Source organism: Chiloscyllium plagiosum, unplaced genomic scaffold (genome assembly GCF_037043375.1).
Source record: "Chiloscyllium plagiosum isolate Xiang-an unplaced genomic scaffold, Cpla_swu_hap1 HiC_scaffold_1, whole genome shotgun sequence".
Lineage (NCBI taxonomy): Eukaryota > Metazoa > Chordata > Chondrichthyes > Orectolobiformes > Hemiscylliidae > Chiloscyllium > Chiloscyllium plagiosum.
This window is the reverse complement of record NW_028270139.1, coordinates 21315336-21459514: the sequence shown is the minus strand read 5'-3', so window position 1 is coordinate 21459514 and position 144179 is coordinate 21315336. Positions and strand designations below refer to the sequence as shown.

The 144179-nt window shown below is 44.4% G+C and overlaps 3 protein-coding genes across 3 annotated transcripts; all 3 read right to left on the bottom strand.

Annotated features, from left to right (window-relative positions):
• Positions 1-73956: 73956 nt before the first annotated feature.
• On the bottom strand, positions 73957-80385 carry drd5a (dopamine receptor D5a). Its single transcript, XM_087979808.1, has one exon. The coding sequence runs from the start codon at positions 79885-79887 to the stop codon at positions 78598-78600; it is 1290 nt and encodes a 429-aa protein (XP_087835934.1). The 5' UTR covers positions 79888-80385; the 3' UTR covers positions 73957-78597.
• A 5-nt stretch (positions 80386-80390) lies between these two features.
• On the bottom strand, positions 80391-113596 carry otop1 (otopetrin 1). Its single transcript, XM_087975815.1, has 6 exons — positions 113230-113596; positions 112540-112676; positions 112385-112443; positions 99518-99648; positions 91941-92857; positions 80391-86856 (listed from the first exon to the last, which is right to left on the bottom strand). Exons 1-6 carry the CDS (start codon positions 113594-113596, stop codon positions 86686-86688), a joined length of 1782 nt encoding a protein of 593 aa, XP_087831941.1. The 3' UTR covers positions 80391-86685.
• Positions 113597-120165: 6569 nt separating this feature from the next.
• tmem128 (transmembrane protein 128) lies at positions 120166-140243 on the bottom strand. The gene is made up of 5 exons (XM_043698180.2): positions 140114-140243; positions 132631-132772; positions 129265-129426; positions 124651-124757; positions 120166-121242 (listed from the first exon to the last, which is right to left on the bottom strand). Exons 1-4 carry the CDS (start codon positions 140214-140216, stop codon positions 124658-124660), a joined length of 507 nt encoding a protein of 168 aa, XP_043554115.2. The 5' UTR covers positions 140217-140243; the 3' UTR covers positions 120166-121242; positions 124651-124657.
• Positions 140244-144179: the final 3936 nt, after the last annotated feature.

Below are 144179 nucleotides of genomic sequence, written 5' to 3'. Positions count from 1 at the left end.
AGTGAGGCACAAGCAGCATGGTCAGTGAGGTACCAACAGCGTGGTCAGTGAGGTACCCGCGGCATGGTCAATGAGATACCAGCAGCATGGTCAGTGAAGTACCAGCAGCATGGACAATGAGGCACCAGCATCATGGTGAGTGAGGCACCAAACTCATGGTCATTGTGGTACCAGCACCATGGTCACTGAGGCATCAGCACCATGGTCACGGAGGAACCAGCACCATGGTCACTGAGGCACCAGCACTATGGTCACTGAAGCACGAGCATCATGGTCACTGAGGCACCAGCCGCATGGTCACTGAGGTACCAGGACCATGGTTACGGAGGCACCAGCACCATGGTCACTGAGGCACCAGCACCATGGAACTGAGGCCGCAGCATCATGGTCAGTGAGGCACCAGCAGCATGGTCACTGAGGCACAAGCACCATGGTACTGAGGCATCAGCAGCATGGTCACTGAGGCACCAGCAGCATGGTCACTGAGGCATCAGCATCATGGTCACTGGGGCACCAGCACCATGGTCACTGAGACACCAGCACTATGGTCACTGAGATACCGGCACCATGGTCAATGAGGCAGCAGCACCATGGTCACTGAGGCACAAGCACTATGGTCACTGAGATACCGGCACCATGGTCACTGAGGCACCAGCACCATGGAACTGAGGCAGCAGCATCATGTTCACTAAGGAACCAGCAGCATGGTCTGTGAGGTACCAGCACCATGGACACTGAGACACCGGCACCATGGTCACTGAGGCACCAGCATCATGGTGAGTGAGGCACCAAACCCATGGTCACTGAGGCACAAGCACCATGGTCACTGAGGCACCAGCGCCATGGTCACGAAGGTTCCAGCACCATGGTCACTGAGGCACCAGCACCATGGAACTGAGGCAGCTGCATCATGGTCACTAAGGAACCAGCAGCATGGTCAGTGAGGCACCAGCACCATGGTCACTGAGACACCAGCACCATGGTCACTGAGGTACCAGCATCATGGACACTGAGACACCAGCACCATGGTCACTGAGGCACCAGCATCATGGTACTTAGGCATCAGCAGCATGGTCACTGCGGCACCAGCAGCATGGTCACTGAGGCACAAGCACCATGGTACTGAGGCATCAGCAGCATGGTCACTGAGGCACCAGCAGCACGGCCACTGAGGCATCAGCAGCATGGTCACTGAGGAACCAGCAGCATGGTCACGAAGGCACCAGCACCATGATCACTGAGGCACCAGCACCCTGGTCACTGATGCACCAGCATCTTGGTCACTGAGGCACGAGTACCGTGGTCACTGAGGTACGAGCACCATGGTCACTGAGGCACCAACACCATGGTCACTGAGACACCAGCAGCATGGTCACTGAGGCACCAGTACCATGGTGAATGATGTACCAGCAGCATGGTCAGTGAGGTACCAGCAGCATGGTCACTCAGCCACAAGCACTATGGTCACTGAGGTTCCAGCACCATGGTCACTGAGGCACGAGCACCGTGGTCACTGAGGCACCAACACCATGGTCACTGAGGCACCAGCAGCGTGGTTACTGAGGCACCAGCATCATGGTCACTGAGGCACCAGCATCATGGTCACTGAGGCAACTAGCAGCATGGTCAGTGAGGCACAAGCAGCATGGTCAGTGAGGTACCAACAGCGTGGTCAGTGAGGTACCCGCAGCATGGTCACTGAGATACCAGCAGCATGGTCAGTGAAGTACCAGCAGCATGGACAATGAGGCACCAGCATCATGGTGAGTGAGGCACCAAACTCATGGTCATTGTGGTACCAGCACCATGGTCACTGAGGCATCAGCACCATGGTCACTGAGGCACCAGCAGCGTGGTCACTGAGGCACCAGTACCATGGTCAATGATGTACCAGCAGCATGGTCAGTGAGTACCAGCAGCATGGTCACTGAGACACAAGCACTATGGTCACTGAGGTTCCAGCACCATGGTCACTGAGGCACCAGCACCATGGAACTGAGGCACCAGCACCATGGTCACTGAGGCACCAGCATCATGGTCACTGAGGCACCAGCACCATGGTCACTGAGGCACCAGCACCATGGTCACTGAAGCATCAGCAGCGTGGTCACTGAGGCACAAGCACCATGGTCACTGAGGTTCCAGCACCATGGTCACTGAGGTACCAGCACCATGGAACTCAGGCAGCAGCATCATGGTCACTGAGGAACCAGCAGCATTGTCAGTGAGTTACCAGCACCATGGTCACTAGGCACCAGCACCATGGTCACTGAGGCACCAGCACCATGGAACTGAGGCATCAGCAGCATGGTCACTGAGGCAGCAGCACCATGGTCACTGAGACACCAGCACTATGGTCACTGCCAAACCAGATCCATGGTCACTGAGGCACCAGCATCATAGTCACTGAGGTTCCAGCACCATGGTCACTGAGGCACCAGCACCATGGAACCCAGGCAGCAGCATCATGGTCACTGAGGAACCAGCAGCATTGTCAGTGAGTTACCAGCACCATGGACACTAGGCACCAGCACCATGGTCACTGAGACACCAGCACTATGGTCACTGCGATACCAGAACCATGGTCACTGAGGCACCAGCATCATAGTCACTGAGGTACCAGCACCATGGTCACTGAGGTTCCAGCACCATGGTCACTGAGGCACCAGAACCATGTAACTGAGGCACCAGCATCATGGTTAGTGAGGAACCAGCAGCATGGTCAGTGAGGTACCAGCACCATGGTCACTGAGGCACCAGCACCATGGTCATTGAGGCATCAGCAGCATGGTCACTGAGGCACCAGCACCATGGTCACGGAGGCATCCGTAGCATGGTCACTGTGGCCCCAGACGCATGGTCACTGAAGCATCAGCAGCCTGATCACTGAGGCACAAGTACCATGGTCACTGAGGTTCCAGCACCATGTTCACTGAGGCACCAGCACCATGGTCACTGAGGCACCAGCAGCATGGTCACTGGGGCACCAGCACCATGGTCATGGAGGTATCAGCAGCATGGTCACTGTGGCACAAGACGCATGTTCACTGAGACACCAGCACTATGGTGACTGAGATACCAGCACCATGGTCCCTGAGGCACCAGCATCATGGGTCACTGAGGCACCTGCACCATGGTGACTGAGGCACCAGCACCATGGAACTGAGGCACCAGCACCATGGTCACTGAGACACCAGCACCATGGTCACTGAGGCACCAGCATCATGGTCACTGAGGCACCAGCACCATGGAACAGAGGCAGCAATATCATGGTCAGTGATGTACCAGCATCATGGTCAGTGAGGTACCAGCAGCATGGTCACTTTGGCACAAGAGCCATTGTCACTGGGGTTCCAGCACCATGGTCACTGAGGCACCATCACTATGGTCACTGAAGCACGAGCATCATGGTCACTGAGGCACCAGCACCATGGTCACTGAGACACCAGCACCATGGTCACTGAGGCACCAGCATCATGGTCACTGAGGCACCAGCACCATGGAACAGAGGCAGCAGTATCATGGTCAGTGATGTACCAGCATCATGGTCAGTGAGGTACCAGCAGCATGGTCACTTTGGCACAAGTACCATGGTCACTGAGGTTCCAGCACCATGTTCACTGAGGCACCAGCACCATGGTCACTGAGGCACCAGCAGCATGGTCACTGAGGCACCAGCACCATGGTCATGGAGGTATCAGCAGCATGGTCACTGTGGCACAAGACGCATGTTCACTGAGACACCAGCACTATGGTGACTGAGATACCAGCACCATGGTCCCTGAGGCACCAGCATCATGGGTCACTGAGGCACCTGCACCATGGTGACTGAGGCACCAGCACCATGGAACTGAGGCACCAGCACCATGGTCACTGAGACACCAGCACCATGGTCACTGAGGCACCAGCATCATGGTCACTGAGGCACCAGCACCATGGAACAGAGGCAGCAGTATCATGGTCAGTGATGTACCAGCATCATGGTCAGTGAGGTACCCGCAGCATGGTCACTTTGGCACAAGAGCCATTGAAACTGGGGTTCCAGCACCATGGTCACTGAGGCACCAGCACCACGGAACTGAGGCAGCAGCATCATGGTCACTGAGGCACCAGCACCATGGTCACGGAGGCATCAGCAGCATGGTCACTGTGGCACAAGCACCATGGTCACTGAGGTTCCAGCACCATGGTCACTGAGGCACCAGCACCATGGAACTGAGGCAGCAGCATCATGGTCACTGAGGAACCAGCAGCATTGTCAGTGAGGTACCAGCACCATGGTCACTGAGGCACCAGCACCATGGAACTGAGGCATCAGCAGCATGGTCACTGAGGCACCAGCACCATGGTCATGGAGGCATGAGCAGCAACGTCACTGTGGCACCAGGCGCATGGTCATTGAAGCATCAGCACCATGGTCACTGAGGCACCAGCACCATGGTCACTGAAGCATCAGCAGCGTGGTCACTGAGGCACCAGCACCATGGTCACTGAGGCACCAGCACTATGGTCACTGAAGCACGAGCATCATGGTCACTGAGGCACCAGCAGCATGGTCACTGAGGTACCAGGACCATGGTTACTGAGGCACCAGCACCATGGTCACTGAGGCACCAGCACCATGGAACTGAGGCCGCAGCATCATGGTCAGTGAGGCACCAGCAGCATGGTCACTGAGGCACAAGCACCATGGTACTGAGGCATCAGCAGCATGGTCACTGAGGCACCAGCAGCATGGTCACTGAGGCATCAGCACCATGGAACTGAGGCAGCTGCATCATGGTCACTAAGGAACCAGCAGCATGGTCAGTGAGGCACCAGCACCATGGTCACTGAGACACCAGCACCATGGTCACTGAGGTACCAGCATCATGGACACTGAGACACCAGCACCATGGTCACTGAGGCACCAGCATCATGGTACTGAGGCATCAGCAGCATGGTCACTGCGGCACCAGCAGCATGGTCACTGAGGCACAAGCACCATGGTACTGAGGCATCAGCAGCATGGTCACTGAGGCACCAGCAGCACGGCCACTGAGGCATCAGCAGCATGGTCACTGAGGAACCAGCAGCATGGTCACGAAGGCACCAGCACCATGATCACTGAGGCACCAGCACCCTGGTCACTGATGCACCAGCATCTTGGTCACTGAGGCACGAGTACCGTGGTCACTGAGGTACGAGCACCATGGTCACTGGGGCACCAACACCATGGTCACTGAGACACCAGCAGCATGGTCACTGAGGCACCAGTACCATGGTGAATGATGTACCAGCAGCATGGTCAGTGAGGTACCAGCAGCATGGTCACTCAGCCACAAGCACTATGGTCACTGAGGTTCCAGCACCATGGTCACTGAGGCACGAGCACCGTGGTCACTGAGGCACCAACACCATGGTCACTGAGGCACCAGCAGCGTGGTTACTGAGGCACCAGCATCATGGTCACTGAGGCACCAGTACCATGGTGAATGATGTACCAGCAGCATGGTCAGTGAGGTACCAGCAGCATGGTCACTGAGACACAAGCACCATGGTCACTGAGGCACGAGCACCGTAGTCACTGAGGCACCAACACCATGGTCACTGAGGCACCAGCAGCGTGGTTACTGAGGCACCAGCATCATGGTCACTGAGGCACCAGCATCATGGTCACTGAGGCAACTAGCAGCATGGTCAGTGAGGCACAAGCAGCATGGTCAGTGAGGTACCAACAGCGTGGTCAGTGAGGTACCCGCGGCATGGTCACTGAGATACCAGCAGCATGGTCAGTGAAGTACCAGCAGCATGGACAATGAGGCACCAGCATCATGGTGAGTGAGGCACCAAACTCATGGTCATTGTGGTACCAGCACCATGGTCACTGAGGCATCAGCACCATGGTCACTGAGGCACCAGCAGCGTGGTCACTGAGGCACCAGTACCATGGTCAATGATGTACCAGCAGCATGGTCAGTGAGTACCAGCAGCATGGTCACTGAGACACAAGCACTATGGTCACTGAGGTTCCAGCACCATGGTCACTGAGGCACCAGCACCATGGAACTGAGGCACCAGCACCATGGTCACTGAGGCACCAGCATCATGGTCACTGAGGCACCAGCACCATGGTCACTGAGGCACCAGCACCATGGTCACTGAAGCATCAGCAGCGTGGTCACTGAGGCACAAGCACCATGGTCACTGAGGCATCAGCACCATGGTCACGGAGGAACCAGCACCATGGTCACTGAGGCGCCAGCACTATGGTCACTGAAGCACGAGCATCATGGTCACTGAGGCACCAGCAGCATGGTCACTGAGGTACCAGGACCATGGTTACTGAGGCACCAGCACCATGGTCACTGAGGCACCAGCACCATGGAACTGAGGCCGCAGCATCATGGTCAGTGAGGCACCAGCAGCATGGTCACTGAGGCACAAGCACCATGGTACTGAGGCATCAGCAGCATGGTCACTGAGGCACCAGCAGCATGGTCACTGAGGCATCAGCATCATGGTCACTGGGGCACCAGCACCATGGTCACTGAGACACCAGCACTATGGTCACTGAGATACCGGCACCATGGTCACTGAGGCAGCAGCACCATGGTCACTGAGGCACAAGCACCATGGTCACTGAGATACCGGCACCATGGTCACTGAGGCACCAGCGCCATGGTTACTGAGGTTCCAGCACCATGGTCACTGAGGCACCAGCACCATGGAACTGAGGCAGCAGCATCATGTTCACTAAGGAACCAGCAGCATGGTCTGTGTGGTACCAGCACCATGGACACTGAGACACCGGCACCATGGTCACTGAGGCACCAGCATCATGGTCACTGAGGCACCAGCGCCATGGTCACTGAGGCACCAGCACTATGGAACTGAGGCAGCAGCATCATGGTCACTGAGGGATCAGCAGCATTGTCAGTGAGTTACCAGCACCATGTTCACTAGGCACCAGCACCATGTTCACTGAAGCACCAGCACCATGGAACTGAGGCATCAGCAGCATGGTCACTGAGACACCAGCACTATGGTCACTGCGATACCAGCACCATTGTCACTGAGGCACCAGCATCATGGTGAGTGAGGCACCAAACCCATGGTCACTGAGGCACAAGCACCATGGTCACTGAGGCACCAGCGCCATGGTCACTAAGGTTCCAGCACCATGGTCACTGAGGCACCAGCACCATGGAACTGAGGCAGCTGCATCATGGTCACTAAGGAACCAGCAGCATGGTCAGTGAGGCACCAGCACCATGGTCACTGAGACACCAGCACCATGGTCACTGAGGTACCAGCATCATGGACACTGAGACACCAGCACCATGGTCACTGAGGCACCAGCATCATGGTACTGAGGCATCAGCAGCATGGTCACTGCGGCACCAGCAGCATGGTCACTGAGGCACAAGCACCATGGTACTGAGGCATCAGCAGCATGGTCACTGAGGCACCAGCAGCACGGCCACTGAGGCATCAGCAGCATGGTCACTGAGGAACCAGCAGCATGGTCACGAAGGCACCAGCACCATGATCACTGAGGCACCAGCACCCTGGTCACTGATGCACCAGCATCTTGGTCACTGAGGCACGAGTACCGTGGTCACTGAGGTACGAGCACCATGGTCACTGAGGCACCAGTACCATGGTGAATGATGTGCCAGCAGCATGGTCAGTGAGGTACCAGCAGCATGGTCACTCAGCCACAAGCACTATGGTCACTGAGGTTCCGGCACCATGGTCACTGAGGCACGAGCACCGTGGTCACTGAGGCACCAACACCATGGTCACTGAGGCACCAGCAGCGTGGTTACTGAGGCACCAGCATCATGGTCACTGAGGCACCAGCATCATGGTCACTGAGGCAACTAGCAGCATGGTCAGTGAGGCACAAGCAGCATGGTCAGTGAGGTACCAACAGCGTGGTCAGTGAGGTACCCGCAGCATGGTCACTGAGATACCAGCAGCATGGTCAGTGAAGTACCAGCAGCATGGTCACTGAGGCACCAGCACCATGGTCACTGAGGCACCAGCATCATGGTCACTGAGGCACCAGCACCATGGAACAGAGGCAGCAGTATCATGGTCAGTGATGTACCAGCATCATGGTCAGTGAGGTACCCGCAGCATGGTCACTTTGGCACAAGAGCCATTGAAACTGGGGTTCCAGCACCATGGTCACTGAGGCACCAGCACCACGGAACTGAGGCAGCAGCATCATGGTCACTGAGGCACCAGCACCATGGTCACGGAGGCATCAGCAGCATGGTCACTGTGGCACAAGCACCATGGTCACTGAGGTTCCAGCACCATGGTCACTGAGGCACCAGCACCATGGAACTGAGGCAGCAGCATCATGGTCACTGAGGAACCAGCAGCATTGTCAGTGAGGTACCAGCACCATGGTCACTGAGGCACCAGCACCATGGAACTGAGGCATCAGCAGCATGGTCACTGAGGCACCAGCACCATGGTCATGGAGGCATGAGCAGCAACGTCACTGTGGCACCAGGCGCATGGTCATTGAAGCATCAGCACCATGGTCACTGAGGCACCAGCACCATGGTCACTGAAGCATCAGCAGCGTGGTCACTGAGGCACCAGCACCATGGTCACTGAGGCACCAGCACTATGGTCACTGAAGCACGAGCATCATGGTCACTGAGGCACCAGCAGCATGGTCACTGAGGCACCAGCACCATGGTCACTGAGGCACCAGCACCATGGAACTGAGGCCGCAGCATCATGGTCAGTGAGGCATCAGCAGCATGGTCACTGAGGCACCAGCAGCATGGTCACTGAGGCATCAGCACCATGGAACTGAGGCAGCTGCATCATGGTCACTAAGGAACCAGCAGCATGGTCAGTGAGGCACCAGCACCATGGTCACTGAGACACCAGCACCATGGTCACTGAGGTACCAGCATCATGGACACTGAGACACCAGCACCATGGTCACTGAGGCACCAGCATCATGGTACTGAGGCATCAGCAGCATGGTCACTGCGGCACCAGCAGCATGGTCACTGAGGCACAAGCACCATGGTACTGAGGCATCAGCAGCATGGTCACTGAGGCACCAGCAGCACGGCCACTGAGGCATCAGCAGCATGGTCACTGAGGAACCAGCAGCATGGTCACGAAGGCACCAGCACCATGATCACTGAGGCACCAGCACCCTGGTCACTGATGCACCAGCATCTTGGTCACTGAGGCACGAGTACCGTGGTCACTGAGGTACGAGCACCATGGTCACTGGGGCACCAACACCATGGTCACTGAGACACCAGCAGCATGGTCACTGAGGCACCAGTACCATGGTGAATGATGTACCAGCAGCATGGTCAGTGAGGTACCAGCAGCATGGTCACTCAGCCACAAGCACTATGGTCACTGAGGTTCCAGCACCATGGTCACTGAGGCACGAGCACCGTGGTCACTGAGGCACCAACACCATGGTCACTGAGGCACCAGCAGCGTGGTTACTGAGGCACCAGCATCATGGTCACTGAGGCACCAGTACCATGGTGAATGATGTACCAGCAGCATGGTCAGTGAGGTACCAGCAGCATGGTCACTGAGACACAAGCACCATGGTCACTGAGGCACGAGCACCGTAGTCACTGAGGCACCAACACCATGGTCACTGAGGCACCAGCAGCGTGGTTACTGAGGCACCAGCATCATGGTCACTGAGGCACCAGCATCATGGTCACTGAGGCAACTAGCAGCATGGTCAGTGAGGCACAAGCAGCATGGTCAGTGAGGTACCAACAGCGTGGTCAGTGAGGTACCCGCGGCATGGTCACTGAGATACCAGCAGCATGGTCAGTGAAGTACCAGCAGCATGGACAATGAGGCACCAGCATCATGGTGAGTGAGGCACCAAACTCATGGTCATTGTGGTACCAGCACCATGGTCACTGAGGCATCAGCACCATGGTCACGGAGGAACCAGCACCATGGTCACTGAGGCGCCAGCACTATGGTCACTGAAGCACGAGCATCATGGTCACTGAGGCACCAGCAGCATGGTCACTGAGGTACCAGGACCATGGTTACTGAGGCACCAGCACCATGGTCACTGAGGCACCAGCACCATGGAACTGAGGCCGCAGCATCATGGTCAGTGAGGCACCAGCAGCATGGTCACTGAGGCACAAGCACCATGGTACTGAGGCATCAGCAGCATGGTCACTGAGGCACCAGCAGCATGGTCACTGAGGCATCAGCATCATGGTCACTGGGGCACCAGCACCATGGTCACTGAGACACCAGCACTATGGTCACTGAGATACCGGCACCATGGTCACTGAGGCAGCAGCACCATGGTCACTGAGGCACAAGCACCATGGTCACTGAGATACCGGCACCATGGTCACTGAGGCACCAGCGCCATGGTTACTGAGGTTCCAGCACCATGGTCACTGAGGCACCAGCACCATGGAACTGAGGCAGCAGCATCATGTTCACTAAGGAACCAGCAGCATGGTCTGTGTGGTACCAGCACCATGGACACTGAGACACCGGCACCATGGTCACTGAGGCACCAGCATCATGGTCACTGAGGCACCAGCGCCATGGTCACTGAGGCACCAGCGCCATGGTCACTAAGGTTCCAGCACCATGGTCACTGAGGCACCAGCACCATGGAACTGAGGCAGCTGCATCATGGTCACTAAGGAACCAGCAGCATGGTCAGTGAGGCACCAGCACCATGGTCACTGAGACACCAGCACCATGGTCACTGAGGTACCAGCATCATGGACACTGAGACACCAGCACCATGGTCACTGAGGCACCAGCATCATGGTACTGAGGCATCAGCAGCATGGTCACTGCGGCACCAGCAGCATGGTCACTGAGGCACAAGCACCATGGTACTGAGGCATCAGCAGCATGGTCACTGAGGCACCAGCAGCACGGCCACTGAGGCATCAGCAGCATGGTCACTGAGGAACCAGCAGCATGGTCACGAAGGCACCAGCACCATGATCACTGAGGCACCAGCACCCTGGTCACTGATGCACCAGCATCTTGGTCACTGAGGCACGAGTACCGTGGTCACTGAGGCACCAGCGCCATGGTCACTGAGGCACCAGCGCCATGGTCACTGAGGCACCAGCGCCATGGTCACTAAGGTTCCAGCACCATGGTCACTGAGGCACCAGCACCATGGAACTGAGGCAGCTGCATCATGGTCACTAAGGAACCAGCAGCATGGTCAGTGAGGCACCAGCACCATGGTCACTGAGACACCAGCACCATGGTCACTGAGGCACCAGCATCATGGTCACTGAGGCACCAGCGCCATGGTCACTGAGGCACCAGCGCCATGGTCACTAAGGTTCCAGCACCATGGTCACTGAGGCACCAGCACCATGGAACTGAGGCAGCTGCATCATGGTCACTAAGGAACCAGCAGCATGGTCAGTGAGGCACCAGCACCATGGTCACTGAGACACCAGCACCATGGTCACTGAGGTACCAGCATCATGGACACTGAGACACCAGCACCATGGTCACTGAGGCACCAGCATCATGGTACTGAGGCATCAGCAGCATGGTCACTGCGGCACCAGCAGCATGGTCACTGAGGCACAAGCACCATGGTACTGAGGCATCAGCAGCATGGTCACTGAGGCACCAGCAGCACGGCCACTGAGGCATCAGCAGCATGGTCACTGAGGAACCAGCAGCATGGTCACGAAGGCACCAGCACCATGATCACTGAGGCACCAGCACCCTGGTCACTGATGCACCAGCATCTTGGTCACTGAGGCACGAGTACCGTGGTCACTGAGGTACGAGCACCATGGTCACTGAGGCACCAGTACCATGGTGAATGATGTGCCAGCAGCATGGTCAGTGAGGTACCAGCAGCATGGTCACTCAGCCACAAGCACTATGGTCACTGAGGCATCAGCACCATGGTCACGGAGGCACCAGCAGCGTGGTCACTGAGGCACCAGTACCATGGTCAATGATGTACCAGCAGCATGGTCACTGAGACACAAGCACTATGGTCACTGAGGTTCCAGCACCATGGTCACTGAGGCACCAGCACCATGGAACTGAGGCACCAGCACCATGGTCACTGAGGCACCAGCATCATGGTCACTGAGGCACCAGCACCATGGTCACTGAGGCACCAGCACCATGGTCACTGAAGCATCAGCAGCGTGGTCACTGAGGCACAAGCACCATGGTCACTGAGGTTCCAGCACCATGGTCACTGAGGTACCAGCACCATGGAACTCAGGCAGCAGCATCATGGTCACTGAGGAACCAGCAGCATTGTCAGTGAGTTACCAGCACCATGGTCACTAGGCACCAGCACCATGGTCACTGAGGCACCAGCACCATGGAACTGAGGCATCAGCAGCATGGTCACTGAGGCAGCAGCACCATGGTCACTGAGACACCAGCACTATGGTCACTGCCAAACCAGATCCATGGTCACTGATGCACCAGCATCATAGTCACTGAGGTTCCAGCACCATGGTCACTGAGGCACCAGCACCATGGAACCCAGGCAGCAGCATCATGGTCACTGAGGCACCAGCACCATGGAACTGAGGCATCAGCAGCATGGTCACTGAGGCAGCAGCACCCTGGTCACTGAGACACCAGCACTATGGTCACTGCGATACCAGAACCATGGTCACTGAGGCACCAGCATCATAGTCACTGAGGTACCAGCACCATGGTCACTGAGGTTCCAGCACCATGGTCACTGAGGCACCAGAACCATGTAACTGAGGCACCAGCATCATGGTTAGTGAGGAACCAGCAGCATGGTCAGTGAGGTACCAGCACCATGGTCACTGAGGCACCAGCACCATGGTCATTGAGGCATCAGCAGCATGGTCACTGAGGCACCAGCACCATGGTCACGGAGGCATCCGTAGCATGGTCACTGTGGCCCCAGACGCATGGTCACTGAAGCATCAGCAGCCTGATCACTGAGGCACAAGTACCATGGTCACTGAGGTTCCAGCACCATGTTCACTGAGGCACCAGCACCATGGTCACTGAGGCACCAGCAGCATGGTCACTGAGGCACCAGCACCATGGTCATGGAGGTATCAGCAGCATGGTCACTGTGGCACAAGACGCATGTTCACTGAGACACCAGCACTATGGTGACTGAGATACCAGCACCATGGTCCCTGAGGCACCAGCATCATGGGTCACTGAGGCACCTGCACCATGGTGACTGAGGCACCAGCACCATGGAACTGAGGCACCAGCACCATGGTCACTGAGACACCAGCACCATGGTCACTGAGGCACCAGCATCATGGTCACTGAGGCACCAGCACCATGGATCAGAGGCAGCAGTATCATGGTCAGTGATGTACCAGCATCATGGTCAGTGAGGTACCAGCAGCATGGTCACTTTGGCACAAGAGCCATTGTCACTGGGGTTCCAGCACCATGGTCACTGAGGCACCAGCACCACGGAACTGAGGCAGCAGCATCATGGTCACTGAGGCACCAGCACCATGGTCACTGAGACACCAGCACCATGGTCACTGAGGCACCAGCATCATGGTCACTGAGGCACCAGCACCATGGAACAGAGGCAGCAGTATCATGGTCAGTGATGTACCAGCATCATGGTCAGTGAGGTACCAGCAGCATGGTCACTTTGGCACAAGTACCATGGTCACTGAGGTTCCAGCACCATGTTCACTGAGGCACCAGCACCATGGTCACTGAGGCACCAGCAGCATGGTCACTGAGGCACCAGCACCATGGTCATGGAGGTATCAGCAGCATGGTCACTGTGGCACAAGACGCATGTTCACTGAGACACCAGCACTATGGTGACTGAGATACCAGCACCATGGTCCCTGAGGCACCAGCATCATGGGTCACTGAGGCACCTGCACCATGGTGACTGAGACACCAGCACCATGGAACTGAGGCACCAGCACCATGGTCACTGAGACACCAGCACCATGGTCACTGAGGCACCAGCATCATGGTCACTGAGGCACCAGCACCATGGAACAGAGGCAGCAGTATCATGGTCAGTGATGTACCAGCATCATGGTCAGTGAGGTACCCGCAGCATGGTCACTTTGGCACAAGAGCCATTGTCACTGGGGTTCCAGCACCATGGTCACTGAGGCACCAGCACCACGGAACTGAGGCAGCAGCATCATGGTCACTGAGGCACCAGCACCATGGTCACGGAGGCATCAGCAGCATGGTCACTGTGGCACAAGCACCATGGTCACTGAGGTTCCAGCACCATGGTCACTGAGGCACCAGCACCATGGAACTGAGGCAGCAGCATCATGGTCACTGAGGAACCAGCAGCATTGTCAGTGAGGTACCAGCACCATGGTCACTGAGGCACCAGCACCATGGAACTGAGGCATCAGCAGCATGGTCACTGAGGCACCAGCACCATGGTCATGGAGGCATGAGCAGCAACGTCACTGTGGCACCAGGCGCATGGTCATTGAAGCATCAGCAGCATGGTCACTGAGGCACCAGCACCATGGTCACTGAAGCATCAGCAGCGTGGTCACTGAGGCACCAGCACCATGGTCACTGAGGCACCAGCACTATGGTCACTGAAGCACGAGCATCATGGTCACTGAGGCACCAGCAGCATGGTCACTGAGGTACCAGGACCATGGTTACTGAGGCACCAGCACCATGGTCACTGAGGCACCAGCACCATGGAACTGAGGCCGCAGCATCATGGTCAGTGAGGCACCAGCAGCATGGTCACTGAGGCACAAGCACCATGGTACTGAGGCATCAGCAGCATGGTCACTGAGGCACCAGCAGCATGGTCACTGAGGCATCAGCATCATGGTCACTGGGGCACCAGCACCATGGTCACTGAGACACCAGCACTATGGTCACTGAGATACCGGCACCATGGTCACTGAGGCAGCAGCACCATGGTCACTGAGGCACAAGCACCATGGTCACTGAGGCACCAGCGCCATGGTTACTGAGGTTCCAGCACCATGGTCACTGAGGCACCAGCACTATGGTCACTGAAGCACGAGCATCATGGTCACTGAGGCACCAGCAGCATGGTCACTGAGGTACCAGGACCATGGTTACTGAGGCACCAGCTCCATGGTCACTGAGGCACCAGCACCATGGAACTGAGGCCGCAGCATCATGGTCAGTGAGGCACCAGCAGCATGGTCACTGAGGCACAAGCACCATGGTACTGAGGCATCAGCAGCATGGTCACTGAGGCATCAGCAGCGTGGTCACTGAGGCACAAGCACCATGGTCACTGAGGTTCCAGCACCATGGTCACTGAGGTACCAGCACCATGGAACTCAGGCAGCAGCATCATGGTCACTGAGGAACCAGCAGCATTGTCAGTGAGTTACCAGCACCATGGTCACTAGGCACCAGCACCATGGTCACTGAGGCACCAGCACCATGGAACTGAGGCATCAGCAGCATGGTCACTGAGGCAGCAGCACCATGGTCACTGAGACACCAGCACTATGGTCACTGCCAAACCAGATCCATGGTCACTGAGGCACCAGCATCATAGTCACTGAGGTTCCAGCACCATGGTCACTGAGGCACCAGCACCATGGAACCCAGGCAGCAGCATCATGGTCACTGAGGAACCAGCAGCATTGTCAGTGAGTTACCAGCACCATGGACACTAGGCATCAGCACCATGGTCACTGAGGCACCAGCACCATGGAACTGAGGCATCAGCAGCATGGTCACTGAGGCAGCAGCACCCTGGTCACTGAGACACCAGCACTATGGTCACTGCGATACCAGAACCATGGTCACTGAGGCACCAGCATCATAGTCACTGAGGTACCAGCACCATGGTCACTGAAGCATCAGCACCATGGTCACTGAGGCACCAGAACCATGTAACTGAGGCACCAGCATCATGGTTAGTGAGGAACCAGCAGCATGGTCAGTGAGGTACCAGCACCATGGTCACTGAGGCACCAGCACCATGGTCATTGAGGCATCAGCAGCATGGTCACTGAGGCACCAGCACCATGGTCACGGAGGCATCCGTAGCATGGTCACTGTGGCCCCAGACGCATGGTCACTGAAGCATCAGCAGCCTGATCACTGAGGCACAAGTACCATGGTCACTGAGGTTCCAGCACCATGTTCACTGAGGCACCAGCACCATGGTCACTGAGGCACCAGCAGCATGGTCACTGGGGCACCAGCACCATGGTCATGGAGGTATCAGCAGCATGGTCACTGTGGCACAAGACGCATGTTCACTGAGACACCAGCACTATGGTGACTGAGATACCAGCACCATGGTCCCTGAGGCACCAGCATCATGGGTCACTGAGGCACCTGCACCATGGTGACTGAGGCACCAGCACCATGGAACTGAGGCACCAGCACCATGGTCACTGAGACACCAGCACCATGGTCACTGAGGCACCAGCATCATGGTCACTGAGGCACCAGCACCATGGAACAGAGGCAGCAGTATCATGGTCAGTGATGTACCAGCATCATGGTCAGTGAGGTACCAGCAGCATGGTCACTTTGGTACAAGAGCCATTGTCACTGGGGTTCCAGCACCATGGTCACTGAGGCACCAGCACCATGGAACTGAGGCAGCAGCATCATGGTCATTGAGGAACCAGCAGCATTGTCAGTGAGGTACCAGCACCATGGTCACTGACGCACCAGCACCATGGAACTGAGGCATCAGCAGCATGGTCACTGAGGCACCAGCACCATGGTCATGGAGGCATGAGCAGCAACGTCACTGTGGCACCAGGCGCATGGTCATTGAAGCATCAGCAGCATGGTAACTGAGGCACCAGCACCATAGAACTGAGCCATGAGCATCATGGTCACTGAGGCATCAGCACCATGGTCACTGAGGCACCAGTACCATGGTCACTGAGGCACCATCACTATGGTCACTGAAGCACGAGCATCATGGTCACTGAGGCACCAGCACCATGGTCACTGAGACACCAGCACCATGGTCACTGAGGCACCAGCATCATGGTCACTGAGGCACCAGCACCATGGAACAGAGGCAGCAGTATCATGGTCAGTGATGTACCAGCATCATGGTCAGTGAGGTACCAGCAGCATGGTCACTTTGGCACAAGAGCCATTGTCACTGGGGTTCCAGCACCATGGTCACTGAGGCACCAGCACCATGGAACTGAGGCAGCAGCATCATGGTCATTGAGGAACCAGCAGCATTGTCAGTGAGGTACCAGCACCATGGTCACTGACGCACCAGCACCATGGAACTGAGGCATCAGCAGCATGGTCACTGAGGCACCAGCACCATGGTCATGGAGGCATGAGCAGCAACGTCACTGTGGCACCAGGCGCATGGTCATTGAAGCATCAGCAGCATGGTAACTGAGGCACCAGCACCATAGAACTGAGCCATGAGCATCATGGTCACTGAGGCATCAGCACCATGGTCACTGAGGCACCAGTACCATGGTCACTGAGGCACCATCACTATGGTCACTGAAGCACGAGCATCATGGTCACTGAGGCACCAGCACCATGGTCACTGAGACACCAGCACCATGGTCACTGAGGCACCAGCATCATGGTCACTGAGGCACCAGCACCATGGAACAGAGGCAGCAGTATCATGGTCAGTGATGTACCAGCATCATGGTCAGTGAGGTACCAGCAGCATGGTCACTTTGGCACAAGAGCCATTGTCACTGGGGTTCCAGCACCATGGTCACTGAGGCACCAGCACCATGGAACTGAGGCAGCAGCATCATGGTCATTGAGGAACCAGCAGCATTGTCAGTGAGGTACCAGCACCATGGTCACTGACGCACCAGCACCATGGAACTGAGGCATCAGCAGCATGGTCACTGAGGCACCAGCACCATGGTCATGGAGGCATGAGCAGCAACGTCACTGTGGCACCAGGCGCATGGTCATTGAAGCATCAGCAGCATGGTAACTGAGGCACCAGCACCATAGAACTGAGCCATGAGCATCATGGTCACTGAGGCATCAGCACCATGGTCACTGAGGCACCAGTACCATGGTCACTGAGGCACCATCACTATGGTCACTGAAGCACGAGCATCATGGTCACTGAGGCACGAGCTTCATGGTCACTGAGGTACCAGGACCATGGTTACTGAGGCACCAGCACCATGGTCACTGAGGCACCAGCACCATGGAACTGAGGCCGCAGCATCATGGTCAGTGAGGCACCAGCAGCATGGTCACTGAGGCACAAGCACCATGGTACTGAGGCATCAGCAGCATGGTCACTGAGGCACCAGCAGCATGGTCACTGAGGCATCAGCATCATGGTCACTGGGGCACCAGCACCATGGTCACTCTGACACCAGCACTATGGTCACTGAGATACCGGCACCATGGTCACTGAGGCAGCAGCACCATGGTCACTGAGGCACAAGCACCATGGTCACTGAGGCACCAGTGCCATGGTTACTGAGGTTCCAGCACCATGGTCACTGAGGCACCAGCACCATGGAACTGAGGCAGCAGCATCATGTTCACTAAGGAACCAGCAGCATGGTCTGTGAGGTACCAGCACCATGGACACTGAGACACCGGCACCATGGTCACTGAGGCACCAGCATCATGGTGAGTGAGGCACCAAACCCATGGTCATTGTGGTACCAGCACCATGGTCTCGGAGGCATCAGCAGCGTGGTCACTGAGGCATCAGCAGCGTGGTCACTGAGGCACCAGCATCATGGTCACTGAGGCAACTAGCAGCATGGTCAGTGAGGCACAAGCAGCATGGTCAGTGAGGTACCAACAGCGTGGTCAGTGAGATGCCTGCGGCATGGTCACTGAGATACCAGTAGCATGGTACTGAGGCATCAGCAGCATGGCCACTGAGGCATCGGCAGCATGGTCAGTGAGGCACCAGCAGCATGGTCACGGAGGCACCAGCACCATGGTACTGAGGCATCAGGATCATGGTCACTGAGGCACCAGCACCATGGTCACTGAGGCACCAGCAGTGTTGTCACTGAGACACCAGCATCATGGTCACTGAGCAACCAGCATCATGGTCACTGATTTTTACACTCGTGATGGAGAGGGATAAGTGTGTACTACAGGGCAAGAATTATAGCTGGGGTAAGGGAAATTATGATGCGGTGAGGCATGAATTAGGATGTGTGGCTTGGAAAAGTAGACTCCAAGGCAAGAGTGTAACTGATATGTGGAACTTGTTCAAGGGGCAACTATTGAGTGTCCTTGATAATTATGTACCTGTCAGGCAGGAAGGAAAGGGTCGTGCGAGGGAGCCGTGGTTTAATAAGGAATTGGAATCCCTTGTTAAATGGAAGAGGGCGGCCTATCTCAAGATGAGACGTGAAGGTTCAATTGGGGCGATTGAGAGTTATAGGGTAGCCAGGAAGGACCTGAAGAGAGAGCTAAAAGCAGCAAGGAGGGGACATGAAAGGTCCTTAGTAGATAGGATTAGGGAAAACCCTAAGGCTTTCTATAGGTATGTTAGGAATAAAAGAATGACTAGGGTAGGAATAGGTCCAGTCAAGGATAGTAAGGGGAAGTTGCGTGTGGAGGCGGAAGAGATTGGGGAGACACTGAATGAATACTTTTCTTCAGTATTCACTCAGGAACAGGGCATTGTTGTCGATGAGAATACTGAGGCACAAATAAGTAGAATGGATGGCTTTGAGGTATGTAGAGAAGAGGTGTTGGAAATCCTGGAAAAGGTGAAAATAGATAAGTCCCCTGGGCCTGATGGCATTTATCCTAGGATTCTCTGGGAAGCAAGGGAGGAGATTGCAGAGCCATTGGCCTTGATTTTTATGTCCTCTTTGTCTACAGGAGTAGTCCCAGAAGACTGGAGGATAGCAAATGTGGTTCCCTTGTTCAAAAAGGGGAGTAGGGATAGCCCTAGTAACTATAGGCCGGTGAGTCTCACTTCTGTTGTGGGCAAAGTCTTAGAGAGAATTGTAAGGGATAGGATTTATGCACATCTCGATAGGAATAATGTGATCAAGGATAGTCAGCATGGTTTTGTGAAGGGCAAGTCGTGCCTCACAAACCTTATTGAATTCTTTGAAAAGGTGACGAAGGAGGTTGATGAGGGGAAAGCGGTAGATGTGGTATATATGGATTTTAGTAAGGCGTTTGATAAGGTTCCCCATGGTAGGCTACTGCAGAAAATACGGAGATATGGCATTGAGGGTGAGTTAGAGGTTTGGATTAGGAATTGGCTGGATGGAAGAAGACAGAGGGTAGTAGTTGATGGCAAAGTTTCTTCATGGAGTGCCGTCACTAGCGGTGTTCCGCAAGGATCTGTTTTGGGACCATTGCTGTTTGTCATTTTTATAAATGACCTGGAAGAGGGGTTAGAAGGTTGGGTGAGCAAGTTTGCGGATGATACGAAAGTCGGAGGAGTTGTTGACAGTGAGGAAGCATGTGGCAGGTTACAGCAGGATATAGAGAAGCTGCAGAGCTGGGCAGAAAGGTGGCAGATGGAATTCAATGTAGCTAAGTGCGAGGTGATTCACTTTGGGAAGAATAACAAAAAGATGGGGTACTGGGCTAATGGTCGGATACTTGGTAGTGTGGATGAGCAGAGGGATCTTGGTGTCCATGTACACAGATCTCTGAAAGTTGCCACCCAGGTAAATAGTGCGGTGAGGAAGGCATATGGCGTACTGGCTTTTATTGGTAGAGGAATTGAGTTCCGGAGTCCTGAGGTCATGATGCAGTTGTATAAGACGCTGGTACGGCCGCATCTGGAATATTGTGTGCAGTTTTGGTCGCCATACTATAGGAAGGATGTGGAGGCATTGGAACGGGTGCAGAGGAGGTTTACCAGGATGTTGCCTGGTATGGAAGGAAAACCGTATGAGGAAAGACTGAGGCACTTGGGGCTGTTTTCACTAGAGAAAAGAAGGTTTAGGGGTGACTTGATTGAGGTGTACAAGATGATTAGGGGGTTAGATAGGGTCGACAGTATGAACCTTTTCCCGCGTATGGAGTCGGGTATTACAAGGGGGCATAGCTTTAAATTAAGGGGGGGTAGATATAGGACTGATGTTAGGGGTAGGTTCTTCACTCAGCGAGTCGTTAGTTCATGGAATGCCCTGCCAGTAACAGTGGTGGACTCTCCCTCTTTATGGGCATTTAAGAGGGCATTGGATAGGTATATGGAGGATAGTGGGTTAGTGTAGTTTAGGTGGGCTTGGATCGGCGCAACATCGAGGGCCCAAGGGCCTGTACTGCGCTGTATTCTTCTATGTTCTATGTTCTATGTTCTATAACCAGCAGCATGGTCAGCGAGGCACAAGCAGCATGGTCAGTGAGGTCCCAACAGCGTGGTCAGTGAGGTACCCGCGGCATGGTCACTGAGATACCAGCAGCATGGTCAGTGAAGTACCAGCAGCATGGACAATGAGCCACCAGCATCATGGTGAGTGAGGCACCAAACCCATGGTCATTGTGGTACCAGCAGCATGGTCACTGAGGCATCAGCACCATGGTCACGGAGGCACCAGCAGCGTGGTCACTGAGGCACCAGCAGCATGGACAATGAGGTTCCAGCAGTATGATCACTGAGGTGAACATAGAACATAGAACATAGAAGAATACAGCGCAGTACAGGCCCTTTGGCCCTCGATGTTGCGCCGATCCAAGCCCACCTAACCTATACTAACCCACTATCCTCCATATACCTATCCAATGCCCGCTTAAATGCCCATAAAGAGGGAGAGTCCACCACTGCTACTGGCAGGGCATTCCATGAACTTACGACTCGCTGAGTGAAGAACCTACCCCTAACTTCAGTCCTATATCTACCCCCCCTTAATTTACAGCTGTGCCCCCTTGTAATACCCGACTCCATACGCGGAAAAAGGTTCACACTGTCAACCCTATCTAACCCCCTAATCATCTTGTACACCTCAATCAAGTCACCCCTAAACCTTCTTTTCTCTAATGAAAACAGCCCCAAGTGTCTCAGTCTTTCCTCATACGATCTTCCTTCCATACCAGGCAACATCCTGGTAAACCTCCTCTGCACCCGTTCCAGTGCCTCCACATCCTTCCTATAGTATGGCGAGCAAAACTGCACACAATATTCCAGATGCGGCCGCACCAGAGTCTTATACAACTGCATCATGACCTCAGGACTCCGGAACTCAATTCCTCTACCAATAAAAGCCAGTACGCCATATGCCTTCCTCACCGCACTATTTACCTGGGTGGCAACTTTCAGAGATCTGTGTACATGGACACCAAGATCCCTCTGCTCATCCACACTACCAAGTATCCAACCATTAGCCCAGTACCCCATCTTTTTGTTATTCTTCCCAAAGTGAATCACCTCACACTTAGCTACATTGAATTCCATTTGCCACCTTTCTGCCCAGCTCTGCAGCTTCTCTATATCCTGCTGTAACCTGCCACATCCTTCCTCACTGTCAACAACTCCTCCGACTTTCGTATCATCCGCAAACTTGCTCACCCAACCTTCTAACCCCTCTTCCAGGTCATTTATAAAAATGACAAACAGCAATGGTCCCAAAACAGATCCTTGCGGAACCCCGCTAGTGACGGCACTCCATGAAGAAACTTTGCCATCAACTACTACCCTCTGTCTTCTTCCATCCAGCCAATTCCTAATCCAAACCTCCAACTCACCCTCAATGCCATATCTCCGTATTTTCTGCAGTAGCCTACCATGGGGAACCTTATCAAATGCCTTACTAAAATCCATATATACCACATCTACCGCTTTCCCCTCATCAACCTCCTTCGTCACCTTTTCAAAGAATTCAATAAGGTTTGTGAGGCACGACCTGCCCTTCACAAAACCATGCTGACTATCCTTGATCACATTATTCCTATCCAGATGTGCATAAATCCTATCCCTTACAATTCTCTCTAAGACTTTGCCCACAACAGAAGTGAGACTCACCGGCCTATAGTTACTAGGGTTATCCCTACTCCCCTTTTTGAACAAGGGAACCACATTTGCTATCCTCCAGTCTTCTGGGACTACTCCTGTAGACAAAGAGGACATAAAAATCAAGGCCAATGGCTCTGCAATCTCCTCCCTTGCTTCCCAGAGAATCCTAGGATAAATGCCATCAGGCCCAGGGGACTTATCTATTTTCACCCTTTCCAGAATTTCCAACACCTCTTCTCTACATACCTCAAAGCCATCCATTCTACTTATTTGTGACTCAGTATTCACATCAACGACAATGCCCTGTTCCTGAGTAAATACTGAAGAAAAGTATTCATTCAGTGTCTCCCCAATCTCGTCCGCCTCCACACGCAACTTCCCACTACTGGTGGGAACAATAGTGAACAACAGCATGATCACTGAGGTATCAGCAGCATGGTCACTGAGGCACCAAGCAGCATGGTCAGTGAGGCACAAGCAGCATGGTCAGTGAGGTACCAGCAGCATGGACAATGAGGCACCAGCATCATGGTGAGTGAGGCACCAACCTCATGGTCATTGTGGTACCAGCAGCATGGTCACTGAGGCACCAGCACCATGGTCAGTGAGGTACCAGTAGCATGGTCAGTGAGGTACCAGCAGCATGGACAATGAGGCACCAGCATCATGGTGAGTGAGGCACCAACCTCATGGTCATTGTGGTACCAGCAGCATGGTCACTGAGGCACCAGCACCATGGTCAGTGAGGTACCAGTAGCATGGTCATTGTGGTACCCGCGGCATGGTCACTGAGATACCAGCAGCATGGTCAGTGAAGTACCAGCAGCATGGACAATGAGGCACCAGCATCATGGTGAGTGAGGCACCAAACCCATGGTCATTGTGGTACCCGCGGCATGGTCACTGAGGCATCAGCACCATGGTCACGGAGGCACCAGCAGCGTGGTCACTGAGGCATCAGCAGCGTGGTCACTGAGGCACCAGCAGCATGGACAATGAGGTTCCAGCAGTATGATCACTGAGGTGAACAACAGCATGATCACTGAGGTATCAGCAGCATGGTCAGTGAGGCACAAGCAGCATGGTCAGTGAGGTACCAGCAGCATGGACAATGAGGCACCAGCATCATGGTGAGTGAGGCACCAACCTCATGGTCATTGTGGTACCAGCAGCATGGTCACTGAGGCACCAGCACCATGGTCAGTGAGGTACCAGTAGCATGGTCAGTGAGGTACCAGCAGCATGGACAATGAGGCACCAGCATCATGGTGAGTGAGGCACCAACCTCATGGTCATTGTGGTACCAGCAGCATGGTCACTGAGGCACCAGCACCATGGTCAGTGAGGTACCAGTAGCATGGTCATTGTGGTACCCGCGGCATGGTCACTGAGATACCAGCAGCATGGTCAGTGAAGTACCAGCAGCATGGACAATGAGGCACCAGCATCATGGTGAGTGAGGCACCAAACCCATGGTCATTGTGGTACCCGCGGCATGGTCACTGAGGCATCAGCACCATGGTCACGGAGGCACCAGCAGCGTGGTCACTGAGGCATCAGCAGCGTGGTCACTGAGGCACCAGCAGCATGGACAATGAGGTTCCAGCAGTATGATCACTGAGGTGAACAACAGCATGATCACTGAGGTATCAGCAGCATGGTCAGTGAGGCACAAGCAGCATGGTCAGTGAGGTACCAGCAGCATGGACAATGAGGCACCAGCATCATGGTGAGTGAGGCACCAAACCCATGGTCATTGTGGTACCAGCAGCATGGTCACTGAGGCATCAGCAGCATGGTCACTGAGGCACCAGCATCATGGTCACTGAGGCACCAACATCACGGTCACTGAGGCAACAGCACCATGGTCACTGAGGTTCCAGCACCATGGTCACTGAGGCACCAGCACCATGGTCACTGAGGCACAAGCACCATGGAACTGAGGCAGCAGCATCATGGTCAGTGAGGAACCAGCAACATGGTCAGTGAGGTACCAGCACCATGGTCACTGAGGCACCAGCACCATGGAACCGAGGCATCAGCAGCATGGTCACTGAGGCACCAGCACCATGAGGTTTCAGCAGTATGATCACTGAGGTGAACAAGAGCATGATCACTGAGGTATCAGCAGCATGGTCACTGAGGCACCAGCATCATGGTCACTGAGGCACCAACATCACGGTCACTGAGGCAACTAGCAGCATGGTCACTGAGGCACCAGCATCATGGTCACTGAGGCACCAGTATCATGGTCACTGAGACACCAGCACCATGGTCACTGAGACACCAGCATCATGGAACTGAGGCAGCAGCATCATGGTCAGTGATGTACCAGCATCATGGTCAGTGAGATACCAGTAGCATGGTCAGTGAGGTACCAGCGGCATGGTCAATATGGCACAAGCACCATGGTCACTGTGGTTCCACCACCATGGTCATTGAGGCACCAGCACCATGGAACTGCGTTAGCAGCATCATGGTCAGTGAGGAACCAGCAGCATTGTCACTGAGGCACCAGCACCATGGTCACTGAGACACCAGCAATATGGTCACTGAGATACCAGCACTATGGTCACTGAGATACCAGCACTATGGTCACTGAGAATCAAGCACCATGCTCACTGAGGTTCCAGCAGCATGGTCACTGAGGCACGAACATCATGGTCACTGAGGTTCCAGCACCATGGTCACTGAGGCACCAGCACCATGGTCACTGAGGCACGAGCACCATGGAACGGAGGCAGCAGCACCATGGTCAGTGAGGTACCAGTAGCATGGTCAGTGAGGTACCAGCAGCATGGACAATGAGGCACCAGCATCATGGTGAGTGAGGCACCAACCTCATGGTCATTGTGGTACCAGCAGCATGGTCACTGAGGCACCAGCACCATGGTCAATGAGGTACCAGTAGCATGGTCATTGTGGTACCCACGGCATGGTCACTGAGATACCAGCAGCATGGTCAGTGAAGTACCAGCAGCATGGACAATGAGGCACCAGCATCATGGTGAGTGAGGCACCAAACCCAAGGTCATTGTGGTACCCGCGGCGATGGTCACTGAGGCATCAGCACCATGGTCATGGAGGCACCAGCAGCGTGGTCACTGAGGCATCAGCAGCGTGGTCACTGAGGCACCAGCAGCATGGACAATGAGGTTCCAGCAGTATGATCACTGAGGTGAACAACAGCATGATCACTGAGGTATCAGCAGCATGGACAATGAGGCACCAGCATCATGGTGAGTGAGGCACCAACCTCATGGTCATTGCGGTACCAGCAGCATGGTCACTGAGGCACCAGCACCATGGTCAGTGAGGTACCAGTAGCATGGTCATTGTGGTACCCGCGGCATGGTCACTGAGATACCAGCAGCATGGTCAGTGAAGTACCAGCAGCATGGACAATGAGGCACCAGCATCATGGTGAGTGAGGCACCAAACCCATGGTCATTGTGGTACCCACAGCATGGTCACTGAGGCATCAGCACCATGGTCATGGAGGCACCAGCAGCGTGGTCACTGAGGCATCAGCAGCGTGGTCACTGAGGCACCAGCAGCATGGACAATGAGGTTCCAGCAGTATGATCACTGAGGTGAACAACAGCATGATCACTGAGGTACCAGCAGCATGGACAATGAGGCACCAGCATCATGGTGAGTGAGGCACCAACCTCATGGTCATTGTGGTACCAGCAGCATGGTCACTGAGGCACCAGCACCATGGTCAGTGAGGTACCAGTAGCATGGTCAGTGAGGTACCAGCAGCATGGACAATGAGGCACCAGCATCATGGTGAGTGAGGCACCAACCTCATGGTCATTGTGGTACCAGCAGCATGGTCACTGAGGCACCAGCACCATGGTCAGTGAGGTACCAGTAGCATGGTCATTGTGGTACCCGCGGCATGGTCACTGAGATACCAGCAGCATGGTCAGTGAAGTACCAGCAGCATGGACAATGAGGCACCAGCATCATGGTGAGTGAGGCACCAAACCCATGGTCATTGTGGTACCAGCAGCATGGTCACTGAGGCATCAGCAGCATGGTCACTGAGGCACCAGCATCATGGTCACTGAGGCACCAACATCACGGTCACTGAGGCAATAGCAGCATGGTCACTGAGGTTCCAGCACCATGGTCACTGAGGCACCAGCACCATGGTCACTGAGGCACGAGCACCATGGAACTGAGGCAGCAGCATCATGGTCAGTGAGGAACCAGCAACATGGTCAGTGAGGTACCAGCACCATGGTCACTGAGGCACCAGCACCATGGAACTGAGGCATCAGCAGCATGGTCACTGAGGCATCAGCAGCATGGTCACTGAGGCACCAGCACCATGAGGTTTCAGCAGTATGATCACTGAGGTGAACAACAGCATGATCACTGAGGTATCAGCAGCATGGTCACTGAGGCACCAGCATCATGGTCACTGAGGCACCAACATCACGGTCACTGAGGCAACTAGCAGCATGGTCACTGAGGCACCAGCATCATGGTCACTGAGGCACCAGTACCATGGTCACTGAGACACCAGCACCATGGTCACTGAGGCAGCAGCATCATGGTCAGTGATGTACCAGCATCATGGTCAGTGAGATACCAGCAGCATGGTCAGTGAGGTACCAGCGGCATGGTCAATAAGGCACAAGCACCATGGTCACTGTGGTTCCACCACCATGGTCATTGAGGCACCAGCACCATGGAACTGCGTTAGCAGCATCATGGTCAGTGAGGAACCAGCAGCATTGTCACTGAGGCACCAGCACCATGGTCACTGAGACACCAGCACTATGGTCACTGAGATACCAGCACTATGGTCACTGAGATACCAGCACTATGGTCACTGAGAATCAAGCACCATGCTCACTGAGGTTCCAGCAGCATGGTCACTGAGGCACCAGCACCATGGTCACTGAGACACCAGCACTATTGTCACTGAGATACCAGCACTATGGTTACTGAGGCACCACCACCATGGTCACTGAGATACCAGCACTATGGTCACTGAGACACCAGCACTATGGTCACTGACATACCAGCACCATGGTCACTGAGGCACCAGCATCATGGTCACTGAGGCACCAGCACCATGGTGACTGAGGCACCAGCACATGGTCACTGAGGCACGAACATCATGGTCACTGAGGTGCCAGCACCATGGTGACTGAGGCACCAGCACATGGTCACTGAGGCACCAGCACCATGGTGACTGAGGCACCAGCACATGGTCACTGAGGCACGAACATCATGGTCACTGAGGCACCAGCACCATGGTCACTGAGGCACGAGCATCATGGTCACTGAGGCGCCAGCACCATGGTCACTGAGGTTCCAGCACCATGGTCACTGAGGCACCAGCACCATGGTCACTGAGGCACGGGCACCATGGAACTGAGGCAGCAGCATCATGGTCAGTGAGGAACCAGCAACATGGTCAGTGAGGTACCAGCACCATGGTCACTGAGGCACCAGCACCATGGAACTGAGGCATCAGCAGCATGGTCACTGAGGCACCAGCACCATGGTCACTGAGGCATCAGCAGCATGGTCACTGTGGCACCAGACGCATGGTCACTGAAGCATCAGCAGCGTGGTCACTGAGGCACCAGCAGCATGGTCACTGAGGCACCAGCACCATGGAACTGAGGCAGCAGCATCATGGTCAGTGAGGAACCAGCAGCATTGTCAGTGAGGTACCAGCACCATGGTCACTGAGGCACTAGCACCATGGTCACTGAGGCCACCAGCACCATGGTGACTGAGGCACCAGCACCATGGTGACTGAGGCACCAGCACCATGGTGACTGAGGCACCAGCACATGGTGACTGAGGCACCAGCACCATGGTGACTGAGGCATCAGCAGCATGGTCACTGAGGCGCCAGCACCATGGTCACTGAGGTTCCAGCACTTTGGTCACTGAGGCACCAGCACCATGGTCACTGAGGCACGAGCACCATGGAACTGAGGCAGCAGCATCATGGTCAGTGAGGAACCAGCAACATGATCAGTGAGGTACCAGCACCATGGTCACTGAGGCACCAGCACCATGGAACTGAGGCATCAGCAGCATGGTCACTGAGGCACCAGCACCATGGTCACTGAGGCATCAGCAGCATGGTCACTGTGGCACCAGACGCATGGTCACTGAAGCATCAGCAGCGTGGTCACTGAGGCACCAGCAGCATGGTCACTGAGGCACCAGCACCATGGAACTGAGGCAGCAGCATCATGGTCAGTGAGGAACCAGCAGCATTGTCAGTGAGGTACCAGCACCATGGTCACTGAGGCACTAGCACCATAGTCACTGAGGCACTAGCACCATTGTCACTGAGGCACTAGCACCATGGTCACTGAGGCACCAGCACCATGGATCTGAGGCATCAGCAGCATGGTCACTGAGGCATCAGCAGCATGGTCACTGTGGCACCAGACGCATGGTCACTGAAGCATCAGCAGCTTGGTCACTGAGGCATGAGCACCATGGTCACTGAGGCACCATCACAATGGAACTGAGGCAGCAGCACCATGGTCACTGAGGCACCAGCACCACGGTCACTGAGGCACAAGCACCATGGTCACTGAGGCACCAGTGCCATGGTCACTGAGGTTCCAGCACCATGGTCACTGAGGCACCAGCACCATGGAACTGAGGCAGCAGCATCATGGTCAGTGAGGTACCAGCATCATGGTCACTTAGGCACCAGCATCATGGTCATTGAGGCACTAGCAGCATGGTCAGTGAGGGACGAGCAGCATGGTCAGTGAGGTACCAACAGCATGGTCAGTGAGGTACCAGCGGCATGGTCACTGAGGAACCAACAGCATGGTCAGTGAGGTGCCAGCATCATGGTCAGGGAGGTACCAGCAGCATGGACAATGAGGAACCAGCATCATGGTGAGTGAGGCACCAACCTCATGGTCATTGTGGTACCAGCAGCATGGTCACTGTGGCACCACCAGCATGGTCACTTGAGGTACCAGCATCATGGTCAGTGAGGTACCAGTAGCATGGTCATTGTGGTACCAGCAGCATGGTCACTGAGGCACCAGCATCATGGTCAGTGAGGTACCAGCAGCATGGACAATGTGGCACCAGCAGCATGGTCACTAAGGCACCAGTGGAATGGACACTGAGGTACCAGCACCATGGAACTGAGGCATCAGCAGCATGGTCACTGAGGCACCAGCACCATGGTCACTGAGGCATCAGCAGCATGGTCACTGTGGCACCAGACGCATGGTCACTGAAGCATCAGCAGCGTGGTCACTGAGGCACCAGCAGCATGGTCACTGAGGCACCAGCACCATGGAACTGAGGCAGCAGCATCATGGTCAGTGAGGAACCAGCAGCACGGTCACTGAGGCACAAGCACCATGGTCACTGAGGCACCAGTGCCATGGTCACTGAGGTTCCAGCACCATGGTCACTGAGGCACCAGCACCATGGAACTGAGGCAGCAGCATCATGGTCAGTGAGGTACCAGCATCATGGTCACTTAGGCACCAGCATCATGGTCATTGAGGCACTAGCAGCATGGTCAGTGAGGGACGAGCAGCATGGTCAGTGAGGTACCAACAGCATGGTCAGTGAGGTACCAGCGGCATGGTCACTGAGGAACCAACAGCATGGTCAGTGAGGTGCCAGCATCATGGTCAGGGAGGTACCAGCAGCATGGACAATGAGGAACCAGCATCATGGTGAGTGAGGCACCAACCTCATGGTCATTGTGGTACCAGCAGCATGGTCACTGTGGCACCACCAGCATGGTCACTTGAGGTACCAGCATCATGGTCAGTGAGGTACCAGTAGCATGGTCATTGTGGTACCAGCAGCATGGTCACTGAGGCACCAGCATCATGGTCAGTGAGGTACCAGCAGCATGGACAATGAGGCACCAGCAGCATGGTCACTAAGGCACCAGTGGAATGAACACTGAGGTACCAGCACCATGGAACTGAGGCATCAGCAGCATGGTCACTGAAGCACCAGCACCATGGTCACTGAGGCATCAGCAGCATGGTCACTGAGGCACCAGCACCATGGTCACTGAGGCATCAGCAGCATGGTCACTGTGGCACCAGACGCATGGTCACTGAAGCATCAGCAGCGTGGTCACTGAGGCACCAGCAGCATGGTCACTGAGGCACCAGCACCATGGAACTGAGGCAGCAGCATCATGGTCAGTGAGGTACCAGCACCATGGTCACTGAGGCACTAGCACCATGGTCACTGAGGCACCAGCACCATGGAACTGAGGCAGCAGCATCATGGTCAGTGAGGTACCAGCATCATATCATGGTCACTTAGGCACCAGCATCATGGTCATTGAGGCACTAGCAGCATGGTCAGTGAGAGACGAGCAGCATGGTCACTGAGGCACCAGCATCATGGTCAGTGAGGTACCAGCAGCATGGACAATGTGGCACCAGCAGCATGGTCACTAAGGCACCAGTGGAATGGACACTGAGGTACCAGCACCATGGAACTGAGGCATCAGCAGCATGGTCACTGAGGCACCAGCACCATGGTCACTGAGGCATCAGCAGCATGGTCACTGTGGCACCAGACGCATGGTCACTGAAGCATCAGCAGCGTGGTCACTGAGGCACCAGCAGCATGGTCACTGAGGCACCAGCACCATGGAACTGAGGCAGCAGCATCATGGTCAGTGAGGAACCAGCAGCACGGTCACTGAGGCACAAGCACCATGGTCACTGAGGCACCAGCACCATGGTCACTGAGGTTCCAGCACCATGGTCACTGAGGCACCAGCACCATGGAACTGAGGCAGCAGCATCATGGTCAGTGAGGTACCAGCATCATGGTCACTTAGGCACCAGCATCATGGTCATTGAGGCACTAGCAGCATGGTCAGTGAGGGACGAGCAGCATGGTCAGTGAGGTACCAACAGCATGGTCAGTGAGGTACCAGCGGCATGGTCACTGAGGAACCAACAGCATGGTCAGTGAGGTGCCAGCATCATGGTCAGGGAGGTACCAGCAGCATGGACAATGAGGAACCAGCATCATGGTGAGTGAGGCACCAACCTCATGGTCATTGTGGTACCAGCAGCATGGTCACTGTGGCACCACCAGCATGGTCACTTGAGGTACCAGCATCATGGTCAGTGAGGTACCAGTAGCATGGTCATTGTGGTACCAGCAGCATGGTCACTGAGGCACCAGCATCATGGTCAGTGAGGTACCAGCAGCATGGACAATGAGGCACCAGCAGCATGGTCACTAAGGCACCAGTGGAATGGACACTGAGGTACCAGCACCATGGAACTGAGGCATCAGCAGCATGGTCACTGAAGCACCAGCACCATGGTCACTGAGGCATCAGCAGCATGGTCACTGTGGCACCAGACGCATGGTCACTGAAGCATCAGCAGCGTGGTCACTGAGGCACCAGCAGCATGGTCACTGAGGCACCAGCACCATGGAACTGAGGCAGCAGCATCATGGTCAGTGAGGTACCAGCACCATGGTCACTGAGGCACTAGCACCATGGTCACTGAGGCACCAGCACCATGGAACTGAGGCAGCAGCATCATGGTCAGTGAGGTACCAGCATCATATCATGGTCACTTAGGCACCAGCATCATGGTCATTGAGGCACTAGCAGCATGGTCAGTGAGAGACGAGCAGCATGGTCAGTGAGGTACCAACAGCGTGGTCAGTGAGGTACCCGCAGCATGGTCACTGAGGAACCAACAGCATGGTCAGTGAGGTGCCAGCATCATGGTCAGGGAGGTACCAGCAGCATGGACAATGAGGAACCAGCATCATGGTGAGTGAGGCACCAACCTCATGGTCATTGTGGTACCAGCAGCATGGTCACTGTGGCACCACCAGCATGGTCACTTGAGGTACCAGCATCATGGTCAGTGAGGTACCAGTAGCATGGTCATTGTGGTACCAGCAGCATGGTCACTGAGGCACCAGCATCATGGTCAGTGAGGTACCAGCAGCATGGTCAATGAGGCACCAGCAGCATGGTCAGTGAGGCACTAGTAGAATGGTCAGTGAGGTACCAGCAGCATGGACAATGAAGCACCAGCAGCATGGTCACTAAGGCACCAGTGGAATGGACACTGAGGTACCAGCAGCATGGATCTGAGGCAACAGCACCATGGTCACTGAGATACCAGCACCATGGTCACTGAGGCATCAGCAGCATGGTCACTGAGGCATCAGCACCATGGTCACTGAGGCATCAGCAACATGGTCACTGAGGCACTAGCACCTTTTTCACTGTGGCACCAGACGCATGGTCACTGAAGCATCTGCAGCGTGGTCACTGAGGCACCAGCAGCATGGAACTGAGGCATCAGCACCATGGTCACTGAGGCATCAGCAAAATGGCCACTGAGGCACCAGCACCTTGGTCACTGTGGCACCAAACACATGGTCACTGAGGCACGAGCAGCGTGGTCAATGAGCTTCCTGCACCATGGTCACTGAGGCACCAGCATCATGGTCACTGAGACACTAGCAGCATGGTCAGTGAGGTACGAGCAGCATGGTCAGTGAGGTACCATCTGCATGGTCAGTGAAGTACGAGCGGCATGGTCACTGAGGTACCAGCAGTATGGTCAGTGAGGTGCCAGCATCATGGTCAGTGAGGTACCAGCAGCATGGACAATGAGTCACCAACGTCATGGTGAGTGAGGCACCAACCTCGTGGTCAGTGAGGTACCAGTAGCATGGTCATTGTGGTACCAGCAGCACGGTCACTTGAGGAACCAGCATCATGGTCACTGAGGCACCATCATCATGGTTAGTGCAGTACCAACAGCATGTTCAGTGAGGCACCAGTAGAATGGTCAGAGGGGCACCAGCAGCATGGTCAATGAGGTACCAGTACCATGGTCATTGAGGCACCAGCAGCATGGTCACTGAGTCACCAGTAGAATGGTCACTGAGGTACGAGCATCATGGTCACTGATGTACCAGCAGCATGGTCACTGAGGCACCAATAGCACGGTCACTGAGACACCAGCACCAAGGTCACTGTTGCATCAGCAGCATGGTCAGTGAGGTACCAGCACCATGGTCACTGAGGTTCCAGCACCATTGTGACTGAGGCACCAGCAGCATGGTCACTGAGGCACCAGCAGCATGGTCACTGAGGAACCAGTAGCATGGTCACTGAGGCACCAGAACCAAGGTCACTGTGGCACCAGCAGCATGGTCACTGAGACACCAGCACCATTGTCACTGAGGCACCAGCACCATTGTCACTGAGGCTAGTTGGTGTCCAAGGCACCACACGACTAGCTATCCTTAGTAGCCACACACGCAGATGACAAGCAGCATGAGTTCAACTGGGACAACACTACTATTATAGGACAAACCAAACAGAGAACAGCCAGGGAATTCCTAGAGGCATGGCACTCATCCACAGATTCTATCAACAAACACATCGACCTGGACCCAATATAGCGACCACTGCAGCGGACAGTTGGAACTGCCAACTGGAAGCGGCAGAGACAAACCACTATAAATGCCAGAGGAAACATCACAGAAGCGCTTCACAGGAGGCTCCCAATCACTGAGGATGTCACCTAGACAGGGGACGAAACGTCTGCAACACAAATTCCCAGCTCGGCGAACAGAACCACAACAACGAGCACCCGAGCTACAAATCTTCTCACAACCCTTGAACTAATCCTAGTTCCTATAAGATTCTGTAAATCTATCCAGCAAATAGTTGAGCTATACAGAGCATGAAGTCTTATGCTGTGTTATCTTGGTTGCATTGATGATAGAGTTGTATGATTGATATCAGAATTCCTACGTTGGGGAATGGTTAGGGATCAGTGTGCAGCAACACTTAGAGGAATTATGTGGCACAGTGGTAGTCTGGGTTTGTCCCAACTGCTCCAGAAATATGTCTCAATAAGATTGATCAGAACAGCAACTCCTGTTGGAAATATGTACACCATCAATTCTGAAAAATGCTGCTCATCCATCAGCCCAGGAAAATTAGTAGCCAATCAGCATTCAAGGTTTAGCAGAGGGCACACAATGTCTATGGATCTGTACCCCATCAACGATCCAACAACTTTAGGAGAAAGGGCAGTGGAAATAATGGTGATAAAATAAGGCTGAGCAAAAGAATGAAGGCTGATCCAACTTTTCTCTTTGATTCAAGTATATCTACTTAGTCAATAACACTTTGAAATTAGATTGAGTTCTGAGAGTAACTTCACTATTTGATGACTTTATTGGAGGAGATTTCCAGTCAATTTTAGATTGAAATCAATTAAATAAAAATTGTGAAAGTTCTCTGATGATTGAGTGATCCATTACATCCAATTATAATCCAGCTGGTGAAAAGAAACATCTATCCCATGTTATGCCACCTCTACGGTTCACAGTAATTACAGGGATCATGCAGTTTCAGGTTCGATCAGTGTGTGTTTGGAAGCATGTACAAAGAGCTAAAGTAGAATACAGAGTATTATAGAACATATGGCAATCAACTGTCATAACAAATGCTAATATTTTTCACAGAAAATGATGAGATATGATGCTGACTTTTTATCAGTTATAAATTGCTAAGCTGTTCTGACTTAAAAAGTCTAGTATGATAGACCCTTGATAGAGTTGCACAGTGGTTAGCACTGGGGACCTGTGTTCAATTCTACCCTTAGGCAACAGTCTGTGTGGAGTTTGCACATTTTTCCCATGTCTGCAGGGTTTCCTCCATTGGCTCTTCAAAGGGTGTACACTCAATGGACCAACTGGCCTGCTTCCACCCTGTAGGGATTCTTAAATTATGTGCCAAGCTCCATATATTTTGTGCATTATCAGTCTTAAAGAATGGGAATATAGATTGGTCTTATGCATATTAACAGGCATAAAACCATAGGAAACAGGAACAGGAGCAGGCCATTCAAACCCTCAAGACTGTTCAGCTATTCAACAGGATCAAGGCTGATCTGATGTTCATCATGTCTACTTTCCTGCTCTTTCCCCATCACTCTTGATTTCCCTACTGATCAAAAATCTATCTCAGCCTTAAAAATCCTCAAGGACTCCGCACCCACAGCTCTTTGTGGCAAGGTGTTTCATTCTTAAATTGGTGACCCTTTATTCTGAGGCTATTAACCTTAGAGTGTTCCATGAGGAGAAACATTCTCCCCACATTCGCCTGGTCAAGCCCAATAATAATCCTGTATGTTTCAATGAGAACAGCTCTCATTCTTCCAAACTGCAGTGAGGAGAGCCCCAAGCTGTTTACCCTTAGCTCATAAGACAATCCCTCCATACCAGGGATCATCCGTGTAAACCTTGTCTGAGCTGTCTCCATTAGAAATGGCTTCTTTCGACAAATGTCTCATAACACGAAAGTTCACAAGATATATCCAATCTGAAATTGTTTCAGGTCCTTTATCAAGCCCTTACAGATATTAGATAAACTAATGTGCTGTCTAGCATTGGCTGAGGACCTTTATAAGAATTTGAGTTCCTTAAATAATGGAACAGCCTTAGGCCTCAAGTCTACACTCTATAGGTCTTCAAGACATGAATAGGACCTAATTTGTGGTCACCAACATAAAGAGAAGTAAGACAATTTTCAAAAACTATTTGGAAGCGGAGGAATACAAATAGTCCTCGGGTTTCACAAGACTTCCAATAATTAGCACCAACCAGCCAACAGCCAAAGAAGCTGTGTCCTTGAATCTCTTTGCCACTGGATCCATTCAAGGATCTACTGTAGACCTCTGCTTCATCACACAGAGATATGCAGACTGTATGCAGATAGGCACACTTGTTTCAGATGCCCTCTTCAGCAATGCTGGACTAATGGGACATTTCCTGTTCAGAGGGCACTGGATTTTGCCATCATTACCTAGTTCCTCCGAAGTGGAAGGTACCGTTAATAACACTCATTTTTCTATCAAGCACCCACTAACTGGATAGAGAAGTTCAATAAGAGGAAGGCCAACAAGTTCCTGAATATGCAGCTGTCTGTGATCACAAAAAAGGCATCCTTGTTGTCTGTGCATCATTTTTCCATTAGCTACAACAGTATTTTCATTCTCCATCTGTATTTGCTTCTGCAGCTATTCCAGTTAACACTTCAAGTCTATGAATGGATGCTAAGAAATGAGGGCCATCCTTTGAGGACTTAGTTTCACATCTACTCTGCAGGTAACACAAACAGAGGCAGAGGCATCCACTTGCCCGTGCATTAAATGGTGTTCTGCAACAGTCTCTCAAATGTTTGTAATCTGTTTGTAGTTCATTAAGGATTAGCGACCCTTGATACAGAGGAAAGACAAATCTCATCAGATGAAAGGTGAGAATATAGCTTGATGGCTATCACAGACATGTGGTTATAGGGTGACCAAGGCTGGAAACTCAATAATCAAAGTATTCAATGCTCAAGAAGAATAACCAAAAAGGACAAGGTTAGGTCACTTTATTAACAAAGGAAGGGACCAGTTTGATGATGAGCATTGATTTAAACAATTTGCCTCAGAATGTCTTCAACGGTTGTGAACACCCTGGTGACCAAATTCCTTCAAAATTGAGGAGTGGCTCCTTTGCTGCTTTGAGGTTTGTAGGGTTGCCAAACAAGTGTCTGCCCCTTTGATGGAGACCGCCTCACCTTATCAGATAATGATGTGGAATTGATTTGGAGGGAAATAAGGAATAGCAAGAGAAAGAAATCGTAGTCATCTATATGCCCCCAAGGATCTGCCTAGCTGTAGGACAAAGTATAAAACAGGAAGTACTGAAGGCATGTAAGAAGGGAACTACAATTGTTAAGGTATATTGACCGGACAAATCAAATAGGTGAGGGTAACATGGAAGACAGATTTGTAGAATACCGAGTTCATTCCTGAGAACAGTAAGTTATAAAACCTGTTTTAGAAGTAGCAATATGTAATGAGGTAAGATTAAGAAGAAATCTCACAGTCAATGGTCCTCCAGGTATATCAATCACTGAATCATAGAATTTCAAATTCAATTTTATGGGGAAACAAATCAAATTTCAGACCACTGTCCTCAATTAAAATAAGGGCAATTGCAGAGGCATGAAGAAAGAGATGTCTAAAGTGGGCTGGGAAGATAGACTAAAGGGAAAGTCCATAGATGAATATTGACAGACATTTAAGCAGTTGTGCTGTCATAGAGTTTACAAGGCACAGAAGGAGGTCCATTGACCCATCATCCGTGATGGTCATCAAACACCCATCGGTTCTAATCCCAGTTTCCAGTTTTTGGCCCATAGCTTTACTCACTAAGGCATTTCAAGTGTTTATTTGAAAGTTTTTAAATGCCTTGAGGGTTCTCACCTATGCCAGGCAGTGAGTTCCAGATATCCATAACCCTTTGGGTGAAAAATGTTTTTCTCAAACCCCTTTAAACCACTTCCTTATCTTCAAACTGTGCCCTCTGGGTTATTCATCCCTCCACTAAGGGAAAACATTTCTCTCAATCTACCCTATCATTCACTAAGAACGTTGTGCACTTCAATTAGATCCCACTCAGCTTTCCATGCTCTAAATCCAAGCTATTTAGTCTCTCTTCATAGCTGTTTTTTAAGGCACTCAGCAAACAATTTGCCTCAGAATGTCTTCGATGGTTGTGAACACCCTGGTCACCAAATTCCTTCAAAATTAAGGAGTGGCTCCTTAACTGCTTTGAGGTTTGTAGGGTTGTCGAACAAGTGTCTGCCCCTTTGATGGAAATTGCCTCACCTTATCAGATTATGAGAGGCAATTGAAACTTTTATGGCATTGGATCCACATGTGCCAGATCTTTCCTGTAACTCTCATTGTGTTGGTGACTTATAGCCATGTTCTTGATCGTGAGTGCCATCTTAGTATTCCCTCTTACATACAAAGCATGTTCCCACCCCCCACTTATTACATCCACCAAAGCTCAAGGTCTTGGGGTGAAGCTCAGTCCCAGCTTTACAGGTTTTCTTTTTACTAGGACACTCTGACAATGGAAGATGAGACCTATTTGGTCAAATATGCAGCTTATTCAGAAGATGGCATGAGCAAGGAATCATGACTTGGGTCTGACCAGCTACTTGCTTTGTGTTAACAGAAAAGTGACAACTGACCTCATATGTAGGCTTGGTTCTGTCACATTGAATGTTTGTAGGCCACGAGGGAATGGCTTCCTATGGTGCCACTAAGTAAGTGAGTCTTCATTTCCCCATGATATCATGAGATTTGGTGTACCACATGATTTTTATTTCTCCAGCAGAAAACAACTAAGGCCAGCATTCAAGACTTTAGACACGATATTTTAAGAAACTCTTATACATAGGATCTGACCAAACAAGGTGTTAGAGAAGAGACATGTCGAGGCCTTATCTGATCATTAACGTATAATGATAAGGGACTCTCTGATTTTATTTTTCCTTCAAAACCCTACACTGAGAAGTACTTCACTTTGTTTTCACAAAACTTGCCTCAGTGCAACTTGCTACCACTATATTAACATTTTTGCCCCACTTGTGGCCAATTGGACAGCAGCAACCAATTATGACAGTGAAATCAGGCCATGCACGGAATTGCAGCAGCTTACCAGTGGTTGGAGGCAACTACAACAGACACGGCTCCTCTAGGTGATTAGAGATGGCAGCAAGGACCTCCTCCAGACGTTAGAGGCCAGCAGCGTCGGCAGCATCAGTGGCAGCAAGAACGCAGCTCCTCTCAGTGATCAATGTGAGATTCGCAGGCTGAATGAGGCTTCAAGCCATGGCTAGGCCCATGTGCCTATGTCGATAGTCCCAAACACCTTTATGGAGATAGGACTTAGACTTTACTCCAAGATGGAGGACAAGAAAAGTTTCTGGCTGTAACAGGCTGCTCCTTTTTTGAGGTATTTTAGGCGTTGGAGGTGATTTCTTCGAATTCCAGGAGCTCTTTTATATGCTGTTGCATTGTTTTGGAACTTTGGAGAATGAAAAAGTCAAAACAGCAGCACTTTAAAAGGGAGACAAAGGCACATGGTCAGGCAGCGCAGGAGAACTAGAGAGAGATAGAGAAAGAAACCCACACTGCTAAATGACACAGCAGTGAATCTGTGCAGTTACTGCCTTTGCTGTTTGAATTCGTGTATCGCTGGACATCGGAGTGTGTCTGGGAAAATTAATAAACAGTGAAATTCACAACTGACCTTGGAGGAAGCTGTTTGGGAGACTTCACAGCACAGAAACAGATAAGTAAATTTTTTACGTGTGGCCTTATAGTAAGTCTGCAATAGTGAGTATATAGAATATAGAAACGTACAGCACAGAACAGGCCCTTTGGCCCATGATGTTGTGTCGAGGATTAATCCTAATGTAAAATAAAATAACTTAACATACGCACCCCTCAACTAACTGCTTTCCATGTGCATGTCCAGCAGTCACTTAAATGTCCCAATGACTCTGCTTCCATCACAACCGCTGGCAACGTATTCCATGCATCCGCAACTCTCTGCGTAAAGAACCTACCTCTGACGTCCCCTCTATATCTTTCTCCTAATATCTTCAAACTATGACCCCTCGTGCCAATCAATCCTGCCCTGGGGAAAAGTCTCTGGCTATTGATCTATGCATTCCTCTCATTATCTTGTATACCCTGATCAGGTCACCTCTCTTCCCCCTTCTCTCCAGAGACAAAAGTCCAAGCTTATTCAACCTCTCTTCATAAGCCCTCCAGTCCAGGCAGCATCCTGGTAAATCTTCTTTGCATCCTCTCCAAAGTCTCTGTATATTTCCTATAGTAGGGCGACCAGAATTGGACACAATATTCCAACTGTGGTCTTACCAGGGACTTGTAGAGCTGCAGCAAAACCTCGCAGCTCTTAAACTCAATCTCTTTGTTAACGAAAGCCAAAACACCATATGCTTTCTGAACAACCCTATCCACTTGGGTGGCAACTTTGAGGGATCTATGTACTTGCACACTAAGATCCCTCTGTTCCTCCACACTGCCAAGAATCCTGTCTTTAATCTTATATTCAGCATTCGTGGTCGCATTTATCCAGGTTGAACTCCATCTGCCATTTCTCAACCCAGCTCTGTATCCTGCCTATGTTGCGCTGCAGCCTGCAGTAGCACTCTATACTATCGATGGCACCTCCAACCTTTGTGTCATCTGCAAGTTTACTAACCCACCTCTCAACCTCCTCATCCAAGTCATTTATAAAAACTACAAAGAGCAGAGGCCCAAGAACAGAGCCCTGCAGGACTCCACTCAACACTGACCTCTAGGCAGAATACTTTCCATCTACAACCACGCTCTGCCTTCTGTCAGCCAACCAATTCTGAATCCAGATAGCCAAATTTCCCTGTATCCCATACTTCCTGAATTTATGAATGAGCCTACCATGGGGAACTTTATCAAGTGCCTTGCTGAAGTCCATATATATCAGATCCACTGCTCAACCATCGTCGACCTGCCTTGTCACCTCTTCAAAGAACTCATTGAGATTTATGAGGCATGACCTGCCCCTCACAAAGCCATGCTGACTGTCTTTAATCATGCTATGCTTTGTCAAATAGTCATAAATCCTATCCCTCAGAGTTCTTTCCAAAACTTTGCTGACCACAGATGTAAGACTAACTAGTCTGTAATTGCCAGGGATTTCCCTATTGCTCTTCTTGAAAAGAAGAACAACATTCGCCTCCTTCCAATTCTCTGGTATGACTCCTGTGGAGAGAGAAGAGGCAAAGATCTTCACCAGCAGGTTAGCAACCTTCTTTCTCGCTTCCAAGAGCGAGTGTGTGAATGGAAGTTCCATTCCAGTGTGTAGAATGCTCTGCCCCAGAGGGCAGTGGAGGCCCAGTCTCTGGATTAATTTAAGAAAGAGTTGGATAGAGCTCTCAAGGATTGTGGAATCAAGAGTTATGGAGATAAGGCAGGAACAGGATACTGATTAAGGAGGATCAGCCATGGTAATATTGAATGGTGGTGCAGGCTCGAAGGGCAGAATGGTCTACTCCTGCACCTATTGTCTATTGTCTATTGACTATTCCCAGAGCATACAGTCATAGAGTCATAGAAATGTACAGCATGGAAACAGACCCTTCGGTCCAATCCGTCCATGCTGACCAGATATCCCAACCCAATCTAATCCCACCTGCCAGCACCCGGCCCATATCCTTCCAAACCCTTCCTATTCATATACCCATCCAAATGCCCCTAAAATGTTGCAATTGTACCAGCCTCCACCACTACCTCTGGCAGCTCATTCCATACATGTACCACCTCTGCGTGAAAATGTTACCCCTTAGGTCTCTTTTATATTTTTCCCCTCTCACCCTAAACCTATGCCCTCTACTTCTGGACTCCCCGTCCCCAGGGAAAAGACTTTGCCTATTTACCCTATCCATTTATATAAGATAATCAGAGGGTTAGATACGGTGGACAGGGAGAGCCTTTTTCCAAGTATGGTGACGGCGAACACGAGGGGGCATAGCTTTAAATTGAGGGGTGATAGATATAGGACAGATGTCAGAGGTAGTTTCTTTACTCAGAGAGTAGTAAGGGTATGGAATGCTTTGCCTGCAATGGTAGTAGATTCGCCAACTTTAAGTACATTTAAGTCATCATTGGTCAAGCATATGGGCATACATGGAATAGTGTAGGTTAGATGGGCTTCAGATTGGTTTGACAGGTCGGCGCAACATCGAGGGCCGAAGGGCCTGTACTGCGTTGTAATGTTCTATGTTCTATGCCCCTCATAATTTTGTAAACCTCTATACAGTCACCCCTCAGCCTCCGATGCTCCAGGGAAAACAGCCCTAGCCTGTTCAGCCTCTCCCTATAGCTCAAATCCTCCAAACCTGGCAACATCCTTGTAGATCTTTTCTGAACCCTTTCAAGTTTCACAACATCTTTCCAATAGGAAGGAGACCAGAATTGCAAGCAATATTCCAACAGTGGCCTAACCAATGTCCTGTACAGCTGCAACATGACCTCCCAACTCCTGTACTCAATACTCTGACCAATAAAGGAAAGCATACCAAATGCCTTCTTCCCTATCCTATCTACCTGTGACTCCACTTTCAAGGAGCTATGAACCTGCACTCCAAGGTCTCTTTTTCAGCAACACTCCCTAGGACCTTACCATTACGTGTATAAGTCTGCTAAGATTTGCTTTCCCAAAATGCAGCACGTCTCATTTATCTGAATTAAACTCCATCTGCCACTTCTCAGCCCATTGGCCCATCTGGTCAAGATCCTGTTGTAACCTGAGATAACCCTCTTCGCTGTCCAATACACCTCCAATATTGGTGTCATCTGCAAACTCACTAACTGTACCTCTTATGCTCACATCCAAATCATGTCTCACAAACTTGACTGAGTTTTTTGATGAAGTACCAAAGAGGATTGATGAGGGCAGAGCGGTGGACGTGATCTATAAGGACTTCAGTAGTGCATTCGACAAGGTTCCCCATGGGAGACTAGTTAGCAAGGTTAAATCTCATGGAATACAGGGAGAATTAGCCATTTGGATACAGAACTGGCTCAAAGGTAGAAGACAGAGGGTGGTGGTGGAGGGTTGTTTGTCAGACTGGAGGCCTGTGACCAGTGGAGTGCCACAAGGATCGGTGCTGGGTCCACTACTTTTTGTCATTTAAATAAATGATTTGGAAGAGATACAGTTAGTAAGTTTGCAGATGACCCCAAAATTGGAGGTGTAGTGGACAGCGAAGAAGGTAATCTTTGTGGGCGGCACGGTGGCACAGTGGTTAGCACTGCTGCCTCACAGCGCCTGAGGCCCAGGTTCAATTCCAGCCTCAGGCGACTGACTATGTGGAGTTTGCACGTTCTCCCCGTGTCTGCGTGGGTAAGGGGGAAATGTAGAGGTATGGGTGGGTTGCGCTTCGGCGGGTCGGTGTGGACCCGCCGATTACAACGGGTTCTTGATCAGGTGGGCCAATGGGCTGAGAAGTGGCAGATGGAGCTTAATTTAGATAAATGCAAGGTGCTGCATTTTGGGAAAGCAAATTTTGCTCAAAAATTCTATGAATCCATGTAAAATTCTGTAAATCTGTTGTTTTAGATTAGAATCAGCCTGACCATTGGGCGGCACGGTGGCACAGTGGTTAGCACTGTTGCCTCACAGCGCCAGAGACCCGGGTTCAATTCCCGCCTCAGGCAACTGACTGTGTGGAGTTTGCACATTCTCCCCGTGTCTGCGTGGGTTTCCTCCGGGTGCTCCGGTTTCCTCCCACAGTCCAAAAATGTGCAGGTCAGGTGAATTGGCCATGCTAAATTGCCCGTAGTGTTAGGTGCAGGGGTAAATGTAGGGGAATGGGTCTGGGTGGGTTGCGCTTCGCGGGTCGGTGTGGACTTGTTGGGCCGAAGGGCCTGTTTCCACACTGTAAGTAATCTAATCTAATCTAATCTAATTGTGGCACAGACAGCCTCACACAGGGCATTTTCTTTTCCTTCTTTTAAGCACCCATGGTGTGTGTGTGTGGATGTGGGACACAGTGAAAGACACAAGGTGCAGGAATCTTTATTCAAATTTCCACCACCAGGAAGAAAGGAAACACCCGGGTGGCCAGTGACAAGCCGTGTCCCTCACATCAAAGGGCGATGCTGTGTGATCAAACAGTGAAGGGGAGGGCAGGGATTAAGTCAAAATAGAGTTGGAGTGGGAAATAATGCACTCCACTCGCCGCGGCACCCACCTGTCCCTGAACAACTCCAGGGTGTTGTTGGAGACCGCGTGATCCTTCTCCAAGGAGACCCGGGCCCTAACGTAATCGCGGAAGAGGGGCAGGCATTCGGCCCTAACGACCCCCTCCACGGCCCGCTGCCTGGACCTGTTTATGGCCAGTTTGGCCAGGCCCAGGAGCAGACCCACGAGGAGGCCTTCAGACCTGCCCTCCCTCCTCCGTACCGGGTGCCCGAAGATCAGGAGCGTGGGACTGAAGTGCAACCAAAAGCAGAGGAGGAGGTTTTTAATAAAATCAAAAAGGGAGTGCAAACGCCCACATCCAATATATACATGGTTCACGGACTCCACAGCGCCACAGAACAAGCAGTTGGGCTGGGAGTCCGTGAACCACCGCAATCTGTGGTTGCAGGGGACTGCTGCGCGCAGCACCCTCCACCCCAGATCCCCGAGAGAAAGGGGGAGGACTCCCGCGTAGCGATGGGCACGCCAAGGCGTGCCCGGACAGTGGATGAGGGAGAAGAGGTGGACAGTGTACAGCAGCAGTCGATACAGGGCCCCCCTTTTTACGTCCTTAAATGGAACAAAATTAAAATTCCGGAGGTGGCTCAGGTTGTGAGGCACAGGCTCCCGCGGGAAGTACGGGACCTTGGGGCCAATGTGAAATTCCGTCCGGGCTGGGGTGAGCGCGGATGAGATCCCACTGCACACCTGAGCATCCTCCAGCTGGTGCACTATGTCGGGTCCGAGCACCGCCGTTTTAAGGCGTCGGATGGCGGTTGCCACGTACCGGACGTCTACTGCTGCCCTGCTCGCTATGTCCTGCGGCATAGTCCAGCCCAGGCACTCAGCACCCAGCACGTCCCCGACCCTGGTCACCCTCGCCGCCATGGCCCTCCCCTCCGACAGCCACTCGAACCCGCGAGTACGGAGGTGCAGATTCCTGAGCAATGGCTCCCTGACGACAGCCGCTACTCCTGCCGGAAGGTAGGCGTGACGCGATTCGACCATGTTCCAGACAGTGATCAGGTCCTGGTAAAAGACAGGCAGCGTCTTGAAGGCGACCTCCAAACAGGAGCTTCGTGTCGTAGTTGAGGTTACGCACCTGGCAGAAAAAATACGTTGCCAGGGCGCACCACCTAGGAGGAGGCTTGACATAAAGGTATCGCTGCAAGGTCTGAAGGCGGAACATCGCGACCTGGGTGCGGACGCACACCAGCGACTGACCGCCTTCCTCAATAGGGAGACTCAGAACCTGCGCAGAGACCCAGTGCATCTTTCTGTCCCAGAAGAAGTCAACCAACATTCTCTGGATGTCAGCGACAAAGCCAGGAGCAGGGACCAAAGTGACCAGCTTGTACCACAGCATGGCGGCCACCAGCTGGTTTATGACCAGCACTCGACTCCTGTAAGATAGCACTTGGAGCAGTCCTGTCCAGCGGCCTAGGCAAGCCGAGACTTTGGCCTCCAGCTCCTGCCAGTTGGCCGGCCAGGATTCCTCAGCCAGGCTGAGGTAGACCCCCAGGTAGAGGAGATGGGTGGTACTCCAGCTGAACCCCCGTAACTCCTCCGGCAGAGAGTCCACCCGCCACGGACCGACCAGTAGTCTGGAACATTTGGCCCAGTTGATCCTGGCGTCACACAGAACATTATCTGGGCCAACATGACACCAATCGTTAAAGTTCATTTGAGAATGTAACTTTTAAAGAAGTTTTGCAATTTACATATGAAAGAACTTCTTACAATTTTACACTCTACAACCACCTGATGAAGGAGCAGTGCTCCGAAAGCGAGTGCTTCCAAATAAACTTGTTGGACTATAACCTGCTGTTGAGTGATTTTTAACTTAAAAATAATAGCAAAACTATTTTATTCAAACAAGCTTGCAATTAGGACATAATATCATTGTTGACTTCATCCTATTGGATAATTCAACTCAGGTTTGTATTCTTTTCAAATTAAATAAGCAAGCTCTCAAGCAGTAACTATTAAATAAACAAGTTTTCGATAAAACCAAACATTTTTATTGTTGTGTTATTCTTGTACATTGAGAATGGACAAATTCTACCCCTTGAGATATTAAATTCAGACATTAATTCATGCCTGTCATCTAAATTATGTTGCTTCAGTTCCTGTGTTAAATTGACAATTGTGGTCAATAGACTTCAATTTCTATTTTAGTTGGACCACATTTTACAACTCTGATAACCACAGTTTTGTATTTTAAGTAAAGATTGGATTTAAGGTCAAATAAAAACTAATTATGAATTGTTAATTAATAGGAAGAACAAATTTATATCATCACAATGTATCCTTTGTTGTACTGTGCTTTCCACTTAAAGGTACTTAAGAGCAGTCATATTAAAGATTAGTGCAATTCATTGTACTTGATGCATCTTATTTAAGTTAGAAATGTGTGGGTGTACATTTCTGTGGAACTGTGATTGATGTACTTGCTGACAGATGAAAGAGTTAGAATCTTCAACAGCTAAAATTCAATGCACTTAGTCATTCATTATATAATTGTAATATTTTAACAATTTAATTTCTGGGAAGGCTTCACTTTTTTTTCCTTTTTACCATTCATGTCAGTTCCTCAGCAGTTCAATGATTCAATAACAGCTTTCACTTGCATAGTGCTTTTAATGAAGAAAATGTGCCACACAGTTTTACAGAGGGAAGAAATTAGGGGAGAGGGAGAAAAGAATAGCTGGCAGTATTAGAGGTATTTAGAATATAAAGGTTAAACAGTTATTTCTCTGTAATAGTCGGCAAATTCCAGATATCAAACGATCCTTGCACACAATAAGAACCAGTTTAAGTGGTTTCCCAAGGCTAACATTATACAAGCGCTCGTATTTGATAGAACATTCCAGAAAGGACTTGGAGCAAGAAGGGTTTAAGAAACCTATAAGGAATTGGGCAAACAGTACCAGGCAAAACTTACATTACATAATGGGCTACAAAGCGAAGTTGAACAGAATCACGGACAACAATAAAACCCTACCAATGGGCTCAAAGCATTCTACATTGGCTTTGAGCAGAAGGTCAGTGAAACAATGTCACCTGTCCAACAGCCTCAGATGCACCTAGACCCAGTCATCCCCACAGACTTTAGATCAGCCTTCTTGAGAGTGAACCCATGGAAAGTGACTGGCGTGGATGGAGTCCCTGGCCAGGCACTTTGATCGTGCGCAGACCAGCTGGCAAGAATATTCACTGACATCTTTAACTTCTCCCTACTTCAGTTTGAAGTGCCACATACTTCAAAAAGACCACCATCATCCTAATGCCAAAGAAAAATCATGTAGTGTGCCTCACGCTTCAATGACTACTGCCTGATGGCTCTGGCCTCTACAATTATGAAGTGCTTTGGGAAGTTAGTCACGACTCACACCAACTGCAGCCAACCAAATTCACCTCGATCGGTTGCAATTCGCCTACTGGCGCTACAGGTCCATGGCAGATGCCATCTCCCTGGTCCTACACTGATCCTTGGAACATCTGTCTCCTTTCTATCAGAAGGACGTTGTGAAACTTGAAAGGGAACAGAAAAGGTTTACAAGGATGTCGCCAGAGTTGGAGGATTTGAGCTAATGGGAGAGGCTGGATAGGCAGTGGCTGTTTTCCCTGGAGCTTCAGAGGCTGAGGGGGCGACCTTATAGACCTGAGGGGCATAAATAGGATAAATCAACAAAGTCTCTTCCCTGGGTTGGGGATGTCCAGAACTAGAGGGCATAAGTTTAGGGTGAGAGGGGAAAAATATAAAAGGGACCTAAGGGGCAACTTTTTCACACAGAGGGTTGTGCATGTATGGAATGAGCTGCCAGAGAAATTAGTGGAGGCTGGTACAATTACAGCATTTAAAAGGCATCTAGAGGGGTATCTGAATAGGAAGGGTTTAGAGGGATATGGGCCAACTGGTGGCAACTGGGACTAGATTAGGTTAGGAAATCAATAAGAATATGTGACAACATCTCCTCCATGATAATTCTCAATGCCAGTATCCCGCAAGACTATGTACTCAGCCCCCCCTTCCGCACTCGCGACTGTGTGGCCAAATTCCACCCCAACCCCATTTACAAGTTTGCTAATGACACCACTATTGGAGGTCAGATCTCAAACAACAATGAGAAAGAATACAGGAAAGAGATAAAGTGTTTAGTGGCATGATGTAAAGACAAATGTCTCTCCATCAACATCAGCAAAATGAAGGAGTTTGTCATAGACTTCAGGAAGCAGAATGGAGGGCATGTCCCTGTCAGTATTATGGTGGCTGAGTTGGAAATGGTCGAGAATGTCAAGTTCCAGTGAGTGATGCTCACCAACAATTTGTCCTGGTCCACCCATGTCAACGTGACGATCAAGAAATCACACAAACTCCTGTACTTCCTCAGACAGCTAGGGAAATTTGGCATGTCCACAAAGTCTCCTACTAATTTTTATAGATTACCAAAACCATCCTATCTGGATGTATCACAGCCTGGTTTGGCAACTGGTCTCATCAAGACCACAAGAAATTACAAGAGAGCCATGAATACAGTTCAGTCCATCACATAAACCAAGCTTTCCATTGACTCTGTCTATACTTCCTGCTGGCTCGGGAAAGCAGCAAACAAAATCAAAGACCTCGCCCATTCCAGTTATACTCTCTTCCACCCTCTTCTGTCAGGCAAAAGATATCAATGATTTGAACACATGTACAAACATATTCAACAACAGCTTCTTCCCTGCTTTTATCAGACTTTTGAATAGACCTCTCAAATGTTGTTCTCTCTCTCTGCTTACCTTTTCTGTGGTTGTAACACTGCATTCTGCACTTGGCTCTGCTACCTGATGCACTTTGTACGGTACGAGCTGCCTGTGTAGCATGCAAAACAACATTGAGGGCCGAAGTTCCTGTACTGCGCTGTAATGTTCTAACACTTTTCATTGTATCTCAGTACATGGGGCAACAAAATCAAATCAAGATTAAGTGATCCCTGACTGAGTGAATAAGATATTAACATATGACTAGGGATGCACATCGTTTTCTAATTTTAAATGAATCTAGATTGGCATTTAGATCATGAGATACTTATGTGATGAAAATGGTATAAAAATATTGTAATCTTCAGTTATTCTAGATAGTTTTAGTTCCAAGCCAGTGTCAAGCTTTTCCAGTACAGCTACAACACTAGCATCTTATCCAATAACGTAGAAAATTGCCCAGGTGTGTTCTGTACACAAAAAGACAAAGGACAAATCCAATCTGGCCAATTATCACCTCATTAGTTTACTGCTGATCATCAGCAAACTGATGGAAGATGTCATCAATAGTGCTATCAAATGGCATTTGCTTTACAACAATCTACTCCAGTTTATACTCCATCAGGTTGTCTCCTGACCTCATGGCAACTTTGGTTCAAACATGGTAAAAAGAACTGAAATCAAGTGATGAGGCAAGAGGGACAGTCCTTGACATCAAGACCGCACTTGACTTAATGTGGGATTAAAGAATCCTAGCAAAAATGGAATCAATGGGGATCAGGGGGCAAGCTCTCTGTTGGTTGGAGTCTTATCCAGCACAAAGGAAGATGGTTGTGGTTGTTGGAGATCAATTGTCTCACCTCCAGCATACTTCTGCAGGAGTTCCTTAGGGTAATACCAGGGTATAGTACAGGTCTAACAACATTCAAGAGGCCAGGACAAAGCAACACATCCTAACCATCCAGCCCCTTCACCACCGATGTTCAGTGGCAGTATACTATCTGAAAAATGCACTCTAGAAAGTCGCAAAGATCCTCAGTCAGAACTTTCCAAACCCATGACGATTTTCACCTAGAAGGACAAAGGCAGAAGATACATGAATACACCACCACCTGCAGGTACTTCTCCGAACCATTCACCATCCTAACTTGGAACCATTCCTTCACTGTCACTGGGTCAAAATCCTGAAATTCCCTAAGGGCATTATTGGTCTGCCCACAGTATATGGACTGCAGCAGGTGAAGAAGGTAGCTCACCACCACCTTCTCAAGGGCAATTAGGGACAGGCAATAAATTGACAGGCCTGTCAATTACACCCACATCTCATGAATAAATAAAAAAACGGGTCGAGAGTATACTCTCCCTGCATTCACTTGAACAAACAATTAATGAGTTAAAAATCAGTACATTTTGTCACTCACTGTAGAATCAGTAATATTTTTTTGGAAAGCAATTTTGGGGAAGGACTTTTCTTTCCTTTTTTTAATCATTTTTGTGATTTACATCAATTTTTCACAGGTTCAATCCCATCCTTGATTTGTCCAGTGTATTTAATATAAAAATGTGCCACACAGTTTTACAGAGAATGAAAATAAGCAATAAGAGAACAGCTGGAAAGGCACAGTGTAAGCATAAGGACAAGTGACAAAAGATGGTTAAAGCAATAGGAGGTGAGATGAATTTTAAAGATGGAAAGAGAATTGCAGAGATGGAGGCATGAGAGAGGAATTCCAGAATGTAGGGCTGAACCTATTGAAGGCCCTGTTACCAAGGAGCAGCAAAAACTACGAGAGTTTGAGAACCGGAGAGTGTGAGGTGAGGAGTTCGACTGCAAAGCTTGCGGATTGAGCACCTGAAGGGTGGAAAGAGGTCATTGAGGGATCTGCAATTGGGATTTGAGGAATTTTAAGTTAATGGAAGTCATTTTCAACTTTGCTGCTTTTAGGCCAGAAATAAGCCTAACTGGGCTGAAACCTATTTTCTAGCCCTTCTCCCATAGATCCTCACAGGATATGCAGTTGCAATGTACTGCAAAAAGTCAGATTTCTTTTACAGGAAAGAACTTGAAAGCAAATTTAGGGCTTCTGTGGAGTTAAAACCAGGAAAGTACTACCAATATCATCCTGCCCTCTTCTGGCTTTCATCAATACCTGGCAAGCATTGGATACTCATTTAAATATTCAAATAGGGAATTAGGTTCTGTTTTAATCAAGGATCCTACTTTAAAAACTGCGAGAACTGCGCCCCTGTGCATCAACTTATCCATCCTAAGCATGCTCTGGCGTGACTCCTTAAAGAGCCTTAGCAAAGTCCAACACAGCGTCATCCAGGTTCCTGACCCTTCAGCACAGACAAGATCTGCAAATTCACCCCTTGGTCTCTCACCCCATATTTCCTCCATCCAAAGACTGCAACCTTCCAATGTTATAATATCACCAGCTTGAACCTCTCTCAGCCCACTGATTGCATTAATGATTCCATTATTCATGCCTTTGCTTCCTTCAGACTTAATAACTAAAATACTCCCCTTCATTGTTCCCATCCTCCAACATACACAAATTACAGCTTGTCCAAACTCCTGCTTCCTATTTTTATCCTACATTGAATTGTCTAACATTTTCTTCTCCATTGGATTAGACTATCCTCCAGGTCCTAGTGCTTCAAATTTAAAATTTGCCCTTGTGTTTAAATAGTCTTACTCTTTCCTAGTAAAAACTACCCTCAAACTTCTGCATTGTACATCCTCTCTCTCCCATTGTCTCACCACTTCTTGCACTCTCTTGAATTCCCTCTTCAACACTTTCCTCTCTTTTGTTAACTTTCCTCTGTTACTCCAAGCCCATTTATCAAATCTAAATCTGTCCTTCGACTTGGCATCTATTTTCCTTGTACCACTGTGGAGTGCCTGTGGCTATTTTTCTATATTAAAGCTTTCAACATAATGCGTTATTTTTGTTTGTTCCTGAAGCACAAAATATGTTTGTTTGGCACCATGGACTGATGTTTCCATGTTGATTTATAGTGTTCCCCTGAGCCCTGTCTGCCATGGCTCAGTGTTACTTTACTCAAATAATTCTTCAGCCCTCACCTCCGCAATTGTGCATCTGGGCTTTTCGACACACTTCATGGAAACATGTCAGGAGAAGTAGATATGTTCACCATTGCTGGGCCCTTGCATCACTCATTTTTAACTGCACACCATTTCGGACACTACAAGACAGGAACTGCCCCTCACACTGTTGTATCTGACCATTATCACTCGGGACTGGCCCAGAGAGGCAAGTTGGCTCTTCATTCCATGAGGGGAACCATGGTGACCACTGCTCAGCTCTCACCTAATTTCCCCCAAATTACTAACTGTTCTTGCCCTCTGCATTTCTTACTCACTCCCTGGGAACACCTCATCACCGTCCCTGCTTGTGCATCACCAATAATTGCTCTTCCACTCACTTTTAGCATCTACTTTCTGCCAGCCCTCCATCATACTCAATCCCCCCTTTGTCTCATTGCAGGAAATACTGGTCCATAAACAGCCCAATGTCGGTAAGGGCTGGCAGTGGCATTGAGGACTGGCAGTTGAGGTTTCCTGGAGAGCAAGCTAAGTAGAGGACTCATCAAATACTGTTGAATTTCTTAAAATTTATCTCTTTATTTTTCTAGTTTATGTTCAGGAGGACTTTAATGTTGGCTATTATCATATTTCTTAATTTTTCTAATTATACTCCTGAGGCATTAATGTATAGCAACACCTCCTCTCTTTGACTGTTCAATGCTTCCTGCTATGAAAAGATGTCTCCCTCTTGCTCTGCACTAAAAAGCAATGTAAACCACAGAGGCAGCAGCCTCCAATGAGCATTATGAAAGTAAGGTAAGAGTCCGAAGATGAATCCTGTGCACATGAACGGGATACCACCTGGCACTGCACATAATGAGAAGTCCCTCAGTTCCAGAGTGATGTGTTAAAGAGCTGAGGTGCAAGTTGGTCCAAGAGCAGGCATGATGATGTGGTGAGGCTGGATGGTTTGCTGATACTGACTGATATAGACTAAGTGTCAAGGAGGACAGTGACCATTAAGTGGGCAGGGACATTGTGCTGCAGACACTCTTCACTGATAGTTGGGACAAGCCTTCAGAGAGCTGCAGTCACCAGTTCCAATTTTCATTCGTGCCTTCTCATTGTTCAGAGAAGGAGAGGAGGATTGTAAGTGGTGTAGCAATAAGGTAGGTTAGGCTAATAATGAAATGCAAATTCATGAAAATACAGCAGTCGCTGTGGAATAATGAGATTTCAAAGTTGCCATCCTCTCCACATTTCCAACTTTGTGAATTTCAAAGCAGCAGCATATACTAGAATTGCAGTGACATCAGTCAGTCCTGCAATTGTGGTGTACAGGATTTGATGCATCCTTGTGATCACTGTTGCATGTAAACTATTAGTCTCAGAATCCGATATAAAAATTTTGATTTACTCTTAATAGGCCTGCTCATCCATCAGAGGCTATTCATTCCAAAGATGTCACAGGTTTTTCTTTAGCTCCACATCAAGATGCCATTTGACAATGCTCATTCATCACATTATTCTCAGAATACCAGCTGGACACTTGGTTTGAAGGTGACCCAGTAAAGGTAAATATGCTTTAGGCACACGGTTGTTCTATTTGTCAATGATAGAAGTTATAATTCTTTCATCCCTTTTTTTCAGGAAGGACATGTTTCTGCTCAACAGTCATGTTTTTTTGGAGCATGAAAAGATAAATCTAGAAGGAATAAAATTACAGACTCAAAAGTAATAAATTTATTGCTGTTATTCTAAATTATTCAAAAATAGAACAGAATTCAAACTTTTCAAGAGTTAATTTTTAGGTAGATATTCAATCTTTGCAAAGCAGTGCTAACAAATAACATAGGGAGGGCTGACAATGTTAGATCAACAAATGCTGAAGTCCTTTGTTCACGGATTGCTATTTGAACTGGAAAATAAAATGAAGAACTATTAAGGGCAGAGAGAAATAAAATTACATTTATTTAACACTTTCATTATTGATGTCAGAATAACCTCTCATGCCAATTAAGTATTGATAAAACTGTCACGAATAAGACATTGCCCATCGTCAACTTGTTTGTAACACCGCTGTCCTGTTTGACCAGGAACTGAGTTTCTAATCTATCTCCTCATAATCACTTGCCTACTGAGTAATGTCTACACATGCCTCAACCTACCTGCTGCTGAAATCTCTGCTCTTGCTTTTAATACCTCCAGACCCAACTCCTCGAACTGTTTCCAGATTATCCTCCAAATACTCATTCTTGGCTATAAGTCAGTTGTCTGTAGCTTAATTCAGACTCAATCATGTTCACCCACTTACCTTTGTACTTGCTGACCTTCATTGGTTCCATCAATATGCCAAAATTAAAATTCTTACCCTTATGTTTACATCTCTGTATGATTTTCGTTCCCTATGTCTGTACACTCTTTCAGCCCTGATCCATACCCCAGATTGAACTAAAATGTTTAGCTTTCCACTATGAGTAATAATTGATATTTTAATATTCCCCATATTAAGAGCTGACTTTCGTTTTAAGTTCACGCATCAGAATTGCTTTCATTATCTAGCCTCTAAACCATCAGCTCAAATCTTTAATTTACTATATTGAACTTATTTCTATTTTCTACATCTTCCAACTAACAATGCACAGTCACATGTTTAATTCCCATTGGTGTTAACTAAGAAATGGAATTCAATACATATGGGAATTGAGCACCATACAATTTCTTCTGCAATTAAACGTTTTTCCCCTAGCCAGCCTATAAGGGACTTCAGTCTGGTATATAGATATTAATATTCTCAAAGCATTAGAGATCGGAAGCAAATATTTCCATGCTCATGTTATGTACACCTTGCAATCATTTATAAGATTAAATGAGTGATCAGGAAATTTGCTTTTCATGGTTTTGGCAAACAAATATACTTTTTAGAATCACCTGAGCACTCCAGCATAGTACTGCAGTACCAATCTCATTTAGATCATCCTGAAATGGAATTTGAACAACAACCTTCTGGATCACAACTGTGTGGTAACAGTTATGCCAAACTGAGAGGTTAGGTCCAGATTTTTGCACTCGGGTCAGGCAGAAAGAGTTGGAAAATTTCCCAGTTTGGCATATCTGCCTTGGGAGAAACTCTTTTGCGTGGTGGGATCTTCATTCTGAAGGTGGATGTGGGATGGCGTTGGGCTCTGATCCTGCGCTTAGATCAGAGGTGGCCACAGAGGTTGCCAAGTGACAAGGCAGACTGTTCAAATGCCTCAGTCCTCCACTTCATTCCAATTATTTTGTTCAATATTAGTTCTTCTAGTCCTACTTTTCATGTCCCATAACTCCACAAAGCACCCTCCCATACTCCATCCATGCCAACTCATGCCAACTCCCAAAAGCCTATCTTACTTTCCATTTTAATGCTAGAAATCCCACCAAACCCCAAAGCCCCAATGCCAATGTAATGCCAATGCAGGCCTTTGTGCCCACTATGCTTTCCCTTATGCCCTCCATCCAGTTCACACAAAAGCCTCCATGGAAAACCTTCGAAATCATTTTGAGAATATGGCTCAGTCAAAAATAGTTTAGATTACTTTACAGTGTGGAAACAGGCCCTTCGGCCCAACAAGTCCACACCGACCCGCCGAAGCGCAACCCACCCATACCCCTACATTTACCCCTTACCTAACACTACGGGCAATTTAGCATGGTCAATTCACCTCACCTGCATATCTTTGGACTGTGGGAGGAAACCGGAGCACCCGGAGGAAACCCACGCAGACATGGGGAGAATGTGCAAACTCCACACAGTCAGTCGCCTGAGGCAGGAATTGAACCCGGGTCTCTGGTGCTGTGAGGCAGCAGTGCTAACCACTGTGCCACCATGCCGCCCTAAGTATCTATTCTGGCATTTATCATATTAACTTTTTTCTCCCACTGAAAACAGCCCATTCAACACATTTATAACTCTCAAGTACTAAATCTGTTATAAAATCAAATGCAGCTAACATTACCAAAAATCAGCTGTGTTTATTTGACATTTGAGTGCTGCCAGCCAAGTGCTTAACAGCACACATATTGACAAGTTACCGAAATCAGCTTCTGAGGGCACATTGGTGGCACAGGTGACCATCATTGTAAATGCAAATGCACATTCATTTGTCTATTGCTATTTTATATCATCATCCATCTGATGTGCTGTCATTACAGCTACAAAAGTCAAGCTACTCAAATTAACAATCCTTACTGCCATCCCATCTTAGGATCTGTCCAAAGGAATGTGCTTTCTTCCCTTTTGCCCCGCATCTTCTCATTGTCAAATGTGAGGAGCATTACATTTGGGAAAGCCTTCAAATAGTTGAAAATGTTAGCTTTTATTGAACAGCAAAAGTGAGGGAAAAGCAAACATGAAATAGACTCCATTTGATTTTGGAAATAAACAGGGACTGCTTGTCTTTTGAGCAACAAGCAACAATGAATGATCACTGTATCCAGCTCACAAATCTTGGGACGAGGTGTCAATTAAGTGCTGCCTGTCTTGTTCTGCCTAGCCCTGCACTGCAATGCTGAGGGGAGTGTTCCTTCAGCTCAATATTCTCATCTTCCTCTTTGGAAACACTGCTGCTGCTCTCCCAGGTCTTCACTGTCTGTCACATCCTCTCTTTGCCTGCTCCTGTTGTGCATAACCCAGAATGAAAGGATTACATGACCCTGTCGTATTGTACTACAGGGACCGTCCCAGAACGATCCAAGTTTCAGAACCTCACCTTCAGGTGGTCTATCATCTGAAACACCGTGGTCCTGGGAGCAGAAAGGCTGTTTTGCATCAATGCTGGGCCTCAGTCAGGAAGTTGCATAATGGAGTCATCAACCATGGTTGCAGAAGGTAGACCTTATCTCCCAGTAACCATGCTTGTAACACAGCCTTGAAACTCAGCAGGAACATGAAGTTCTCAAGAATGTTATTATCATTGCAGCTCCCATGGTACCTAACATAGAGTTCCAAACTGTAGTGCCACTGATCATGGATGCCTTGTACATTGATGGAATTGAACTATTGACAATATTATTTATATCAGTTAAGTCAGTTGTGATCTGATATGGTGCTCTCAATGTGATGTGTGTACAGTCTATCTCGTGCTGTACCTGGGGTAGGTTAGCGACATTGGCCAAGCCTACTGCTAGGATTGCAGCATTGTCGGAAAGTAATGTGATCTGATACAAATTGAATCAATATCGGTATGAATACATTTGTAGATCAAGGTTTGGATGATCTCACGGAGATCCCTAGTGGATCCTTCAAAGTAGCTTGTTGCGTAAAAAAATTAGCTCAACTGCCACCTTGATAGCCATTGGGATGTTTGGTCACCCATTCCTTCAGGTCACAGATCCAACAGTTGGCATAATTCTGCAATGCTGCCCAGGCTATCCACAGTCTGCATCTCATCATCCAGAGAAAATGACTTAGATAACAATAAACTCAAGTATTTTTGCTGCATTCTGAGCAGAACATCAGCTGCAACTTCTTTATGTGTAGGCTATTTGGCATCTATTGGAAGTTGCTGCTAGTCTCAGCCTGCTGCACATTTGCTTCTCTTCTATTTCTCTGCACCTTCATGGCACTGTGGCCACAGAGACAATGAACGCTGCAATGGTCATGGTTCCAATGAACCTTTGTGGGAAATATCAGAAACATGGAATGTGAGCTGACAATGTCACAGTGGTTAGCACTGCTGGCTTGCAGCATCAGGGACTCAGGTTCAATTTCACCCTTGGGGCAGCCATCTGTATGGCGTTTGCACATTCTGCTCATGTCTGTGTAGGTTTCCTCCAGATGCTCCGGTTTCCTCCTACAGTCCAAAAATATGCAGTTTAGGTAGTTTGGCAGTGCTATATTGCCCATGGTGTCCGAGGATGTGCAGATTGGTTGGATTAGCCATGGGAAATGCAGGATTACAGTGTTGGGTCTGGATGGGATGCTTTTTGGAGGGTGGTGTGGATTCGATAAGCTGAATGACCTGCTTCCACATTGTAGGGATTCTATGATAACATGCCCAAGTAAGAGTTTAGTATAGGCCTCCATACAGTGGGACATGGAAGTCTCTGGAAAGGAGGTTTGTGGCATGTCTCTTCATTGACATAGGGGCCTTTATTACAATGTACAGTATACAGTTCAAGCATGCTGCCCACTACAGTAGGAGATTGTAAATGTTATTGAAATCATCACTCTGCACATTACCCAAGAAAGGCAGCATTGCATGTGACATCATGTTGTTTAATATTTATAGTTCAACTTGGAAGGAAACCAGCTCCTTGCCATTGTGCAGTCTATGAGACTGATTATCTTTGTGAGTAATGACATAAGTGTCAACTTTATTGGTCACTTGTGATTCACTCTGCTTCACAGAGATGACTATCTCCAATCTGCAATGACCAAAGACATGGCCAACATTGCAGGTGACCAGGAATTGTATCCTACACGGTCAGACATTATGGATGTCACATGTAACAGTCTCAGATGGCAGATATCTTCATCCTGTACTATGTAAGTGCCTGTTTAATGCAATTGACCCTTGAAGGTGCTCACATCACTCACAAATACAGCCCATGTGCTCAGATAGAAAAATAACCACTTACTTTGTTCACTCCAGACATTTTTGCAGTCACTTTCCATTTCCTTTGTGGATTTATGATAGGATGAAGACAGAAGTCCACTCTGAGCCCTGGTCCTATAGCTTAGCCATACTAAATATCAAGCAGCTGACTGACCTTATCCAAGCCCCTGGACTGAGATTGGATGCTTCCCTTGACTGACTGGCAGGACCCCTGACTGATTGCAGTCCACTTTGACTTAATCAAAGACTACTCCCTTAGACTTTGAGACATTGCCATTTGCTTTAGCACATGCAATGTGTTCACTATGTTAGTTGGTGACACGTGGTATAGTTGTGAGATTGACATAGCACAGTGCCATACATCAACATATGACATATGCACCTTCTTAATTGATCACTGCTGACAAGCCAAAATAACTAGACAACGCAAAGTACTGTAAGATGTTAAGCTCTCAATGAAACAACAAGTCACAAAAAGGCAAGGCATAACAGAGATGCTGTGAGTATCTAAGTAGGTGCAAATTGAGTAAAGTAAAAAAAAAACTCTTGGGGGATCCAAGATGGCGGCTACCCAGCAAATCTGAGTCTACAGTGCTCCTCCCAAGACTTGGGCAAAGTGGGTCACCCACCCCCACCACACTCACCAAATCATTTAAAATAGCTGTTTAATTTAATTAGTTGTTTAGTATTGAATTTAAACAATTTGATCTTCAGTAAAAATGACTAAAGGGAAGGGAGCCCGCAGCTCTCAGCAGGCAGGAACCCCTCCCCCACCCTCTCCAGCTGCAACTGAGGCATCCGCAGCCGCCCCGGGGGACTTATCTATGGTGGCGAGCCTTGTGGAAATCATCTCCAAACTGGATGCGAAGATCGACGTTTTTATTGAAGAACCCGAAGTCGATAGGACTCACTCTCGGCCGCGCTGCAAAAGCACGACCGAAACATTAAGGAAATCGAGCGCCGAGTCACAGGGGCAGAGCTAAAGGCCGCGACCTCCGAAACTACAGCGCAAACGGCCGTGGTGCGGGTCCGGACTCTCGAACAGCGAGTCCGGACCTTAGAGAACCACATTGACGACCTCGAGAATTGAGGTCATCGAAAAAATATTCGTTTGCTGGGCCTTCCCGCACGGAAAGAGGAAGGCCAGCTTACAATGTTCCTTGAACAGTGGCTTCCACAGCTGTTAAATCTGGAGGCTGGATCAGGCCAGGTAAGGGTAGAATGGGCCTACCGGGTTGTAATACGCGGGCCCGGCTCGAACCAGAGCCCCCGACCAGTCCTGTTCCAGCTGCAGAGCTATAAGGAGAGGCAGATACTCCTAGAAGCCTCTAGAAGTCTTGGAAAAGATCCCCAAGCCATGATCTATAAAGGATCCAAGATCATGTTATTCCAAGACTTTTCCCCAGCTCTGGTCCGAAAGAGGAAGGCATTCGATGAGGCGAAGAAGTGTTTAAGGGACTGAAATATTCAGTACTCCTTACGCTATCCAGCAACGCTACGCTTTAACCATGAAGGATCCGTGTATAACTTCGGATCGCCAGAAAAGGCCAAGGAATGTTTGGACTCTCTTAGATAAATTGTAAGAGATAATTGATGTTGGTTTGCCTTTCCCCCACTCCGGTTTATATCCCCCCCTTTTTTTTAACCTTAATGTTTAATATTATCTTGGGGTTGGGGAGAGGGATTTATTTATTTGTTCTCTACTTAACGATTTTCTTCCCCCCTTGAGATTTTTTTAATTATTCTATATATATATATATATATATATATATATTGATATATATATAGATAGGGGGGCTAGTTAATGTTGGTGGGGGGAGATGGTTACCTTATTCTATTTTACCTCTGTCTCTAGGAGCGGGGTTGTTTTCCCTTGTTATTTTGTATTATTATATTTAATTATTACTTGTTGAGGTTGTAATTTTATAGTTATATATGTTTATACATGGTATTAATGTTACCAAATATATCCAGGTGTTGGTGTGGGTGGGGGTGTGTGGGTAGGGTGCTCACTGTTAACTCTAGCTCTGTATTATATCTGAATCTTCCTCATCCTATTGAGGAGCGCCTGGGTCAAGGGTGGGGCACTGGTTGGGAGACGATATGATGGACCTTTGGAAAGGAAGTGATACCCCCTGGGAACAAGGGGGAAAATCTCCATTTAAATACGTTTTATATTTTTTTATTTAGAAATAGTTTTTTATTACACTGTTGTGAGTGTATTAGAGAGCCTTTATTTTTGTGAATTTTATATGCTCTATGCTCGGGATGTTCTGGATAGGGTTTCCCCTCCCGAGGGGTCTCGGATTTGCCCGGACGATTATGGTTGATCAGTCGGTTAAGTGGTGCACCTGGAATGTCAAGGGGAGTAATTCACCAGTCAAAAGAAAGAAAATATTATCAAATCTCAAGAAAGAAAGAGTTGATATAGCTCTCCTGCAGAAGACACACTTGTTGGATAAAGAACACTTGAAATTATGATAGGGTGGATTTGATCAGGCCTTTTTTTCTTCTTTCAGCTCAATAAAGCAGGGGAGTTGTTATTCTTATTTGGAAGAATTTCCCTTTCAAAATCCTAAATTAGATAAAAGATGAATCTGGACGATATATTCTGATTAAAGCCCTTATAAATGGAGAGGAAAATGGGATTTTAAATTTGTATTGTTCCCCGGCACATCCTTTTAAATTTATAATGGAAGCCTTCTCAAAATATATGGCTCTCGGTGCCCATCATACAATTATAGGGGGAGACTTTAATTGTGTTATGGATCTGGAAATAGATAGGATTCCCAAGAGTACTGCAGGAGTATCTCCCAGATCTAGACAATTGGTGGATTTGAACAAAGAATTAGGATTAGTAGATGTATGGAGATGTCTTCATCCACAGGGCAGATGAAGACATTCTTTTTACTCCAACTCACATAAATGTCATACGAGAATTGATATATTTTTTGCCCCCTTAAATTCCATATCATCCTGTAAAATAGGTAGTATAGCAATTTCCGATCACGCTGCTGAATATATGGAAATCAAGGCGAGGAACAATGGGACATCCTCTCGGCATTGGCGTATGGACCCCTTCCTGATGAAAGATAGTAAATTTGTAAAGTACTTTTCTCAAGAATTTAAATCTTTTTTAGAAATTAATTTAGGTATGGCTAGCAACCCGTCAATGATGTGGGAGACCATCAAAGCTTCGCGCATGGTTTGATCATCTCATACTCAGCAACCCAGAAAAAATTAAAGGGAGAACAACAGCGTCTGCTCGAAGCTCGCTTAAAAGCAGCTGAAACAGCATACGCTGATAGACCTTCTATTATCAAATTGCAAAGAATTATGGCCCTTAGGACAGCTCTAAACTCCATACTTACCCAAATGGCTAAGAGGGAAATATTATTTGCACAACAAAGGTTATATGAATTTGGCGACAAACCGGGTAGATACTTAGCATTTCTTGCAAAGAAAAAAAGGCTCCTCAAACTAACACGTCTATCAAGGAAAGAACGGGTATTTTGACTCATGATCATAAAAGGATTAATGCAATCCTTAGAAAATTTTATTCTGATTTATATAAATCACAGGATTGTGAAGACAGGACTAGGAGGATGCAATCAGTTTTTAAAAATTTGACCTTTCCGGACCTAACTCCGAACAGGTATCGGTCTTAAATGCTCCCCTAACAGTCCAAGAAATACTTGATGCAATCAGACAACTTCAGAGTGGTAAGGCACCTGGCCCAGATGGCTTTCAAGCTGAATTCTATAAAGAGTTTACTGGAATATTGGCTGGTCCACTTATGGACATTTATAACTACGCATACAGTCAGGGCTGTCTCCCGCCTTCGTTGAAAGAGGCAAATATCTCTCTTATCCTTAAAAAAGGAAAAGACCCTGAAGATTGTTCATACAGACTAATATCCTTGCTAAATGTAGATTTTAAATCCTTTCTAAAACGTTAGCATTGAGACTAGAAAGGGTATTGCCACATATCAAAAAGGAGGATCAGACGGGGTTTATTAAGGGCCATAGATCATCCAATAATATTAGAAGGGTTTTGAATATGATTCAAGCCTGTCATCAGGGAAAGATACCAGGAGTAGTAGTCTCATTAGACGCGGTAAAGGCATTCGATAGGGTTGAATGGTTATATTTGTTTTACACATTGGAAAGGTTTGGCATTGGAAAGGTGTTTACCAAATGGGTCTCAACATTGTATAGTGATCCCAAAGCAGTTGTGGTTACCAATAGATTAGGCTCGGATAGCTTCAGTATGGATAGGGGCTGCCATCAGGGATGTCCTCTCTCGCCATTGTTATTTACGCTAATAATTGAACCACTAGCAGAAGCTATACGGGCTGATCCTAATATAACGGTCCCGAGGATTGGTACAGGTAAACATAAAATTATCCTTTATGCAGATGATGTTCTTCTATTCCTCAGTAATCCCCTGATGTCCCTGCCTCGCTTAATCCAAATTATTAATACATTTAGTGCATACTCAGGCTATAAAATTAATTTCTCAAAATCGGAGGCTATGCCAATGAGTGGCCTTGCTATGATACCCCACTTAGTGGACGGATCACACTTTCCCTTTCGGTGGTCCCTGGAGGGTTTCTTATATTTAGGCATTTTTATTGTCCCAGTATTTCGTCAGTTATACAAGGCTAACTTTGTGCATTTACTGGAAAGGATAAGGCAGGACCTCCAGCGATGGGGAGACCTTCCAATTTCCTGGCTGGGTAGAATAGCACTAATTAAAATGACTGTTCTGCCCTGTCTCCTATACCCTATGAGAATGCTTCCGGTGATGCTGCCAAGGCTGGCACTACGTAAATTATATGGCTGGTTGGGTTCCTTTATCTGGAATCATAGACGGCCCCTCATTAAGCTGAAGAAGCTACAGCTTCCACAGACAAGGGGAGGATTGGACTTCCCAGATTTTAAGAAATATCAGTTAAGTTCCCTATTAAGTTACATAGCTGATTGGATCTTGTCTGACCCGCAATCAATCCGGGTGGACATCGAGGCTTCTCAAGTAAAATGCCCACTTATTAACCTTTTATTTTCAGACAAGAGGAAAATCATTACGGATCACTGTAAAAACCCTATGATACTAAACACAATTAAAGCTTGGAATATAATGTGGCAAAATGAGGGCAACTCACATAAAACATCCCCCTATGCTCTGGGTGGGCGTATGGGGATTTCAACCGGGGGTTACAGATGCCACTTTTAAACTCTGGAGATCCAGGGGTATCTCATGTTTAGGGGACCTATTTAAAGAAGATGTCTTTTGAACAGCTGCGTCAGAAATTCGGATTACCCAATGGAGACCTCTTTCGATACTTCCAAATTCAAGATTATATACAGAAGAAGACTACGTTATTAGATAGTCTTTATAAATCAGATAGAGAATGTAGAGTGCTACGGCCAATGGGGGTATCTTCTGTCAGTACTATTTATCATTTACTACATGATGAAGTATCGGGAGATATGGACAATCTGCTTAAAACATGAGATTAGGATTTGGGACTAGAAATCTCTACAGAAACGTGAAACGCCAGAAGAATCACTATCTGCAACAGAACTCAGGCTATCCAGCTGAAGATACTTCATAGGGCCCATATAGCACCGGATCGATTGGCAACATTTAAGGCAGGAGCATCTCCAATGTGTCCCAAATGTAAAATAGAGGTAGGCACTCTTGCACATTGCCTATGGACCTGTCATAAGATCCGTAGATACTGGACTAAAGTAGCAAGTACCCTGACAGAAATTTTGGGAACGGAAATTAAAGTGGACCCTGTATCTCTCCTTTTGCGCTTTACGAACCTACCCTCCCTGAATATACACGGGAAGAGATTATTTTCTATTCTCTCTTTCTGTGCAAGGAAAAATATTTTGGTAAACTGGGTGGCTGAGGGCCCCCCTGGACTTTCAAATTGACACAGATTAATTATGGAATGTATTCCCCTTGACTTCCTTACAAATATGGTGCACCGAAAGACCAAATTATTTCATAAAATATGGCAGTCCTTCTTGAATTATATAAACACAGATATTTCGGCTATCCTAACAAGGGCTTTTATTTAATTGAGATTGCGAACCTGGCTGGTCCGACGCCCCTTGGGAGAGGAATCCCGCACGAATACGGGTTTTGTTACATTTGATGTTAACACATTCCGAGCATGTATCTCACTACCCAATTTCTGTGTTATCCGTTGGTTTTTTTGTTTTTCTTTCTCTTATTTGAATAATGTAAGAGACTTAATTATACACTCTGGTTAGTTGTAGATTAGATTAGTAGTTGAGTTTTTTTTATCGGTATTTTTCTTTTGTTAAATTTTGGTTATTATTTATTTAAGATTTAATTGTATATCAATTTTTGTACTTGAGAGTTTTTTATTTTTGTAAACTTGTAAAAATATTAAATTTCCAATTAAAATATCTATTAAAAAATCTCTTGTAATTGTTAGAGAAGATATTTTTCAACTCATTGTTACAGATAAAATTTTAACTTTTTAAAGAGTTGTGGATTCAAATAACTTCACAACTTAACAGTCCTCTCAACTTCTTCTGCCCTTCAAGGGCAATTTTGACTTCTCTAAAAATCTATTAATTCCAGACTATGGGTGAAACTTCTTGCTACAATGAAAATGAAGTCTGTTTGAACTCAGCACTGAGTAGAAATCCAGACCCAAGTAAACACCATGGTTATTTGAGAGGCAATTAAAAACTGATTTTTGCAGTAAAATTATTAATAAATTGAGATTCCAACTTTTAATGTATTAAAAACATTAATCAAAATTTTATATTCGCACTGAAACATTTTGATGTCAGAGCCTATCACCTTCGCAGTGCTATCAGTGACACAAAGCCCAAAGGACTTGAAAGAATATGTAACAAACGTTTTGTACTGCGCAATTAATTAAAAATTTCACTTTGTATTATTGATAACAGATTGGTTATCAAATTCAAATAGAACTCATCCATGTATTAGTTTAACATGTTGTTTACCTGATTTAAAGCAAGAATGTTAATAAATGCTGAAACACCACACAGAAATTTCAAATAACTGTGCTGATGTGAAACATATTATGGAAAATAATTTCGTCCTTCAGTGGTTCCATAATTTTAAAGGTTATTTTTCATGTAATTTAAGGATTGGCCGAATGTTCTATTGCATACAAAACATGAGCAAACTTTAATTAGAACATAGAACATTACAGCACAGTACAGGCCCTTTGGCCCTCGATGTTGCGCCGATCTGTGGAGCCAATCTGAAGCCCATCTATCCTACACTATTCCATTTTTATCCATATGTTTATCCAATGACCATTTAAATGCCCTTAAAGTTGGTGGGTCTACTGCTGTTGCAGGCAATGTGTTCCATTCCCCTACTACTCTCTGAATAAAGGAACTACCTCTGACATCTGTCCTATATCTATCAACCCTCAATTTAAAGTTATGTCCCCTCATGCAAGCCATCACCACCCGAGGAAAAAGGCTCTCACTGTCCACCCTATCTAATCCTCTATTATCTTATATGTCTCAGTTAAGCCACCTCTCAACCTTCTCTCTAATGAAAACAGCCTCAACTCCCTCAACCTTCTTCATAAGACCATCCCTCCATATCAGGCAACATCCTAGTAATTCTCCTCTGAATCCTTTCCAAAGCTTCCACATCCTCCCTATAATGCGGTGACCAGAACTGTACGCAATACTCCAAGTGCGGTCGCACCAGAGTTTTAGACAGCTGCAGCATGGCCTCGTGGTTCCACAACTCTATCCCTCTACCAATAAAAGCTGTATGCCTTCATAACTACCCTATCAACCTAGGTGACAACTTTCAGGGATCTACGTACATGGACATCGAGATCACTCTGCTCATTTACATCACTGCTGACATTTGCTCCAAATTGGTGCCCCACTTTTAAGGCAGGATTCTGGAGCTCCTGCTGGACAAGTGGGGCATGAGCAGGAATTTGTCCTTCCACCATGACCATCAGTGGAGGCCATACCACCAGACTCTGGCAGCCTGGTCAGAAATTGTCACCCAGGTTAGAGCAGTTTCAACCTCTTGAATAATGTTCAGCACTGTAGGAAGTAAGTCAATGTCCTAATACATGCCAATAGTTTAAGTGCCATCATCCTCTCTGATATTTCATAGTCACTCCATCTCTGCTATTGTACTCAGCTCCTATCAATGCCTATGCTCTACTAGTCTCACAATGCATACAACATCTTCCCAACTCACCCTCACACACCCCAATCTGTGACATACCAACACTGCACACCATTTGTGCTGCCTACTCACTTGGTCGGACACCAACAGTAAGACTCTGTCACCTACTTCCATCTTCCAAAAACTGTGTTTCAGGTTTAGTTAAATGTTACTTAGTTGTTACTTAGTGTATTAGGGTATCAATCTATCTTCCCTCATATTTACTGCACTGCTTCACTGCCAATAATGACACTCTGACATACAGCACATTTGAACATCTCCAGCGGATTCCTCAAATCACTCAAAGATACCCAGATAAGCAACAGCTTTTTACGACCACCTCTCATGTGCAAGACTAATAGACATTTAACAGAACATGTAGGAGACTAATTAGGTGAATGGATCAAAGAAGACAGACTTAAATGATGGTATGTTGACTTAGTCTCATTGAATGATGCATTTTAAACATTAAGACCATATAAGTGCAAGTCCATAAGATAAAGTACGGAAGCAGGGAATTCAACCCATCGAGTCTGTTCTGCCGCTCAATTAGGTCACAGGTGATACAATAATCTTCAACTCCCTTTGTGTACCTTTTCCCCAGAACCCTTGCTTCCCTTTCTAATTAAATCAAATCTGTCAATGACAAATGAATATACTTAACATCACAACCTGGACAACCCTCTGTGGCAGAAAAATGAAGATTCATTACCCTCAATAGAAATTCCTCATCAATCTTAAATGTGTGACTCCTTATTTTCAGACTATGCCCTCTGGTTCTAGACTCTCCCATAAGGAGAAACAACCTTTCTCATCAGCCCCATCAAGCCTGCTAAAGAACCTTATAGATTTCAATAAAGTCATCACTTATTCTTCTAAGTTCCAAAAGGTACAGGCCCAACCAAATCAACCTGCCTCATAACACAGTTCCTCCATACCTGAGATCAACCTAATGAACTGCCTCCAATGCAGTTTATCTAGATTAAAAAGAATAAATTATCTTAATGCAAATATATTTAATTATACATGTTCTGGTATAAGGGTAGAATAACTTTTACAATAAAGTAGAAAATAACTGAGTAACAGCTTAAGTGAGAGATTGAATTAATTATTGCAGAACTGTGACTCTAGCAGAATAAAAGATTACATATATTAATAAATAATCTGATGGGAAACAAAACTTCTAATTACACACATTTATATCACAAGTGATTTGATTGAGAGTAGAAGAACATTATTTTACAACCTATAATGTCCATAGATTAAGATTGGCTTCAAAACTGATGCATAATTCCATAACTGAATCACAGCCTTCCTTTGTTTGTGGGATGTGGATATCACATCAGGGGGTCATTTCGCTTAATTAGCAGGTTTGAAATACAGTATATGTTCAATTCCTGCACTGCCTAAGGTTACCAAGAAAATAACCTTGCCCCTTTATCTAAGGAATCGTGACCCTTAAGTTAAATTCACAATCAATTTTCTTTCTAATGAGAGAGCAGCCCTATGATCCTCTGAGACTACGGCAGCTTTATCTGCATCACATCCCTATTTGGCCTTCAACAGAGTGGCATTTCAGAATCAACCACATTGTCGTGGGTCTAGAGTTACATGTAGGCCAGAACGGGCAAGGATGTCAGATTTCCTTCTTGAAAGGACATCATTGAACCAAATGGGTTGTTATGACAATTGACAGTAGTCAATAGAGTTGCCATTAGACTAGCTATTACTTCTAAATGTTCTGCTTTATTGAATGCAAATGTCACTATTTGTCATGATGGGATTTGAGCCCATATTGCCAGACATTAGACTAGAATTCTAGATAATTAGTCCACTGATTTTACAATTATATCACCACCTCACCATGATAAGATTGAGTCAATTGACTTGTTCAATACCGTGGACCGCTCTGTTCATTGCATATAGTTTCATGTTTGGCTAAAATTATCCAAAAGATTTTGTATCCTCTTATTGATGATCATATTCATAAATGCAATCATAATTAGAAGACAAATGTCTTTCATCAGACTATTTTCTATTCACTCTAGAAACATGGGTGTCACTAGTTGACCAGCATCCATTGACTGTCCCTAGCTGACCTTGAAAAGGTGATGGTGAGCTGCCTTCTTGAAACGCTGAAGTCCACCTGCTTAGGTTGACCTCCAATGCCCTACGGAAGGGAATTCCAGGATTTTGACCCAGCAGTAGAGGAACAGTGATATATTTCCAAGTCAGAAAGATGAATGGCTTGGAGGGGAACTTGCATGTAATGGTGTTCCTATATGTCTGCTGCCATTGCCATGGAAGTGGCCATGGGTTTGAAAAGTGCTACCCAAGGACTCTCTGTGAATTTTTGTAGTGCATCTTGTAGGTAGCACACACTGCTGCTACTGACCATCAGTGGCAAAGGGAGTGGAAACTTGTGGATGTGGTGTGAATCAATTGGGCTGCTTTGTCTTGGATGGTGTCAAGCTTTGTGAGTGTTGTTAGAGCTACACCTGTTCAGGCAATTGGATTCATCACATTAAGTTGTGCTTTGTAGATAGTGGACATATTTTTGGAGTCAGGATTAGATTAGATTTAGATTCCCCTACAGTGTGGAAACAGGCCCTTCAACCCAACAAGTCCACACCGACCCTCCAAAGAGTAACCCACCTAGACCCATTTCCCTCTGACTAATGCACCTAACACTATGGGCAAGTTAGCATGGCCGATTCACCTGACCTGCACATCTTTGGACTGTGGTAGGAAACCGTAGCGCCCAGAGAAAACCCACACAGACATGGAGAGAATGTGCAAACTCCACACAGAGGCAAGAATCAAACCCAGTCCCTGGCACTGTGAGGCAACAGTGCTAACCACTGAGCCACCATGCCCCCTCAGGAGGTGAGTTACTTATAGAATTGTAGAGTCATACAACATGGAAACAGACACTTCAGTCCAACTTGTTTAAGCCAACCAAATTTCCAAAACTAAACTAGCCCCATTCCCATTTGGACCATATTTCCCTAAACCTTCCCATGAGGGAAGGTTTTTTAAATATTGTAACTTTACCTGCACCTGCCTCTGGCTGTTCATTCCACATACAAACCATCCGCTGTGTGAAAAAGCTACCCCTCAGGTCCCCTTTAGATCTTTGTCCTCACTCCTTAAAAATATGTGCTCCAGTTTTGAATATCTCAATAGATTTTTTTGATCACTGTAGTCCCTTTGTGTTGGGTACACAGCCTCTATAAATAATCTGAAGATTCATGTAGAGAAAATAGGAGCAAACATTTCATGGAGCAAAAGGGCAGTTTCAATGCTATAGCATTCCATGAGTCTGCACAAAAACCAGAAGAAAAAATACTAAATAAAGTAACTGGTCAATGAAAGGGAATCCTAGAAACACTCAACAGGTATGGCAGCATCTTTGAATACAAATGGACAACAGTGTTCAAAAAAATCACAGGGCAAGAACTCCTCTAGCCTTGCCACCAGGCAGCTGATGCTGTATACTCTGAGGCTGCAACCCTATTTAAAATACAAATTATAAAACTGTCTTTTTTACAATGATATTGAGTAGAGCATGCTCTTTACTTTTGAATTGCTTTGATTGTTATTTGTAATTGCATCATAAGTGTAAGCAAGATAATTTCCTTTGGGCAGCAGTCCCAACATGTTCTTTCTGAAATTTTACTAGAAAGACCAAGGAAATCTTTCATGAATGAATTTACAATGCTGCCACACAACTTCCCTCACTGTTCTTCCAATTTCAAATAAATCATGATAGAATTACTTTGTTTAAAAAACCTTGCAATGGAAGTAAGTACACAAGTGATGGCTGAAATTGATTTTCACAAGTAGAAATAAATAACAATCAAATACCTTTATGATAACTGCTTATTTGATTGCTCATGCTCTGCTGTTTCAGAAACGTTCAACACCCTGTTGGATTGCTACTGGCTACAACGTATGAGCCTTTCTGACCTGGCAGTTTACTTCATTGTTGTAGCAGCCAAGAATTAATTAGCCTTTTATTGCCATTACATATAAAGAAACTTGGAAGAAAATGTTTTTTGTTAATAAAGTGATTTTGGAATGCAATCAATTTATATTTTCTATTCATACATTGAGATATATACTCCTCCCTTATTGTGAATTGAATTGCAACCCTTGGAAGAATCTCAGCCTATCTAGGATGTCAAGCACACTGTCAACTCTTGTAACTTACACTACAACAGCGGTCACACTTCATTGATGAAGTGCCATAGGGCTTTCAAAAGTCGTAAATGACACATCACAAACCTTCTTAGAAGACCAAAAATATAGCTACTAGAGAAGCAAAATTGGTGATGCAATGATATACTATGTTATTCATAAACATAGACGTTTGTAGTCAGAATTCAGGTGAACAACTAACAATAGAGATTGCACAAAGTTCTGTTGCTTTTGAGGCCATTAAAAAGGCCTGCAGATTTGTGAAGTTCATGAAATCTCCTAATGGTAAGCAATGCACCCTGGAGAAAAGGTCAGCTTTGAGAAGGGGAATATATTCTGACACACTTTGAAAATCAGCACAAAAGGATCACAAACATTCAAATTATATTAAAAGTAATTTGTCATGGACAAAAAAGATTACTGGATTATATATTTTTTTGACCCTCTTCAGTCTGAAACAGAGGTGATTTTTACCTTTTCTTCCTGTTTTGTTTTTCCCCTTTTTAAATAGGTCATTGTGTTACCCCTAACTGCCCAAACCTTTGTGAAGTTGACCCAAGGACAGACATTTACACAACAGTCTGCAGAAACAGAAATGATGGAAACTGTCTACTATAGTGGTGGCTGCCTCATTGAGGAAGAGGACTGTCGGCCCAAACCAGCAGAAATCAACTTGTCAGCAACATAGACATTTTGGTGATGCTGAAAGCCCAAAAGGTCAGCATAGGAAATCTGGGTGGCTACACATCCGGAGAAGACACTACTTTTAAGGCTCTGAGGGAGAAGTAAGTTATAATCAAGCCCCATACTTCACAAACTGTACCATAAGTGCAAATGTTTTAATTAATTAGCAAAATCATCAATTTGTTTGTCCTTATTCTTGTTACCCAGAATAAGACTTTCACTAGGTGACTTCAATAAACTGAAACTAACTCATTCATTATAAACAAACTTATTCTTAAAGTAAGTGGCAAACCTGCTTAACAACACAGCTACTATTTACAATCAAACTATATTACCATAATCCCAAACGTGCATAAATCACATGTCAGACATCTTAATCTGAGATTGTGCCCTCTGATCCTAGATTCTCCCAGAAGGAAAAACAACCTTCCACTACATCCTGTCATGTCCTTTAAGAATCTTACATAGTTCAATCAGGTTGCCTCTCATTCTTCTAAACTCCGAGTACAGGCCCAACCTACACAACCTTCCCTCATAACACAGTCTTCCAAACCCAGGATCAGCATAGTCAATCTTTTCTGGACTACCTCCAATGCCTGGATATTTTTCCTTAGATAAGAGAACCAAAATGGGGATGACACAGTGGCTCAGTGATTAGCACTGCTGTCTCACAATGCCAGAGACCCAGGTTGGGGCAGCTGGCTATGTGGAATATTTACATTTTCCCATGTTTGTGTGAGTTTCCTCTGTATTCTCTGGTTCCCGCCCACAGCCTAAAAGTTTGCAGGTTAGGTGGATTGGCCATGGGAAATGCAGGGGCACATGGATAAGGTAGGGGATGGATGATCTTCAGAGATTTGGTGTGGATCTGAAGGGCTGAATGGCATTCTGCACATTGTAAGGATTCTATTCTATGATATCCAAAACTGTTTATACGGTATTCCAGGTTTGGTCTACTTAGTGTCTTGTATAGTTTTAGTAAGACTTCTTTTTTTTATACCCATTGCCCTTTGCCTTTCTTATTACCTGCTGAACTTGGATGCAAGCTTTTTATGACTTTTTCCACTTGACTCCCAGATTCCTTTGTGATGCAGCTTTCTGCAGTCTTTCTCTGTTTAAATAATATTCAGCTCTTCTATTCCTCCCACCAATTAAAAACCCTCATATTTTTATATGTCCTATTCTATCTCCAAAGTTTTTGCCCACTCACTTAACCTATCTATATCCCTCTACAAACTTTTTATATATTTCTCAACTCTGGCCTTCCCATCTACTTTTGTGATATCTGTAAGTCTTGTAATTTTGCATTTACTTCCCTCATCTATGGCACTATCTTCATATCCCTTGGTATCTTCAAAATTGATAAATGTTTAGGTCTTTCTTGAACATATTCCATTATTCTGTTTCCAAGTGATATTATCATGAAGGAGTTCAATATGGTTGAATTATTGAATTGCTTCCACTGGGATTTTTATAGGTATCTCTCATGTTTCCAGAGTGGTTTGTTACAGTTCTTTGGACTAAAAGGATCAAAGGTATGGAGAAAATGGGAACAGTGTACTGGGTTGGATGATCAGCTATTCACATAGTGAAGGGTGAAGCAGGTTTGAAGGGCTGAATGGCCTACTCCTGCTCTATTTTTATGTTTCTATTTCTAACATTAAGCATAAGATAAATACAAATAAAACAAACAAATCAAAAATCATTCTGGAGATATAACTATTGTCAAGGATGGTGACAATGCAGAACATTCTATCACAAGTAATTTTGACAAATCGCACAGTGCATGTAACAAGAAGCTCAATAAGTATACAAGGAATAAAATGGCAAATGAACCACTTATTTCCTCTTAGATCAGATGAGACTTTTTTTGTTGTTGTTTAAATGTTTATTCATGCATACATGGGAGATGTACAAACCAAAAATGGCATACATCTCAAATTTGCATTGCAAGAACAATTTTTTTTACTACTTTTAAGATAACAAGCATCCAATCAAAGGGCTATACATTAACTCACGCACATTTCTACCCAATCACATCCACTTGTTTACATTCCAAGTTAGTACACATGATTATATTATCCAATAATATCATTACATGTTCATATCTTCTAGCAGTTAGTACATCTTCTGTTAGTACATATTTTGTAATCACAGAAAGACTATAATATGTTTTTTTCCCTCAGGGAGAAAGGAACAGTAGAGCATATTTATTGGATGTATGGGAAACCCGTGGAAGATAGTCACCAGAATATCTTTCGAGTGAATGATCTGTTCCTGTGTTGTAAAATTCTATATATTTCCATGTATCCTTGATCAGATTACCTTGGTCAGATTCCTGTGTTCAATTTTAGACAATAAACTCAGGGAATTGATAGTGGGCTGAGAAGGGGTTCGGTGCATATTTACCATAGTGTTTCCGAGATAAAACAGATTAAATTACAAAAAAAAGATTGTGAATTAATATTATATTTCCTTATGTTTAATTGAAGTATTAAAATGATAAAAGAATTTATAGGTCAACTATAAAATACCTCTTTCCGGTTTCAGGGCTTTGTGGACCAAAAGGACATGATCGTCAAATTAAATCTGGCTAATTTAAGAGCTCATCAAGAAACAGTTTCTACTTACAAAGAACAGAGGAACTTAGAACTCCCCCAGCAAAAAAGTGTGAATGTTGGATCAACTGAAATATGTGAAGCCTAAGATCAATAGGATTTTGGACAGTAGGTTTATCAAAACATATGGAACAAATATGGATAAATGAATTTGAGATACTAATTAACCACAATTTGCAAAATAGTTTATTCCTGTTCCTACGTTTGTATATCATTATGATTTGTGTGGTTTATTACAACTTCTTTTATTATTTAAAATAATAAAATGTACCTAAGACTTTTAAGGAGAATTCTTTTTAAAAATGGCACTAAGCCATGCTTAGAATTATTAAATCAAATGAAGAAATGTTTTTTTTAAACAGTAGGTTTTAAGGTATATCATAAAGGAGGAAAGGGATTTAGAGATGCAGAAAGATTTAGGGAGTCAATTCCAAAATTGAAATCTTTGGTCTACATTCACGACTGCAAATGATGGAATTGGAAATGCTCAATAAATCAAATGTCTCTGATTATGAACTGGAAGATTACTAATGTGAGTTTTTTGTTGTATAATGATTTCTTCTCCATTACTGCCTGTATTGCTGTAAAATGGGTTTGATGCAATTTGAAACATTTTTCACATAAAATATCAAAAAGGAACTTAATTCAGAAGCATGTCCAAGCATAAAAATAATAGTATTCAAAATCCATGATGTCAAAGGTCTTTTATTATTCCTTGCACGCCAAGAAAGTGTAATTGTTGACTTTTATCAATGGGCACATACAATACTCTTGAATTATACAAACAGATACATCACTATTTTTTACAATTTCAATCTTATTGTGATATTATACATAGACTTGATATCATACATAGACTATTACACAATAATATAAATTACAATGTGGTATTAGAATGTAAACACTTAGCACACTTGTACAAAATTACTTTGTAATGTTAGTTTATTTAAGAAGAAAACAATACTTCTCTTAAAATGGCAGTAATTTCATACAGATTGGTTAAGCATATTTGCATTGTGTTCTATGCAATTTCAAGTTTAACAGCTATATTTCCCAATTTGAGAAAGGAAATCGTGTACTAGTAATGTCAGGATTTGTAAACTTTGCAACTGCCGCTAAGTCCAACTAAATTTGCTACGCCAAATGTGGTAAACCCTCTGTAAACTAGATGGTATTTTTTTCCAAAATGCTCTCTCTGCTTTATGGCTATTTGACAATCTTGTCACCTGTTCATTTATTACTGGCTTATTTGAGAGATATAAAGCACACCTTCAACAGCAATGTCCTCATGTGTTTAGCAAATATTAATAAATTACATAAGAATTATTTTATTCAAGTTGCAAAGAAAAGGTGTTATGTCCATAACATGACACAGCCTCAAAATTGAAGTGAGGAAAAGTGCATTAAGGAGTAATTAGGATTAGTGATCTGGTGGCAACAGCTTGAATTTCAAAAATCTAGATATATAAGTGAATTGGAAGACTGAAGAAAGAATAAAATTCCGAAGTTCCAAGTCCTGGCAAAACAGATTGTTAGAGTTGGAAGGTGCAATGAGTTCATTTTCAATACAATGGGATTTTGGGAGAAGCAAGAATATGTCGGATGGTTTATCTCCAACTGGGAGATGAGAGGTAATGTTTTTCAAAGGATTGATGGAATATACAAGACCAAAATGATTGAAATGAACAGATGGAGCCTAGAAGCTAGAAACAAAACAGCAAACAGCTATTAGAGGACAAACTTTTGTTTATATCCTATTCAAAATGAAAGAGGTATTGGAAGAACATTCTCATCCAACACAGTAGAGCAATAGCACTCTTGATATTTTTGGAGTTGGGATAATTAGAGTTTAGGACTTTTTGAACAGGAAATGTTTGGCACTATAATAGCTGTTCATAAGATAACAGTATAATAATGACATTTGTGCAGGAATTCAGTAGTTATGTAAATATTGGGGATGTCAGAACAAAATGTTAAGGAAAAATAATTATTGACTTTGATGCGCTTCAAATGTTATTTTAAAGGCATTAAAATGACAGCCGTTTTCAATAAAAACTGAGGTATTACCACCATTACCACGCTCTATAACTTTTTCAAAAGAAAATCTATAATTTAAAGTATAGTGCCGCATGTTGTGATGCTTTGGTTGTTAGGAACAAAACTTGACTTCTTTCTCTATCTTGGGAGAAGACTTAAAAGGGAACTTTGTATGTCTCTGAACAGAATTGTACTAAGAATTATTTGAAGAAGTAACTGCTAAAATGTTCATGTTCTTGGTTATTTTATGGGAGTCATGCAATATTCATTACATCATTAAACGTGCTTTAATTTTCTTCACTTAAGAGGTGACGAGAACTTTTACAGGTGATTTTCGTATATAGAATTAACTAATCTAACCCCTGTTCTACAGTTGTTTTACTAACATGAAAAAAAATCTTATTATGGGAAAAGAATGGCACTCTTTTGATTGCTCCACCAATGAGATAGCATTGGCATAATGGAGTGAATGGTGTCTTTCAGCAATGCATCATTCTATGACCACAATTGGTTTTTTTTCTTGTAACCACTGGCATAACAGGAAAATGGTATTGGTAGTCCTGAATTTTAAGAATGAAACAGGTCATTCCCAGCAAGTATGTAAAAGCTGCAAAAGTTTAGATAAATAAGATTTGCAAAATAACCTACTCCTTTCGTATAAGGAGCAATTGGCAAATTCTCAACAGACTTCTGCTCAGTAATTTTAACGAGTGCAAAGTTACGTGCCGGGAACATATAACACTTAATATTTTCTCTTGGAATGTGACTACAGTGCATACTAAGAATACATAATTACAAACCTTTTCATGTCACCCTAAAACGTATGAATCCCTGGGTGCACCAGTTTGCACTGGCAGCCGGTACCAGTGCCTTATCGTCCTTGAGCATTACGTGCTGTACAGAACATTGAGCTGGGATTCAATCCCTGATCTGCACTGCGTCAGCCTGGGAAAATCGACGGTACAATTGGACTCAACACCTTTGACCTGCTGCTCCCTCGCCCATTTCTCTTCAATATTTTTTGCTGGAAAATGTGTGACCATGCGATGATTGAAGGTGGGATCGGGCTCAGATTTCTTCCCCTCTCCGCCACATTGAATAGCCTGCGAACAATCTTTATCCGATCTGTCTCATGCACAATAAGCACGTGGTCAAGGTACTTGAGCGGGAACAGAAAAAAGAGACGCGTTTGATCATTATTCAAATTACACCAAGTTGCTATAGGATAACTTTATTTACATAAATTAAATTAGTGAACTGTTGTCATGAAAAATATGGTTACAATCTGAATCGTTATTTTGAGTGTCCAAATGCACCTGCAATCATTAAAATACTTTAAAAGATCACATCAATGATTTCGGTCATCATTCCGAAATGATCTGAAAGTCTGATTTTCAGAGGAGTTGATCGAGTTCCTTCATATTGTGTTGCCTTCTCTCGAGAAAGAAGGAAGCTGAGTCTTGGGGTACAGTGTCCTCGAGGACCGAGAGTGCTGCACTGTTTTGGAAGTCATGATGAGTGCGTCGAGCAAAACAGTTTTAAAAACCTGACATCGATTCCCCAGCTAACACAAAAATTCCATGCAATTGCAGAAGATCTTGTCAACTGAACAGGGCAGGGTGTGAAAAGCCATTTTACACTCTTACTTTCTCACAGTGCGAAAACATCTGCCTCGTTTATATATTTATATAGGTAGATTAAACGATGGTTTGTCGATGCTTTGCCTACGGGCGGCTTGTCACTGAAACCCACGGACTCTGTCCTTTGGGGAAGGGAGGGAGGTCCCCCAACCGAGTGGATCTAATCTGCTGCGGCTCCCAATCCAAGGCCCCAGTGATCTGGGCGGAGTGGTCAGTGCACCCCCTTCGGGGTGGACGGCGTGATTTTGCCGAAGGACAGGTCCAGCTCGTCGGCAGAATCGCTGGCCGGCTCCTCCTCCTCCTCGTCGTCGTCGTCGGCAGAAATCTGCGACACGCTGTCGAAGGCGGCGGGCGCTCGCTGCACCGCGTTGGGGATGGTGACGGCGCAGGCGCTGGCGACCTCCCGCTGCAGCGCCGTCTCCTGGTGGTAGGAGACCAGCTCGTTGCTGACGTTGGCGCTGTGCACGCGGCCGGCGGTTGGCGCGCAGCACCACCGCCTGCGGCCCAGCAGGCCCCAGAAGGCCTGGCGGAACTCGGCGTTGAAGGCGTACACCACCGGGTTGAGGGCCGAGTTGGCCCAGCCGAACCAGACGAAGACGTCGAAGGTAGTCTCGCTGACGCACGGCGGGGAGGGCGAGCGGCGGTCGCAGAACGGCACCAGGCAGTTGAGGACGAAGAAGGGCAGCCAGCAGCAGACGAAGACGCCCATGATGACCGAGAGGGTCTTGAGCACCTTGGTCTCCTTGTAGAAGGAGCTGTGCAGCGAGCGGTGCTGCTCCTGACAGTCCAGGCGGCAGCTGCGGGCGTGCTGCGCCGCCCTCTCGAGCGAGGCGATGCGGCGTATCTGGACGCGGGCGATCCGGTAGATGCGGCCGTAGGTGACTAACATGATGGCCACCGGGATGTAGAAGCTAATGAGCGACGACGAGATAGCGTACGCCCGGTTCAGGCTGGAGTCACAGTCCGCGGGCGGCCGGGGCCTGGGGGCTCCGTTGCCGCTGCTGCGGGCGGCCGGGGCGGTATGCCAGTCGAGCTGCACGGGCACGAAGGAGACGAGCACGGCGAGCGCCCAGGTCAGGGCGACCACCAGCAGCGCGAGGCGGCGGCTCATGCGGCGCTCGTAGCGAAACGGGCTCGCGATCGCCCAGTAACGGTCCACGCTGATGACGCACAGGTTGAGGATGGACGCGGTCGAGCACATGATGTCGAACGCCAGCCAGACCTTGCAGAAGGGGCCGAACGGCCAGCCGGACGCCACCTCAGCCGCCGCTTTCCACGGCATGACGAGCAGCGCGAGCAGCAGGTCGGACAGCGCGAGCGACACGATAAACAGATTGGTGACTTTGGCGCGCAGGTGCTGGTAGCGCAGCACGGCGGCGCACACCAGCGCGTTGCCCAGCAACGTGAAGAGGATGAGGGCGGACAGCAAGGCGCCGGTCAGCACGCGGCCGGCCAGCTCCCTGTCCCCCGCCGGGCCCTTCCACAGGCTCTCGTTCCTCATGCTAGCCCCGGGCACGCCTCCCTTGTTTGCCTTTTCCCGCCTGACCCGACCTGACCTGACCTTGACCCCGGCTTCTAAAGCCTCGGCTTCTCCCGCCCGGCTCCTCGTGACATGGCCGCCACGGTGCGAGTGCGGGCCGGCCTTCTCCACCTCCTGCTGGCCGCATGGAACCGACACCGGCACCTCCCCCCCCCCCCCCCTCCTTCTCGCGCGCACACACCCCGAAGCCGCTCAGCACCAGCCCAGACACGGCGCGGCCGCTGGCGGCGGCGACTCCCCGCCGACTCGGCGCTGGCCCCTGCTTCCCGCGACGGGAGCTGGCATCTCCGGATCAGCACCGTGCCCGCTTGCTGCTTCCGCCCGTGTCGGCACGGGCGGGTGGTGGAAAGCGTCGGAATTTGACTCCCCGCTGGAAAATAGTGTTTACCAACCGAGACGCTCAGAGTTCAATCCCATTCGGCGCCTGGAAAATCAACTCATTTCCTCCCGTGGGGGGGGGGGGGGGGAGGAAAAAACTACATTTCCCTCCTCCTTCGACAAGTGTTCGAGGCTCCTCTCGCTTTTCGCAGCAATAATCTGCCCTCGCATCCCTGAGTGCTCAGGAGAGCTCCGTCTCTTTCGGCGGTGCGTACTCCCGGATTGTTTCAGCAGCGCATTTCTGGACGCGCTCGGGCAGGGTCAGAAGAGCCGGACCCCTTCCCTGTGTCAGAGCGAAGAGCCGCGGTCGGTCCTGACTGTTCACCGCAGGTTACTGCTCTGAAGTGAGGATTTCTGTAGCGTTCTGCACTCACCCCCACAGAGCGTCACACGGAGGCTCAAGGCTGACACGCAGATACCCCAAATAACGAAATCCGGACTCCACACGCCCTGAATAGTGTGTGTGGTGCCATGCGTTTCCCCACCCATTCTCCTTTCCATTACTCCTATGTTATTTGGTCATCTAAAGGGAAAGGGGGCCAAGAGTAATTGCAGCGGAATTTGGAAAGTGCCACTGCAGCGGATCGCAACTCCACTTGCAAATCGGCAAGAGTTGTGTTTTCTTGGCCGAAGTCTCCAGTTGACGAATTTGTGCAGAGTTTAATAAGAGCTGAAGCACTCGGGTGCTACCGCTCTTAACAGCCCCGTAGGTTTCGGCTCACAGCAATGTATATTTCCCATATTCGGAATGAACGACGAAAAACAGACTGTCGAATGTAATACGAAACAAAAAACTGCGGTGCAAAACGGAAAGTGCTGGAGAAAATCAGCAGGTCTGACCAAGGGTAGCTGGACTGAAACGTGTTTGTCGCTCTACATATGCTGCCAGGCCTGATGAATTACCCCCAGCTTTCTCTGTTTTTGAGTCTGTCAGAGTTATTGGATACGTTCATCGCAGCTTCGTAGCACCGAGGTCCGACTTCTACAGGAGGACACACGCCCATCATAGCCACATTAGACACAGGGCAGCCCGCTTACCTGAATCGCCTGCCAATGGGACCCATCTCTCGCTTTACTGGTAGTGATTGCTATGCCATTGTTCAGCTAATGCCATTGCCACTTCCGCTGGAACCATATTTGTTTACTTATGGTATCTCATTACCATTATATATATATATATATAATTAGGATCAGGATAAATTGGGCAAATTATTCTTGGGAGCAGAGGATCTGGGTGGGAGACTTAATCGTGGTGTGTAAAATTATGAAAGACTTGGACAGAGTGGATAGGAAGACCTGCAGGGGGAGATCACTAATCAGAGAATATAGATTTGGGTAAATTGGTAGAAGAATTTGAGGGAAACTGAGGAGAATTGTTCTGAGCCAGTGGATTGTGGGGATCTGGAAATCCCTGATTAAAAGTTGGTTGAGGCTGAAATCCTCATGGTGTTTAAAAATACTTATATAAGACACTTGCAGCACAGTAACGTAAGGAGGTATGAACCAAGCAGGAAAGCTGGATGTCCGTGCTGACCAAAAATAAGCTATGATGGGTCAAGTGGCCATTCCTACATTTTTGACATCACCTTTTACTTCACCATCTGATCCCTCTTCCTTTTCACTCTATCACATACCTTGCTTTTTGTTCCCTTTCCCTGCCTTGTACGTCATTAAACCAGTTGTAGCTCAAGAATTTTGTAATTGTGATGAATGACCATCCATCCAAAGTGTTCATTTTGAATCTCTCCGCAGATGCTGCTGCACCCACTGACTATTTCTACCATTTCTATTCCACTCTTCAGGCTCTATTGGCATAGAATGGACTAAATGTGTTGTTCTTTGTAACCTGTCATTGTTTGATTTAGATAATCATCAAGAAATTATAACAGGATTTCTCTTTGGATGGGCCATTTAGCTCAGATGGCTCGTGTGTGATTCCAAATAATGCCGATAAATGTGGTTGTGATTCCCATTCCAGCCGAGGTAAACTTGGGACCTGCCTCTCACTTGACCCTTAAGAATGGAAGACAGTAGATAAAAAGTGCCAAGGCTCAAAATGAAAAGAATGAATTACCTTTAGGCAGATGACTCATTACTGGTTATTTGTTCCCGATGTCAATTCGTCAAGGTAGCCCTCTCTCCTAGTAATTAACAGTAACATTGAGTATTCAGTATAGGCGTCGGGCTATACCTTGTGGTCTCAGTGGATTTTATTTTAGCATCCGACTTCGCCATAAAGGGATCCGCTAACAACATTTAACCAGCGACGTATGTGGCTGCTGCGAGTTTGTTCCGCTATGATGGACTGAATGAAAACCGCGTGGAAGCAGGCGATCGCCACCCAGTGCACTCTAACGGGAAAACAGGTCAACGTTTCTTGAGCCTAACTGAACCGATGGAGTTCGAATTTGTTTTAACAGCTTCTTAAGTCTTAGATTTAGACCGACCTAAGGAAACCAAAAGGAACATTTAACGTCCAAGTGTAGTCGGAATTTATATCAAAACGTGGCGGAATAATGCATAGTACTAAACCCGAACATAAGATTAAAAATGATCTAGAAGAGGTGGGACAAAGACTGAATGGAATGAGGGCAAAAATGAGATATTATAGTAATAAAGAAACGCCCCAATAATTGATGAGTACATCAATTAGCTGAAGGGAGAACCAAATAGGGAATTTTAAAATTTTGAATTGTTTTTGAGAAAGCATAATTGTGAATCAGGACCTGACAAGGGGTGAAGTAACTGACGATGTGGATCACAGCTTTTATTGACGTAGACGTAGCAATCTCATTGTTCAGATGAGAAAAATAAAAAAAAGAACTGCCAACTCTTTTTAATGCATCTAGCCTATGCTGTACCTGTATAGGCAGCATTTGATGGAACAGTTTGGAGCTTTATTCTGTACACTCCCTGGTAAATTGTCATTAGCTGCTGCTAAGGATCCAAGTTAGATAAGAGTGAGGCTTCCTTTTCACTGTGCTATCAGAATATAATACTGTATGGGTTAAACACAGAATAAGGTACCCTTGCCACTGAACATCAACAATTCCCAATGTGGGTGTAACACTATCAGGTAAAGAAACCAAAGCTAGGGGGTTGCACAAATATGCTGGGACTGGAAGATTGTAGATGACAGACTTGAGATGGAAATTCTTGCGCTACTCAGGGACAGCCTCACTCAGTTGTCAGAGGAGAAGAAGATGATGTTTGTCATAACTTCAGTGACATGCTGATGTTGCAGTACATTTGGGGTTGGTTGGGTATGGGACAGTGATTGCAGCCTTTAGAAGACACATATACTGTGACAGTCATAATCCAACGAGTGTGAGCAGCACCAATATATCCAGCATCCCTACTGCTGGATAATACATCCATTATTCCCTACAGCTGTTTCTCATTCTGAGAATGTGTTCACCTTACGTCTGACAGCGCAATCCTCAACAGATGGAGTCCATGGGAGTAAATACACGGTCAAACTCCACAGGCATAAGCACCATCAAATTGTTCAGTGTGATCATCCATATCCTTGCCACACCGTCACTGAGTGATTGGGCATAATAGTGTGGCTCAGTAGTTATGCGGTTCATTCACTGGTTTCTAGTCATTACTGATTCCAGGATCACCTTCAGACAGTTAGCAGCTTGGAAACTTGAGATGGTGACCAAGTACAACAAGAAAAAATGACTCAAATTAGGAGTTCAAATTTAGAGGATAGAATTAATTACATTTCTAGTTTATTTCATGACCACATGATGATTCAAAGTGGCTTACATCCACTTGTTTAAAGAAAAAAATGAGTGTTACTTTTGTAGGAAATGTAGCAGCCAATTTGTGTTCAGTAAGCTCCCACAAATAGCGATGTGACCTGATCAACTAGTTTTGTGACGTTGAGGGATAATTTAAGATAGACAAGACATTGGGATTAACTTCATTGCTATTTCTTCGAGTGACCTGGAACTTTTACACCCACCTCAGAGAACAGATGGGACCCTAGACTAGCGTCTCATCAGAGCGATGGCGCCCCTTGACAGTGCAGTACTCTCAATAATTCATTGCAATATTAACCTAGATTGGTGCTGCTGAAGCCCTAGAATAGAAATCAATCGAGTATCTTTGAAATGCCAGCTGCAAACCACTAAATTGTGGCTGACTCACAAACGCTGTCGTTCAAAAAAAACGAGATTATCAAACTAGTTGCAGAGTTTAAAATAGAGTTTGCCTGCACAAGGTAGCTGGTTTTCTCTTAAACTTTATAACATGGGTTAAGCCGCTATCCGATGTAAATAGCAGCAATTGAACTGCACGTGTCAACGAGTCTGTAACGCGTGCTTCTTGTAATCTGCAGAATTAAGTGGCATTAACGAATTTTAGTGCTGTTTGTGCATTCACTATGAAGGGAGAAGAAATCATGTGGAGTTAAAGAAAAACTGCTTTCATTTTCATCATAAATTTCTGCTCGTCTTCATCCGCTTGCTACATAAGGTTTAGATGATAAACTAAGCTCCATTTTGACTGCCTTCAGTAGAAACGGTCTTTGATTCCTCTAATTTGAAAAAGACCCGGTTAACATAGAAGGGATGTACTACAAGGTAAAATACGAACAGCAAAAACAGTCATGTAAGAGGAATGGCACTTCTACTGAGATTAACTTGTTTTTAATTTCGACTCAAAAGCAGTTTTAACCATCTCCAACACCAATCGCGTCCTAAAAACAGGCTGCACAAAATCGGCGTCCCTTTTGGCCATTGAGACTTCGGGGGGAAAAAAACATCTGCCGGTTGCAATTAGCAAAGGAGATTACAATCGTTCTGTACAGCAGCACAGAGGCAAGAAATTCTCCTTCTTAGTTTCATTGTCAACAGATGCTTTAATTCAAAACAATATATATGAACTATAGAAACCATATTTATCGCATACGTGAAATGTATTCCAAAACTGAAAATATTAACAAAAACCATGAAACTGGCTTTTAAAATGGGAGTCGTTTGCGTATATCACAGCATTAATAATATTTATCATTTGTCAGTTTCCATATCCCACATGGTATGGGAATCTCTATGAACTTTACAAAGACCTGGATAGCAACATAAAAATAGGAGCATGAGCAGACCATTAGGCCGTTGGCGTACTCTGCCATCATCCAACTCATTAGTTTGTTTCCGCTTTTTCCATATATCCTTTGGTCCTTTTAGCTGTAAGCACTATATCTAGCTTGTTTTTGAAAACGTTTAACATCTTGACCTGAAAACTTACTGTGGCAGGGAACTGCATAGATTCGCTACTCTAGATGAATAAATTTATCCTTATCTTAGTCCTAACGAGCCTATTATGTATCCTTTGGCTATTACCTCTGGCTCTAACCCACCAATCATCGTGTACACTCTCTTACGTTTGCCCTATTCAGCCCTGCTAATAATTTATAGGTATTTTTGTGAGATTCTCCCTTCATTCTTCTAAATTCTAGTAAATATAATCCTAATCAATCTAGTCTTTCCATCATCAGTTCTGCCATTCCAGGAATCAGTGTGGTCAATCTTTGTTGACCTCCCTCCGTTGTCGGAACATCCTTCCTCAGACAAGAAGACCAAACTGAACACAACACTTGGTGTGCTGTCGCCAAAGTCCTATCCAATTGCAGAAAGACATATATTCTCGTGTGTTTGAATCCTCTCATGATAAAGGTCAACACATCCTTTACCTTCTTCACCTCCTGCTGCTCTTGCATGCTTATTTTCAGTGGCTGGTTTGCAAGGAGGTCTTGTTGCACATCCTGCTCCTGAAGTAACACCATTCAGAGTATAACCTGCTTCTTGTTTTTTGGTACCACAGAGGATAACTTCAAATTTATCCACATTATAATTTCATCTGCAATGCATTTGCCTACTCACTGAACCTTTCCAAATCTCACCAATGCATTTCTGTATCTTCCACTCAGCACACTCTCCCACACAGTTTTCTGCCATGATGCGATCACAATGAAAATATTGACTGGTTAAGGCTGAGACACAATTGATACAATTATTGTGTGCTGATGGTATTTAACTGAAACAGTATTGTGTAACATTATAGGATACAACCATATACATATATAGAGAGGGCTATACAAATATTCTCTGCAAACAGAGGGCTATACAAAAAGCATTAAATCATTTCTTATATAATATGGAACAGTATCACAGGCTTTGTGTTCAGCATAGTGAAAATATGACTATAACTACTTTAATATAAAAATGCATTTATATACATTCATGATAAATACATTTCCTTAAATTCATGATCATAGCAAGTGAAAATCTTTTATTGTGCATGAAAATCAAATCAAATAATTTGGTTCATCTTACAAATATTTGCCTTTTATTAAAGCAAGTTAAACATTAGTTAAATTGCACAGAACACTTCAAAAAGTGCTGAAGATGCATGCATGCGGTAGAAAATAGCAAAAGGCATTGTAAGATTTACAATTAAAATCCAAGCTTCAAAGCCATAAACATTTTCTTCCAATCCATTGTCAAATTGGGGCCAGGCTCCAAAAGCTGGAAGTATCCAAAACTTTAAGAAGGAAAAAAAGAATTTGGAGGCAGGTTAATTAATAAATGTCATTGAAAGTTAATAAGTACAAACAATAGACAATAGGTGCAGGAGTAGGTCATTCTGCCCTTCGAGCCTGCACCACCATTCAATATGATCATGGCTGATCATCCTTAATCAGTATCCTGTTCCTGCCTTATCTCCATAACCCTTGATTCCACTATCCTTGAGAGCTCTATCCAACTCTTTCTTAAATGAATCCAGAGACTGGGCCTCCTCCGCGTGGGTTTCCTCCGGGTGCTCCGGTTTCCTCCCACAGTCCAAAGATGTGCAGGTCAGGTGAATTGGCCATGCTAAATTGCCTGTAGTGTTAGGTAAGGGGTAAATGTAGGGGTATGGGTGTGTTGCGCTTCGGCGGGTCGGTGTGGACTTGTTGGGCCGAAGGGCCTGTTTCCACACTGTAAGTAATCTAATCTAATCCACTGCCCTCTGGGCCAGAGCATTCCACACAGCCACCACTCTCTGGGTGAAGACGTTTATCCTCATCTCTGTCCTAAATAGTCTACCCCATATTTTTAAGCTGTGTCCTCTGGTTCGGCATTCACCCATCAGCAGAAACATGTTTCCTGCCTCCAGAGTGTCCAATCCTTTAATAACCTTATATGTCTCAATCAGATCCCTCTTAGTCTTCTAAACTCAAGGGTATACAAGCCCAGTCGCTCCAGTCTTTCAGCGTAAGATAGTCCGCCATTCATAACATTAACAACAACAAATTGTATTCATGTAGGGCAGCTCATGGGTGCATTATAAAGCAAACATATGACACTATTGCATAAGAGATATTAGGACAGATGACTAAAATTCTGGTCAAAGCAATAAGTTATAATTTATTAGAGCAGGAAAGCATGATGCAGAGGCAAGAGGTTTATGGAACAAACTTAAAACCCAGGCAGCTGAAAACACAGCTGGCAAAACAACTAAAGTCAGCAATGCTAAAGAGATTAGAATGAAAGAATTACAGATATATTTGGACAATTGTGAGGCTGGAGGAGATTACAGAAATAGGGTGGCATGGGACCATGGAGGGATTTGAAAACAAGAAAGAGAATTTCAAAATCTTGTTTAACTGGGAGATCAGTAATGTTGTTTAACTGGAAGATCAGTGACCGCAGAGATGATGAATAAAAGGGATTTGGCATCAGTTTGAAAACACACAGCAGAAGTTTGGAGATATATTTAAGTTTATGGAGCAAAGAATGAGAGAGGCTGGCCAAGCATGCGAGAATAGTCAAGTCTCGAGGTAAGAAAGACATGAATATGAATTTCAGGAGAAGTTGAGCTGAATCAGGGGTGGTGTCAAAAAGTGTGGTGCTGGAAAAGCACAGGTGCTCAAGCAGCATCCCAGGAGTAGGAGAGTCGATGTTTCAAGCATAAGCTCTTCATCATCTTCACCTCCACATTCATGATGATGAGTTTATGGTCAAATCATCAACTCCCCTGCTCTTCGGGTGCTGTCTGACTAGCTGTGCTTTTCCAGCGCCATACTTTTTGACTCTAATCTGCAGTCGTCACTTTCTCCTGAATCGGCTGGAACTCGGCAACGTTACAGAAGTAGAAATACGTCATCTTGGTGGCAGCCTTTGATAGTTGCCAGGGAGAAAGGTAGTGTCAGTGGCTAAGGAGTGTGCTAGGGACAAAAAGAAAAGCTCCAATATTCCAAATATTTAATTGGAGAAAATTTATTTTTATCTCGTACCGAGTGTCGGACAACAGTCTAATTTTGAGACCGAATAATTGAGAGATGGGATCCATAATGCGGAGGTGCGTGTTGGACTGGGGTGGACAAAGTTAAAAATCGTGCAACACTAGGTTATAGTCCAACAGGTTTATTTGGAAGCACTAGCTTTCGGAGCGCTGATCCTTCAAGTAGCCGTAGAGCAGGATCACAAGACACAGAATTTATAGCAAACGATTTGCTATAAATAATCTTTTGTTATAAATTCTGTGTCTCATGATCCTGCTCCACATCTGATGAAGGAACAGCGCTTAGAAAGCTAGTGCTTCCAAATAAACCTGTTGGGCTATAATGTGGCGTTGTGTGATTTTTAACTGAGAGCTGGGATGGTAAGGTAGAGGCCAATGCCGAATATACAAAATTCTAACGGGACTTGACCTCAGGGCGAGACGTTGAGAAGATGTTTCCACTAGTGGGCATGGTCAAAAATCACAGGATACCAGTTTATAGTCCAACAGGTTTATTTGAAAACATAAGATTTTGGAGCCTCACTGCTAGTGAGAGAGGGAGACTTGGACAGAGTAAAAGATGATGCGAACGGATTGAACACACCTAAGATGGCTGTTAACTCCTTAATCAGTTAGAACAGAGGTGTGGATTTCGATTATTTAATATGCAAATCCCAGAATTTCTCTCAAGTCACTGCCCCAAGATAACTTAAGGTTTTATCAGTATAAATGAGGAGATATCTCAGGTCAGACAATGAATTTTAGGCGTGAGGTGTATGTCTTAACCTGGAGTCAGTCAGGTTTTATTTCTAAAGCAGAAATTTTAAAAATGCCACGTCGACTGTCTACAAATGGTGTCCTTTTTGAACAAAATAGAATGTATGTGCAAATGCAAGTTCACCCAATAGATTTATATATATTTATGTGTGTGAGAAAGCCTTACGCGTACAAGGATCTGTTTCGATGAGAAGGAACGCAACGGACACCTGAATGTGTTGAAGGATACCCTCATAAGAACGAGATACAATGCTCAACTCATCAATACCCAGTTCGAATGTACCATCGTTAAAAACCGTAATGACAGATAGAGATTAGATTAGATTAGATTACAGTGTGGAAACAGGCCCTTCGGCCCAACAAGTCCACACCGACCCGCCGAAGCGAAACCCACCCATACCCCTACATTTACCCCTTACCTAGCACTACGGGCAATTTAGTATGGCCAATTCACCTGACCCTGCACATCTTTGTGATGTGGGAGGAAACCGGAGCACCCGGAGGAAACCCACGCAGACACAGTCAGTCGCCTGAGGCGGGAATTGAACCCGGGTCTCTAGCGCTGTGAGGCAGCAGTGCTAACCACTGTGCCACCGTGCCGCCCACCACGGTGGCACAGAGAGAGAACATGAGATAGCTAAATTTTGATTCTTCTGAGATATCAGGACTAACTGAGTGGGAGTGCAAAAAGAAAGCCAGTGAAGACAATTTCTGGTTACGATGACAAGGAAAATGAAGCCAAGTAAATACTGTTCTACCTAATCGAATACACGCGTTGTAGATATAATGAACAAGTTTATTTAGGGTTCTTGAGATTTCTAAACAGCTTTACTGTGTCTATTCAAACGTTTTAATAGCTCTTAGTTCACATTTTTACAAGCCTTTTATCTATATTAAGTGATGAATATTTTGTAATTCAAAGTGGTTTATTGAATGCGAACTATTAACTGTCAATAATATTTCCTGTAGTCAGTCAATGGTTCTGAAGATTTTGAAGTTGCAAGATAGGGACAAATTTTAGAAAAAGATTTTCGATGGTATTGTTACTTCGAGGTCAGAGCCTGTTGCTTAGATATGACTTCGGCACAGCAACATTGACAGGGAGATGGAGACATAGTAACATACGATTGTAAACATTGATATAAGACCCTAATCAACTATCGTGGCAACAGGAAAATTTGGTTTGTGTGTAGGTACATAGAACATGATTTACATTTGTTTAATGATTTAACTACATCCAGTTTCAGAATTAGTTTTACTAATCTTTTGATATTCTTTAAATGTTTACTTTGTTTATTACACTCTCATAATATTCAAAGGTATTTCTGTATTATGATTGACCTGAAATGTGCTCCATTTGCTGGAGGGAAGCTACCACAAGGGTTTGGAGAAGTGTGTGGCAAAGCTGTCGCCAATTTTCAAGGACAAAGTGATGCCTTTTCTTCGAAGAGATTCCGATGCTAGCGGCTTTACCTAATATCATGATTTATTATTTAAGTAAAAAGTAAGAAAAAGGCATAACTTTTGAAATAGTAAAGAGATTCCAAAACAAAGTTTGAAAGGGCCTTTTTTTACTTCTTACTAGATATCCCTATTTTATTATTCACGGGATACCTTCATTTCTGAGTAAACATTGGTTCTGCAGTCTGTTTCTGTGATGTGGAAGAAATGTGCAAGTTGTTCTCCCTGTGTTTGCATGGGTTTCCTCCGGGTGCTCCGGTTTCCTCCCACAGTCCAAAGATGTGCAGGTTAGGTGAACTGGCCATGTTAAGTTGTCCATAGTGTTAAGTGCATTAATCAGAGGGAAATGGATTTTGGTGGGTTACTCTTCGGAGGGTCGGTGTGGATTTATTGGACTGTGGGGAATCTAATCTAATCTTTTATCAGAGTCCGATCATAGCGCCTACAAGGTGTAAGAGACATCGCAGGGAAACGAAATGGGAATTTCCGAGGCGTCCAAAAGCGGCATAAACGTTTTCAGCTCTTTTTGTGGTAGAACGGCATGTTCCATCCACTATTCAGTACTGAAGTATTAAGTTTGTCAATTTCACTTATCTCTTTATGGCAGTTCTGACTTTATATATTTTACAACATCGTGGGCCGAAGGGCCTGTTCTGTGCTGTATTGTTCTATCAGTATTATATTACTGAAATCACTCTCCAACATTATCTTTAGTCTTCTTTTGGTATATTCATTTGAATAATCCTTTTGCACTTCCCTCATTTGGTAGTTCGTCCTTCCCCCTTAAAGGTTTTCTTTTAATCATGTCACATTTATTCCTAATCAATTTATCTAATATTCCACCTGGATGACTAATTTCCATTTACGTTTTGTGGATTTTTTTTTGTATATTCAAGGGGGTCACGTGGAGCAATGATAGTATTCGAGTTCAAGTCCCACGTCTGAAAAGTTTGATCAAAAAAAAATTATCATCAATCTATGATTTACTTTTAAATTTTCCTACTCATCTTCTGAACTTGATTTTGGCAACATTTCCCGAGGATTTCTTAAACAAACACTACTTTGTGAATGAATGCTGGAAGACGTCTTTTCTTTAAAGAAAATTGTTTCATCACCTGTCTTACCGAAATATTGCACAAGAACAGAAACGCGACGATGTTCTTCAATATCACTCTGGTTTTGTGCAGATTTCCCGTCTTCCTGAAGCTGGCTGGAGGAAAGGAGCCGGCAGCTCGGGGTGATGGTAACTGCTCACTGCACACCGAGCTGGTTCGGTCTTCTGGAGATTGTGGAGGAGCAGTCTCGCAATACAGCTCTCGCTCTACTCCCTCCAACGTTTTGTTGACAATGCCACACCGTGGGGGTGATGTACCAGGACGGTCACTGGTCCCCTTGATTCTTCCGGCTTCCTCTTCCCCGTCATCCTGCTTGCGATGGAGCGATTCAACGATGAACATGTTCTGCACAGATTTCTCAATGATAGCCAAAGTGGAAAGTGGTAAACTGAGCCATGTGAAATGCGGACGGCTTTGTGCAGAAACCGCCGCCAGCACAGAGCACCAGGATAGCAGCCAGGAGGCACACGCAGTACTGGCCAGAAGCTGGCCATCCAGCTTTCGCGTGGGATTTTTGGAATAATCCATTGACCTTTTGTCTATCCTATAAATGACCAGGCCGGTTGTAGATGCTGCAGACATTAAGCCAAGCACTATCATACTGTACAAATAAAACATAGTCACAGCAGATAGTCGGTGATCTTTTGAATGGCCCGCCTGTAGGCTGTACACAACAAGAATTCCTATTGTAGTTGCGAAGACGGCAGCTCCCAGAACTGGTCCTGACAAAATATTGGGGCGTGTCTTAAACACCAGTTTTTGAGGACTGCGCTGTTCCAGCTTTCGACCGACATTCTTCCACATGATGTAGAGCATAGCGGAGGCCAAAACGTGATACTCAATGCTGAAAGGGTACATGTAATAGGAGGCTTTGTAGAAAGCAGCGCATACATGTATAGTACAGCTGCAGTTTGGTCCAGCCTTTTCTGCAACGAAAGGGATTAAAACATTGCACATATTGTTATCCAACAAGATCTTAGTTGGTTTTCATTCCCGTTGCGGGTTCCTAGTTTTCAAAGTTTGTGAGAAGATTTGTAGCTCGGGTGCTCATTGTTGCGGTTCTGTTCGCCGAGCTGGGAATTTGTGTTGCAGACGTTTCGTCCCCTGTCTAGGTGACATGCTCAGTGCTTGGAAGCCTTCAGTGAAGCGCTTCTGTGAAGTTTCCTCCGGCATTTATAGTGGTTTGTCTCTGCCGCTTCCGGTTGTCAATTCCAGCTGTCCGCAGCAGTGGCCGGTATATTGGGTCCAGGTCTGATGTGTTTGTTGATAGAATCTGTGGGTGAGTGCCATGCCTCTAGGAATTCCCTGGCTATTCTCTGTTTGGCTTGTCCGATAGTAATAGTGTTGTCCCAGTCGAACTCATGTTACTTGTCATCTGCATGTGTGGCTACTAAGGATAGCTGGTTGTGCCGTTTGATAGTTGGTGTTCATGGATTAGCTGTCTTCCTGTTTGTCCTATATAGTGTTTTGTGCAGTCCTTGCATGGGATTTTGTACACTACATTGGTTTTGCTCATGCTGGGTATCGGGTCCTTTGTCCTGGTGAGTTGTTGCCTGAGAGTGGCTGTTGGTTTGTGTGCTGTTATGAGTCCTAGTGGTCGTAGTAGTCTGGCTGTCAGTTCAGAAATGTTCTTGATATATGGTAACGTGGCTAGTCCTTTGGGTTGTGGCATGTCCTCATTCCATTGTCTTTCCCTTAGGCAACTGTTGATGAAATTGTGGGGGTATCCGTTTTTGGCGAATACATTGTAGAGGTGTTCTTCTTCCTCTTTTTGCAGTTCTGGTGTACTGCAGTGTGTTGGGCCCTTTTGAACAGTGTCTTGATGCAACTTCTTTTGTGTGTGTTGGACTACTACGACCACTAGGACTCATAACAGCACACAAACCAACAGCCACTCTCAGACAACAACTCACCAGGACAAAGGACCCGATACCCAGCATGAGCAAAACCAATGTAGTGTACAAAATCCCATGCAAGGACTGCACAAAACACTACATAGGACAAACAGGAAGACAGCTAACCATCGGTATCCATGAACACCGACTAGCCACCAAACAGCATGACCAGGTATCCTTAGTAGCCACACACGCAGATGACAAGCAACATGAGTTCAACTGGGACAACACTACTATTATAGGACAAGCCAAACAGAGAACAGCCAGGGAATTCCTAGAGGCATGGCACTCATCCACAGATTCTATCAACAAACACATCGACGTGGACCCAATATACCGGCCACTGCAGCGGACAGCTGGAACTGACAACCGGAAGAGGCAGAGACAAACCACTATAGATGCCAGAGGAAACATCACAGAAGCGCTTCACAGGAGGCTTCCAAGCACAGAGGATGTCATCGAGACAGGGGACAAAATGTCTGCAACACAAATACCCAGCTCGGTGAACAGAACCACAACAGGTTCCTAGTTTGTTGTTAGCATACACCTGACTTGAAACTTCAGGACTATCTAAACTGGGCCTTCCCCCAAGTAGAGCTGAAAATTGTATGCTATATTGCTGTAAGAGGTTATTGAACTAGTAACATCACTACCCTGCATTCCAAAACAATTTTATGAAGAAACCCGTATTAAAGTATTATGGAATCTAATTTAAATAACTTCAATCATTACAGTATCCCTCTGCAAGGAACCTATTTAGTTAACACTTGTTGCAATGGTATTATCCTGTGGATAATTATAATTGGATTTCGAATTGGAACTGTTCATGACTAAGTGAATGTGGAGGGCCGCGCAATGTGTTTACTGCTTTATGTAGAGGCTGTTTGAAACAGTGAACCATTCAATCACTGTGCCATTATCATCACTTTGACATGAATACAGAAATATTTCAGTTTGCCTTCTAATATCCTGCTGTTTGCATGATACAGGGTAATACATGTAGTTGTGGACAATTTCATTGACAACAGATCCAGAACTGAAGCAAAGAATTCTCAGTGATGGGCAGCAATGGGAATATAATCCAAAGTCATTTTATTACTTTCAAATTATGCTACACTGATCATATTATGTCTTAAATTATTAATATCCCATTTGAGTCATTTTCTGAATGAAATCTATCCAATTATATTGAGGCAGCTTTATATTTCCTGTGGGAAATGTATTGTCTCCTGAAACTGATAAGAGTGTGGATGGCTGGATGGGTATTAAACAAAATATTGCTAAGACAATAAAAAGATTGAAATAAAAATTTCAGTTACTAATCGCTACTGCCTGAATGGTGTTGAAACAGCTTCAGTGTTCCCTTTCTGACCCTGCAAGCTAGATTACAATGTAGACTATTAACAACATCAAAGTGTGATGAGCTCTAAATGGCTGCAGCCAAGTTATTTCATAACATAATGTAAATTATTGCAAATTCAACAATTTCATGGTCAAAAATAACTTTACTGGGGAGCTTAGAAGGTAGTACATTTGGTTTTGTCAGAGTTAATTTTGGAGCAATGCAAATCATCCAGCAATGTGGAAGAATTTGATCTACTGGCATATTTGTGGTTGCAAAATGTTGGATTTTATTTTCTGCATTGATAATGGTGAGCACCAATTATTAATGATCTATTATTTTTCTAGCTATATTAATTGCCAGTTTATGCACACAGTTCATCATCTGGGCCTGTAACCACTGGAAGCAAGGTAGTCCCATACTTATTATACCATAATCTTTGTAATTGTAAGATGTGGAGGTACTGGTGTTGGACAAAGTTAAAAATCACTCAACACCAGGTTATAGTCCAACAGGTTTATTTGGAAGTACTAGTGTTCAGATCACTCCTTCATTACCAAATAGAAGAGATATGAAACACAGTACATTATGATAGCTTTCTTTAGTGAAAGTCTGTTATATTTTCCTTCTATCTCAGCAGCACCAGATAATCCCTCCACATTATATCACTTAGTGATCAACCAGAATGTACTAGTATAACTATTGACCATGAAACTGACATGAGTCATCAAAATAGACTATTTTGATCACAACTAAAATAATTTGTGGTTTGATTCATTTTTTTTTTCATGTATCGTTTGAGACACTTTAGCTAATATAATTTATTTCAAAAAAAACAGAGGAGCCTGCAGTTAAAGTTTGGGGTTAGAAGGTTGTAGGGTTAATTTAGGTTGACATTTCAATGTATAACTAAGGGATTACTGCATTGTCAGAGAGTCATTATTCGGATGAAATATCAGGCAGAGCCATTTAAAAGTCCTGAAATAGATAAATAAATTTAAAAATGGTATCCAAAGATGCTGATATTGAAAGACATATCCAATGTTTATTTTCCATAAAAGCAAAATTTTAAAGGAACCTCAAAAGGAGCAGATTAAAACGTATAGAACAATTTAGGAAAAACATTCCAGTGTGGATTTAGGTCACTGAAGGCAATGTATTAGTGGGGGACAAAGAGAGCAACTACTGATACTCTTGGTGCTTTTAGAAAAAGATGGGCAATATCTTTGGTGGTGAAGTGCCTTATGTCCCCTTCCAACTGCATTTTGATTTAGCCCTCTCCCTCTATCCTTACGTCTTCCAAATTTAATAGTCTGCCATTAATGGGCTTTACACAGAAATTAATTAATTAGAAAACAGAAGTGATTTACTGGTGGTGGTTAATAAATGAAAAAATACCCTGGGTGATTTGATGATGGGAACAAGAAGATCAGTCCTATGGAAGAGCTCTTCTGAATACATGAAAAATTCAAATAGTGTAGCCATTGATACTCTCAACAATTTGAGAGAGAGAGAACGATGAGTTCCACAGGGAGTAGAGTGCCTTACCTTCCATCCAATTCCATTTTGAGTTAGCTTTCTCTCTCTCTACCACTCCCTCACCTTTGGTGTTACTGCATTGCCTTTAATGGGCTCTGCATGTAAAGTTAACAGTTAAAAACAGGAGTGATTTATTGGTGTGGTTAATAGATGAAAAAGACAATGGTTATTTGGTGGTGGGAAAAGCTGCTCAATTATTTGTGATAGCAATTCCAGGTATAAGAGGAAAGCAAAGGGAGTGTGAGTGGTACTATCCCTGCCTGTGAGCCAGGAGGTGAGGTTCAAATCCCACCTGTTTCAGAGGTTTGCCGTAACATCTCTGAACAAGCTGGTCAGAAATATCTAAAGCAAAGGGTACATATGAGGTTGGAGTCAGAGTAGGAAGATAAGAAAGGAATGAAATCATGAAAGATATGAACACAAGGATGGGAATTTTTAAGTTTGAGTTGTTGGGGAATGTTGAAAGCCATAGTAAGTTAATAGTCATAGAACTGTTACAATGCAGAAGGAAGCCATTCAGTCCATTGTGTCTGCACCAGTTCTCCAAATCAGTAATTCATTTAATGTCATTCCTTTGCCTTCCTGTAAGTTTACACATTCTCCTTTTTCAGATAATGGACTAATCTCCCTTTTTAACTGCATCTGCCTCCACTACATCACAATGCATTCCAGAGCTTCATCACTCATTGCGTGGAAACGTTATTTTTTCTCCTGTCCCTTTTGCTTCTTTTGTCCATTATTTTAAATCTTGTTCTTGAGTCTTTCACACATGGGAATGATTTCTCTCAATCTACTCTGTCCAGTCCCATCATGATTTTGAATATCTGTACCAAATATCCTCTCAGCCATCTGTTCTTCAACGAAGCAGGCCCAATGTGTCCAATCCATCCAGTTCCTTGCTATTCTTGTGAAACTTTTCTGCAACCCTTGAATGTCTCCACAACTTTCCTGACATTTGGTACCCAGAATGGGACTTAATATGACAGCTGAGGCCAAATTAATTGAAGCTCAGGATTATCTCTTTGCTCGTGTGTCTATGCCCCAATCATAAATCCAAGATACTTTATGTTTTATTAAAATTGCCTGTCATGCCTCCTTCAATGGTTTATGGCAATATACTCCAAATCTCTGTTCCAGAAGCACCTTTAGAATTGTGCCCTTTATTTTCTTTTGTTTTTCCATGTTCTTCTACCAAAATGAATCACTTCATATTTCTTCACATTGAAATTCATCTTCCACCTGTCCGCCCACTCCACCAACTTGTCTAGGTCTTTTTGGAGATGTGACCTGCAAATTTTGAAATGGTACCATGTACATCAAAGCCTAGATCAGTAATATATAGAGAAAAGCAAAGGTCCCGATCCTGATTCCTGGGAGACTCTACTAGAAATTGTCCTCTGCAAAGCATTCATTAATTATTACATTACATTTCCAATTACTCAACCAATTTCATACTTATGTTTCTATTTTCCATTTTATTCTATGAGTTATAACTTTGCTGACAAGTCTGATAAACATTGCACAGTATCACGTGCTATTTGGAAGGCAGAATTGATGGGAGAATGGAATTTGATATTGGATGGGAAATGGCAGCAGATCTTTCAATTAGTTCAAAATTATGGGCACTGGAGGATGGGAGGTTCAGCCAAGTCTTGAAATTACAAAAGCATGCAAGGGGGAACGGTGGCTGATGGGTTAAGGTTGGGCAGAGACAAACAATGCTACAGAGGTTAAAGTATATCTTTTTAGGAGAGAATATAGGTTATACCCTACTGATAACAGATTATGTGTTCACTAGATATAAGTCTTTGTTGGCTAGTTATTGCTATGTTTGGCTTCACATCAAACTAAATAACATACTGGCAGTGAAAGCTTTGAGATATTATTTCACATGTTAATTTATAACCGCCAATATCAGCTTTTTCATAGCATGTTAATTACAATTATGTCTGAACAATTTAAACAAGCCACAATCCAGATAATTTGGAAAACTTTGATAGAGCAGCTTAGAGTTATTATTTAACCAACTATATCCACTATCAATGTTTACTGCATTCTGTAATGAGAGTTGCTACTTCAGGTACACATTGTAACCCTTGGGTTAGCTTTTTTGCTGTTACTACCTCAGGGGTAATCTGGCAGTATGGAACACGTATGCTTTAGAAAATACATCTGATGTTCATTTCATTGTGAATCTAGCCCAGAGTGTTCTCAAAACTTTAACTCCATCAGCACTTAGCATTGAGTGCATTATGACTGATGCTTTTGTATTTGCAATTCACCAACAGAGCAGCACACAGCTGCCAACATGTTATTTCAACTTTGACATTCTCAAATTGACTTTTTCTTACAAGAAAGAACAATTTGTTTACTTGATTAATGGGATCAGTTTCTATTTCACTAATATTAAAATCATTCTGGATCCTGTCAAATGCAAAGATTAGGGTAGAAATCCGCTGGTGATGGTAATCAGGCTATACTGATCCTCCATTGATTTCGTATTCAAGCCTAACTGATGTAATTTGAAATTAATTTGAAATTAATTTAAAATGCTACACAATATCTTGTGGATTACAAAATGAAATTAATACCATCAACATTTTAGGATATGTAGAATTTGGGTACATAAATGAATAAATCATCTGCAGATTTTTAAAGTGGCCTTTAGTGCATATATATTGAAATAATGAGTTTAGATCATTTATTGCACCTCAGATTCTGTGACCATTAAATTGAAAAATTCTCAATAACTGACACTCTAGTTTTCTACTTCTCCTGTTCATGATTTTTCACTTATTAAAATTTCTTACCCATAGTTAAGTTGGCAAAGCCATGTCCTGCAAGTCTCTTTTTGTGGTCATTTAACTGATGTTTTGACTCTGCAATTATACTGTTCACCCATAACAGCAGGTTCGTAAAAACAGAATGAATCATTCCAAATCTAAAAAAAAAGTATGGTAATGGACACAAGTGGAGTAAATAAATGCAAAAGTAAAAACACATCATGAAATTTACCAAAGAAAAGTCTCCTACAGAATTAACAAAGAAACTTCCTCTAAAAAATTAGATTCACCAAATATTTTCAGGAGAATATTATCGCCCTTCAAAACATAGCTTTATATTTACAAGAATTTATCTTTATAGTCGCCTTTACTTTTACAAACTTGATTGAGCTTTTTGAAGAAGTAACAAAGAGGATTGATGAGGCCAGAGTGGTAGATGTGATCTATATGGACTTCAGTACGGCGTTCGACAAGGTTCCCCATTGGAGACTGATTAGCAAGGTTAGCTCTCATGGAATACAGGGAGAACTAGCCATTTGGATACAGAACTGGCTCATAGGTAGAAGACAGAGGGTGGTGGTGGAGGGTTGTTTTTCAGACTGGAGGCCTGTGACCAGTGGAATGCCACAAGGATCGGTGCTGGGTCCTCTACTTTTTGTCATTTACATAAATGGTTTGGATGCAAGCATAAGAGGTACAGTTAGTAAGTTTGCAGATGACAGCAAAATTGGAGGTGTAGTGGACAGCAAAGAGGGTTACCTCAGATTACAACAGGATCTTGACCAGATGAGCCAATGGGCTGAGAAGTGGCAGCTGGAGTTTAATTCAGTTAAATGTGAGGTGCTGCATTTTGGGAAAGCAAATCTTAGCAGGACTATACACTTAATGGTAAGGTCTTAGGGAGTGTTGCTGAACAAAGAGACCTTGGAGTGCAGGTTCATAGCTCCTTGAAATTGGAGTCACAGGTAGATAGGATAGTGAAGAAAGCGTTTGGTATACTTTCTTTTATTGGTCAGAGTATTGAGTACAGGAGTTGGGAGATCATGTTGCAGCTGTACAAGATATTAGAATATTACATGCAATTCTGGTCTCATTCCTATCTTGGAAGGGTTCAGAAAAGATTTACAAGGATGTTGCCAGGGTTGGAGGATTTGTGCTATAGAGAGAGGCTGAACAGGTTGGGGCTGTTTTCCCTGGAGCATCGGAGGCGGAAGGGTGACCTTATAAAGGTTTACAAAATTATGAGGGACATGGATAGGGTAAATAGACAAAATCTTTTCCCTGGGGTCAGGGAGTCCAGAACTAGAGGGCATAGGTTTAGGGTGAGAGGGGAAAGATATAAGAGAGGCCTAAGAGGCAACTTTTTCATACAGAGGGTGGTATGTGTGTGGAATGAGCTGCCAGAGGAAGTGGAGGCTGGTACAATTGCAACATTTAAGAGGCATTTGGGTGGATATATGAATAGGAAGGGTTTGGAGGGATATGGGCCGGGTGCTGGCAGGTGGGACTAGATTAGATTGGGATATCTGGTCGGCATGGACGGGTTGGACCAAAGGGTCTGTTTCCATGCTGTACATCTCTATGACTCTATGACTCAATAGTCTTTACTTTTATAATGATACTTAATGCAGTTTATTGTTACAAGTAAGAAACTGTATTAAAATAAAGCAGATGTAACAGTTAACAAGAAAGAAAGAAATCCCATCCGACCAAAGTCTCTGTTTACTATTTTAACGGCACATTTCAGAAGATACAGCAATTACATTCTTATAAATCGGGAGATGAATTTCACCATAGAACAAGTTACTTTGCAAGGTTCCCTTCTCTGTCATATACTTGTCTAGCATTTCCTAAAATACCTCTGTACTAATCACTTCAACCATTCCATGTGGGAGTGAGCTCCTCACCTTTACACTCTTTGGTAAAAGGGTTGCTTCTGAATCCCCTACAGGTTGTTGTGGTTGATCTTATATTGACAGCCTCCAGTTGTGCTCTTTCACACAAGAGAAAACATTCCCTCTCTATCGATACCGTCAAAATAATTCATAATTTTAAATTCCCGGGCACATCTGAAAGTATGCTTTCTGAGAAGAAAACAGACCCAGCCTGTCAATATTTCCTAGTATGTATGCCCACATATTTCTATAATCATCTATGTACATCTTTTCTGTACCCTCTGCACACCTCCATATACATCAATAACATTGTGAACAGAATTGTGTGCAGCACTGTGGTATAATCAAGGTTTCATACAGATTTAGCACAACGTCCTGCTTTTCAATTGTACTTCTCTAGAAATAAAACCTCATGTTTTTTTAAAATGCTCTGCATAACCTGTAGAATAATATATTTTTGACTGATATATTTTCATGCCAAAGGCCCTTTATCCTTTGAACTTATTTAGACTTGTATCTTTCAAGTAACAATAGTAGTCGATATCTTTATTCTTCCTTCCAAAATGTTCAGTCTCACATTTATCTGTGTTGAACTTAAAATTACCAATCCTTTGCCCATTCTGCAAATTTATTAATGTCCTCCTGTAATTTGCTGCAGTCCTCCATAATATTGACAAATTCCTTTAGGTTGGTGTGATCCACAAGTATAGAAATTTTAATTTTAATTGCAACATCCAAGTCATTAATGCAAATTGTGATCAATGATTGCAGCAGTGATCCAATTGGAAGACCATTCGCCAACTTCTGCCACTGTGAATAATGACTATTTACTTGACTATTTGCTTTCTGTGTGAAGATGTGGAACAATCCATTCTGCTATTTATCCCCTAACTCCACATAATCTGGTTTTACTAATTCATTACATAATTGAATACTGATATACAATTCCCTGGACATGTTCTGCACCATTTTTTAAATATAGGAATTACATGAACTCTCCACCAGACCTCTCACACTATACATTTTACTAGTGATTCATTAAACATTTATTATGTAACTGCCATCTTTTTCCTAGATTTGGTTTTTTAAATACATGGATTCAGTCCTGCTGGAAAATGGATTTTATTGTGTATGATTGCTTAACTTATTCAATATTTATTTTAAATGTACTTACATCATTACTTATCTCATCATTCAATGTTATGTCTACCTGTTTATTTTCCTGGTAAATACCAAAGTAAAGTAATTAAATAAAATTTCTATTTGTTTATTTGCCACTCTCCTGTGTAACCCTTAATGGTTCTATTACTTTTCTCATCATAACATACCGTTTTTCTACTTGTGCTATTCTCACCCCACATCACCTTCAGGGTCTGGGTTTGCACTTTTGTTCTGCTTCCTGCAGTCTTTCTCCTTATTCTCACATTTAGGGAGTTCATTATACCTGTCAGACAGGAACAGTGTTTGCAGAGTGTCCTTTCTAACCTCTCCTAAATTCCCACTAGTCAACTTACTATCAGTCACATCTGCCTTTCCTGAATTTATAATTTTCTCTGGGACATGACTATATTCTGGATAAATGGTCCAGAAATTCATCCCTCTGCCTTACATGTCAAAGAGGTTCCAACTCAATGATTCTAAACTAGAAAAATGTGAGGTGAAAACATCTCCTGCAGACACTCTTACTCAAAATTGTTTTGCCTCCCCCAAACTACCCTGCTCTGCAATCCACATATGAAGCCTACTCTCTCTAACTTGCTAGGAAGGAAACACACCAGATCAGGGATGTCAAATTCTTCATTGACATAATAAACAGTGGAGTTCTGAAAAACCATGAGCATAACTTGCTTTTTTTTTAAAGCAGTGATGGAACTGTTTAGACTCAAAATAAAAATGTCACTGAAAGAGTAAAATCAGTTCAGTTGCATCAGTTACAACAACTTACAAATAATGCAATATGGCATATCAATTTACACTGATACACAACCAAATCAAATCCAACTGAGATAATATTCTCACATTTTCCTAAGAGACTCAAATAACAAATAAGAGTAGAAGAAACATGTATAAGAAAAATGGATGCTTCTAGACAGGAAACCATCCACGATGTATTTAGAGTGTGCATGTGCATGAACTGCACATCCATGTATAAATAAATAAGGTTGGTATGTATAGACACAAGTTACCCCATTTGGCTCTGATGTAGTGAGGATAACAGAGATCTTGCTTAAAGCAGAGGTGGTTAGGGAACTTCATATTCCTGGCTACAGGCATTCAGAAACAAAAATCAAAAAAGGAGTAAGGTGGCAGTACTGATCCAAAATAACTATTGTAATACTGTAAAGTAATTCTATTGTTGAGAGGCCAAAGACGGAGTCTATTTACCAGATGTACAGTATAGGCTACCAAACACTGGGGAGGAAAAGCAGAGTAAATATTCAACAAATTATTTTTAAAAATGCAAAAACAATAGTGTTGTGATAATGGAAACTTTATGTAGACTCAGATAGTAACAGTGTTAAGATAAAAGAGAGGAAGGTGCTCCTGAAATGTATACAAATTAACTTCCTTGATCAACTCAATGAGGAAAGAAGCAATAAATATAAAGGAAAATACTGTGGATGGTGGAAATCTGAAATAAAAATGGAAATCTCTGGTGAAACTCAGCAGGTCTGGCAGCATTTGCGGTGAGAGAACCAAGTTAATGTTTTGAGACCCAAATGACTTTATCAGAACTAAGAAGAGAAAGGAAGTCTTGGGAATGAAATGGGGTAAGTGGAGTCTTGTTTCAGTGGAAGACCATTTGAAGAACACTGAAAGTAATAACAGCAGGATTAGGATAGTTATGGAAAAGGCAAATTCAAGCATAAAATCACATAATTTATCATTTGGCTGCAACATTTCAAGATGGCAGCTCATCATAACCTTCTCCAGAGCATTTAGAGAAAGGCAATAAATCCCGACCAAGCCAGCAATGCCACATGCCTTAAAAGATTTATTTAAAGCAGGAACAGGGCTAATTTCAGTGAGTTGAAAATGAATCTGCTCCAGGTGCACGAAGATCAAAGCTTGATAGATGAAACAATAACTGAAGAATGGAAAATTGTTAATGAAGAGATGGTCTGAGTACAACATTGACATTATTCCATGAGGGTGAAAAGGGGGCAATGCAAAGCTCAAACTCCCTGAATTATTAAATGTATGGATGCAACAAGGAAACAGAAAAGGCATTGAGCAATTGTTCATAATACAGTAGAAAATCAATCTAATGCCTGGTAGAATTCAACCCTATGAGTCAGTGCTGTGGATCCAGGAAATCTCACAGGCACAAGCAACACAGAATAATAACAATTAGTAATTTTGAAAGATGTGCGGAAGTAGGACACAGTTACAAAGCAGCAAAGGGCCAAATAACGACTCACATAAAGATGCTGGTGAGGTACAGTAACCCATAGTGGAAGAGAAATCAAATGTGTTCCTTAAATTTAATTGATTATCCAAGCAGATTGGTTTGGCAAGAAGGAATGTATGCCAACAGACAACTCATCCACTTTAGGCTTAATACCTGAGCAATTGTCTTTATATTATCACATCCTGTGCCATGGGTGAAGAAATAGATGTTACAGCCTACAACAATGAAACTACAGCACATGGTCCAGGAGATTTGGATCTCAAGACAAAATGTATGTAACAAGTAGCTCTGCAGCACAAGGTATATCAAAAAGTCGAGAATGTATACATAATTTACAGACAATAATTCTCAATATTGAGCTTGAATAAGTATCTTGACTCAACGTCAATCAAATGGCAGAAGGTGTTAGGCTCATTATTATTGACAATAAACTAGTTAAAAGTCATACCATGACTTTTCAAAGTGATGCTGGGAATAGGACAACTGCTCAAGGAACAGTGAGTTATAGAACTACAGAACCACAAAATTTTAGTTGTTGAACAATTGATCAATGGACAGTAGATAGATTTCATGGGGCCATCTAAAGTTATGGCACAACCCTAAAAGCTAGAATCCATTGATATTATCTATATTGGAATAAGAAAATAATTTCAACAAGATGAAAATCCATGACTACACAAAGTTGGAAAAAAAATTTCCCGCTCCTACCAACACTGAGGAGAGTTGACGAGGTGATAAGAATCACCAAAGTTTGCAAGAAGATGCAGATGATTTGAAGAATAATGAGTCAGGTGGCCCATTTGAGTACATTGATCAATTTTTAACTGAAGTTGTTCAGACAGCAACACATCCTGGCCAACAAATCAGCATGCAGATCCACATTTGATGTTAGGAGTGAGAAGATACAAATCCAGTCAAACATGTCAATTTTTTTTCTCTCAGGAAGCATCATCATGATCAGTGACAAGATCATGCTCAGTAAACAAGAATCTTCAAATAGCATGACTAAGAAAGTACACATGTTGGGGTCAACAATAAAGTAACTAACTCGGCCAAATGCAATTGTACAACCTAATCAACTAGTTTCAGTACAGAGTCTATGAATCTCAGTCCAGTCCAGCTGACTATCTGAGAATTGAGATTTGTTCACACAGAGGGAGAATTGGTTGCTATGATTCCATGGAAGACACCAGCGAAGTGATATGACCAATGTCCAGAGATTCAGGACATCATCAAAAGAAGTTGTCTGATTAAATGATCCAGGATACTGCAAGGAAGACAGTAACTCTATCAACAGAGGGAAAGGATTTATGAGATTAATGGTCCCCCAACTGACATTATAGGACAAATACCTGATTTAGCAGGAAAGAGGACCTCTGCACATTCAAAAGATTACTTCACTTCCAGATAGAGTGCATCAACTGCCTCGTTCAACAAGAACATTGTTCTCCATAAAAATTTATCCAAGAGATAAATGGCCATCTAGGTCTCCTCATAGACTTTGTAACAGTGCAATATCAATGTAACTTATACTTGATTGTTATCATTCAAAAAACTACTTCCTATCTATGATAAGAGCTCATTAGAGAACTAAGTGGGCTTTCTCTACCACACTAAACAAAGCAGGTCCTGTAAACCCAACCTTACAGGAGGATTGGCAGCAAATCTATTTTATTTTGAGCAGGAATCCAGCTACCTCATGTAACTTGATGAGCAGTGGTGAAGATTCATCATACAACAGAGATTACGGCTGAGGTAATAAATTAATACCTGACATCCACTAGAGAAAGGGATGCACCCAATGTAGCAATAAATTAAGAGTAAAGGATACAATTTAAAAAAATAGAGAGAGTGTATTTGAAAGGTTAACATTTCTCAAAATAGTAAGGCTCTCCCAGTCTGAATGGGATGCATCCCCTGGTTACTGAGACAAATAAACATGGAAACTGCTGCAGCTTTGTCTATAATAGTCCAAACCTCCTGGAATATTGGCTGGCTGCAGAATTGTAAATGTTATTCTGCCTTTAAAATGAAAAGAGGGATACACCTTGTAATTGCCAGCCAGTCTAACTTCGGTGGTTGCAAATATGTACAGTGCAGTACAAAATTCATTGAATAACCTATAGTCTTCCACATGCCAATGAAAGCCAGTACTGACATTTTAAAGGCAAATTATCATTCAGTATCCTGACTGTGTAATTTTGTGAAGTAACCGGAAGTGTTGCTGCTGGTGGTGTCAAAGGGCATGGAGTAAGGTGAATTTCAGAGTGGACTGAATTAGTGTTCCCTCGGGGTGAGTATTGCAACCACTTCCATTTTTATTTATATTAATGACCTAAACTTGGGTATATAAGGCAAATTCAATGTTTGCAATTGACACAATCTCAGAAATGTAGCACATAACACAGAACAGAATAGTACTAGACCTCAGGAGGACAAATACAGATTGGTGAAATGGGCGAACACATGGTGATTAGATTTAAAACAGGGAAGATTAGGCAGAGGTTCTATCAACTGAATGGAGGTTGCCATGAAGGTCCCACCTCCTCAACCTTGCCCCTCACTTGAGGCTTGGTAACCCTCAGGTTAAACTCATCTCTCTCTCTCTCTAACGAAAAGTCCTATGGCCACTTCACCTTACAACTTTAAACAATCTTTAAAGAGAGATCTGCTGGAACGAAGCTGGGACACAGGTTGAAAGAAGTGTTTAAAAGATATATGGGATCTTTAGCTATATTAATAGAGAAATAAAGCATAAAAACAAGGAAGCTATGCTATAAACATAAATGAAACATTTGTCAGGTTTCACCGAGTCTACTGTCTTATTGTGATACTTTTGGAATAGGTCAAGGCCTTAGAGACAGTGCAGAAGACATTATTTGGAAAATGAGATTGCTTTTCCTTCAAACAGAGAAGACTTTTTGAGGTTTTCAAAAACAAGATTTAATGTAATAATTAAAAATAAACTGTTGACAGTGCCATAGAAATCAGAAGGCAGAATACACTGATCTAAAGCCCAATGGGTCTGAGTTATACAGTCAGAGAGGTACAGCATGGTAATAGACACTTTGAACACAAAACACCAAATTGTCCATTTAGAATAGATATCCTAAATAAATCTAAGCCTGTTTGCCAGCATTTGGCACATATCCTTCTAAACTGTTCCTATTCATATACCCATCCAAATGTTTTATAAATGTTGAAATTTTACCAGCCCCTAACACTTCCTCTGGCAGCTCATTCCATACATGCACCACCCTCTGTGTAAAAATGTTGCCCCCAGGTCACTTTTAAATCTTTCCCTTCTCACCTTAAACCTATGCCCTCTAAGTTTTGGACTCCTCCATCTTGGGGAAAAGACCTTGCCTATTTACCCTATCCATGCCCCTCAATTTTATAAACCTCCATAAGGTCACTCTTCAGCCTCTGATGCTCCAAGGAAAATATCCCCAGTCTATTCAGCCTCTCCTAGTACCTCAAACCCTCCAACCCTGGCAACATCCTTGTAAATCTTTTCTGAACCCTTTCAAGTTTCACAACATCCTTTCTATAACATACAGGCTAGAATTGCACACAGTATTCCAAAATTGGCCTAACCAATGTCCTGTACAATTGCAACAAGACTCCCAACTCCTAAACTCAAAGAGCTGACTAATAAAGGCAAGCATACCAACACTTTCTTCATCATCCTATCTACTTGAGACTCCACTTTCAAGCAAGTATGAACCTGCATTCCAAGGTCTCTTTGTTCAGCAACACTCCCCAGAACCTTACCATTAGGTGTATAAGTCCTACCCTGATTTGCCTTTTCAAAATGCAGCACCCCACATTTACCTAGGTTAAACTCCATCTGCCACTCCTCAGCCCATTGGGCCATCTGATCAAGATCCTTTTGTACTCTAAGGTAACCTTCTTTGCTGTCCACTACACCTCCAATTTGATGTCGTCTGCAAACTTACTAATAATAACTACATTCCTTCCCAAATCATTCATATAAATGATGAAAAGCAATGGATCCAGCACCAATCCTTGTGGCACACCACTGGTCACAGGCCTCCAGTCTGAAAAACAACGCTCCACTACCACTCTCTGTCTTCTACCTTCAAGCCAGTTCTGTATCCAAATGGTTAGGTTTGCCTGTATTCCATCTGATCATACCTAGCTAACCAGTCTACCATGAGAAACCTTGTTGAATGCCTTACTGAAGTCCATGTCCTCCACTCTGCCCTCATCAATCCTCTTTATTACTTCTTCAAAAAACTCAATTAACTTAGTGTGATATGATTTCCCGCAAAGCTACTTTGACTATTCCTAGTTGGTCCTTGCCTTCCCAAATACATGTAAATCCTATCCTTCAGGATTTCCTCCAACAACTTGCCCACCACCAATGTCAGGCTCACCGGTCAATGGTTTCTGGCTTTTCCTTACCACTTTTCCTAAATCGTGGCACCACATTAGCCAACCTTCAGCCTTCTGGCACCTCACCTGTGGCTATTAATGATACAAATATCTCAGCAAGGGCCCCAGCAATCACTTCCCTAGCTTCCCACAGAGTTCTAGGATATTCCTGATGAAGGGCTTTTGCCTGAAACGTCAATTTTCCCGCTCTTTGGATGCTGCCTGACCTGCTGTGCTTTTCCAGCACCACTCTAATCTGCCCCTGATCAAGTCCTAGGAATTCATCCACATTTATGCATTTTAAGCCATCTCGCATCTCCTTCTCTGGAATATTGACATTTTTCAATATGTCACTATTTATTTCCCCATCTTCTGTATCTTCCATATCCTTCTCCACAGTAAACACTGATGCAAAATACTCGCTTAGTATCTCCGCCATCTCTTGCAGTTCCACACATAGGCAGCCTTGCTGATCTTTGAGGGGTCCTATTCTCTCCCTAGCTACCTTGTGACTTTAATGTATTTGAAGAATCCCTTCAGATTCTCCTTACCCCTCTCCACCAAAACAATCTTTTGTCCCCTTTTCCCCTTCATGATTTCCGTCATAAGTATATACCTACTCCCTCCTTTAAATTCACTCAATTTCTGCTGTCTATACCTGACATATGTTTCCCTCTTATTCTTGACCAAAACCTCAATTTTGAGAGTGTGTTGCTGGAAAAGCACAGCAGGTCAGGCACCCTCCAAGCAGCAGGAGAATCGATGTTTTTGGGCCGGAGCCCTTTTCCAGCAACACACTCTTGACTCTTATCTCCAGCATCTGCAGACCTCACTTTCTCCTAATTGATCAAAACCTCAATTTCTCTAGTCTTCCATAATTCCCTACACCTAGCAGCCTTGCCCTTCACCCTTACAGGAATGCACTGTCTCTCATTATCTCATTTTTGAAGTCTTCCCATTTTCCAGCCATCCCTTTACCTGCAAACATCCACCCCCAATCAACTTTTTAAAGTTCTTGCCTAATGTCATTAAAATTGGCATTCCTCTAATTTAGAACTTTAATTATTTGATCCAGTCTATCCTTTTCCATCACTCTTTTAAATCTAATAGAATTATGGCCACTGGTCCAAAGTACTCACCCACTGACACTTCAGTCACCTGCCTTGCCTTATTTCCCAAGAGTACGTCAATGTTTGCATCTTCTCTAGTAGGTACATCCACATACTGAATCAGAAAATTGTCTTGTCCACACTTAAAAATTTCATCTCCATTCAATCCCTTAACACTATGGCAGTCCCAGTCTATGTTTGTCATAGAGTCATAGAGACGTACAGCACGGAAACAGACCCTTCAGTCCAACTGGTCCATGCCGACCAGATATCCCAACACAATCTAGTCCCACTCACCAGCACCTGGCCAATATCCCTCCAAACCCTTCCTATTCATATACCCATCCAGATGCCTTTTAAATGTTGCAATTGTACTAGCCTCCACGACTTCCTCTGGCAGCTCATTCCACACACACACACACACACACCATCCTCTTCATGAAAACATTGCCCCTTAGATTTCTTTGATATCTTTCCCCTCTAGTTCTGGACTCTCCCACCCCAGGGAAAAGACTTTGTCTATTTATCCTATCCATGCCCCTCATGATTTTATAAACCCCTATAAGGTCACTCCTCAGCCTCCAACACTCCACGGAAAACAGACCAAGCATATTCAACCGCTCCCTATAGCTCAAATCCTCCAACCCTGGCAACATCCTTGTAAATTTTTTTCTGAACCCTTTCAAGTTTCACAACATCTTTCCGATAGGAAGGAGACTAGAATTGTACGCAATATTCCAACAGTAGCCTAATCAATGTCCTGTGCAGCCGCAACATGACCTCCCAACTCCTGTACTCAATACTCTGACCAATAAAGGACAGCATATCAAACACCTTCTTCATTATCCTATCTACCTGTGACTCCACTTTCAAGGAGCTATGAACCTGCACTCCAAGGTCTCTTTGTCAGCAACACTCCCGAGGACCTTACTATTACGTGTAAAGTCCTGCTAAGATTTGCTTTCCCGAAATGTAGCACCTCACATTTATCTAAATTAAAATCCATCTGCCACTTCTCAGCCCATTGGCCCATCTGATCAAGATCTCATTTTAATCTGAGGTAACTTTCCTTGCTGTCCACGACACCTCCAACTTTGGTGTCATCTGCAAACTTACTAATTATACCTCTTATATAAATGATTAAATCTGATCTTGTGATCCTTGTGGCACTCCACTGATCACAGGCCTCCAATCTGATAAGCAACCTTCCACCACCACCCTCTGTCTTCTACCTTTGAGCCAGTTCTGTATCCAAATGGCTAGTTCTCCCCAGAAAATTAAAATCTCCTACCATTACTACCCTTTTATTCTTACAGATAACTGAGATCTCCTTACAAATGTACTTCTCAATTCCTTATGGCATTGTGATTACTGGACCATTAGAGGCCTGCATTTATGATCTAGAGACAACAACATAAATCCAATTGGGAAGCTTTCATTTATTTTATGACATAGATTTGGAATATGAAGTTAGTTTTAATAACAATGACATGAAACTGTCAGGTGTAAATGCCTATCCAGTTTATTTTGCCATCTGGGGGAGGAAATCTGCCATGCTAACCTCTTCTGGACAAGAATGACTCCCAGTCTGATTAATTTGTAACTGAGCTATGGCATGGCCTCACAAGCCACTTTTTTAACCAAACTGCAAATCAGTGGCTCAAGAAAGTGACCTAAAATCAACTTCTCAAACAGAGTATCAAAGGGCACTGAAAACTGGCATTGGCAGTTATGCCCACAGCTCATGATGAATAAGAAATGAGGCAACGTGAGCATTGCACACAGCCAGTTATGGTGATTTAGAATACAGTTCCTGAACCAACAGCAGCATTCAAGAGGAAATTGAATGAATGTTTGAAAGGAAAGCAATGCATGACTGTAGGGCAAGAGCAGGAATGTGTGATTAATAGAATAGCTCTATCATAGACTGGATACAGACTCAATGGACTAAATAGTCTCATTATGTTCTGCATGACTCTATGATTCTCAATCACAAATATTCTGAAGTCCATACATAATAATTTACTATACAGTATAATCAAAGAAATATAAAACAAGTTGATATTTGATCATTTTTTACCTTCCTATCATTTGAAAAGCTTGAATGATATCCTTTGCATGGAACCAAAGGAAATACACCTGAAAATAAATAGTGTTGTTTAAATTCACATTGAATATACTGACACCACTCACTGATAATAATTAAAAAAACAAAATGTAGGTAAATATACTGACCTGTGAGAGAGTGTGCACTGCGTGGATGGCAGGATAGACACCTTTGACGGCTGTGAGACAACTTGAATATCCAACGTAGTATCCAATTTTAAACATATCCAGAACTAAACTCAAGGTGGCAAATAAGGTTAAACCCCCTAATAATGAAAGGTACCTTATTTTAAGCTCGAGGGAAAGACAAACTGATCCAAAATCCGAAACACATTCCTCCCGAGTGATCATATTTTCAGGATGTCTTTATCTATTTGTCCCAGTTCTTTAAATTCAGAACTAATGTGTAAAATTATTTATAATCATCACTATCAAATACATTGCGTTTACATGGTCTGCGCCAAATTCTCTTCCCCCACCCCCGACCAACGCACGAGGGCTTTATTGATGCAGAATCTGTTAAAACTAAGCTCTTACTCGACTGACCAGTGAACAGAACTCTGGCAGACTGCTCCAGATAACTTAAATAAGGCATTCGATTCCAATAGAATCAGTTTGAAATAGCGCCACACAGGTAATACACTGCTCATAATAACCTAGTCATTACTGATGGGAATTACAAACCTAATGCCTAAACATTCTATAGAAAGTTCCCAATCAAATTCGTTTAATAGCGACTTTACATTTTTAGAATGCATCCAATACGAGAAATCGCGACCTATGTTGTTTAAAAACGTGTTTTAGCCTGACATCCTGTACCTCTCAACCACCTTGGTCCGGCGTGTTCATCTTTCTCGGTGAGCAGCATTCTTTTTCCATGCCTTCTGGAGAAGTACCAGAGCATCCAGGCCAGTTGTATCGCCATGAGGGTGCTGAGGTAGGCGAGGATGTGTTCCTGGGTCACTCCGGCTCTGTGAAATGTCCCCGCCAGCATCAGCACCAAGCCCAGCACAAACACGTTGATACCATACTGGGCACTCAGGATGACAGCCTGCTTCAGGGGCTGGTTGGCTGAGAAAGAGCTGCTAAACTCTGTGAAACTCTGATCTCCCACTGCCCCAGCCTGGCTGGTTACAGGGCGCCGCTGACAGTGACCCAAAATCTCAAATCCGCATCTTTCAGTCATCTCCAGACGCCGAGGAATCCTGGTCTGGAAAGACAACAACCTTTCAATAATGCTTATTTATAACCCCTCCAATTGTAAGTACCTTCCTGTTAAAAGAAAATAATGTCATCTTCAATAAATATGAAGTACAGTTCAACAGCGCCCACTGACAAAAAGTACAGGTGGGTCCATTTATTTGGATATTGAAAGGGCTCATGTGGAGCAGAGGTAGTGACTATCTCTGAGCCAGGAGGTTTCCTAGTCCCAATTGTTGCTCCAGAGGTGTCTAACAATATCTCTAAACTGATTAATTAGAACAACTCTATTTGGACACTGAAGTTTCTTGAACTGCAGTAACTTTCATTATACTTAATCCTGTTCAACACTTCTTTGTTAGATATTGCACATAAACTAACGCTACTCTTCTGTTTTCATACATTTCGTTTGCAGCGGGTATTCCTCACTGAGACCTGGATTCTCACTCCATCAGACTACATTTCACACGCTGTGCAGCTTCAATGGTTAGGCAGAAATTTTACCTAAACTCTTACTCTTGTGTGGAGACCGATACTCTTGATAATACAGAAGAGCAATGTTGCATTGTTCTGTGCCGGCGCATGAATTTTTATACCGAGGTGCCCTCTAATAGTGAGGTGGAGGCGTCATTACGAGTTTGCAAAATGTACATGGGTCGGACAATGTCTTCTTTCCGTCTCGTGTCAGAGATCCTGCTCGCTGGAAACCACCCATCTTCCCATTTTCCCCTGATCATGTTCAGCTAGTGTACATTCACAAACTTACGAAGTGGCAAAATCCACGTTTTATTGAACATACTGGCAATATTCTTTAGGTTTTAACGATTGTTATCAAAACTACCCTATTACTTACCTCGGGGATTGTGCTCATAATGTGATTTTATAATTGCATGTGATGCTGATCTTAATGCTGGTATTCACTTTGTGGAAAGGACAGTTCTATTGGTGTCAGGACGTGTTAAGACCTCTCTACTTTATCATAGAGATCTACAGCACAGAAAATGTGTACATCTCAAATAGACCGATTTAAGATAAATCGGAGCCTTACGTAATTCCTGCCTCGCTCCTTCCTTTTTTTATATAGAGAGAGGCTCCATAAGCCGATAGCAGACAGAAGGAAGTCTGTCAAACTGAGTAACCAGCTGTCTCTGTCCAATGGTGAGACAGACCTGTGGTCTTCTTTTTGGACTGAGGTTAATTCGCTCAGTTTACTAAAGGGCGGCGGATTTCGATTGTCAGGCTGCATTAGGCACCACTTTCCCATCGTGCAAAATTCTGAATTACCCATTGATCTGCCTGTGGGGACCCGGGGGAGGCAAATGATTACGACAGTTTTAATGAGATTTTTAAAAACACTGCAATCGAACCCTGTATCAAATTGACAGAAAAAAAAGCATTGTAATTACAGTATCAACTCAAACCCAGGTCACTCATAAAACACACTTACGTATAAACATCTAGTTAGAGTCACAGGAATGTGCGGCATGGAAACAAACCCTTCGGTCCAACTCGTCCATGCCGAGTTCTATTAAACATTGGTCCCTTACAAGATGCGGCTGAAGAATTAGTATTAGGAAACATGAAATGACAGACTATGAACAAGTATTTTGCACCTGCCTTCAAGGTAGGAGACATTTAAAACATATTGAATATAGCAGAAAATTAATGATAAGTGGAGCAAAGGAACTTTAAATAATCACTAGCACTAGAGAAAAAAGTGAGAAAAACTATTAGGTCTAAAAGTTGACAAGGTCTCTGGACCTGATGCCCTGCATCCTAGGGTCTTAAAAGTGTGCTTGCAAAAAATATTGGAAACATTGATTGTAATCTTTCAAAATTCCCTAGGTTCTGAAGAAGTTTCAGTGGATTGGACAACTGGAAATGTCTTGACTATGGAAAGAAGGAAAGTATTAGCCAGTTAGATTAAAATCTCTGTGGGAAAGAGCTGATCATTTTTCACTTCTGTATATAGATCTCATCCTTTATTATTAGAGCCACACCATCACCTGTCATTATTTCTTTCATTTTTGTGAACAGTTTTTATTTGTGTTTTAAATTGTGTTTTGAAATGAGGAAGTAACTAGTTTAAAACCAAGGATTACTGCATGATTTGCTATCAAGTAACTTGATACTCATTGTGAACAAGTTCCTGATGAAGTGGAACTGAAGGGTTGTGTACAGAGATTCCGCTGGCATCAAGGAGCGGATTGATTTGTAAATGTGCGGCCAGTTACCAACAACTAAGGTCTCCTGCTTGCCAACAGTTAAGTGATTGGTTCTGAGCTAGCAGAACATTTTGGATTGTGAACAAGATAGGGAGAACCCATCAGATCATCACTAACATTTAAAAAAACTCTGTTCTCTGCAGTAAATCATGTTAATCCAGAAGACTAATTTATGTTTTCAACAACAGTTGCTGTGGGCCATGACTACTAATGTCAAGACGTTTTATACCTGAACCCCAGCCACCCAGTTTCTCTTGCAAACTGGTAATGCACCCATAAGACCACTGAGGAGCAGCATTCTGATCATCACAAGAATAATTTGAGCAACCATGTGAACAGGAACCACTGAATTGCCTTCCAAGTTTTTCCCTCCAACCATAATCCATGATTCATTTTGAGTCTGTTGGGCTTTCTGATGAAGGGCTTTTGCCTGAAACGTCTATTTTCCTGCTCCTCGGATGCTGCCTGGCCTGCTGCTCTTTTCCAGCACCACTCCCATCTCCAGTATCTGCAGTACTCACGTCTGCCTAGAGTTTCAATTAGTCAAGTTATGTTCCGATGGCTCATAATTGTCAACCAGTTGCAAGGGCCTATTTACTTGAATAGCTATTCTTGTTAAGTACAGAAATGTGGTCTGTGCTTTGCCAACCTGTGTCTAAAAGACAGATAAATTTCCCAATTTACCTATCTTAATATTTAATTTCTGCAAAACTCCAGGACTCGTTGGGCAGAAGGACCTGTTTCCACACTGTAGAGAATCTAATCTAATCTAATCAAGGTTTTCTTTCCAGTGCTCTACTCCAGTGAGTCATAACATTTTGAAGTGTCAAATACCATTCATATTCAAATTCCTGCCATGATCACTTTGCAACTGTCTCTCTGTAACGGCTAATATATCAAGTTAATTTACATCTGGTTATGTTATCGATACTTTAATTCTTACAGTATTGAGGGAAAGAACTTGAGTTTTTCAAAAATCATTGTTCCCTATTTTGGCAACAATTGCTGATGCATTTGTTTGTGCAATCTGCTCCTACCTACCACCCTCTGGTTATCATTATATACATCATTACCCTGCATGTTTGCCTTGTTTTGCTAAACTTTCTAAATCACTTCTCACTTGAACACACTATCATTTAATTTAAAGACCTCTACTGCCTTAGTTATGAGATTCACCAGTATACTCATCCCAATGCCAAGTAAAAGACATCCCAAAAATTTGCTCCCTCTTTCCACAGTACAGATGCCAGTATTCTATGTATCAAAACCCATTTCTCCCACACTAATCTTTGTGCCATGATTCATTGTTATTGACCTTATGGCAGTTTGCTCAGATAATGATCCAGATATTGGTATCTTTGTATTTATTTTTAATTTTGTCTCTAGACATTCATATTTCTTCAGCAGAACTTTTTTTTCTCCTATGCTATTGGCATCCATGTCGACCACAACAACTTTTCTCTCCTACACCAAGTTATTCTCTGGCTCTGAGATTTCTACAGCCTGGCATCAGGCAGACAATATAGCTTGCAGGAATCATGTTCTCAGCTTCAGCGAATAATGTCTATTCCCTTACTGTACCATTCCTTTACAGGTTCTCCACTTTGGGGTTTCAAGACTTGGGGCCATACTTTTAAGGTTAGAGGAGGGAGGTTTCAAAAAGGCACGAGGCTTTATTTATTAAACAAAGTGTTTCATGTGTGGAATAAACTTCCAGAGGATGTGGTGAATGCAGGTACAGTTACAGCATTTAAAAGACTTTTGGATAAGGACATAAATAAGGAATGTTTGGATGGATATGGGCCAAGCGCAGGCACATGGAATTAGTTTAGTTTGGGATTGTGTTTGGCACGGACTGGTTGGACCGAAGAGTCTGGTTTCTTTCTGTATGATTCTATATTCTCCTGAACATCAGTGCTATAGGCAGTTTGCTTATTCTGCCTACTCTCATTCATACATATTGCAAGAACCTCAAATGTATCAGACAATTACAAGTCTATTCCAGTGCTTCCAACCAACTTCCTCTCTTACAGTTGCACTCTTACCCCTAACAACACAACAAATCTGAAATATGTAGATTAGGAAGTGCAACTACCTCCCAAAAAAGTTTACAGGGAACCTTTCCTATCCAGATAAATTGCAACATCTGAAGCTCAGTCTAACCCATCAACCTAGAGTTGAATTTTCTTGAACTGCAGCCATGTTTAGTATACCAAAATATTGTCCATTATTTAACAATTCACATTCACTGATTATACATTACCATAAACGAGTGACAAAAGACTACACATAACACTCAACAGTATACTACATTCTCTTATTTTATTCACATTGGACATGGCATCACTGGCTGGGCCAGCATGTATTGCCATCCCGTTACCCTTGAGAACATGGTGGTGAGCAGCCTTCTCAAACCGCTGCAGTCCCTATATGCTGTAGATAAACCCACAATGCCACTAGGTAGGGAATTTCAGGATTTTGATCCAGCAACGCTGAAGTATAGCAATATCTTTTCAAGTCAGGATGTTGAGTGACTTGGAGGGAAATGGTGGTGTTCCTATGTATCTGCTGTCCTTCCAGGCAGAAATGCATTTGATGCATCAGAAATGCTGATGAGTCTTGAACTAATGCTACTAACAGTCAGTAGGTTAAGGTGTAGATATTTGCGGATGCGATGCCATCAAGCAGGCTGCCTTGTCTTGGATGGTGTTGAGCTTCTTGCATGTATTTTGGAGCTGCACTCATACAGGCCTGTTAGAGGCATTCCACCTCACTCCTGACTTGAGCCTTGTAAATAGTGGCCAGGCTTTGGGCCAGGAGCGGAGTTACTTGCCGCAGTATTTCGAGCCTTTGTCTGTTCTTGCAGTCAGACTGGTTCGGTCCAATTATTGATCAATGGTAACCTTCCAGGATGTTGATTGTGGGGGATTCAGTGATGGTAAGACCATTGAATATGAAGGGCCAAAGGCAGATTTTCTCTTAAGGTACATGGTCATTGCTTGACGTGTGTCGCAAATGTATTTCACTTGTAAACTCGAGCCTGGATATTGTCCAGGTTATTGCTGCATTTGGACCTGGACTGCTTCAGTGTCTGAAGAGCTGAGTTGTCCTGAACATTGCACAATATTCACTGATTGCACAATCATCAGTGAACATCCTCACTTCTAACCTTATGACAGAGGGAAAGCTGTCAATGAAGCAGCTGAAAATGGTTTATGAAATACTTAAATGTTTATATTCACTATTTCTTTCTATATTACTACTTGTTTTATCTATTATTCTAATCAACCTGGTCAGAGACGTTATTCACACTTTTGAAGTGGGTGAGACTTGAACCTGAGCCTCCTGGTCCTGGGACACTACTACTGCACCACAGCACTAGGGATCCAGATTTGATTCCAGCCTTGGGTGACTCTGTGGAGTTTACGCATTCTGTCTGTGTAAGTTTCTGCTGGGTGCTCCAGTTTCCTCTTAAAATCCAAACACATGCAGGATAAGTGGATTGAACATGCTATGTTGCCTCATAATATCCAGGGATAAAGAAACTGGATAGATTAGGCAAAGGAAATGCAGGGATAAGATCGGGGCTGGGTTTGGGTGGGATGCTCTTCAGAGAGTTGATGTGCCAAATTGTCTCCTTCCACACTGAAGGGATTCTATGATTCAATTTTCTACCATTTGTTTTTCCAAGATGGAATATTGGAGTGAAACTAATTATTAAAGAGCTCAACCTCATGCCTAAAAGATCACAGTTAAGATGAAAAAGGAAGCACAGATCTAAGAAACTGAAAATGTCACTACAATCATTCTTCTGAAAGTAACCTGTTAACAAACGCCATCAGCAGCATTCCATGCAGGACTTTATTCAACAATTTTTAAACTAATAAATATTTATGCCTCTTTAGTGTCGGAAACCATCCAGAAATTGTCAGTTTAAAATAAACTTTTTTGTTTTTAGCTTGAAGGTTAATTAACAAACTGTCCATTGTAGACCTTACATTGGAGAATATCCTGGTTGTAAGCTACCACCAGCCTAGGAAGTCAACTTATAATAATATCCTGATAAGAAACAGCAATGATATAAATAAGCAGAATTTGAAAAAAAAGTGGCTGAGACAAAGAATATTACAAACATTAGAGGTATGGATACCAGTGTGAATGCATACTATAGTTAAATGCATCCCCCTCCTCTTGTAGAACAAGTCATACTGTCTATGAGCACATACAACAATTTTATTCATCAGATTTAATTATTCATGTTGTGAAACGACCATACCAAAAAAAATCAGATGAACATTATGTTAGCGTAGATACCTAGCTGAGACAAACATTGTGGTTTTCTTGTTTCAGTTTTAATTCAAAAATGAGTAATAAAACTAGCAACATGTACATTTTAAATAAGAGTGAAAACAATTTTGTACACAAGTATTCCAGTTTTGATATTGCAACTTGATAACAAATTTACATATCAAACATATGCATGCTAAATTTTTAAGACTCTGCATACTCTCTCATGGAATTAGGTCAGAAGAAATAGCATGAAACACACTCATTCTTAGCATATTTGTTAGATGTCATCATTAATCACAATCACATGCCACACACAGTAAAATTTAAGTAATTTTCATACCTTTGAAGAATTTGTTTTGCAGATCTTTCTGCATCACGTATCTGGCAGAGAAAACTAGTAGCTTGTAAAGTTCTGCCATTCCATAACAGGGAATGGGGATGTACAATAGGTTGAAGTTGGTTCTGAAATTCTATAAAGACAACTTTATTCTGCTATTTCAAAATTGTTATAAAAGTGAGCAGTAATGGTACATCGGATCCACAAAACAAAATGCAGATCATTCATGTTACTCCACAGGATAGGAGGGGGAATTAACAAAAAAGTACAGCTGCTGATTAGGATGGTTCTTGCAGAAGACTGCAACCAGGATACCTTTGTGCTTTAAAAAATGCTATCATTGGAGTCAATAAAAATAAGAACAAATTAGAGGGTGTTTATGTTACTGAAGAGTTTATAATATAGATAAGAAAAAGAAGCAATTTCCTTGATTGTGTCTGCCATCAGAGAGAGTCATCTGCTGGCAACACTTGCTCTCATTTCTGCCAGGTCTGAAGTCACATTTAAAAGGTCATTATATTTGTTCATGATATTACAAAGATTTATTCAATTCTATAATTACACTTATTCACAGAATAACAATTATAATTTTTAAATCTTGTACAAAAGCAATCTTGTTCTGCAAACTGAATCATAGATCATGGACAGATTCAAAAGGAGTGATAATAGTGAAATTCATTAAATGAAAGCTTTCCATTTCAGTTACTTGATTATTTTATGTAACAATTACAGCCTCATGAAAGACAAGTTCTTTATTTACAGGAAACATCAAGCTGAGTTCTGAAATAAGAGAAAAATGAAAGTTACATCTTACAAACATTTCTATATATTCAGAAAAATGACAAGTTAATTGACAATTGCACAATTTTAGCAACTATGCTGCAATAAATGCACTTCCTTGACTCCTATTTAAAATTAAGTCATATTAAAGGAGTTGATTGATTGCCTTTGAAAAGTTACTCTGAAGCGTAATTGTGAGAAAAGTTGATAAGATTGATGTATAAATAATTTCTCCAATCAGAACCAAAGCTGGTGGATTCTTAAGTATTGTGCTACGGATGGAAAGATATCTGATTCTCATGATGAATTCTTTCACGCTCCCAGATTCCAATCAGAAAAGTAGTGAGTGAAGGTCAGAGAGAACACCCCAAGATTTACAGAGAAAGAGACAGGTGACTTGTGGTGTACCTCCAAGTATCTGATTCTATAAAACCATTGACAAAGAAAGTAGCTTGTCTCCTGCCTGCTATTCACTCTAGGTAACAATAGTTGACGTATGAGACAAACATAATGAACTGAGAGGTGAGGAGGACGAATTGACTTAGACAAATGCATCTCTTTATGATTAAAAAAGTTTAAACAGGAGATTCAGGGCTTTTAGTCTATGTACTTTGTTTGATTTTTAAACGAAAGCAGCAACTATGCACGTATACTCTATTCACTTCACGAAAGGATTTTGTTTCAACTTTTTTGATCCAAATTAAATGTCTGTGAACTGTGTGTTCCTTTAAAGCTACATAAATTAGTGACTGAAATGAAAAGAGTGAAAAGCCACCAATATTAGAAGAATGCATGGGCAGTAAACTTATGTTAATTTATAGAAATGATTTGGATGTTATTACAGAAGGCATGGTTAGTGAGTTTGTAGATGACACTAAAACAGGTGATTTGGTCAAGAGTGAAGGTGGTTATCTTTTGTACAATGGGAACTTGAGCAGATGGGTCAATGGGCTGACGAGTGGCAGATAGAGTTTAATTTAGATAAATGTAAGGTGTTCATTTTGGTAAGGCAAGCCTTATACACTTAATGGAAGGGCCCTGGGAGAGTTGCTGAATGACCTTGGAGAGCAGTTTTATGGTTGCTTGAAAGAGGAATCACAGGTAGATAGAATGGTGAAGGCGACATTTGGCATGCTTTCCTTTATTGGTCAGAACACGGAGTATGAGAGTTTGGACGTCATGTTGTGGCTGTACAGAACATTGGTGAGGCCACATTTTGAATGAGCATACAATCCTGGTTGCCCTTCTATAGGAAGAATGTTGTTAAACTTGAGAGCGTGCAGAAAAGGTGTATAAGGATATTGCCATGACTGGAGGGTTGAGGCTGTAGGGAGAGACTGAATAGGCTGGGGCATATTTTCCCTAGGAATGTCAGAGGCTGAAGTTTATAAAATCATGAAAGGCATGGATAGGGTGAATAGCTGAGACATTTTTCAGAGGGTTGGGGAGTCCAAAAGGTAGACGGCATAGGTTTAAGGGAGGGGAAATATTTAAAAAGGACCTGTGGGCTAACTTTTTCATGCAGTGGTGCATGTATGGAACGAGCTGCCAGAGGAAGTGGTGGAGGTGGATACAATTAAACATTTCAAAGGCATCTGGATGGGTATATGAAGGATTTAGAGGGATATGGGCAAAATGCTGGTAATTGGGACTGGGTCAGATTGGGATATCAGGTCAGCATGGACGAGTTGGATCGAAGGTATGAATCTGTGACTCTAAATCAGAGATTAGGATCAGAATTTTGATAACATTTGTAAAATATTCAAGCAAAGTGCAAACTTTACTGAAAAAGAGCAATAACTAAATTAGCTCACAAAAGTATATTTTCCATTGATATAGGTTTACATATTTATTTTTAGATTTCAGAACATTTGAAAAAAATACAAACTGACTTTTTTTCTGACTCTTTTCCTGTCGAGGGTTAGGGTATAGTTATAGGGTATAGTTATAAATTAATTTTAATCAACATGTTCAGTCATGTCACAACACATCTTTGGAGCAGGTGCGACTTGAACCCCAGAAGTAGAGACACTGTCACTGTGCCACTAAATATGATAAGAAATAGCTCGGTTCTGTGAAGTAATCATATGATTCTGGAATTCTATAATCAAAGCTATTCAATTATATAGGGTCGCTTCAATCAACATGCATAAATGGGGAGCAAGAACCCAAGATAACGTCTTCATTCCTAACAACCAATTACACTGAACAATGTAACACCCCAATTGAGGTCAACAAACAACACAAATTGGGGACAGCAGCTACTTGTTGATTTGTTAAGTATAACGACTACAATGGTTCCACGGTATTAGGGGCAAGATACTGGCATAGATAGAGACTGACCGACTAGCAGAAGACAGTAGGAATATAAAGGGGTCTCTTTCAGGATGGCAGCTGGTGACCAGGAGTTTCACGGGGATCTGTGTTGAGACAACAACTGTTCAGGTAATACATTAAATGATCTGGACAAAGGAACTGAGGGCATTGCTTTTAAGCTTGCAGATGACACAAAGGTTGAGGGACAGGTAATATTGAGGAAGCAGAGTGGTTGGAAAAAGACTTCGACAGACTGGGAGAATGGGAAAAGAAGAGGCAGATGGAAAACAATGCACTTTTGAGGTGTGAATAATTTTCTAAATGGGGAAGGATTTCAGAAATCTGAACCAGGAAGGGACTTGGGAGTCCTGGATCAGGATTCTTAAGATTAACATGCAAGTTCAGTTGGGAAGGCAAATTCAATGTTAGCATTCATTTCAAGAGGGCTAGAATACAAGATCAGAGATTTACTGCTGAGGCTCTATAATGCATTGGTCAGCCCACATTTGAAATAATGAGAGCAGTTCTGGGCCCCACATCTAAGCAAGACTATACTGGTCTTGGAGGGGACCAGAAATGGTTTACATGTTCGATCCCAAGGCTGAAGGGCTTGTCACATGAGGAGCAGTTCAGGACTCTGGGTCTGTTTAGGAGAATCGGGGAGATCTCATTGAAAAAAACTTACAGAACACAGGGGTCTGGACAGAGAGAATATGGAAAAGCTTCAATTAGTAGGAGAGACTAGGACCTGAAGGCACAGCCTCAGAACGAAGAGATGATCCTTTAAAATCGAGACAAGGAGGATTTTTTTCAGCTGGAGGGTAGTTAATCTGTGGTTAATAGTTAATCATTGCCACAGAGACCTTTGGAGGTCAACTCTGAGTGTACTTTAGATAGGTTCTTGATTGGTAAGGGGATCAAGGGTTACAGGGAGAAGGCAGGAGAGGGGGTTTAGAAACATGTCAAATGACAGATTCAATTAGCCGAATGACCTAACTCTGGTTCTATATCTTACAGTCTTATAATAAACAAGAAAAGGAAAAAAAAAAAGAGTTAAGAGTTAAAACAGTTCAAACTAGTATTAGGACTTACCTGCAAATCATCCCAGTAGTGATACAAACATCACAACACCCATAAATTGAGTGAAAAGGATAAAAGGAGTAAAGAAAGACCACACAGGCCACAGAGCGATGTTAAAGCTGTAAAAAGAAAGCTTACAATCAGAAGATCATTTAATGAGCACTCTGTGCTTCGGCATTTCAAATGTAATAAACCAGTCATGTTCCAGGCTTTGAAATATCAATATATGTACAATATGGTACATAATGACAAGGTAGTGTTAATTGCAACATTGTAGAAAAGACCTTGGTCAAATTCATGCAGATGCTATATTCATATCACAAGTATTTCTGAACTGTTGTCAATTTCCATTTGTGTATAAAGCAGTAATAAAAAACTGGCAATGAATGAACTATAAAAACAGTTATACAATGAGGATTTCAAATGAGTTTTGCTAACTTTATGGCACCTTCAGACATTTTTGACTGTTTTATTAACATAACCCAGTATTTGATGTATATAACTACCGGATGCACAGAAAATAAAATAGATTTGCATTTTAATTATTGAGCCACAATGCCATCTAAGGCTTTCCATTTAGACTCAAATAATATGATGGAAAAGCCATTCCAGCAAACAGTCCTTCAATCATTTATCCATGAACAGGATTACAAAGAAATTTGCTTTGATTCATTACAAGGCCCATCACCAAATAATACATAAATAAAACTAGTTCAAACTTCACTTTCTAGAAGTATCTGAATAGTTTTCATAGGAAAATAGAATGTACAACCATGGGTGATCATGCACTCCTGATGCGAGCATAAGAGGTACAGTTAGTAAGTTTGCAGATGACACCAAAATTGGAGGTGTAGTGGACAGCGAAGAGGGATACCTCAGATTACAACACGATCTTGACCAGATGGGCCAATGGGCTGAGAAGTGGCAGATGGGAGTTTAATTCAGATAAATGCGAGGTGCTGCATTTTGGGAAATCAAATCTTAGCAGGACTTAAACACTTAATGGTAAGTTCTCAGGAGTGTTGCTGAACAAAGAGACCTTGGAGTGCAGGTTCATAGCTCCTTGAAAGTGGAGTCGCAGGTAGATAGAATAGTGAAGGCGGCATTTGGTATGCTTTCCTTTATTGGTCAGAGTATTGAGTACAGGAGCTGTACAGGACATTGGTTAGGCCACTGTTGGAATATTACATGCAATTCTTATCTCCTTCCTATCAGAAAGATGTTGTGAAACTTGAAAGGGTTCAGAAAAGATTTACAAAGATGTTGAGCTATCGGGAGAGGCTGAACAGGTTGGGGCTGTTTTCCCTGGAGCGTCGGAGGCTGAGGGGTGACCTTATAGAGGTTTACAAAATTATGAGGGGCATGGATAGGGTAAATAAACAAAATCCTTTCCCTGGGGTCGGGGAATCTAGAACTAGAGGGCATGGGTTTAAGATGAGAGGGGAAGATATAAAAGAGACCTAAGGAGCAACTTTTTCACATAGAGGGTGGTATGTGTATGGAATGAGCTGCCAGAAGAAGTGGAGGAGGCTGGTACAATTACAACATTTAAGAGGCATTTGGATGGGTATACGAATAGGAAGGGTTTGGATAGATATGGGCCGGGTGCTGGCAGGTGGGACTAGATTGGGTTGGGATATCTGGTCGGCATGGACGGGTTGGGCCAAAGGGTCTGTTTCCATGCAGTACATCTCTATGACGTTTTCCCCATATTATTTCCTCTATCTCCTTACACCATTACTATTTAGAAATCTGTCTATGTCTACTTGAAGCATATTCTTAGCCTTCTGGGATAAAGAATTCCATTGATATACCACCTTCTGATTATAAAAAGGTTTCTCTTCAACTCAGTATCAAGTGGCTTTCACCAAATCTTTAAATTGTACACCCTGGTTCTAGACTCTCCATTCAGTGGAAACATCTTAGCTGATCTACTCTGCCTACTTTTCAAGTCTTCTGTAGATTTCAATGAGATTACGTAATTTTTCAAAACTTGAAAGAATACAGGCCCAGTTTCACTCATCTCCCTTCATCGGACAGTCCTACCATCCACAGAACAAGTCAAGTGAATTTTCATTGCACTCCCTCAATAACAATAATATCCCTCCCAAATATAAAATATAAATTAAAAACCTTTCTAAGATAAGGAGAACAAAAGTATGCAATACACTAGCTATGATCTAACCACGTTCCTATACAACTGATGCAAAACTTTGCCAGTCTTGCTCTCAAATCCTTGTGATAAAAGATTAACATAGTAACAGCCTTCCTGATGGCTTGTTAATTAATTTTAATTCAAGTAACAAATGAATCAAGTAATTGATTTTCATTTCAAAATTGACTAAGGGCCTACTGCCAAAGATTCAAACCTCTGACAAAGTAGTTATTTTTAAGGATGTAGGAATCAATACATTTGAGTTCCATGGTAGAGGACTGACAAACATTTTGAGCATTGCTAGTTAACAACAATGCATATACTGCTCAGCATGCAGCATGACTTATTTGCAAATGTCTTTTAATAGAAAATGGAAAGAAATGCTCAGATAGAATAAAACAAATTATTGACAGGAAAACATACTCACTAATGCAATGTACCAATGCAATCTGCAAATCAATGAACCACATGGTACTCTGCCACATTTAGGCAGGGTTCACGTAATGGATAGAGACTTGAATGAACTTTCTGATGTCAAAATGGCTGACTTCACCTGACAAAGTAGCAACGCTCTGAACGCTTGTGATTTCAAGCAAATCTGTTGAACTGTAACCTGGTGTAATGTGACTTCAGACTTTGCCCACTCCAATCCAACATTGGCACCTCCACATCACAGATACTTCAGTACAGTAGATTAACTGCTGCAATGCTAATGCCATTCATATACAATAGTAAACTCGGGCTTCTTCAAGCAGAAGTAAAAGATCAGTGGCTCAGTGGTTAGCACTGTTGCTTCACAGCGCCAGGGACCCGGGTTCGATTTCAGCCTGTTTGTATGGAGTTTGCACGTTCGCCCCATGTCTGTGTGGGTTTCCTCCCACAGTCCAAAGATGTGCAAGTTAGGTGGATTGGCCATGCTGAATTGCTCAGAGTGTTAGGTGCATTAATCGGAGGGAAATGGGTCTGCGTGGGTTAAACTTTGGAGGGTCGGTGTGGACTTGTTGGGCCAAATGGCCTGTTTCCACACTGTAGCGAATCTAATCTATGCTAGTATTTGATGAAAATAAACACTACTTCCATTGACTGCTTCATATTCACTAGCCCTATCAGTATTGACACCAAAATCAATTAACTGGCCATTCATGTTTGTGGAATCCTGCTGTGGTCATGTGCTTGCCTTCACAATCATGATGCTCTTTAAAATCAGCTCAGAAAAGAGTGAGGTGATAACATTATCCATTCGTTCTTCATACAAAAATGTATGTTACATGATACAATTTTGAAGGTAGTGCAAGAAGAGATAATTAGAGATACTGTACACAAATCTTTGAAAAGTGACAGAATAGGTAAAGGAGTTGGTAAATCACTAAGTATATACATGATTATATAAAAAAAATTCTAAACAACACACCACTTGAGCAGGGGGACCCTGAATACAGGCCTCCTGGCTCAGAAGTAAGTCATTCATGATTATAGATATTTTCTAATCAACCTGTTCAGAGATACCACTACACACCTCTGGAGTAGATGGGACTTGAAACCAGGCCTCCTGGCTCAGATGTAGGGACACTACCATTGTGTCACACGAGCGCCTCATTCATGATTTTTATGCAGGCAGATGATTGCGCACAACAAGATCCCACTAACAGCAAATGGAACAAATAGCCAAAAAATCTTTTTTATGTTACTGCTTGGTGGGTGTAGGGCACAAGAGAATAGGAAAACTCTGTTTTTCGTCAAATACTGGTACAGGTTCTCTTATTTCTTCCTGCACAAGGCTCAGTTTAATATTGCCCCTGAATGACATCGACAGTGCAGCACTTCCTCACTGAAATGTCTGCCAAGATCAATTGTTTCAGTTCTGCAGAGAAGTATCATCTCCAGCTAAAATAACAGTTAAAGACAAATATTAAATAAGTAACATACATAGGGCTAATATTACATTTGCTTGCAAATAGTCATTAATATATTTAAGGGGAAAGTGAGGACTGCAGATGCTGGAGATCAGAGCTGAAATGTGTTACTGGAAAAGCGCAGCAGGTCAGGCAGCATCCAGGGAACAGGAGAATCGACGTTTCGGGCATAAGCCCTTCTTCAGGAATGAGGAAAGTTTGTCCAGCAGACTAAGATAAAAGGTAGGGAGGAGGGACTTGGGGGAGGGGCGTCGGAAATGCAATAGGTGGAAAGAGGTCAAGGTGAGGGTGATAGATCAGACTGGGGTGGGGGCAGAGAGGTCAGGAAGAAGATTCGATAGGATCGATAGGATCAATTAATACATTTAACCCTCTTATCAAGACTAAAGCACCTAAATTCCATGGCATTATTTCCCAATATCGGTTTGAACATCATGTTTCAGATTTATGTTTAGTACAACAGATTGGAACAACTCTGTTCAGTAATACAGAATTTTATTGCAAGCAGAAACAAGTTAAAAATCAAACTGATATTTGCCAATGACTTCAAAAACTTACCATACTGCTGCAGCAATGAAAGATGCTGTAGCTGAAGGAACCAGGGTTGGGTTATATTGCTCATATTGTCTGATCCCTCTGTACCACTCCAGGTAGAAGATGCAATAGAAGGCAATCAGTAAGCTAATTATCAAGAGTGAGGATCCTAAAAGGAACCATCGACTGATTTAGAGAGAGAGAGAAAAAAAGAATTACTGACAAGAAGCAGACATGAGTAAATGCCTTTTAAATAAAAACAAAAAAAAAATGCTGCAGAAACCCAACAGATCTAGCAGCATCTGTGGTGACAGAAACAGAATTAAATTTTGAGTGAAATGACTGGGAACTGGAATATGATAGATTTTACCGTCTTGCCAAAGGGAGAGGAAGAGCAAGTGGAACAAATTAGGTGAGAAGTTGTGGAAGGAAGGTTTCCAGAGGAGATGAGGTCAGTGACAGTCCTAGAAACACTAGCTTGACGTTCAGTGATATAGCATTGTTGGAGAGACATACAGAAGGAGGAAGAGGAAGAAGGAAGATGAGAAGAGGAAGGCGGCGGCTTATGTTAGGATGAGAAGTGAAGGCTCAGCTAGGGTGATTGAGAGTCACAAGGTAGCCAGGAAAGATCTAAAAAGAGGACTAAGACGAGCGAGGAGGGGATATGAGAAGTTGTTGGCGGGTAGGATCAAGGAAAATCCTAAAGCTTTCTATAGGCATATAAAGGATAAAAGAACCCTACAATAAGATTAGGGCCAATCAATAACAACAGTGGGAAGTTTTGTGTGGAGTCAGAAGAGATGGGGAGGTGCAAATGAATATTTTTAGTCAGTATTCACACTGGAAAAAGACAATGTTGTCAAGTACAATACTGAGAAACAGGCTACTAGATAGATAGGATTGAGGTTCACAAGGAGGAGGTGTTAGAAATTCTGCAAAGTTTGAAAACAGATAAATCCCCTGGGCTGGATGGGCTTTATCCGAAGAATCTCTGGGAAGCCAGGGAGAAGATTGCTGAGCCTTTGGCTTTGATATTTATGTATCATTGTCTACAGGAATAGTACCAGAAGACTGGAGGGTAGCAAATGTTGTTCCCTCGTTCAAGAAGGGAAGTAGAGACAACCCTAGTAATTACAGACCAGTGAGCCTTACTTCAGTTGTGGGTAGAGTTGAAAAAGGTTAGACAGATAGGATTTATAATCATCTTGATGGGAATAAGTTGATTAGTGATGGTTCACATAGTTTTGTGATGGGTAGGTCGTGCCTCACAAACCTTACTGAGTTCTCTGAGGTGACCAAACAATTGGATGAGGATAAAGCCATTGATGGGGGTGAATGGTTTCAGTAAGACATTTGATGAGGTTCCCCATGGTAGGCTACTACACTAAGTACACAGGCATGGGATTGCAGGCAACTTAGTGATTTAGATCAGAAATTGGCTAGCTGAAAGATGACAGAGGGTGATGGTTGATGGGAAGTGTTCATCCTGGAGTTCAGTTACTAGCGGTGTACTGAAAGGATCTGTTTTGGGTCCACTGCTGTTTGTCATTTTTATAAATGACCTGGATGAGAGCATAGAAGGATGGGTTAGTAAATTTGCCCACGGCACTAGGGTCAGTACAGTTGTGGATAGTGCCAAAGGATGTTGTAGGTTACAGAGGGACATAGATAAGCTGCAGAGTTGGGCTGAGAGATGGCAAATGGAGTTTAATGCAGAAAAGTGTGGGGTGACTCACTTTGGAAGGAGTAACAAGAATGCAGAGTACTGGGCGAATGATAAGATTTTTGGTAATGTAGATGAGCAGAGAGATTTCAGTGTCCATACAACGATCCCTCAAAGTTGCCATGCAGGTTGATAGGGCTGTTAAGAAGGCATACGGTGTGTTAGCTTTCATTACTAGAGGGATCGAGTTTCACAACCATGAGGTCATGTTGCAGCTGTATAAAACTCTGGTGCGGCTGCACTTGGAGTATTCTGCGCAGTTCCAGTCACCCGTGTTATAGGAAGGATGTGGTAGCTTTGGAAAAGGTTCAGAGGAGATTTACTAGGGTGTTGCTTGGTACAGAGAGAAGGTCTTACAAGGAAAGGTTGAGGGTCTTAAGGCACTTTTTGTTAGACAGAAGAAAGTTGAGGGGCAACTTTATTGAGATATAAAATAATCAGAGGGATAGAATACATGGTCAATGACAGCAATTTTCCTAGCCATGGTGATGGCTAGCACGAAGGGACATAGCTTCAAATTGAGGGGTAAGGACAGATATCAGTGGTAAGTTTCTTTACTCAGAGAGTAGTAAGGGTGTGGAACGCACTGACTCGCCAACTTTACAGGCATTTAAAATCGTTATTGGATAGGCATATGCATGAGAATGGAGAAGTGTAGATTAGATGGGTTTCAGATTGGTTTCACAAGGCAGTGCAATGTTGAGGGACGAAGGGCCTGTCCTGCACTGTAACGTTCTATGTTCTATAACCCAAGAAAGGACACAAACACCTGATTAGCATATGATGAATACTTATTTCACAAGTGGGATACTAAATCTAGAATTTCTATACAAGACCAACTTCTGGTCTCATCTCAATTTCACTCATAACCAGTAGTAGTTTTTCACAAATTACTGCTAATTAAGAGCATAAAAGATATGTTTCATCTTATCAACAAGCAGCAACTAGACGTACTACATTTCATGGTCTTTGTCACTTCTGTAACGTGATGTTTTCATCTTTAAAATGTCACATAACTGGATCTCTTAAAAAAAAAGCTGAAATACTACTACTGTTGGCAAAAATCACAATATGCCTTATGCAGACTTACTTAGCTGCCTTTTCTCTTCAGTAATTGAAAGGCCCAGGAAGAAAACCAGAGGAAATTACATTGCATAGTAACAATTACATTTCCCATTAAATTCACTTTTCTTTCCTTAATTCCTTCAAAGGTTTTATATGAAGTCAACCATCAGTTTTAAGAGCCCAAGCTTCAAATGAATGTTCTTCTCCACAACAGAGTTTTCACCATGCATTCTCAGCATATGCTGTTGTAGAATTTTCTAGACTATGATCTATGCATCCACCAGTTTTGAAAGATTAGACAATTACTCTTCTCCAAAATTGAAAATTGTTTGAATTTTCAACATTTTTATTCTGGAAATGGCCAAGTCACATAAAAGCATTAAGATCATGAGCATAAACACATGGATGGCAGGCGCCTGCAGTACAGATGGGATCGACATGGAGCTTGCTCAACACTGTCAGAGTGTAGTAACTCCTCACCCTCCCACCAGCATTGTCCCTCCACATTGTTGGGGGCAAAAAAGCAAAAATATCTTTCATTTTCAAAGTTCAAAATATATAAGTCAGAGATAGCATAAATAAAATATATTCAGAGTATTTACCCTTCTATTCGGCAATCAGTTTTAATTGTGGAAAAAAATTCAACATAATAGGTCACTGCGATTGATGCTAAAATCCAGAACACAGAGTGCATGTTAAATCTAGGAAGTGGTTTTTCTTTCTTCTTTTCCTCATCTCGTATATCTGCTCATAAAAAAACAATATTGTTAAAACTATCAGATACTGATGAACAGCATTCACTTTGCATACTGTATAAGAGATATGCCAGCAGCTTAAACTCAACAAAACCTGATGAAGTCTAATGTGGCCTCTCTGTATCTGGAGATTGTCCTTTTGACTCCCTTATGGCACTAGTTTATCTGTCTTTTCTCCTGTCCTTGATTCCAGGGTTTGATGAACAATGGCAGACATTTTAAAGAAAAATTCTTATGACTCACAGCATAAAATATCTTAGAGGATTCTAGGAAGGGGTTAAACCAACTATGGTTCACAGGGAAGTTAAGGACAATATCAAATTTAAAGAAAACCATGCAACAAGGCAACAATTAGTGATACGTTAGAGGATTGGGAAAGTTTTAAAAGCCAAAAGATGACCAAGAAAGAGGGCGAAAACAAACTGAGGGCAAACAAGCATGTAACAAAAAATGGACACCAAGAATAATTCAAATATATAAAAAGGAAGAGAGAGGCAACAGTGGAATATTGGGCACTTAGAGAATGAGGGTGAGAAATAATAAATGAAATGGTAGTGGAGTTGAACAGAACATATCCACGATAAAAGGTTACTTCTAATATTCTAAATATACTAAATAATGAAGAGCTAAAGTGGTGTGTGGATATTTTGAGGGGTGGGGGAAGAGGAGGAAACAAGCACAATTACTATCACTAGAGCTAAATAATTAGAGAAACTAATGGGGCTAAAGGCCAATATGCTCCCTAGACCTCCCAGACTGCATTCTAGGATTATAAAGATAGTCAATGCACTGACGGTAGTCTTCCAAGAGTCCTTAGGTACTGGAAAAATCTAGAGCATTGGAAAACTGCCAATGTAACACCCATATTCAAAAAGTGAAGCAGCTGAATTACATGTGACTATTAGCCAGTTAACCTAACATCTACTGGGAGAATGTTCTAGAGTCTATTATAAAGATGTAAGCAGAACATTTAGAACCATGTAGAGTCAGCGTGGCTTCACGAAGGGGAAATCATGCCTGACAAAGTTATTACAGTTGTTTCAGGAGGTAGCAATCAATGTAGATAAAGGGGCACCAATAAATGTAATATGTTTGGATTTGCAAAAGGCATTGCATATGGTAGTGCACTTAAGACTACTTAATAAGATTGGAGCCCATGGTGATGGGAGTAATGAATGAAGTTAATTAATCAAAGACAGGGAATTGAGATAAAGGGAGCATTTCAGAATGATGGTCTATAACTAGTGAAGTGCCACAGCGATCAGTGCTGAAGCCACAATTATTTATAATAATTTACAATTAATGACTCGGATAGTAGAAGTAAAACCAAGTTTGGGAATGACAAAAATAAATAGGATGGCAAGTCTTGGGGACAACAGAGAGTTTGGAAAGGGCTATAGACAGGCTACATAAGTGGTCAAAAACTTGGCAGAATATAATGTAGGAACATGCAAGGTTACGTATTTTGGCAGGAAGAACAGAAGAAATGAATATTATTTAAATTGGAAAAAACTGCAGAAAGCTGAAACACAAAAGGATTTGGGGGTTCAAGTGCATATATCTCAAAAACTAGCATTTAAGTTCAGCAATCAATATGGAAATCTAAGGAATATTAGCCTTTATTTCAAAAGGGAATGGAATACAAAACAGAGTCCTTGCTAAAACTATAAAAGTCAGACTATAGCAACTACTGTGAATGGTTCTAGTTCTTTGAACTAAGGAAAGATATACTGCCATTGGAGGCAATCTAGAGAAGGTTCACTAGGATGTTTCCAGATTTGGAGATATTTTCTTAAGAGTAGTAGCTGGGCTTATACTCATTAGAGTCTAGAAGAATGAGAGGTGATCTTACTGAAATATAAATATTCGTAGGGGGCACAACAGGGTAGATGCAGATAGAGTATAGGACCACAGAGCATAATCTCAAGAGTAGTCATCCATTTGAGATGAGGAGGTTACTTTCTCTCAGAAGGATGTGAATGTGTGGACTTTTTATCATTGAGGGTTATTGAGGCTGAGTTGATAAATATATTCATAGTCATTGAGATGCACAGAACAGAAAAAGGCCATTGACCCACTGTATCTGCACCTGTTAAAAATAACCACTTCATTAATCTTTAGGGAGAAAGTGAGGACTGCAGATGCTGGAGATCAGAGTTGAAGAGTGTGGTGCTGGAAAAGCACAGCCAGTCAGGTAGGTCGATGTTTCGGGCTTAAGCTTTTCATCAGGAATGAGGCTTGTGGGCCAAGGGGGGCTGAGAGATAAATGGGAAGGGGTTGGGCTGGGATGGGGAGGGGAGGTAGCTGGGAATGCAATAAGTAAATGAAGGTGGGAGGGTGAAGGTAATAGGTCAGAGAGGAGGGTGGAGCAGATATATGGGAAGGAAGATGGACAGGTAGGACCATTCAAGAGGGCGGTGCAGATTTGGGAGGTTAGGACTGGGATAAGGTGGGGGGAAGGACAATGAGGAAACTGGTGAAATCCACATCAATCCCATGTGGTCGAAGTGTCCCAAGATGGAAGATGAGTCGTTCTTCCTCCAGGCATCGGGTAGTTAGGGTTTGGCAATGGCGGGTGACCAGGACCTGCATGTCTTTGGCAGAGTGGGAGGGGGAGTTAGTGTTCAACTACAGGGCAATGGGGTTGGTTGGTGCAGATGTTGTCTGAAATGATCCGCAAGTTGACATCCTGTCTCCCCAGTGTAGAGGAGAATCGCAGGCCTAACCGGAACGTCATTTTTGCCATTGTTGTTGCTGCCACCCCCACCGACGTCACTCACCCGGATACAGCCGACAATAGTGCCCATGTCATGCGTTCCAACTCTTAATTATTCTATCTCCACTTTCCAGCCCCTAGCCTGTAGCCTTGTCTGTCTTGGCATTCCAAGTGCATATCTAAATACTTTCTACATGTCGAGGGTTTCTGCCAGATTCCATCACCCTCTGGGTGAAACTGTTTTCACACATATCTCCTCTAAACATTCCGCTCCTTACAAGAAATCCATGCCCTCTGATCACTGATCCCTTCATCAAGGGAAAATAAGTTTCTTCTTGTCTAACCTATCTATGCCCCTAAATTTTACACATTTCAATCTCCTCTAAGAAAATCAACCCCAGTCTTATCAATTTCTCAATGTAATTCCAGGCGACGTTCTGGTAAATTTCCTTTCCATTCTCTCCAGTGCGATCACATTCTTCCCATAGTGTGGATCTCAGAACTACACACAACAGCTGTGGCCTAGCTAATATGTTATACATTTCCAACATGACCTTCTCAAGGCTGATATAGATATTTTAATTAGTGAGGGAATCAAGAGTTTTGAGGAACTGGCAAGAAGTGGAGTTGTGGATTACCAGATCAGCCATGATCTCATTGAATGGCAGAGTGGACTCAAATGAGCCAAACGGCTTACTTGTGCTCATACATCTTATGGTTGGACCACGGACTTCCATTGTATTGATCAATGCTACAGGCAAAGTACTACAGTCATATGTTACTGCTTTCTGCAGAATGGCTAGGCACCTGCCACTTTCACCCTCTGACATCAGGCATTTTGAAGGGATTTAGAGGCTGGTAATCAATCTTTTTGGCATGTAATGAACACACCTTCTATGGCTAACAAATCACAGTGTAGGAGTCTAGGACCCAGAGCTTAGTCTGGAATAGCCCAGAGATGGGTCTGGAACTACGGAACCAGAAAACCTCCGAATGGAACTCGTAAATGAATTGAATGATGATGGGGTAGGCGCAGGGAAGTGGTGTTGAGGCTGAGATGAGATCAGCTGTAATCATATCAAATGACAGAGCAGGCTCAAGTGATTGAATTGCCTCTTCCTGCTCCTTGTTCTTATCTTAGTACAAAGTGTATTAAAAAACTTGAAAAATCAATTATAATAATAGTGTAATCACTAATTCTAGAGTTATAAGAATCAATTAAAATTAAAACAAAAGTAAATAAAAGCCTGATTCTACTCCCAAAACTCAGCCATTGCTTCAGAAAGGTCCTGGAGACCAAAGGCAACTCTTGTTTTTGTCACTCCATCACCAAAACCCCTCATCGGAAATTTGCAAGACGCCCATGGTCTCTAAAATTGAAAATGTCCATCCGTTACCTCTCCGCTCTCTCACCTAGCCAAACCTCTCAAGTTCTGCCCTGCACCAGCCTTGAACCTGCATCTTTCCTCATTTCTCTCCCATTTCAGTGGCTTAGTTCCACACTTAGCAATCCAGAATATCTCCAAGAGTGGTTTCTCATGGAATGCTGGGGGACAGGCAATATAACGGAACGTGCAAGCAATAGGAAGATGGAGTTGGGAATATTGGTTGATGAGGCGGGAAAGGAGAGGGGGAGGTGGTGGGGAAGATGCTAGAATTGGGGAAGGGATGTGGTGACAGGTATTTATATGGCAAGTTTTAGATAAATAGTTACCCCCAGGATGTTAATAGTGAGGATATTCAGAGAGCGATGGTTAGATTGTCTCATATTGATGGTCTTTATCTGACATTTGTATGGCATGAATGTGACTTGCTATTTTTCAGCCCAAGTCTAGATATTGTCCAGGTCATGCTGCATTTGGACTTTGACTGCTTCAATATCGGAGGAGATGGAGGTCAGCAGCTAGGAATCCTGAAATAAAGTCTTTGAATTACAGTGAGTAGCTCAGCTCCTAACTCTCCAAAGCGTGAATGCTCCCATTTGGATAATCCAATCAAGTGTATCCCAGGACATTGAGAGAAGTTAGGGGAGAAATTGTAGGACCCCTAACAGATACATCTATAGCCACAGGTGAGGTTTCAGAGGACTGGAGGGTGGATAACGTCGAGCCTTTATTTAAGAAAGGGTGTAAGGAGAAGCCTGGGAACTATAGACCTATGAGTCTGATATCAGTAGAGGGTAAGTTTTTGGAGGGGATTCTGAGAGATAGAATTTACATGTATTTGTAGTCAGGGACTGAATAGGGAGAGTTAGCACAGTTTTGTGTGTGGAAAATCATGTCTCACAAACTTGATTGAGTCTTTCAAGGACATAACCAAAAAGACTGAGGAGGGCAAAGCAGTAGGCATGGTCTACATGGATAGACTTTAGTAAAGCCTTTGACAAGATTCCGCACGGTAGACTAATTAGTAAATTTAGAACACAAGGGATTCAGTAAGAGTTTGCCAATCTGATACAAAATTGGCCTGATGGTGGGAGACAGGTGGTGGAGGAGGGTTGCTTTTCAGACTGGAGACTTATGACCAGTGGTGTTCAACAGAGGTTGCTGTTGGGTCCACTTGCATTTGTCATTTATATAAACAACTTTGATGAGAATTTAGGAGGCATGGTTAGTAAGCATGTGGATGACATCAAAGTTGGTGGTATAATCAACAGTGAAAGTTATCTAAGATTACTAAATCAATGGTCAAATGCGTTGAGTGACAGACAGACTTTATCTTGCTAAATGAGAGGTGTTGCATTTTGGTAAAACAAACAAGGACACAAATTATACAGTTAATGGGCCCTGGGCAATGTTGTGAATGGACATCTAGGGGTTCAGGTACATAATTCTCTGAAAGTTGCATCACAGATAAACAAGGTGGTTAAGAATGCATTTTGCATGCTTGCCTTCATTGCTCAGACCACTGAGTATAGGAGTTGGGATATCATGTTGAGGTTGTATTGGATGTTGGTGAGGCCACTTTTGGAGTACTGTTTACTGTCCTGGTCGCTCTACAAAAGGAAGGATATTATTAAATTGGACAGGATTCAGAAAAGATTGGTGCCCTGCTGTGCTTTTCCAGCACCACTCTAACCTTGACTCTGATCTCCAGCATCTGCAGTCCTCACTTTTGCCCTTCAAAAAGGATTTACCAGGACTGCAGGATTTTATTTATAAGGATAGGCTAGGACTTTTTTCACCGGAAGTTGGAGGGTGAGGTGACCTATAGTGGTTTATAAAATCACAAGGGGTATAGATAAAATGAATGGCAAAGGTCTTTTCCCTTGGGTAGGGGATTTCAAAACTAGTATACATATGTTTAAGGTGAAAGGGGAAATATTTTAAAGGGACCAGAAGAGCAACTTTTTTCAAGAGGGTGGTTCACATGTGGAATAAATTGCCAGAGAAAATGTTAAATACAGGTACATTTGCAACATTTAGAAGACATTAGTCTAGGTACATGATAGGAAAGGTTTAGAGGAATATGAGCTAGAAAATAGGGCGGCACGGTGGCACAGTGGTTAGCACTGCTGCCTCACAGCGCCAGAGACCCGGGTTCAGTTCCCGCCTCAGGCAACTGACTGTGTGGAGTTTGCACATTCTCCCAGTGTCTGCGTGGGTTTCCTCCGGGTGCTCTGGTTTCCTCCCACAGTCCAAAAATGTGCAGGTTAGGTGAATTGGCCATGCTAAATTGCCCGTAGTGTTAGGCGAAGGGGTAAATGTAGGGGAATGGGTCTGGGTGGGTGGCGCTTCAGCGGGTCGGTGTGGACTTGTTGGGCCGAAGGGCCTGTTTCATACTGTAAGTAATCTAATCTAATCAAAATGTGTTGCTGGAAAAGCGTAGCAAGTCAGGCAGCATCCAAGGAGCAGGAGAATCGACGTTTCTCTTCCACCCTCTACAACTTTCTCCTCCTTAGAGGAATATGAGCCAAACACAGGCAAGTGGGACTAACCTAATTTGGGAAACTTGGTCGGTGTGGATGATTTGGACCAAAGGGTCTAGTTCCGTGCTGTATGACTCAGAGTAAAGCTCCAGTCACCATCCATATCAAAGTTGCCACTCACTTGGCACCACGTTCACTCCCTCCACCACCAACACTCTGAGGCATCAGCGTTTACCAGCTACAACAGGTATTGCACAAATTCTCCAAAATTCCTTAGACAGCACCTTCAACATCCATGATCCCACTCCAACCTAGAAGGACAAGGTCAGCAGATACACGGGAACACCACCAATTTCAAGTTCCCCTCCAAGCCACTAACCATCCAGACTTGGAAATATATCACATGTGATTTTTAACTTTGTACACCCCAGTCCAACACCGGCATCTCCAAATTATGGAAATATAACGCTTTCCTTCACCGTCGCTGGGTCAGAATTTTGGAATTCCCTCCCTAAGGGTCAACCCACAGCAGGTGGGCTGCAGTGATTCCAGAAGGCAGCTCACCACCAATCATCATCATCATCACCATCTCAAGGGCCACCGGGGACGGACAATGAACATTAAGCCAGCCAGCGATGCCCACACCCCAAACAACTGCGGGGGGGAGGTGGGGGAGGTGATGGTGGTTGGGTTAATGGGCGGGAGGTGTACGCGGTGTTTGCATTCGGCCCTATCCCCCCCCTCACCTGGCGCTCTCGGCCACACCGAGTCCCGAGGAAACGCGGTCGTCGGCGCCGCCGCTCGGAACTGGTTCCGGAACCGAAGCAGCTGTTCGGACTCAGTCGCCATCTTGCAGCGGGTGTAGTGGAGGGAGGTGGGACCATAGACATCAACACGCAAATACGGGCTGACATCATGCAGATCCAGAACAAGAGCCGCCTGTTGGGTCATAACGTCCCTACATGTTACTGTAGCTCAATGGTAACATTCCCGCTTTGGGCGTTGGGGACCTGGTTTCATAACCCATTCTCCCAACTATATCATGGTTCAAATCTCACCTGCTCCTGCAATACAATCAGACATAATATTGCAGTTCCGTGATATCGCAGCCAAGCCATTTCGAGATAGTGATAGTCCAGCACTAGGTTATAGCTACCTGACAAAGGAACCCCACACCACAAGCTTGTACTGTGCTTCCAAATAAAATTGTTGGACTATAACCTGGTGTTGTGTGAGTTTTAACTTTGTGCACCCCAGTGCAATACTGGCACTCCACATCATGGCTATCCGAAGAGTAATATCTGAGAGCATGAAATTGTCTTGATGTGGTAATTTAAGGCGGCTGCAATGGCCCATCTCTGATCCAGGAGATTTAGTCCCTCATGCTCCAGGGGTGTATAACATCTGGGCACAGGCCAGTCCACCTCAGAGATAATGCATCGCAATCTAATCTACTACGTGCAACCTGACCTAGCTCAGATCCAATACGCCTCAGGTGTAATATCCACAGCCTAGTCGACATATATTTCCAAGTCAGGCATGTGGTTTGCTCTTGAATTTGCAGTTTGTTTTTGGTGGCAGAGACTTGGTGAATTACATATGGATGGAACACACAGCTGGAAATAATGAATGTTCAAGGTGGTGGATGGATTGCTAATCAGTTAACAGGCTATCGAGCTTATTTGAAAGCCAAATTCATGCAATCTAGTTGTTCGCTCCATTTTTGGGGGGCACTGCGCAGGATAATGTTTGGGGGGGTGGGGAAGGGGTCAGGATGTTGCAAAAGAAAAACACTGCCCAAGGGATCATGGCAGCACGTAATAACTGTCTTTTGGTGAAGCTGACACTGTTTCAATGCTTTTAGATTTTATTTGTTGCATGTTTTGAGTCAGATATAACAAATAAGGAATGGTTGAGGACACAGGGGCCTTCAAGTTCACAGCTATGACTGAACTTCTGTTCATGGCAAGCCTCCTCTCACACCATTAGTTAGCTCCTGTGTCACTGGGAGCCATGAAGTGGTTATTTAGTGTTTGATTCACCATGGTGGGAGCAGGAGTGACTGAGCAACTTGGTTTGAGTTCAACATCCCTCGCTCTGCCAATAAAACTAAAGTCAAGCTTCTTTGCATGGGTTTGTGTCCCTTTGAGAGATGAAACCCCTTCTGTAAGATCATTTGCTAGCCAATTCGAAAGCCATTAGCTCTTTGTTTCCAGTGCACCCATCGCACCAATGGCCATTGCTGGTCCGACAACTGGCAACGACCAAGCACGTGGTCAAGCCTCCAGAACAGAAGGATTCCCTGGTGAGTGTGGGCCACATGAAATTTAATTAAAATGTCACTCCCTAAGCCTGCAGAGTGGCCACCAGAAATTGCCACCAATGGCAGGCTCCCAGTGTGGCAAATTGCTCACCCACTACTGCATGAACACCAGCAGTGGTGGGAAGAGGCTTTTAACTAGCCCTGTAAGGGTCTCAGTTGGCCAAGGTTAAAAGGGCCATTCTCAATCTTCCCCATTGCTGATAGAAAATTGCCAATAATGGCAGGTTGGCAACAGTTATGACCATTATTGACATCACGTGATTTTATGCTTCTCTCTGCCTACCTGCATCCTCTTCAATTCTCCTTTACGCCCCAGACCACTACTGCAATTCAGATCTTGGGTAACAAATGATCAACAGTGTGGGAATCAGGAGGATTTAAAAAAAAATTCTGATGAAATTACCGAAAAAGAAAATACTGAAATTACTCTTTTTTTTGGTAATGTCATTAAATTAAATAGTTATTCTTCATGTAACATTATATTCACTTTGAATTATTAAACAACAATTACCAAATTGTTCTATTAGTGTGTTTCTATAAGATCATTGCCGGATTTGCTAATTAATATGATCTTTATTTTTTTCAGCAATCTTTCATCATGGGCTCAGTTAAGCAATGTGACAAACTCAAAGAGCCACTGTTTAGAAAATAATACCCTATTTCCTGCCCATGAAACTGCACATCTCATCAGTGTGTGTAATTTCTTATCGTCTTGTGCCTAGATTTGTTTTCTGATGAGCCATTTTCAGTGAAATGTGAGATGGATAATCCACATCAAAATTGATATTGCTGCAATGTGAACCTGGATTATTGTCTTTGCTAATTTCCAAAGCTGTGCCCTTGATATCGTCAGTTCACATCAACCCTTTGTGAGAAATCATTAACCATGACTAATACCAAAGTCCAAATGGAAACTTTAATTATGTGACTGAGCAGCTGAAATGAAGATATGTGGAGCAAAAATTATGGAAATTAGATGGAGACATCACGAGTAAACAAATGTGAAATCAGTACTTTCGACAAACCAAACGTGACAGAGGTCTGAAAAGTAATTACAGAAGAAAACACAATATAAAATGAGCACCAGCTCCAAGAATTCCCATTTCAAATTATATATAATTTGAATTGGCCTTTTCACAATATTTTATTTAATTGTTTTATCTCTTCAATCACGTTTTCTTTTACCATCTTCATGTTTTCACTCCTGCTTTGCATCCATTGTTTTCTACATCCCTGTAAGCTGCTTTGTGATATGTTTCATAGATCTATTAAATGAGACTACATAAATGTAAGTCATAGAATCATAGAGATGTACAGCAGGGAAACAGACCCTTCAGTCCAACCGTCCATGCCGACCAGAAAACCCAACCCAATCTAGTCCCACTTGCCAGCACTCAGCCCATATCCATCCAAATGCCTTTTAAATGTTGCAATTGTACCAGACTCCACCACTTCCTCTGGCAGCTCATTCCATACACGTACCACCCTCTCACCCTAAACCTATGCCCTCTAGTTCTGGACTCCCCCCACCCCAGGGAAAAGACTTTGTCTATTTGCCCTATCCATGCCCCTCATAATTTTGTAAACCTCTATAAGGTCACCCCTCAGCCTCCAGGAAAAACAGCCCCAGCCTGTTCAGCCTCTCCTTATAGCTTAAATCGTCCAAACCCTGGCAACATCCTTGTAAATCTTTTCTGAACGCTTTCAAGTTTCACAACATCTTTCTGATAGGAAGACCAGCATTGCATGCAATATTCCAACAGAGGCCTAACCAATGTCCTGTACAGCCACAACATGACCTCCCAACTCCTGTACTCAATACTCTGATCAATAAAGGAAAGCATACCAAATGCCTTCTTCACTATCCTATCTACCTGCGACTCCACTTTCAAGGAGGTAAGAACCTGCACTCCAAGGTCTCTTTGTTCAGCAACACTCCCGAGGACGTTACCATTAAGTGTATAAGTCCTGCTAAGATTTGCTTTCCCAAAATGCAGCACCTCGTATTTATCGGAATTAAACTCCATCTGCCAATTCTCAGCCCATCGGCCCATCTGGTGAAGATCCTATTGTAATTGGAGGTAACCCTCTTCGCTGTCCACTACACCTCCAATTTTGGTGTCATCTGCAAACTTACTAACTGTACCTCTTATGCTCGCATCCAAATCATTTATGTAAATGACAAGAAGTAGAGGACGCAGCACCAATCCTTATGGCATTCCACTGGTCACAGGCCTCCAGTGTGAAAAACAACCCTCCACCACCACCCTGTCTTCTACCTTTGATCCAGTTCTGTATCCAACTGGCTAGTTCTTCCTGTATTCCATGAGTTCTAACCTTGCTAATCAGTCTTCCATGGGGATCCTTGTCAAACGCCTTACTGAAGTCCATATAGATCACATCTACTGCTCTGCCCTCTTTATTACTTCTTCAAAAAACTCAATCAAGTTTGTGAGACATGATTTTCCACGCACAAAGCCATGTTGACT

Bases quoted from the DNA above. Each gene is read 5' to 3' on its own strand.
- tmem128 (XM_043698180.2), bottom strand. From the start codon at position 140,216: ATGGCGACTGAGTCCGAACAGCTGCTTCGGTTCCGGAACCAGTTCCGA. The intron at 132,773-140,113 runs GTGAGGGGGGGG...TTTTATGAGCAG, and splicing joins GGTGTGGCCGAGAGCGCCAG to ATATACGAGATGAGGAAAAG. The intron at 124,758-129,264 runs GTAAGTTTTTGA...TTCTTTTTACAG, and splicing joins TTCATTGCTGCAGCAGTATG to CTTTAACATCGCTCTGTGGC.
- drd5a (XM_087979808.1), bottom strand. From the start codon at position 79,887: ATGAGGAACGAGAGCCTGTGGAAGGGCCCGGCGGGGGACAGGGAGCTG.
- otop1 (XM_087975815.1), bottom strand. From the start codon at position 113,596: ATGACTGAAAGATGCGGATTTGAGATTTTGGGTCACTGTCAGCGGCGC. The intron at 99,649-112,384 runs GTAAAAAATGAT...CTTTTTTTTTAG, and splicing joins GCTTTTCAAATGATAGGAAG to ATTTGGAATGATTCATTCTG. The intron at 86,857-91,940 runs GTAAGACAGGTG...TCCTTCTTAAAG, and splicing joins TGTTCTTGTGCAATATTTCG to TTTTGGATACTTCCAGCTTT.